The 121569-nt window shown below is 43.9% G+C and overlaps 2 protein-coding genes and 1 long non-coding RNA gene across 13 annotated transcripts; 1 reads left to right on the top strand and 2 right to left on the bottom strand.

Annotated features, from left to right (window-relative positions):
- Window positions 1-13576: 13576 nt before the first annotated feature.
- Window positions 13577-45177, bottom strand: BABAM1 (BRISC and BRCA1 A complex member 1). Of its 3 annotated transcripts, none has more exons than XM_068234157.1 (9): window positions 44998-45177; window positions 38855-39196; window positions 25988-26046; window positions 23425-23545; window positions 21419-21497; window positions 20365-20389; window positions 18549-18678; window positions 15118-15198; window positions 13577-13842 (listed from the first exon to the last, which is right to left on the bottom strand). In XM_068234157.1, the coding sequence occupies exons 2-9, from the start codon at window positions 39107-39109 to the stop codon at window positions 13639-13641; spliced, it is 954 nt and encodes a 317-aa protein (XP_068090258.1). In that variant the 5' UTR covers window positions 39110-39196; window positions 44998-45177; the 3' UTR covers window positions 13577-13638. The 3 variants fall into 3 exon arrangements, with proteins under 3 accessions (XP_068090258.1, XP_068090257.1, XP_068090259.1); XM_068234156.1 differs by lacking the exon at window positions 44998-45177 and adding an exon at window positions 44384-44574; XM_068234158.1 differs by lacking the exon at window positions 44998-45177 and adding an exon at window positions 44186-44263.
- USHBP1 (USH1 protein network component harmonin binding protein 1) lies at window positions 29068-93965 on the top strand. 9 transcript variants are annotated; one of them, XM_068234153.1, is made up of 16 exons: window positions 44522-44639; window positions 48398-48473; window positions 52651-52755; window positions 53434-53521; window positions 59942-60120; window positions 62612-62788; window positions 67251-67382; window positions 67777-67898; window positions 69303-69443; window positions 71105-71205; window positions 75145-75277; window positions 76059-76317; window positions 78947-79132; window positions 82476-82567; window positions 88096-88218; window positions 91121-93964. In XM_068234153.1, exons 4-16 carry the CDS (start codon window positions 53470-53472, stop codon window positions 91299-91301), a joined length of 1878 nt encoding a protein of 625 aa, XP_068090254.1. In that variant the 5' UTR covers window positions 44522-44639; window positions 48398-48473; window positions 52651-52755; window positions 53434-53469; the 3' UTR covers window positions 91302-93964. The 9 variants fall into 9 exon arrangements, with proteins under 9 accessions (XP_068090255.1, XP_068090254.1, XP_068090248.1 ...); XM_068234154.1 differs by lacking the exons at window positions 44522-44639; window positions 48398-48473 and adding an exon at window positions 29068-29207; XM_068234147.1 differs by lacking the exons at window positions 48398-48473; window positions 52651-52755 and adding an exon at window positions 45494-45634 and having other exon boundaries at window positions 91121-93965.
- On the bottom strand, window positions 69506-100971 carry LOC137513774 (uncharacterized). Its single transcript, XR_011020527.1, has 3 exons — window positions 100885-100971; window positions 70807-70954; window positions 69506-69607 (listed from the first exon to the last, which is right to left on the bottom strand). It is a non-coding gene; the product is annotated as an uncharacterized lncRNA (long non-coding RNA).
- Between the last annotated feature and the right edge of the window lie 20598 nt (window positions 100972-121569).

Raw genomic sequence — 121569 nt, 5'->3', positions numbered from 1 at the left:
TTTTTGTACCGACTCCACAGGCCTGCTTTTGGATCAACAGGGATATGTGAGGGAGCAGGGCACTGTTGTACTTGTTTTCTGGTTGAACTCGATGGACGTATGTCTTTTTTTTAGCCTAAATAACTATGTAACTATGTAGACAGGCTAAACTCTCTATATGTGTACAGGCTACATTTCTCTGTTTACGTTCTATCCTGTGCAAGATTGGGTCCAGATGAGGGATCAGACAGGCTAAACTTCCCCACCGGAATCCACAGGAAGAAGAGTGTAGAAGGGGATCCCGGTGGCCTGTAGGAGACCCCTGGAGTCCTGCTGGACAGTGCAGATCATGCGCGGGACCTAGGTAAGAAACTGGAGCAGTATTTTTAGCTAGCCCGAGCGTAGCTCTGACTTACCACCCCAGCTTCTAATTCTTAGCCTGAGCTACGCTCGGGAATACCGCCAGGGGGGGTTAAGCCCTCTTGAGGCTGGTCAGTCCCTTGCCGACTCAGCAGGTGGCTCCTGTCCCCTGCAGTAAGACCCGGTAGCCTGGCAGAGTCGCGTATTCACGGCCTGGGCGTGTGCGCTCCATTAGTTGTGCTTCCATCACCAGGAGTGTGCTACACAAGCACAGAATGCTCCCAGTCGGGGGAGCGTGCGCCTCCAGGCCGAGCATGCCAGGCTTTCGAGTCGTATTGTGGGGGACAGGAGCCAGGGACTGAGCAGCCTCAAGGGGGCTTTAGGAAGCCCCAGGTAAATATGGTAGCTTAGATGTCTTTCATCTTAGGTACAAAGGACTCATGAGGCCAAAAAATACTAGTTTTACTTATCTGGAGCTTCTTCCTGCCCCTAGAAGTCATCCCTTTCTCTTCGGGGTTCCGCTGGCAGATTATAAGGATAGTCGACCCCAATGGGTCGACACCTTCTGAGCAGGCGAGCACACGCACAGACGCCCACATCACCAGGAGCATACTGCACCTGTGCAGTACTACTGTGCAAGCACAGTACGCTCCCGGGGCGTGGGCATGCTCTTGCGCAGACCTGCGCATTAGCAGAAAGCACCGACCCATTGGGTTGGTGATCCTTACAGACTGCCAGTGGTTTGACCCTATGATCCTCTCCGCATTGTTGATGACTCTGATGTTTGAGTCTGTCGTTTGCAGATGTGCATGCATACCAGACGACAATGGAGGAGCAGAGGATAGACTTGATGGTAGCTGTATAGAGGCAGGCCAGTAGTTCCCATGACATTCTGAACTTCCTTAGTTGCCTCAAAAAGAGCAGTCTTTGCTGAGCCTTCTTCTGAATGATACTGGAATTCACCTCCCACCGCAGATCGTCTGTGATTGTGGTGCCCAAGAACCGAGCGCTGGACACCCTGGGGACAACAATGGAGCGATAGGGGGATAGCTTTGTTCTTGTGATGTCATGTTCCCCCCCAACACACATTGCAACAGAATGTATCCAGAGGTGCCCCCAAGTAATACAATTACAGAAATGCTTAATCTCGTCACAGTATGCTTGCTCCCCATCCTGGCCAAGGAGGCCAACAATGCTGGTGTAGTCTGCAAATTTGATGACCTTAACAGAGTTGGCAGATAAGATGCAATAGTCTTTGTACAGAGAGAACAGGGGACAGAATGCACCCTTGTGGGGCACCTGAGTTGGTAGTTCTTTCCTGAGAGTAGCAGTTGCTGAGCTGGACTAGTTGCACCCTGTTGGTAAGGAAGTCCAGGCACAGTGAGGTCAAGACCAAGTTGTGCAAGGTTGTCGTGCAGGATGTTCTAGCAGATTGTATCGAAAGCGGAAGTGAAGTCGAGGAACAGGATCCTAGAATAGGTGAATACTAATACTGGAGGCACATCTGGCTGCCTATAATGGGTGTTGGGCGGGTACTTAATATTGGGGGCAAATCTGTATACCTACACCAGGTGGGGGGCTACCTAATACTGGGGCACATCTAGCTACCTATACTTGGGGTCTTCAAAATACTAGGGGCATACCTGGATACCTACAGTGGGATAGGAAAGAGAACATCTGGTACCTACAGTATATGGGGGTGGGGGCATCTGCTACCCATACAGAAGGAGGGGGTGCAGCCTAATACTGTGGTAGCTCTGGTTACCAAATATTTGGGAGCAGCTCTGACTACCCAATACAAGGGATGAACATCTGACTAATACTGGAGGGCTACCTTATACTTGGGTGCATCACTAGCAAACTAATACTTGGGGCACCTTTGACTACTTGATACCAGGGGCACCTCTGGATACATTCTGTCGCAATGTGTGTGTGTGTGTGTGTGGGGGGGGGGAGTGACATCACAAGCACAAAGCCATCCCCCATCGCTCGGCCGGGTGGATGCACCGGCAAAGGCGGTCATTATTGGCCGCCTCAGCCTACTGTAATCTAGTGTGTGTACAGGCCCCTTAGATCTTCCAGCTTGCTTGAGAATACTTTAACTGATAAACTGGGAAACTGGAAATTCATTACTCTTCCTGGGGCACTGTCTTAGGGCTGGATCAAACTAATACTGGATTAAAATCTGATCTGTTTTGTGTCATCACCTGCTCTGTACCTGCCGCTGTCATGGTCTCATTCCTACGCGCCAAAGAAATGCCAGTATACAGATCCCAGAGCCCCATCAGAAGCATCAGGTTCCCATTGGTTTGCAAAAGACCAATAGTAATCCTCCCTGAGCACTGAAGATTTTCATAGCTCCACCACTCAGTGAACCAATGAGAATTCTCCCCGAATGGACAGTGGTAGGGAAGTAATATGGGTAATGTATGTGACAAGCAGCCTAGTGAGAATGGACACAGTTTTTCTCATAGGCTGACATTGATACTGTTGCATCAGCTTTGTCCAGTCAAACCAGAAAAGTTGCGCAGGACTCAAGTTGTGTTCCGCTTGTCAGAAGGACCTGTTCCATTCCGCTAAACATAACTTTTTAGGACAATGCAAATGGGGGCTTAATCTAGCTGTGACTGCGACCATCAGAGAGACGATGCTGCTGCTCTGTCTCTTCCCAGCTCATTCATTACTACCTTGCAGGGCATTGGGCTCCCAGTGTGTCCCTTCGACCCACCGATGGAATTTAACTTTAAAAGTAACTTGAAGCGAAAAAAGAGCTCCCAGGGGGTACTTTCCTCAGTGGGGGTGGGAGCTTCTGGATGCTAAAGAAGTTTCCCTTGTACTTCTCCGCAAGCCCGTTCCAGCGCAGGGACCCCTGAAAAAGAGCCACTGCTTGCACAGGCGTACTACCACTGTCCCCCGCTCGAGACAGATCAGTTCTGTGCAGCAGCACAGAACCGGTCAGGTTTGGCTATTTCCACCCGAGCAGGATGGTGCTAGTGTGCAGGAGGCCATTACTCTGGGGGTCCAAGCACTGGAACAGGCCGATGTATGAGGACGGGGAAAGCCTCATTATGATCCAGAAGCTTACTGCTCCCAGTGTAAGTATCTAACTGTGGCCTTCGCAAACTTCAAAGGTTTTCTTTACCATTAATTTGTAATATAGCAATGCTTCAGTTTGAACTGTTTGATATTGCTTGTGCTCAAACATTTTACTTATGCTCAGATATTTTTCCACTGCTCTGTAGTAATCAAACCCCAGTGAAGCGTTAGCATCTTTGCCACTCAGGGCCTATTTCCACTATCGCGAATTCGCATGCGTTTTTCACATATGAATTCGCATAGCAATACAAGTGAATGGGACTGTTTCCACTTGTCAGGATTCCTTTGCGTTTTTCTGTGCAGAAAAAATTCGCATGGCAGAGCCATCAGAATTCGCATACCGCATACTGCTATGCGAATCGCATACAATGTATTTAATAGGAAATTCGCATGCAGTTTGGGTATGTGAATTTGCATAGAAACAATGGAAAATCACACCAGCAGTGCCATAGTTAATTTCGCATATATCGTCATCCATTTGCATGAAAATTCGCATACACCCGCATGGAAAAATTCGCATCCACATGCAAATTTTTCCCGCAACGATTCCCACCGCACAAGTGGAAATGCAGCCTCACTGATTAGGGATGATCAATGAGATGCAAATTGTTCCAAAATCATGCACATTTTTATGCAAATGAATGCAGTTTGAAAATGGACCAATCAATTTAAATCCGGGTTTAAATTGATTGGTCCATTTCAAGCTGCATACATTTGCATAAAAATGTGCATAGTTTTGGAACAATTTGCATCTCAATGACAATCCCTATTAGGCCTCTTTTCCATGAACTGTTGAGCTGTGTGCTCAGAAAGCAGTTACCAGGCAGCAGTGAGCAGTTGTGAGAGCTCGAGGCATTTCACTGCCTATTAGCAGTTCGTGGAAAAGAGGCCTAGCTGATATTCATTATGTATATAGACTCACTGGCCACTTTATTAGGCATTCCTAGTAGGTGCTTGCAAGGGGTTGCCTTTTTGCTTTCAGAATTGCCTTAATTCTTTATGGCATAAATTCAACAAGATTTTGGAAATATTCCTCAGAAAAATTGGTACATACTCACATGACAAGATCACGCTGTTGCTACAAATATGTTGGCTGCACATCCATGATGCAAGTCTAACATTCCACCACATCTCAATGGTGCTCTATTGGATTTAAGATCTGGTGACTGTGGAGAGCACAGGAGTACAATAAACTCATTGGCATGTTCAATATACCAGTTTGAGATGATTTGACCTTTGTGACATGGTGCATTATCCTGCTGGAAGTAGCCATCAGAAGACTGGTTTACTGTGGTCATAAAGGGATGTACATTGTCAGCTACAATACTCATGCCCCCCCCAATGACCAGGCCAATTTTTACAAAAAAAGGTCACTGCAGCTTTAAGAGCTCGCTGCAGGGCTGTACAACTCAGCACACAAGTGATCCCTCCCCCCTTTCTTCCCATCAACAGAGCTTTCTGTTGGTGTGCTGTGATCACTCCCAAAGTGTTTATTTTTGTGCAAATACTTTATCTTTATTATTAAAAATACATTTTTACTATTTTTTTTTATCCCTCTCTCCCCCCTCCAGCACGATCGGCTGTCATAGGCATCAGTCTATGACAGCAGATCGCTGTAGTGCCTCCCAGGGGGAAAGCCGCGTTACACGGCTGTCTCCAGTACAGCGCTGCCGTATGTTTCGCCGTCTAACAGTCTCCAAACGGCGATCCGTCATTCAATCGGTGATGCGCGTGCGATCCCCTGCAATCTCCGCCCCTAGGACTTCACACCAATTGTAATGGAGTGGTCCTGGAGCTGCTGCCGCATTCACGCCAATCAGCGTGGAGCTGCCGTCAAAAGGTTAAACAATATTCAGTTGTTACTCAGGGGCCCAAAAAAATGTAGAGCGTTTCCCACACCATTACACTGCGACCATTAGCCCGAACCATTGAAAGCATGTTTGTGATAGCTAATCCTCAAGCCTAAGCAATCACATCCTGCCTTGTGAAAATGTTATTTACACCAAATTCTGGCCTTTCATCTGAATATTGCAGCTAAAATCAATACTCGTCAGACCAGGCAATGTTTATTCCAGTCTTCTATTGTCAAATTTTGGGGAGCCTGTGCAAATTGTAGCCTCATTTACCTGTTCTGAACAGGTGCGGCACCTGGGGTAGTCTTCTGCTGCAAAGTTTGACACGTGCTCAGAAATGGTTCTCTGTATACCTTGGTTGGAACAAGTGGTTATTTGGGCTACTGTTGCATTTCTATTTTCTCGAACTAGTTTGCTCATTCTCATTCTCCTCCCAAAACTTTTGTGGTAGTGTTCTGTGGACTGATAAAACAAAATTAGAACTGGTTGGGCCCATGGATCAACGCTATGTTTGCAGGAGGAGGAACAAGGCCTATGAAGAAAAGAACACCTTACCTACTGTGAAGCATGGCGGGGGGTCAATCATCCTTTGGGGCTGTTTTGCTTCTGCAGGTACAGGGAAGCTTCAGCGTGTGCAAGGTACCATGAATTCTCTTCAGTACCAAGAGATATTGGAAGAAAATGTGATGCAGTCCGTCACAAACCTGAGGCTTGGGAGATTTGGACCTTTCAACAGGACAATGATCCCAAGCATACCTACAAGTCCACTAGAGCATGGTTGCAGATTAAAGGCTGGAACATTTTGGAGTGGCCATCGCAGTCACCAGACTTAAACCGGAAAATTGTATACTTACCTTCCGTAATTTTCCTTTCCTGGAACAGACAATGGCGGCATACTCATTTGTTCAACTCCACCCCTTGAACCCGATAGGACAGATCTCTCTTATAAATTAAAAGAAAAAGTCCCCCCCCCCCCCCCCGCCATTCTCATGAATATCAGTCCTCGAATGGACAAGAGGGAGGGATTCGTATGCCGCCATTGTCTGTTCCAGGAAAGAAAAATTACGGAAGGTAAGTATACAATTTTCCGGTTGGTTTCCTGGACAGAAATGGCGGCATACTCATGGGACATAACAAATCAGCCATAGAGGGAGGGAACTGCAATAACACACAATTTATTTAGCAACAGCAGACAATACAGCTTTTCCAAATTCAACTGAGGATAAAGATGCTGGATCCACATGATAATGTGCCAGAAAAGTATGAGGTGAAGACCAGCTTGCAGCCTTACAGATTGTCTCCACCGACACCTTTGAGAATGAAGCCCAAGATGCTGCCATACCCCTGGTTGAATGGGCTCTAACTTCTTTGGGTATTTCTAGACCTTTGAGCTTATAACTTAGCTGAATCAATTTTACTAACCAATTTGAGATAGTCCTAGACGTAAGAGGCTGCTCTTTCCTGGCCCCATTGATATTTATAAACAGATGGTCTGAAGCTCTAAATGGAGCGGTCTTATCTAGGTACACTCTAATACAATTTCCTACATCCAATGGATGTTTCTCCTCCTGCAGAGTAAAGGTAGGCAATGTCAGCTCTTGATTGATATGGAATGATGATGCGACTTTCGGAATGAGATAGAACCGGCCTTATCACTACTCTGTCTGGGTAAAACTTTAACAAGTTGTCTGAACATCCCAGTGCTTGCAGGTCGGAAACTCGCTTTGCTGATGCCATGGCAGTTAAGAAAACCGTTTTCAAAGCAATATTCCATATTGTCGCCGATTCTACCGGATGAAAAGGGGAGTTTGACAATACATCCAGTATTAAGCAAAGATCCCATTGCGGAAAAAAGGGTTTCCTTGGCGGTCTGATTTTTTGTACTGCTTGTATAAATCTCATTATTAATGGATGCAAGGCCCATTTCTCATTCGTCAGTGCTGATAATGCTGATACTTGCACTTTAATTGCTGATAATCTCAGACCCTTGTCCACTCCTGTCTAAGAAATTTAGGACATCTTGTACTTGAGGTGAAATTGCATCGAAGTTATTGGCAACAGCATACACGATAAAACGTTCCCATATACGGTGATAAGTTGCATTTGTAGAAACTTTCCTTGACTTTAACAAGGTAGCGACCACTTCCTCTGTACAACCCAGAGCTATACATTTCCTCCTCTCAATTTCCAAGCCATCAAATTGAGATTCTCTCTGGGTATAGAAGGTTCCCCTGTTGCAGCAGATTTGGGATCTTGGGCAGCTTGAGTGGATGTTCCATACTCATTTCCTTGGCAAGAGTAAACCAAGGCCTCCTTGGCCAATGAGGCAAAATAGCAATGATCGTGCAACACTCTTGAGTTAATCTGTTCAGAAACCTCGTTATTAGTGGAAAAGGTGGGAACGCATATCCCATCTCGAACTTCCATGGTTGTGTTAGACAATCTGTTCCTGCTGCTTCTAGATGGGGATAACGGGAGAAAAACGTTTGCAATTTTGCATTCTGTGGGGAAGCGCACAAGTCTATCTGCGGAATCACCCACTTCTCTGTTATCATCTGGAAAACTCCGCAGTTCAGTGACCAATCGTGGGGGTCCAGGAACTTCCTGCTCAGCTGGTCTGCTAACACATTCTGTACCCCCGGTAGGTATATCGCAGACAGATCCGAGAGGTTCTGAGCCCAATTCATCATGAGGCTGGTTTCGTGCAGTAACTGGCGACTTCTGGTTCCCCCCTGTCTTTTCAGATATGACACTGCAGTCGTAATGTCTATCTGCATCAATACTGATTTTTGGAAAAGTATATGCTTGAATGCCCTCAGTGACAGAAAGGCTGCCCTCGAGAATATTTGATGGAGTTCCTGACTGCCAAATCCTCCACTTCTCCTGAACCCACTCTCCCTGACAGTGGGCTCCCCAACCTGTTATACTTGCATCTGAGGTCACTAGTATCAGTTTTACTGGTTGGATCTGATGGCAATTTTGTAGATGTGATCGGATCAACCACCATTGTAGAGACACTCTGACTTCCGCTGGTATGTAGAACTTTTGAGACATATCCCTTCTGTTCCAATTCCTGAGGAAGAATGCCTGAAACGTCCTTTAATTCCAATGGGCCCATTTTACTAATGGTATGGATGAAGATAACGTCCCTAGTAGGCTCATGCTCTCACTGACTGACACTTTGCTGTGGGAAAGAACTGCTCTCACTTTGTTTTGAATGGAGACCATCTTCTCTTCCAGTAAACAGACCTTGTTTTGGTGAGTGATGAAGCAGGCCTCTAAAAGATCATGTCTTGGGAGGGTTGTAACTGACTTTTTTGGTAATTGATTAACCATCCGAGAGTTTCCAGTCGCTTTATTAGTTTTTCCTGATGATCCAGCAGAGTCAAACGATCCCGATTTATCAATAGTATGTCATCTAAGTAATGATAAACCTTCAGACCTTCCTCTCTTAATTGAGCAATTACTGGCAATAGGATCTTGGAAAAGGTCCGCGGTGCCGTGGAAATCCCAAAGGGTAGACTTTGAAACTGGAAGAGCTGCCCATTTACTGCAAACTTCAGGCATTTTTGGAAAGAGGATCTTATTGGGACATGTAGGTACGCATCGGATAAATCCACTGTCATCATCCAATCGTTTACTCGAACCATCTTTATGATTGTTTGAAGGGACTCCATTTTGAAACGCTTGATTCTTATGTGTTTGTTGAGGAACTTCAGATCCAAGACCGGCCGCCACCCTCCTGAGACTTTTGGCACCAAGAATAGAGGAGAATAAACACCTATTGATGCTTCCTGCTCCGGCACTGGAATCACTGCCTTTATCTGTCTTAAAGAATTTACATAGTCTAATAGGACACTGCGTTTCTGAGGATTGTGAGGAATTTGTTTCCACAAATCTTAATGAGGGTGGCGACTTTCTGAATTTCCACGAGTGGCCTTTCTTCAATGTCCTCAACACCCAGGCATCTTCTATCGTTTCCACCCAGACTTTCCAGGAGCGGAGTCTTGCTCCCACTGGGATCATCTGAGTGGGCGTACCTTCAAAAAGGCTTAGTCTTCTGCTGCGATCCCAGTGTCGACTTCGACTTGTTTTTTTTTTTTTTTTAAATGACGATTGAGTGCTTCTCCACCCTCTATTAAATTGCCTGCCCGGTCTGTAGGACTTGGCTTGCTGAAATTTATTAGAGAAAACCCTCTTGGGATTCTGTTGCTTAAAGGGGCGTTTCTTATCTTGCGGTAGCAGACCCGACTTTCCACCTGTCACCTTTGCTATGGCTGTATCCATTTGACTTCCAAACAGGTGAGTACCATCAAAAGGAATGCGGCACCAATTATTCCGTGAAGCCTGGTCTGCTGACCAAGGTTTAAGCCACAACGCTCTTTTTGCTGTCACACTATTAAGCATGGATCTAGCAGAGGCTCTAATGATATCAATCGCTGCTTCACCCATGAAGTCACTTGCTAATTTAAGTTCATCCAAAGCTTTAATTATTTCAGATTTATCCACATCAGCATTAATGGCTGTCTCTATATTATTGACCCATACTTTTACTGTCTTGGCTAGGGAAGTAAGGGCGACCGCTGGCCTACAGGCCGCTCCTGAGGACAGAAAAGCCTTCTTGATGTCAGCATCTACTTTACTGTCTAATGGATCACTGAAGAACACCCCATCATCCATGGGTATGGTTACATGCTTAGCTAATCTAATAATTGACGCGTCCACCACTGGAGCTGATTCCATAACCTTTGCGTCCTCCGTACTCAATGGATATAATTTAGCGGATGTATTTGCTAATGACGTCTTCTGATCTACCTTGCTCCATTCTTTCGTAAATATATCTTTTATTATTGACATTAAGGTAAAATTATTTGGCTGCTTATTCAAATGTGGATAGTACTTGTCAGGCTGTTGTTTTGACTGCTCATCGTCTTCCCATCCTATCGCCGCCTTTATGGCTGCCACAAAGGTAGAGACCAATGCAAACTCGAAACCTAATGCAGGACCAGTTTCCTACAAAGATGCTTCTTCCATATTTGAGGCTGGTGCTGACGCCGTTTGCGATGTCGCCATTTTGGAAAATGTCTCCTGGGCTGCCTGCTGAATGAAAGTTAGGACTTGTTGATTGTCCATCTCTTTGTCTCTACCCAACTCAGCAGAACAAGATTCACATACCATCTTGTCTAGTAATGCTGGCTGGGCACATGACCAACATAAAGCTCTCCCTGGCTGCTCATATCTTTTATGTTCTTTAAGTGGGCGACTTGGCCCTGGAGAAGGTTGCCTCTCTGACCTGTACCTTCTATCTGGTGAATAATATCTGTCATAGGCTCTTTCCCTGGAATAATATCTCCTTCTAGGGGACCTGTTTCTATAGGATCTATAGTAATAGTCCCGTTTCTCAGGAGACCTCCTCCTCCTTTCAGGAGAATATCTTCTGGCCGAATCATGCCTAGGAGAATGTCTCTTTGATTTTCCCGACTTCTTATGTTTTGATGAATTCTTTTTTGATGATCTTGTGTCACGAGAAGAGGAACCAATTTTTGACTTGTGTCTTGACCTCGAGCGAGATCTCACAGTCTTGCATGAGGCTTTGAGTCCTTTAGACCCAGCCTTCTCAACTTCTATCTCTTGCGGACTGTGGAGACATAAGGAAGAAAAATAGCTATGTTCCACCCAAAAAAAAACGCTCTCATAAAAATAGGAGAGATATAAAGCACTCTTTTGCCTACTACCTCGTGAATAGATAGGAAATTTAAAATACCACGTGTGTCTCCATAAGCAATAAAAAGATTGATGTCTTTTAGACATCTTTACCTTTCCTCTACTACCTCTAAATCCTGAGCTGGTTCTGTCATCCTTGAAAAAATATCAAGAGATCCATAATTAATAACCTTTGGCAGCTATACAAAAATGTCATTGATGCATGCAGTATTGAATCCATGCAAAAAGAAAATAACTGCAATTCTTCATACCTTTCCGTTGCAGTAATGCTCGTCTCTCTAGGGGAAATGTCAGCTCCTTCCTGACTAGGTTACCAGGTGCCCCGGGATCCAAACGCCAGTATGCCAGAACGGTACCGACAGCGTAGTGCTGTTACCACGCTTCTGGCGTGTTGAAAAAGCCGCTTAGGCGGAAATGACGTCAGCGCTGGCTCCTCCGAGCTGTCCAATCAGCAGGATCTCGCTCCGTCTCGCGAGACTTTAGTAGTGGAGGAAGGCTTACGGTCGTAGAGGCTGGGGATACCGACAGACCAGGAAGGTAATTCCCCGCATTTATAGCTGCCATTTAGGTAGCGCAATGCTGCGTAGAGTGGAAGAGGCTGAACCCGCTAGGAAAATTGGGTAACAACCCCCTAAAAAAAAAGGGGGAGAAAAAAGGAGAAAAAAAAATAAAAAATGAATCCAACGTAAGAAGAGACCTTGTCCATCGAGGACAGAAAAGGAGAGAATTGGGGGGGGGGGATTATTTTAATTTATAAGAGAGATCTGTCCTATCGGGTTCAAGGGGTGGAGTTGAACCCATGAGTATGCCGCCATTTCTGTCTGTAAATACGATTGAGAACCTCTGGTGGGACTTAAAGAAAGCAGTTGCAGCACGCAAGCCTAAGAATGTGACTGAACTGGAGGCTTTTGCCCATGAAGAATGGGCTAAGATACCCGTAGATCGCTGCAAGACACTTGTGTCAAGCTATGCTTCACGTTTAAAAGCTGTTATAACTGGAAAAGGATGTTGTACTAAGGATGGATGTCACTTGGGGGTTGAATAAAAGTGATAATGATGTGAGCACAGAAAAGATATTTGTGGTCATTTCATTATAAATGTTTTGTTATATTTGGCTGACTTACAAGTGCCTCTTTGATTTAATTGTAAACAAGATGACTGAAATGATCAAAATCAATGTCAAACTGGCCAAAACACTCAATTTCAGTGGGGGTTGAATAATTTTGAACACAACTGTACATGCATGAGCTGCTCCGTGTTGCTGTGCAGTCAGTGTGCCTGCACAGTGCGGCCATGCTTGTACAAAGATGGGAGCGTGGCCATGAAGAAGAGGGTCCTGGCAAGAAGCAGTGGGCTGCAGGAGCATCAGAGAAGCCTCCGAGTCTTTCAAAGGCTTCCCTGTACCAAGGTAGAAAAAGTTTTGAACCTTGATGGCTACCCATAACCTCCAAGTCTCTGTGAAGGAGACCAGGAGCCCAATGCTGCCGTATAGTTAGACAATGGGATGTAAGCACACATGTATAAGTATTATGCTCACAAGGGTGGCTTGCAAAACTTGCAACCTCCATCTGAGCGTGTGGGAATATAACCATCTCCGATCGGTGTTCCAAGTCTGTTGGTGCAGATGCTAGTCAGTCACTCTTCTGGATTAGTTATGAGGACTAAAGGTCCTCATGACAAAAAAACAGACAAACAAAAACCCTTATGGGGTATGGACTATACTAAAATAAATACTGGTGGAAGTGCCCTTGATGATTTGATACTACTAGATTAGCATAATTTCTTACTTTCTCAGAAGGACAAACCATTATTTAATGTATTCTACTGTATCTATCTTTTTTCACTTTGTAAAGTCACAGGTACACTTCACGTGACCATGAGTCTTTTAACTGAGCACCATGCAAGGGATGATGGGCCTTCACCCCTAGTGGGTGACAGATTACTGCCAAGTGGCCACCAGGTCTGAACCCTCCCCCCCCCCCTCCAGGATTGCCCCACCGGTGATGGGAAAAACAGGATGCTGAACCCTGCAGTGTGGAGGGGAGGTGAGCTGGGAGGAACTAATGGCTAATGGAAGAAACTGGCAGGCGTGACTAAGGAGAGTCTGACAGGAAGGGTTGGAGTAACTGGCAGGATGGACAGGAAAGGAAATACTGACAGGAAAGGCTGGAACGACAAACAGGGTGAATTGGCAGGAAGGACTGGAAAGAACTGTCAGGGTGGACTGGACAGGACTGGACTGGCCGGAAGGACTGACAAGATTTGTATTTGCATTCAGCTTTTCACACATCGCTTGTGTGCTTCCTTTATTTTTTTATTGCATTGTTGACAATGGCACACATTTGCACAAAAAAAAAAAAAAAAAGTGTAGCGTAGCTGAAAATATATGCTCAATTCTGGAGCACCCCAGTGTGAACCTACCCTTTGTGACACAAAGTCTGTCCATCCAGCACACTGCCATATTTTGATTACAAGTACTTTCTGTTCCAGAGAGAACAAGCAATACTTTTACAGACTAACAAAACTGAAGCCAGCATTATTGTAAAATAAAGACCATTCTGAAGTTATGTAAAAGGAGCGTTTATTTTTACAAGACCTTCATTTCTAAGGCATAACTTAAGTTTCTTTATACAGTGACTTCCCCTTCTGTGTTCTCTTCCTCTTCCTCTAGAAGGCTGTAGGAAGCATGGCTTTGGAATGGACGCTGGAGGGGATGTGCAAGCAGTCGGGCCATACAGTTGTGAAGCTCCAGAGCTGGTCCTGTTATGGACACCTCATATTTGTAGCTGGTGCCTTTTGGATCTAAACTACTGAAGAATCCAAACACATCCTGTAAAAATATAAAAGAGGGTCAACAACATCTAGGCATCCAATTTCCTGGGACATAGTCATTTTGCTTGATACCCTGCTAATGTAAGTGGCTGAGTATTACAAAAAACGAAAACTAGATAAAACAGCAAATGCAAAAGTGAGCATTTTGGGGTTTTTTGGGGGGTGCGACTGATCTCTTCTTTATATTTACCATAACATAAATATCAATGTGTCTCCTTCAGATCCTTACTCGCTCTTTCCTCTTGGTGGCATTATTGCTCTCCTAAAAAAAGTCGTTCTATTTGATCAACTGGGAGAAAAAAATGTATGTATGTATGTATGTATGTATGTATGTATGTATGTATGTATGTATGGCTTTTCCTCAACCAGCTGTCTGTCGCCAGAGCCAGGTTTCTGAATTGTGTACATCACCAATGCCCTCGTCCACGGTCCCTGGCTGCTTCACAGTACATATTCCTGAGTTTTTTAAGTTGGCATCTTAGATGGTGTGTGGATGTAGTTCATTTTAAAAGAAAAACAACAAAACAAGCAGAGCTCTGAATAAAAATGTATAAATAGGGGGGGGGGGGGGGGGGGATTATATACTCCTCTCTCAAGGAAGGTTCCCTTTTGGACACCAGAGCTCCCCCCCCCCTTTTTGTGATCCAATTCAGCTCCATCTCTCACATTCTGATCATTCACTACAGGAGGGCAAGGGGGGGGGGGGGGGTGGCACTGAGTGATGGTCATAGCCCACTTACTATTCCCATAGTTTGACACTAGGAGCAGTGTGGTAGATGCTCCTGAATGCCTAATGGACACATGGCGAAAACATGCCTCAGGAGTTCAAGCACCACTATCTGCTATTGCTTCAATACACAGTGCCAAAACACATAGCACCAGGAAGGAAGAAAGATGTAGGAAAGCTAATTTATTCTCTTAGCAATAAACATGAAAACATATAGGAGGAAGAGTTGTGATTATATCACCACCTCAACATAATATATACATCAGTATGAATAATTTCCAGTCATACATATGGGAACCCCCTACAATAGAAAGGACAAACATGCCCAAATGTGTTTTAGTTAGGAAAACACAGAAGGAGGAGCCAGTGAAGGAAGAGGTGAAATAAGACAAAAGAAGGTAAGAGAGAGCCAGAGAACCAAGAGAAAAGAAGATGGAAAAAGACAAGCAAGAAAAAAAAAGTCACATTAAGAAGATTATCTATATACAATTATTACAATGTATCATGGTTCTCACAGGTCACTAATACATCTTGCAAAACACTTACCTTCCAGCTCATATCTTCCTCATCAGATAAATTGTGAATATAAACAACATCAAAGAAGAAATACGGGCTCTGCAGCATTTTCTGTAAAAAGACCAAACCATCTGTATGGTGATGTACTACAGGAAATTTGCATCAAAGTTACACTTTAATCATATCAAACAGACATTAATGAGAAACATTTAACATTTGCTTTAATTTCCCCTGGCCCTGATTGGATGCTCAGTAGTGGTGTTGCTGTTCAAATCTGGGTTGCCTTATTCGGAAACCCTGATAATGCCGTCCAAAGAAGATAAGCACCATTACGATATAAGCTAGAAGAAGGAAGAATCAGAATAATATGAATGCCACGTGGAACACAACACTATGACTCTCTATCCTACATTATCCGGGTTCCCAAGTAAGGCAACCTGAATTCAAAACAACAACACTTCTGTTTAGTAAACTAATCCAACAGTTTGAGAAGCGCACACAAATGAATTCTGTCCCCTTTTCTTGCCACCAACAGAGCTTTCTGTTTGTGGCATCTGATCGCTGCTGCTATGTTTGTTTTTGTTTTTTTTTCCTTTCGATTATTAATTTATTCAAAAATCCTATTTTTCTTTCAATTTGACTACCCATCATCACTCCTGCTATAGATCGCAGCGCTGTACACGGAACTAAACTGTTGTTATTTTTTTTACTGTTTACAGTCTACTAACGGCGATCGCTGCTGGCAGACTTGATGGAGTGGAGCTTCGTCATTCAAGCGGGGATGCGCACGATCCCCTGCAATCTCCGCCCCCAGGACTTTACGCTAATTGGCGTTGGGCGGTCCTGGGGGAGCCGCCGCATTCACGCCTATTGGCGTGGATCGGTCAGCAAGAAGTTGAGTTTCACTCTAAGTCACTAAAAACAAATCTAAAAAAAAAGGTTTGTAAATAACCCTGACTTTAACATAAGCCCTAGGTATCAAATTAACCTTCACAATTACAGAGACTAACTCGCAGGTAAACATGATGCTAAGCTTAAAGCATTACAACAGGAAAGACAGAGACTATAATTCAGAAATTTAGGTCTGAATCGTCAATAAATTGTTTTCTGTATTAATTTAGCAATCAGACCTAAGTTTCTCGACTTGTAATAAAGATTTTACAGTAAAAATACTATTGTTAGAAATGCTTAAAAGGTTACAGGGACTATATTTTCACATTTCTGACTGAGTACTTTAGGCCCAATTCACACTGGAGCCTTTTACTAGCGATTTCAGCAGCTTTTTCAATCACTGACGATCGCTAGCATTTTGAAAAACGCTACTGCAATGTAAGGTGTATGGCAGTGTTCACAATTAGCAATTGCCAGCGATTTGCAATTTGCTGAAATCACAAAAGCGCTGCATGCAGCATTTTTTTTTACGATTTTGGAGCAATTGCACTTGAATGGTACAGAATCAGAGAAAGCAATTGCTCCAACATCACTTTCTTATACAGTGAAAAATGGTTGGAAAATCCCTTTGCAAAGCGCTAGTGATTTTGCTAGAGTTTTGCAATTCCCATTGTGGAGGCCTTAGAACTGCAGGAAGTGAGACATGGCAGAGACAAAGGATGAGGTACACAGAGCTCAGAAGTTACAATATTTACATGCTTTGACGCTATAGCTATGCTTTCTGCCGTTCTGAAGACATTTCAGTCACAAGATTACAACCAGTAAGGACTGTGTCTGTATGCTGGATGTGCTGTGTACAGTCCTCCATAGTAACGTCCACAGATAAAACTGTTCTCTGTAAATGTCATTTTCTTCACATAAGAAATGAAAAGATGAAAAAAAAAGCTTTTGTATCGCTATTTGCTAGTAATTACCAGAAATATTTCTGTCATTTAGCATTTTAGGTAACTTTGATAGTTGTCCTTTAACCTCCTTAGCGGTAACCACGAGTCAGGCTCGGGTCGGAAATCCACAGCTCAGAGCCACAACCCTGAGCCTGACTTGTGCTAGCCACCAGGAGGTATATGCAGAGCCTGTGCACAGCGGGCATTTGTAACTCACCTCTCCCGGGATCCAGATGCTGACAGACATTCTTCTTCCGGTCCTCGTAGGCATCCAATCTCTCTTGTGAGATCTCAGTCTGTTGTCCTGACGAAAGATGGTGATCTCACTAAGGCTAATTTCACACCAGGACGTTGCGTTAGAGGGGGCGTTAAGGTTGCATAACGTCCCCCTAACTCAACGCCTGGTGGTGCTGGATCTGGACGTCAGAGTGAGCCGCGTTGTGCAGCTCACTCTGGCGTCAGTGATGCCGTGATGCGCACTCTTGTGCGCATGCGGCATCACGTGGTCCCGCCGACCAATCGCCGCACAGAGCGGCTGCTCCAGGAAGTAAACACTGCACGTCATAACGTGCAGTGCATATTAATTAGCCATGTGCCTGGCCGCTCTCCGCTCCTCCCCAACATTACTGAGCATGTGCAAGCAGTCTAACGCGGCTCAGCCGCGTCCAAAGTACTGCATGCAGTACGTTGTCTTGTGACGCAGCGTTACAATGTAACGCAACGTCCGCACTGTGAACAGCCCCATTGATTTTTCATTACTGTGCGGTGGGCTGCGTTACAGGCTGCTCTAACGTGCGCCTGTAACGTCCCACTGTGAAACCAGCCTAAAGGATAGAACTCCACCCCGTGGACGGAGGGAGAATTGCAGCTCTGGATCCAGTGAGTGATATGCAAGGCTACCACAGATCTATCTAAAGGTGGCCACTAACGGTCCAATTTCTAGCGAAAAATCGTTCGAGCGATCAGAAATTCTGATCGGACGAAAAATTGTTCACTACACCATCAGCTAACCAATCATTGCTTCCCATCTATCACAACAAGAAAATCCAAATTTTGGTTCGACAAAAATTCAATCGGATGATTGTTTTTAAAATCGTTCATTATTGATTGTGCCCATCAACTGAGATTATTTAAAACCAATCCGATCAGAATTTCTGATCGCTCTAACGATTTTTCGCTAGAAATTGGACCGTTAGTGGCCAGCTTAACTGTATGATTTTTCCCTGCTTGTAGGGTCTAAAAGCTTGTGAAGAAATTGCACTGCATTTACACCCTAAAATCCAGAAGTAATTATACCGCTAGGGACTTTTAAGCGGACTCTTTACACTTGCGGGACGCGGTGTGGGGGTTAACTCACCCTTGTCGCTGCCTCTGGCCATTGTGTTTCATGTTAAGCCTTGGAGTAATGGAATGTGATGTTGAATGCAACTGCCTGAGGTGGTGACAAGTGTGAGTTAATCCCTTATCGCAAGTGTAAAAAAGTGTGTTCCATATGAAACTCGGAACTAGCAAGCGGAAGCTCATCTCTGTTGAAGACATACAATAAATTTGCTTATTTCGACAACTAGCACCTTTCTAAAACAGGAGCATGCATTTTATGCTGAAATGATCCATTAGCAAATTTACCTTCATGATTTCTGTAAGTGTGAACTGAGGCTGGGTGGCTGGGCGGCTGTAGATCAGAATAATCCTAACTACATATGGAGGAGGGACCGTCTGCACATTCTCGGTGACTGGGAATTCCGTTCTCTGCTGTCTGCGGTGGACATGTTTAACAGGTTAATGCAAACTGCTAGATGCAAAGATAAAGGCAAAAGAAAGTTCATTTGTAATGCTTAGACTTGCCCCAAATATGAAATTAAGTAAAAATGGTTAGGATGCTAATAATTCTGAGATGATCCAAATGTTATGCTAATTTAATGCAGCCTGGAAATAATCAAATGCACATAAGTAAGATTTCGCAATTATATTTATATTATTTTTTTACAGATACATCAAAATGGCATAGTTGTCTACGCAAGGGGAAAAAAAAAAAAAAAAAAAAAAAAAAAAAATCTTATCCATGGAGTTAATCCTCTTATGTCTCAATGACACCCTCTTGTCTTTTGACCCGAGGTGGCAAAAATCTGCCTGCATCCTCCAGAGGCTTCCCACACCCTCCTCGACCCCGCCGGCCGAGACTTTCTTTTAGTTCACAGCCGCATTAACCTTCATGCACAAGTGCAGCACAGTACGGCCGCGCTCGTACACGGCAGGAAAAGTGGCTACGAGAACACATCCAACAAGCTCTTGTCAGATATGTTCAGAAAGTCTGTGTGCGGTGTGACACACTCCTGACATCACTGTGGGAGCAGTTTCACCACAATATCAGCCATACAGAGCCCCCGATGATCCATTTGAAAAAAGGTATAGATTTCTCATGGGAAAGGGGGTATCAGCTTCTGATTGTAATGAAGTTCAGTTCTTGGTTACGGTTTCTCTTTTCTCTCTTACTTATTACTGAAATATCTGCTCAGCAAGCATTTGCTTCCCCCTCCTTGTTCTCATAATTCTACAACAGCATTACCTATGATGTATTATTATGGTTGGGGGGGTCTACTGTATTGCCATCTGTTATTACACCACTAGCTGTATTAGAGCCAGATCACACAGGAAACTTTGTTGCAACGATTTATTATTGAAAGTAATCAGCACCAGAAGCTACAAGGAGCAACTGCTGCCAAACCTCAGTTTTCACATGTAGTCTTCCAGCATCTGAACGTAGTTTTTAAAGAACAACACTCACTGGTAAGACTCATTCCTGAAAAAAACACTATTCCTTGGAACCAGTCACAGCAACTTGTTGCATACTAGAAAGAATAGGCTTTCACCTGGCTTAAAGGGAACCTGAACTGAGAGGGATGTGGATGTTTCCTTTTAAACAATACCAGTTGTTTGTCAGTCCTGCTGATCTCTTTGGCTGCAGTAGTGGCTGAATCACACACCTGAAACAAACATGCAGCTAATCCAGTCTGACTTCAGTCAGAGCACCCGATCTGCATGCTTGTTGAGGGGCTGGGGCTAAAGGTATTAGAGGCACAACATCAGCAGGAGAGTCAGGCAACTGGTATTATTTTAAAAGGAAAAATCCATATCCTTCTCAGTTTAGGTACCCTTTAATGTTTACTCTATATGGTTGCCTATTATCGAGAGTGGAGACACTACAGGACTCAGCAGTCATGTAATTCTGATAGCACTACAAATGGTGCTATCAGATATGTAGTCTGTGCTAGAACTTTCTATTAAAAAAAAAATTGATTTTGAAATTGAATATCATGGCTGGACCATTTACCGGTATGTTTTTTTGTAAAAACAAAATATGTTTTCCTAGTCTAAACAATCTAAATATTTCTTTTTTCAGCAGCTTTGACAATTGGGAGCCATGGTCATCAAATTAACTTACATTAGGTTGAAAAGGCCTTCAAGATCTGGAGAACTTAATTGAGGAAATATAAGCATAATATCCTTGCCCAGCATGAAAGCAATACTTTCAAACAATATATAACAGTATAGATGAGCAGCATTTGCAGATGTGGCCATATGCAGTACAGCAGAATCCTAGTATCAGGCACCAGCGGGGAACGCCTGTTGCTGGATACATGTGCTTGCCAGCGACGTCTAGCAGCTTTCCGGCTTCCCCCGTGCACGCAAGCCGGCGTGGCGTTTCACCAGGGCTGTGGAGTTGGAGCTATTTTGTGTACCTGGAGTTGGAGGTTTCATAAATTGAGGAGTTGGATTTTTTTTGTACTGACTCCACAGCCCTGCATCAAGAAAAAAATGAATTCTCAAAAAGAGAAAATAAAAAACAACCGACCAACCAGTCACGAGCACACTACTCTGTCGGCTGGACTGTAGCACTGCCATTCAAGGAGTGCTTTTGAAAATAAAATAAATCCTAAGAATCACCCATGAGTTAATGGGACTAGTTCAAAACCTGTCAGTAAGAAGTTAGTAGATTATAATGCATACTAAGCATAACAGCTACAGGAAAAGTAAAAATGCATAGTGCATTTAGTCTGGGACAAATGTACATAGTGCCATATGTAGGTGTACCTATGAATTTTACGGGGGTTTTTTTCGCCATAGTGCCCTTCTAAGTATACACAACCATTTTTAAATCATTTTGAATTTGGGGATGCATATTTAGTGACATAAAGGTCACTACATGCACATGTCACTACATATTAGAATACAGTATAACATCAATCATTTTTTGGTTGCCCATCCCAATCACCACTCCCCCAAATCTGGTTAAAAATAATCATTTCTGGGGAGAGAACTGATAGGGAACAATATTTTGACTTGGCCCAAATATGAAATATTCTGATATTAGAATGTAGAGTGATACAGTAATATTGTAAAAAACTGTGGTTGAATAATTTAGTATAGTTATTTACATCTAAGCATGAAGTTGGGAAATGAGGCTTCATCTACAAGTATTTATTTGCAAAGGATACTGAAAGATTCACAAACGTTTGTTTCCAGATCATAAAGACAACTGCAAACTTCCCGTGGGTCTGATGTAAATCCCGATAACTGGAGAAGTAAAAAAGGAGAACTATGAGTGTTATGCAGAGTTGTGTTACACAGAACTTCACACACTGTTTGTTTTACTATTATAAAGACACCAACATGGACAGCACATTTACCGTCTTATGCTTAACCCTGTAACTGAAGGAGGAAGAAACTCTCTGCCATGCAGGAGCAATGAAGTTCAGGTTTTAAAGTGACTATGCAACCCCTGGCAGTCCAATCAAATAGCTGTGCATTATGATTAGAGTATAGTATTTAGTCAAAAAGGTGGGATGGAATGTGTATTTACAAAGCTTGGCCATGCTCCCTTTCACTATGGGGTCAGTGTAACTCTATCCATAAACCTACACTTTGTTAGATCCTAACTGAAGAAAAACAAATCCTCAATTCAACCCTATAATGCTAGCATAATTGTGCTTCTCACCTACATTCCAAATCAGCGTATTATAATTCCTCACATTCCAGTGTTCTCCCCAGAATTTTTTCTCCAGCCGGGTGGCAAGAAAAAGTAGCCGGGTGGGGCACGAGGGGGGAATGCAGGGTCAGGGCAACTCTGCTTTACAGCATAGGAGTAGGATGAGGAGGTGAGCTGATGACAACGGAGTGCTCACCGAAATTAGCCGGGTGGGGCACCCAGCTAAAAGAGCCTGGGGAGAACACCATTTTCGAAGAAGCTGTATGCTTCATTTAGTAAAAGTATTGCTCGGGACCAGCATCCTGCTGGGGCACTTTGGTCCTTTGTTCTGGTGCAGACAGTGGGCATGGAATGGAATCAAGGTCCTAATATCTATTCTATTTTAGGGTCACACCAAGACAAGTCCTCTGATCATTCCCTAACCATGATCCTAAGCTGAACCTCTCTCCTGCACTTTATAAAACCATTAATCCCCTTCATTACTGGAAACCCTCATCCTCCCTGTCCACAATTTTTAACCAGATACCCAACATTAAAGTTTTCCCTATCAGGTGTACGAGACTAATGATGATCTTTCACCTAAACCTAATCTCCACGCTTTACACAAATACTAACATTTCAATATCTGCTTAGTATTAGTGGCTGGATAGTGTACTGGTTAAAGGGAACCTAAACTGAGAAGGAAATTGATTTTTCCTTTTAAAACAATACCAGTTGCCTGACTCTTCTCTCCTGATGATCCTGTCTTTCTAATACTTTTAGCCACAGCCCCTTAACAAGCATGCAGAACAGGTGCTCTGACTGAAGTCAGACTAGATTAGCTGCATGCTTGTTTCAGGTCTGTGATTCAGCCACTACTTCAGTCAAAGAGATGGCAGGACTGACAAGCAACTGGTATTGTTTAAAAGGAAGCATCCATATCCCTCTCAGTTAAGGTTCACTTTAAGAGCTCTGCCTTTGACATGGGATACCAGGATTCAAATCCTGGGTAGGGTCAGTACCTATTCAGTAAGAAGTCCTTGGGTAAGAATTCCTAACACTGTAGGGTGGCCCCTTGAGCGCTCCCTTAACGGCTGCAGCTCTTGAGCGCTTTGAGTCCAACAGGAGAAAAGCGCTATACAAATGTTAGGATTATTTGTTATTAGCCGCACCCAAATCCAAAATGTTCATCTAATTCCACTAGCACTAGCCTGACCAGGTCCTAGGACTCCGACACTAAGCTTCTTAAACCCTAGTTTTCTTTGACCTTGCCTTGAAAATACTGATGCTTCCCTATTAGCATCCAGACTGCTCATGTTTCTATTATCAGGCACCCACATTCCTTGGCACAAAAATTAAATTTCCTGTGAGGCAACAGTCCTAATCCCTACTTCGGTTTTACTGTTTCTTGTGTCACATCACAAAATTATTCAGACAAGTAATGATAAAAGGAAAAAAGGGAACACATGCAGCAAATAGCTAACAAAGAAATACTGATGACCGGGTAGATGACAAACCGCATATTCTAACACTCACCCACATAGCCTCATTGTTTGCAACCACCAGAGCAAATTCATGCCTCTTGTCTATCTTATGCTTTGTCCGCACAAACATCTCAATCATTTTCTGTGAAGTATTAAGAGCGTTGGCTTTGGACCTATTAATATATGATGAAAAAGGCTTAAATAAATTATTTTTAGGAAAATGTGTGCGTGTGCGTGTGTGTGTAGCAGATAGTGTGATTGTACTTCAAAGCTGAACCTTGTTCACAAGGTGCCTTCACCTACCCAAACACATATACAGTAATGCTGAAGTAGGTGGATTAAAACCACAAAGCTTGCGAATGTAGAACTACCGAGGGAACGCTCCCTAACAATAATTAAAAACAGGTCTTAAGAACAATTGGACTTGGTCCTATGACTGTTTTAAATGAAAGAAAGGCATCTGGTTCAGTCTACATTATTTACTTAAAAAGTTTAAATACTTCAAAGCAGGCATGGACAAATTAGCATGAACTGCAGTAGTCAGGAGAACATTTTTAGGAGCCAGTTCCAATGGCAAGTATTAAATAGAAACGCAAGTTAGGTGCAAAATGTAATTTTAAAGAGCCCTGTAATTTTAAAGAGCTCCTGGGATTTGTCCAGCTTTGCTTTAAAGTTATTATTTTTATTTCTATTTTTAAAGAAAAGGGTATTCACAAGAACATTTCGCAACCAGGTATCCAATGAGTTGTTGTTCCTAATTCGAATATTACTGATAGAAAACAAAAATGTTACAAAGAAAGAAAAACAAAAAAAAATGATGCGCACCTCTTTCATCCTCTGTTTCTAATGCATTCTTATCACTGCCCTTGGCCCCTTAATTTCCCTCTCTCTTTTATTCATTAAGATTAGAAGCATGAAAACTTGTTGCTCAAACATGTTATTAAAGGACAACTGAAGTGAGAAGAATATGGAAGCTGCCATATTTATTTCTTTTTAAACAATCCCAGTTGCTTGTCAGCCCTGCTGGTATATTTGACTGCAGTAGCGTCAATCACACCAGAAACAAGCATGCAGCTAATCTAGTCAGATCTGACAAAGGCTTCAATTCATCAAGCATTACCGCATTCGGTAATGCTGAAAACAGCTGAGTTAACAGGGCACTTAAGAAAATGTTAATTCATCAAAGCTGTTACCGAATGAGAAGCTGAAATCACAGAGCAATGAGATAAATTACCGACTTGTGCTCAACACATGTCAGCAAATGTCAGTAAATGTTAATTCATCAAGGTTACCACATTCGCTAGCACATTCGGTGTTTATCTCAAGCTCTCCCCTGTCGTTACAGGCTTCGAAAGCCTTCTGTGTGAATGTTTTCATGATTAACAGGAGCAGGCAGCCAATAGAAACAGCCCCTGTTCTCCTGCAAGTGCCGCTGATAGGTCACACAGGCTTCTCCACACAAGCTTTCAGACCCCCCAAGCAGTGAGCAGAGATAACGGGACAAAAGATATCCCCAGATGTCCTTCGGTGGTTTAACCCTTTGAGTCCCTGTTTGAATATACAAAGATGCATGTGGTGAAATCACCAAGCATGACATTTGTAAAGTCTCCAGGAAGTTTATCTACGTTGTGGCAAAGAAGTAAAATGTTAAGAAACACTGATGGACAGATTCAGAGCAGCAGAGGCAGTATAAGTAACAGTAAATATAACACACGTTTACATGTAAAGGGATGTCTGGATGCCTTCTATTGTTATCAGCTTGTAACAACACAGGGACATTCCAAGCTGCTCTGCACCACTCTGCCGTTATCTAACAGCCTACTTCGGTAACTTAACGAACCTCTACCACACATGGGAAAATATTGATGAATTAGCACAGTGAAGTGTAAAATACCGAATGCGGTATTTTAAGGACTGGGATTTTGTTATCGAACACCCTTTGATGAATTGAAGCCAATGTCAGAAACACCTGATCTGCTGCATGCTTGTTCAGGGGCTATAGCTTAAAGTATTAGAGGCAGAGGATCAGCAGGATAGTCAGGCAACTGGTATTGCTGAAAAGGAAATAAATATGACAGCCTTTATATCCCACTAGCTTCAGTTTTCCTAATGTTAATGTTGTAATGTTTAATTTATTTATTTATTTGTTGTATTTATAAAGCGCCAACATATTACGCAGCGTTGGACATTAATTTAGGTTACAGACAATATTTAGGGGTGACAAACAGCAATATGACAATACAGGAATACAAGAAAACCAGATCACACAGCACAGTATGAGTACAAGGTAATGCTTAGTCAGTCACTGGATGGGAGCATGGAGTTAGGCAAGTTAGGTTCACTCAAATGCATAGCATGGGTGCACAGTAATAGAGGTGCATGATCAGGTAGGACACAAAAAGAGTGAGGACCCTGCCCAAAGGCTTACAATCTAAATGTTCACAAATCTGTGCCGCACAATGCAGTCATTATGTCATCCACTTGGATGATAAAATCCACGTCTGGATGATAAAATGCAGTAAGATGATACTGAATCGGTGTGCAGAAAGAGTACTCATATTTCACTGCAAGTTAAATGCCAGAGAATGACAAACATGGAGTGGAAAAAAACCTACCCATTTAATGATTCCAGTTTCTGGGAGGACATTTCTTCTGACAAATCTAAACAAATGATCTGGAAAAGACAAGATGATCAAATCACATGGCTTATCACATTCCTTCAACAAAATTCCTAAGGACGACATGAACATCTTGACTGATCTGACTTGCTGATCTAGAAACAAATTGCCTCAAGGCTACCAATGACCACCTAATTCAACTGAACCAGAAGTTATACTTCTTTACCAAAACTTTTTTTTAACTACTTACTGCATCTTGTGCAGTATATTGATGGCCCAGTAAAACTTCAATTGATGTACCAGGGCCGTGAAAATAAGTCTATAGCAGCGGGCGGTCGCTGCGCACTCTTGCGCGCGCTCCCGTTGTCGCCTGTTAGCGAAGAGATGAATGAATGGGAACACAGTTCCCATTCATTAATCTATGTCCCCAATTCAATGAACACCGGCATCTATGAGATGCCAGCATTCATTTTATCTTCCTGTTGATACAGTGCCACACATTACTTCCGATTCACTTCCTTGTGTAGTGAATCGGAAATAATGACTGAGGACATCTTGTGGCCAAATAGTAAATTACACAAAAAAAACTATTTTATTTAATAAAAATCCCAACACTGACTTTTATAATTAACTATTTCCCTCCCACACCCTCCCATAGTACCCAAACTTTTTGTGTGTGTGTATAGGGGGAAAAAAAATTCCATAAAAAAAAAAATACATAAGTAGTTACCTTAGGGACTGAACTTTTTTAATATTTATGTCAAGGGTATATTACTGTTAATTTTTAATTTACTGACTTGTAATTAGTGATGGACGCAAAACTGAAAAAATGCACCTTTATTTCCAAATAAAATATTGGCGTCATACATTGCACTAGGGAAATTTTTTAAACGTTGCAATAACCGGGACAAATGGGCAAATAAAATATGTGGCTTTTATCCACAGTAGAACGTTTTATTTTAACACTATAATGGCCAAAAACTGAGAAATAATGATTTTTTTCCTTATTGTTCCCATTAAAATGCATTTAGAATAAAATAATTCTTAGCATAATGTACCGCCCAAAGAAAGCTAATTGGTAGCAAAAAAACAAAGCAAGCTATAGATCATTTCGTTGTGATTAGTAGTGATTAAGTTATTGGCGAAAGAATGGGAGGATCGCTGACAGGTGAAAATTGCTCTGGTCTTAAAGGGGTAAAAACCCTTCAGTGGTCAAGTGGTTAAATTTACGGTAGTAAATCATAAAAAACAGGTGTCCCTGTTGGAAAGATTTCTTCTCATTTGAATTCCTATTTGTGACATCCATGACAGGGAAACACAAGTAACATTTTCCAAAAGGAGACACAGACAGCAATTAATGAGTACTTGAGGCAAAAAAAAAAAAAAAAAAAAAAAAGAAAAAAAAAAAAAAAAAAGAGAAGAAAAAGGCTGTCATGGAAGGCTCTGTCTAAATGATGATGGATCAGTGTTAAGCCCCGTTTACACTTAATCAGTTGGTACACGTTTTATTTCCCTTCTCCATAGCAGTGCATTGTGAAAAAGATTTCAGTAAAACGCGTTAAACGGAACCTAAACTGAGAAGGATATGGGTTTTTCCTTTTAAAATAATACCAGTTGTCTGACCCTCCTGCTGATCTTGTGTCTCTAATACTTTCAGCCACAGCCTCTGAAGAAGCATGCAGATCAGGTGCTCTGACTGAAGTCGGACTGGATTGGCTGCATGCTTGTTTCAGGTCTGTGATTCAGCCACTACTGCAGTCAAAGAGATCAGCAGGACTGCCAGTCAACTGGTATTGTTTAAAAGGAAACATCCATATCCCTCTCAGTTAAGGTTCCCTTTAAAGTGGTATTGTCACCATAAAAATCAAATTTCAACAGCAACTGGTCTGAGTGTATTAAGTGATAAAGATGCTAATCCTGCATTCAAAACGTTCAAAACTTTTTCTGCTGTTATGATCTGGAGTTATCACATACTTAAAGAGTAACTGTCAGGCTGCAGAAGCTAATTTAAACCTCTATTCTCCTGTGTTAAACAGTTTAGAAGGAAGCCCAAAAGCAATTAGTGAAGATAAAAATCTCAGTTACCTTTGATGTGTGCTTATCTTAAAGGCTGTTATAGACCCATAAGGACGCAAGCCGCATACTAAACTGCAAAGCATTCTGGGGCCCTCCCCTCGGCTGCTAATGAGACGTTACAGCAGCTTGTGTAATCAGTCCAGCGCGTAGCACTGATAAATCTCGGGCAGAGTACACTGCAGGAGTCAGCTATTGTTCCTAGCCACATGGCTCATTAATATTCACTGCACACTGTGTTATTTAGTACCAGCTTTTCTGTGATCAGGAAGCAGGCAGGACATGACGACACATTTGACAGAAAAACATGGAGCCTGCCATGAGCTGTCAGGAGCATCTATCTCTGCATATACTATATACAAATTCTGTGAAATCCAAATGTGGACAGTGAAATGCATATGTAATGTAAGTACAGCCAATCTTTAGCTACTGATATATGTGTTTATTTTCTCTGAGACCTTATACCTAACAGCTCCTCTTTAAAGAGCACTGGTCCTTTAGTAGTCGGTGCCAAAGAATTGCATGCTGGGGGTTCTTTTTATCTAGAATATATTCCTCCTCTTCCCTTTATTTCCCTGCCAGCTGCTTATCTGAAACCTAATCCCCTACTCACTTGTGTTTACAAGCAAGGCTAAGGTGACTCAGCGATTGGAGGAGACAAGAAAAAAAGTAAAGGGCAGAAATGACATCACAAGTTAGACTTAACTGTGGGGAAAAGACATGGCCACCACCAGGAACAGAATTCTCGTCATTTACTGTATAACATTCACTGAAATCAAAATGTGGACAGTACAATACATGTGTTATGTAAGTAGATCAAGTATTTACCTACTTATATATGTGTTTTTTTTCCCTGGCATAGTATGGCTTATCCTACTGCTTTAAGTGTGAAAGGTGCCATAGGAAAACATGGGACTTACTTTGAAAATCAGTTGACCTTTCAGTTATAACTGAGAGCAACTGATTAAGTGTAAACGGGGCCTTAGGGCCAATTACTCACCTGGTCCCACATCTTTGTTTCGCAGGTGATGCTCCACCCCCCTTCTCCACCAATTAGGCCATGGCTGCTGAGCTAAGGGCAGGCCACAGCCATGCAGGTGGTCGTGGCCAGAGCCTCCTGCCTGCAGGGATGACGCCAGGACAGGTAGGTATTTAGCTCTAACAACACCCCCAATGATCTATCATTTAGAAAGAGCCTGTCATAACAGGCTCTGTCAGTGTTACCTCAAGTACTCTCTAAAACCCAACAAGGTTTCTCAGCGTTCTCTGTTTAAATGGAAAGTTTTGCATAGAGTCAAGTTGTAACTCAACAAGAATACTGGTACCCCATTAAAAATAGGTACAGTTGTGATCAGAATGTGACACCAGCTTCTCTAAACTTTTGCATGGAAATACAGTGTGTCCTTGCTTTACAATGTCCAAAAATTACTAGAAAAGACAATTCATGAGAGGTTAATCAAATTTGTCCAATGTACACAGTTATTTTCAACGTTTATAATCACATTGCTTTTGTGAATTTCAGGTACCCTGCATCCATGAACAGATTTGTATGATATTGTACAAAGACTGCAGTTGCAAATAATTTGGACAATGCAGGATTATGCAAGTTCTGTATGCAAATATATGCGGCTTGAAAACAGACCAATTTGAACCTTGGTGGAGCTCGATTAGTCCATTTTCAAGCTGCATAAATTTGCATACAATATTTACATAATAATGCATCAACTCAGAATTATCTGAATCTCATTGATCATCCATAGAAGATAGCATATTGTATGCTCCCATTTCACATATAACATTTCTGTAAAAAAAAAATTAAAATATTTGAAACAGAAAGAAGAAAGGCCTGTAAATTATTATTGATTTGCATTGCTCTAAAACATTATGCAGCACATTTCACAAACCACTTAACTCTGCTGTAGATGAGATGAGATGACAGAACTGAAACTTACTGGGTGCCACATATTGATAAGGCACTATAAATACCCAAGTGGCATACACCATGTTCAGATGTACTTTGGTGGAAAGAATATCAAGTATCAATGGCGATTCCCACTATCATTCTACCATAGAAGCATCGAAGCTATTAAACAGAGTTTACATCAACAACTACATTTGTAAATATTATTCATGTCAGATATTTTTGCAAACATGGCTATCTAGTATTAAAGTAAAGCAAAACAGAAAAGAATATGCAGGCTGCCACTGTTCTGCTAAATGCTTGCACATCATATTGTGACTGGGATAACTTAGGGCCAGCTCACATGGCGGTAAACAGTGGCCGCGAAGCTCAATGTTTAAGCTCTGTACATTGAAGTGAATGCATAGACCAGCACTGGGTAAACTACAGCCCTCATGCTCTGTTATTCTGGCCCGCCAACTGGCGGACGAATTCCTCTCCTCCCTCCCTGACAAGTCGTGAGCGGGAACTTAAAACTCACCTGATCGCCGAATCCAGTGTTGAGTTTCCATGGCAACAGGGCACTACATACCAACAACAAACTATAACATGTCTATAGTGCTTTTCTCCCATAGGACTCAAAGCGCTTAGAATCAGTAGTTGGTAGTAGGGTGAAGTATTCACAGAACAAAAATTATATTTCTGCAAATGCTAAACTGAACAGGTGGGTTTTCAGTCTGGCTTTAAACACAGACAGAGATGGAGCGGTCCTGATCTGCTGAAGCAAGGAGTTCCATAGCTTAGGAGCAGCATGACAGAAGGCTTTGGTACCGAAAGTTGTCAGGTGGACTCTGGGTATGACTAGACTATTAGAACCTGTGGATCTGAGATTGCAGGGATTGCTACGCAGCTGTAACATTTTTTTCATGGGCTCGATTCACAAAAGGGTGCTAACTCAGTTAGCACGCCTAAAAGGTTTGGGCGTGTTAACTAGGGTGCTAAACAGTTAGCAGGCCCAAAGATTGTACTGATCGCGTACAATGTTTAGCTCTACGCGGTGCGCGCAAAACGTCGCATCGGGTGCGACTAAACCATCACACCGGGTGCCCCTAAAATGTTGCACCGGGTGCCCCTAAAACGTTGCACTGGGTGCACCTGAAGCATCGCACAATGAGCGTCCTAAAGGGCTTTAGGCGTGCTAAGGGGCTTTTAGGCGTGCTAACTGAGTTAGCACCCTTTTGTGAATCAAGCCCCATGTATCCAGGGCCCAAATTATGTAGTTATTTAAATGTCAGTAGGCCGATCTTGAATAGGACCCTCCATTTTATAGGTAGCCAGTGAAGGCAGTGCAGGACTGTTGTTAGGTGGCAGTGACGGGGTTGGTTGGTTAACCTCCCTGGCGCTACGCAGTTTAAGTGGCTGCGTCTGCGGGAGGGATTTTTTAAATTAAATAGTTTTTTTATGTTAGCTAGCACTAGGCTAGCTAACTATGCTGCCCAAGCCTCCCGGCACCTCTACTACCCCCCCCCTCGCCGCCGCCAACACTCACCTGTCTGCTATCCCGCGGGAGCCGCAGCTTCCCAATCAGCATCACTCATCGCTATGGTGACGACCGGATATGACGTCATGCGCAGTTCCGATCCTCCCCATTGCAAAGCTGGGTACTGATTGGGAGGCTGCGTCATCGCGGGATCCCTGGGGAGTATGTATACCGGAGGTGATCGGGGGCGATCGGAGGGGACTGGAGCGACTAGGGCAGCATAGTTAGCTAGCCAAGTGCTAGCTTAAAGGATACCACAACTGACATGTGGCATAATGAGATAGACATGGGTATGTACAGTGCCTAGCACACAAATAACTATGTTGTGTTCCTTTTTTTCCTTTCTCTGCCTGAAAGAGGTAAATATCAGGTATGTAAGTGGCTGACTCAGTCCTGACTCAGACAGGAAGTGACTACAGTGTGACCCTCACTGATAAGAATTTCCCCCTTTATTATCTCTTTCTTGCTCTCAGAAGCCATTTTCTTCTAGGAAAGTGTTTTGTAGTTGGAATTTCTTATCAGTGAAGGTCACACTGTAGTCACTTCCTGTCTGAGTCAGGACTGAGTCAGCCACTTACATACCTGATATTTACCTCTTTCAGGCAGAGAAAGAAAAAAAGGAACACAGCATAGTTATTTGTGTGCTAGGCACTGTACATACCCATGTCTATCTCATTATGCCACATGTCAGTTGTGGTATCCTTTAACCACTTGAGGACCTAGGGCTTTCTACCCCTTAAGGACCGGCCACTTTTTTTCCATTCAGACCACTGCAGCTTTCACGGTTTATTGCTCGCTCATACAACCTACCACCTAAATGAATTTTGGCTCCTTTTCTTGTCACTAATAAAGCTTTCTTTTGGTGCTATTTGATTGCTCCTGCGATTTTTACTTTTTATTATATTCATCAAAAAAGACATGAATTTTGGCAAAAAAATGATTTTTTTAACTTTCTGTGCTGACATTTTTTAAATAAAGTAAAATTTCTGTATACATGCAGCGCGAAAAATGTGGACAAACATGTTTTGGATAAAAAAAAACCCCATTCAGTGTATATTTATTGGTTTGGGTAAAAGTTATAGCGTTTACAAACTATGGTGCAAAAAGTGAATTTTCCCATTTTCAAGCATCTATGACTTTTCTGACCCCCTGTCATGTTTCATGAGGGGCTAGAATTCCAGGATAGTATAAATACCCCCCAAATGACCCCATTTTGGAAAGAAGACATCCCAAAGTATTCACTGAGAGGCATAATGAGTTCATAGAAGATATTATTTTTTGTCACAAGTAAGCGGAAAATGACACTTTGTGACAAAAAAAAAAAAAAAAAGTTTCCATTTCTTCTAACTTGCGACAAAAATAAAAATGAAATCTGCCACGGACTCACTATGCCCCTCTCTGAATACCTTGAAGGGTCTACTTTCCAAAATGGGTCATTTGTGGGGTGTGTTTACTGTCCTGACATTTTTGGGGGTGCTAAATTGTAAGCACCCCTGTAAAGCCTAAAGGTGCTCATTGGACTTTGGACCCCTTAGCGCAGTTAGGCTGCAAAAAAGTGCCACACATGTGGTATTGCCATACTCAGGAGAAGTAGTATAATGTGTTTTGGGGTGTATTTTTACACATACCCATGCTGGGTGGGAGAAATATCTCTGTAAATGACAATTTTTTTATTTTTTTTACACACAATTGTCCATTTACAGAGATCTTTCCCCCACTCAGCATGGGTATGTGTAAAAATACACCCCAAAACACATTGTACTACTTCTCCTGAGTACGGCGATACCACATGTGTGGCACTTTTTTGCACCCTAACTGCACTAAAGGGCCCAAAGTCCAATGAGTACCTTTAGGATTTCACAGGTCATTTTGAGAAATTTCGTTTCAAGACTACTCCTCACGGTTTAGGGCCCCTAAAATGCCAGGGCAGTATAGGAACCCCACAAATGACCCCATTCTAGAAAGAAGACACCCAAAGGTATTCCGTACGGAGTATGGTGAGTTCATAGAAGATTTTATTTTTTGTCACAAGTTAGCGGAAAATGACACTTTGTGAAAAAACACAATTAAAATCAATTTCCGCTAACTTGTGACAAAAAATAAAATCTTCTATGAACTCGCTATACTACTAACGGAATACCTTGGGGTGTCTTCTTTCTAAAAATGGGGTCATTTGTGGAGTTCCTATACTGCCCCGGCATTTTAGGGGCCCTAAACCGTGAGGTGTAGTCTTGAAACGAAATTTCTCAAAATGACCTGTGAAATCCTAAAGGTACTCATTGGACTTTGGACCCTTTAGCGCAGTTAGGGTGCAAAAAAGTGCCACACATGTGGTATCGCCGTACTCGGGAGAAGTAGTACAATGTGTTTTGGGGTGTATTTTTACACATACCCATGCTGAGTGGGAGAAATACCTCTGTAAATGGACAATTGTGTGTAAAAAAATCAAAAGATTGTCATTTACAGAGGTATTTCTCCCACCTAGCATGGGTATGTGTAAAAATACACCCCAAAACACATTATACTACTTCTCCCGAGTACGGCGATACCACATGTGTGGCACTTTTTTGCACCCTAACTGCACTAAGGGGCCCAAAGTCCAATGAGTACCTTTAGGATTTCACAGGTCATTTTTGTTTCAAGACTACTCCTCACGGTTTAGGGCCCCTAAAATGCCAGGGCAGTATAGGAACCCCACTAATGACCCCATTTTAGAAAGAAGACACCCAAGGTATTCCGTTAGGAGTATGGTGAGTTCATAGAAGTTTTTATTTTTTTGTCACAAGTTAGCGAAAATTGATTTTAATTGTTTTTTTTCACAAAGTGTCATTTTCCGCTAACTTGTGACAAAAAATAAAATCTTCTATGAACTCACCATACTCCGTACGGAATACCTTTGGGTGTCTTCTTTCTAGAATGGGGTCATTTGTGGGGTTCCTATACTGCCCTGGCATTTTAAGGGCCCTAAACCGTGAGGAGTAGTCTTGAAACCAAATGTCGCAAAATGACCTGTGAAATCCTAAAGGTCCTCATTGGACTTTGGGCCCCTTAGCGTACTTAGGGTGTAAAAAAGTGCCACACATGTGGTACCGCCGTACTCAGGAGAAGTAGTATAATGTGTTTTGGGGTGTATTTTTACACATACCCATGCTAAGTGGGAGAAATATCTCTGTAAATGACAATTGTTTGATTTTTTTTTACACACAATTGTCCATTTACATAGAAATTTCTCCCACCCAGCATGGGTATGTGTAAAAATACACCCCAAAACACATTATACTACTTTTCCTGAGTACGGCGGTACCACATGACACTTTTTTGCAGCCTAGGTGCGCTAAGGGGCCCAACGTCCTATTCACAGGTCATTTTGAGGCATTTGTTTTCTAGACTACTCCTCGCGGTTTAGGGCCCCTAAAATGCCAGGGCAGTATAGGAACCCCACAAGTGACCCCATTTTAGAAAGAAGACACCCCAAGGTATTCCGTTAGGTGTATGGCGAGTTCATAGAAGATTATATTTTTTGTCACAAGTTAGTGAAAAATGACACTTTGTGATAAAAAACCAATAAAAATCAATTTCCGCTAACTTTTGACAAAAAATAAAAATCTTCTATGAACTCGTCATACACCTAACAGAATAGCTTGGGGTGTTTTTTTTTCTAAAATGGGGTCACTTGTGGGGTTCCCATACCGCCCTGGCATTTTACGGGCCCAAAACCGTGAGTAGTCTGGAAACCAAATGTCTCAAAATGACTGTTCAGGGGTATAAGCATCTGCAAATTTTGATGACAGATGGTCTATGAGGGGGCGAATTTTGTGGAACCGGTCATAAGCAGGGTGGCCTTTTAGATGACAGGTTGTATTGGGCCTGATCTGATGGATAGGAGTGCTGGGGGGGTGACAGGAGGTGATTGATGGGTGTCTCAGGGGGTGGTTAGAGGGGAAAATAGATGCAATCAATGCACTGGGGAGGTGATCGGAAGGGGGATCTGAGGGTTTGGTCGAGTGATCAGGAGCCCACACGGGGCAAATTAGGGCCTGATCTGATGGGTAGGTGTGCTAGGGGGTGACAGGAGGTGATTGATGGGTGTCTCAAGGTGTGATTAGAGGGGGGAATAGATGCAAGCAATGCACTGGCGAGGTGATCAGGGCTGGGGTCTGAGGGCATTCTGAGGGTGTGGGCGGGTGATTGAGTGCCCTAGGGGCAGATAGGGGTCTAATCTGATAGGTAGCAGTGACAGGGGGTGATTGATGGGTAATTAGTGGGTGTTTAGGGTAGAGAACAGATATAAACACTGCACTTGGGAGGTGATCGGACGTCGGATCTGCGGGCGATCTATTGGTGTGGGTGGGTGATCAGATTGCCCGCAAGGGGCAGGTTAGGGGCTGATTGATGGGTGGCAGTGACAGCGGGTGATTGATGGGTGGCAGTGACAGGGGGTGATTGATGGGTGGCAGTGACAGGGGGTGATTGATGGGTGATTGATAGGTGATTGACAGGTGATTGACAGGTAATCAGTGGGTTATTACAGGGGAGAACAGATGTAAATATTGCACTGGCGAATTGATAAGGGGGGGGGGGTCTGAGGGCAATCTGAGCGTGTGGGCGGGTGATTGGGTGCCCGCAAGGGGCAGATTAGGGTCTGATCTGATAGGTAACAGTGACAGGTGGTGATAGGGGGTGATTGATGGGTAATTAGTGGGTGTTTAGAGGAGAGAATAGATGTAAACAATGGATTTGGGAGGTGATCTGATGTCGGATCTGCGGGCGATCTATTGGTGTGGGGGGGTGATCAGATTGCCCGCAAGGGGCAGGTTAGGGGCTGATTGATGGGTGGCAGTGACAGGGGGTGATTGACAGGTGATTGACAGGTGATCAGGGGGGATAGATGCATACAGTACCGGGGGGGGGGGGGTGATCAGGAGGGAGCAGGGGGCAGGATAAAAAAAAAAATAGCATTGACAGATAGTGACAGGGAGTGATTGATGGGTGATTAGGGGGGTGATTGGGTGCAAACAGGGGTCTGGGGGTGGGCAGGGGGGGGGTCTGATGGGTGCTGTGGGCGATCTGGGGCAGGGGTGGAGGGGAAATCAGTGTGCTTGGTGCAGACTAGGGTGGCTGCAGCCTGCCCTGGTGGTCCCTCGGACACTGGGACCACCAGGGCAGGAGGCAGCCTGTATAATACACTTTGTAAACATTACAAAGTGTATTATACACTTTGTATGCGGCGATCTTCGGGTTAACATCCCGCCGGCGCTTCCGTATGGCCGGCGGGATGTTGCGGCGGGTGAGCGGCGCCAGGCGGAGGCGGAGGATCGCGTCACTGATGACGCGATCGCTCCGCCCATGCCCCTACAAGGACCGCCGCCATTTGTCTATACGGCGGTCCTTGCGGGGTGCACTTCCCGGCCGCCAATTGTATATACGGCGGTCGGGAAGTGGTTAACACAATGTAACAAATTTTATTTTAAAAAATCCCCCCGGGGCGATGTGATCCCTGTGGCGGCTAGCCCAACGCTGTGTCGGGCATACCGCCAGGGAGGTTAATAGTCTGGCAGCAGTATTCTGCATCAGCTTTAGGCGGTGTAGAGAGCATTACAGTATTCCAGTCGGGATGTAATAAAGGCATGAACTAAGGTTGGCAGATCTTCTGGGGGGATAAGGTGCTTGATTTTTGCGATGTTCTTCAGGAGAAAATAGGATGATTTCACCACAGCAGAGATGTGAGTTGAAGTTTAAATCCCCATCAATAAGAACTACCAGACTATGCACATGCTCAGAGCTGTGTAAATTGGTGCCTCTTATTCCCAGTGGTGCAGACTGCAAGTTAAGTTGCTTTGTTGTCATGCGCTGCCCTCCGATCAGGACTTCAGTTTTATTTGCATTTTATCTGCTGGCACGTCCCAACGCCGTGTCATGTGACATCCTGTTGCCATGGAGACCGCTGGATTCGGCAATCAGATGAGTTTTAAGTTCCACTGTTTCCACCTGCTCACAACTCTGCAGGGGATGGAGGGAGGAATTTAAGAAATGCGGCCTGTGGAGCGCAGCATGCGGGGTGGGCTGTGCAAAGTTTGCCCAGCCCTGGAATAGCTGCTGGCACGTTGTTTACCATTGTTTGTGCAAACGCCATGCTCGATTGCACTGTATCCTGTCATCTTGTTTTTCCCTGGACAATATATGTAGTATCCAGGGTCGGGGTAACCGCAGGGCTTCCGAGTCCCCCTGTGGGGATAAAATGTGTGGCAAAAATCAAGCAGAGGAAAGTGCCACTGGAAGTTGCCAAATGGTTTTGTGCTTGCTTGCAGAAAGGCATTTGAATATTGACGCCGGATGGCTGGTTCAGACGTCCGTCTGATCCAGTCCTTAGGACCCTTTCACATGAAGAGTTGATAGGCAGTGAAAAGACTGTTGAACTCTCACAACTGCTTGCTGCTGCCTGGTAAATTCTCACTGCTGCTTGGTAACTGCTCTCTACTGCTTGGCAACTGCTCACTAAGCATGCAGTTCAACTGCCCATGTGAAAGGGTCCTTATCTACCCAACGACCGCGTCACGCCAATGGGCGTGAATGCGGCAGCCCCAGGACCAATTGGCGTCAGGTCCTGGAGCCAGCTACTGCAAGAGATCTCGTGCAGGCTGCACGCGCATCCCCTGCTTGGGGGGCGGAGCTCCACCCCGCCTTCAGCCTCCGAGCAGCGAGGGAGACTGTTAGACAGCGTAATCGCTGTCTATTTACATGTACAGCGCTGCAATCTGGAGCAGCGCTGTACTCGGGACAGCCGTGTGACACAGCTGTCCCCTCCATAGGCTGGGGAGTGATCAGATGTCATAGGCTAAAGCCTATGACAGACGATCACGCTGATTGGCTGGCGGGGAAGAGTGCAGGGGAAAGTAAATTTTAAAAAAAGGCAAATTTATTAAAAAATAAACATTTATAAAAAAATAAAAATAAACAACTGTGAAGCGATCAGACCCCACCAACTGTTGGTGGGGGGAAGATCACTTGTGTGCTGTGTTGTGTGGCCCTGCAGCTTGGCCTTAAAGCTGCAGTGGCCAATTAAGTAAAAAAAAGCCTGGTCTTTAGGGGGGTTTAACACTGCTGCCTTCAAGTTGTTAAGCAGGTATATAGATTGGATGTTCTCACTTCACTGGCTGTATGAAATTGCCTGTGCAATATTATAATTCTAAAGGCTCCATGCTTTCAGAAAACATATAGCTTAGAGATTTTTTTAAACAACTGCCAGTCTATACTGTGTGTTTCTTTGCTAGATTGGCCACCAGAGGTGCAAAAGGCCTGGCAGTAAAATGGTTAAAGGCATACAAGATACATTTCAGAAATGGTCACCTACCACTTTTTCTGGACAGTTTACCCTTGGGGTTTTTACTTGATATTCCAGCGGTGGAGGAAGAGCACAGCTAGGAGGAGCTGTGACTGGAGGTGATGGGTCCTCTACCTGGGCAGCTTCCCCTTCTCCCTCACTCCGATTGCCTACCACGGGCTGCGGAGGTGCAGCCTTGTCTTCTGCACCTTCTGGATTGGAACGCGTGCGAGGTCTCTGCTCTTCTGTTCGCTCCCCATCATCTGCAGGCTCAGAGGTGTCCATGCTACACGTTTCTTCTGTTGGGCTATCCAGCTTGGTGGTGGATTATGCAAAAAAAAAATGTTGAATGCTTTGAATCTTTGAATATACCTTCAAGAGAAAAAAAAATACATATTAACTTATGGCTGAATACATTTATAATTTCTGAAATTACTTCTAATATTGCAAACGTAAATGTAAAAAAAATAGTATTAATAAGAATTTATATAGTGCCAATATGTTCTATGGTGCTGTACAATGGACAATACATTGAACATGCAGATGTAGAAACAATAAAGACAATACAGATAACTGAACAGCTCACATTGGGCTCTATTCTCAATGATTTACCGCATGCGGAAATGCATTTGCGGTAAATTCCTGACTGAAAAAAAACCATCTTGATATTCACAAATGTTTACGCATGAAATTTACTGCATGCGTAAAATTTTACGCATAAATTACCCGCATGCGTAAAAAATGCGGTAAAAGTCCGCAAAAGTCGGTAGTTTTCGCAAAAAAAATAAAAATTCACAAAAAAAAAAAAAAAAGAGGCGCCTTATTTCTGACTTAACGACCAAATTTTTATCACCTACTAGTACTTGGTGATATATTTCGCTTCCCATTGACTTAAATGGAGTCTGGAGCCTTGAGTGCTGTGTTTGCTGGACTTTTTTTTTAATGCAACTTTTTTTCCGCATTGTTTCCGCATGTTTACTATGTAATTAAGCATGTTTCCCAAATTTTTTTACGCATTGTTCCCACATGCGGGAAACATGCAGAACATTTTTAGTGAATGTGGAAAAAATGCGGAATTTATCACATGCGGTAATATAGCAGTAAAAAATCTCTTACCGCATGTGTGATTGAGAATAGAGGAGGATGTGCTACAACACCTTCGCAGACTCAATCCCAGGAAAGCCTCAGGCCCGGACGGGGTGTCCTCACTCTGCCTGAGAACTTGCGCAAACCTACTAGCTCCCATCCTCACCTCTCTCTACAACAGATCCCTATCAGAAGGGAAGGTCCCCCCTGCTTCAAAAGGTCCACAATCATACCAGTCCCCAAAAAAACAGGGAACATGGAGCTCAACAACTTTAGACCTGTAGCCCTGACCCCCATCATCATGAAGGTATTCGAGAAGATACTGCTGGCCCACCTGAAGCACTCCACCAATACCCTCCTCGAACCACACCAGTTTGCCTACAGGGAAAACCGATCAGTAGAAGATGCCATCAATGTCAGCCTGGCATACATCTCGGAGCATCTTGACAAGCCAGGAGCCTACGCCAGGGTCCTTTTCCTAGACTTCAGCTCGGCTTTTAACACCATCTGTCCGGACATTCTGATCGACAATCTTGCGCACCTCGGGGCAGATTCCCTCCTCTGCAGGTGGATTAAAGACTTTCTAACAGGACACAACGGGTCAAGCTTGGTTGTCGCATCTCCAGCGAGAGAACCACGAACGTTGGCGCACCGCAAGGGTGCGTACTGTCTCCACTCCTGTTCTCGCTGTATACTAATAACTGCACCTCAGCTACTGACTCTGTCAAAGTTATTAAATTTGCAGATGATACCACGCTTATTGGCCTCATTGATAGAAACGGGGAGGATGCTTATTGAAATGAAATTGAGAAGATCTGTGATTGGTGCAAGGCCAACAATCTTGTTCTCAACACGGCAAAGACCGTGGAACTGATTGTGGACTTCAGGAAACTCCCTCCTGCCCCTCTCCCTGTGCTCATCGACGGGTCCGAGGTCTCCAGAGTTCAAAGCGTCCGGTTCCTGGGCACAACCATAACAAGCAACCTCCAATGGGAGCAGCACATTACCAGTACTCAGAAGAAAGCACAGCAGAGGTTATTCTTCCTACGACAATTGAAGAAATTCGGGATGGCACGGGAGCTGCTTACCAGCTTTTACATCGCGACCATTGAATCCATCCTCTGCTGCTCCATCATCGTCTGGTATGCAGGAGCAACCGCTAGGGACAAATACAGACTCCACAGAGTGATAAACGCAGCAGAAAAGATCATTGGCACCCACCTGCCATCCCTAGATCTCCTCTACTCCATGAGAATGAAGACAAGGGCCTCCATTGGGACTTCGAGCCCCTACCACTGGGACGCCGTTTCAGATCCATCCCCTCCAAAACCACCAGGTGCATGAACACCTTCTTCCCTGTAATGCTATGTTTTTGGCGTTGCTAAGGCCTCACACTCGACTCACACCAGCCTACAGGCCGGGTAAATACATAGCTTACAACTTCACACTGTATTAGGATATTTATTCAATTATTTACAGGTATAGCAGTGAATCATGGATAAGTAATAGAGTAAAGAATCAATACATTACCGGATATTGCATCATCACTCCGTATCGGGGGACCAGCGATCGTCAGGAGGCAGCGCATACACAACATCACACAACTCGTCAGTAGTGGAGAGTCCCATCAGAGCAAGGGAAATCTCTCTGTCTTATACTCATAGCTCCACCCATTTTCCCTATTGCATCCTGGGGATGCTCAGGCATGAGCTTCACTACGGTTGGATGACTTATAGTCAATATTTTCATGAACAGGACTAGTTCTAGTTAAGTCGTGCAATCCCTGAAACAGTTAATTCAGGGTTACGCGCTTATTGCAACACAATGTTATATAACCATATCACGTGCCACGCATGCTCAGTATTTGCTGTGATAGGGTGTAGTCGGCCTTCAGCCTATCCACAACGTGGAAGTATGATTCATCCCTCGTGATCACTGCGTGATCGCAGCGCAAACAACATGTTTTCATAACCTAAAATAGCCTTTATTCTGTCAATGGTTTTCTATGGAGAATGGTCTCATCACTACTAAAAAATACAAAATATATCCTCTCTGCCTACAGACTAGCTTGCTAATGTGTTTCTCACCTAACAGCCAGTCATTCACACAGGCTCTTCAGACTTGTATCACATTCCCCCAAGCAGTTCTCCTGTTGAACTCACTGAACTTGAGACCCCCCCCCCCCTCCCCCAGTCTACACCACTGAGACTCTCTAGCCCTCAGGGCAAACCTTCCTCGCAGCCGCAAACTCTGACTGTCCCAAGACCCAAGCTTGAGCAGCCCTGCTCACACGTTGACCTTGTATGTTTTGCTTTGCTTGCTTATGTCTGTCCTGTGTTGTTATATGTTTCCGAACTGCCATTTGCCATGTGAACCACAAGCAATTCCAGGTACACGATCCAGTGTACTTGGCAAGAATAAATATGATTCTGATTCAGATATACTCTGTGTATGTGTACTGTGTAGCAGTTCGAGAGGGTGCGGTCCACCCAATCATGGTAGTGCAATTTCACTATGAGGTCTCCTGCTGAGTCCAATAAATTAATAAAAATTAAAATAGCGGTCCAACTAGTGCACACATTTTGATCCAAGTAAATCAAATCAGGATCACGATTGGCTGCTGCTTAAGTAGATATATTTTCTTCCCGCTCGTGTGTAACACACATTAGAGTGTAAGCTCGCAAGGGCAGGGTCATCCTCCTAATTTTTACTGTTTTTGTAACAATATTTGTGCTGCTTGGAACTCTGCTGTACATTTGTTAGTTGTATCTATGTTCCCATTGTCGTCTTATTGTGCTTTGTAAAGCGCTGCGGAATATGTTGGCGCTATATAAATAAAAAATAATAATAACACTAACCCCCTCCTCTGGGTTGCAGATTCTAAGGCCACGTACACACTTCCAACAGATGTCCCCCCCGTCGGCCGACATCACAGGGCTGTGCTGCACAAACGTGTCATCTGTGTAGCTGACCACGCACTGTGTTGCTATGTGTGACTGTACAAACAATGGGATTGGCATTGCTAGGGGTAAGCTCATCGACCCAGTGGATCGCTTGTGGGTTGGGGGTCACCAGCTGCCATACACAAACCTGATTATCAGCGGAGACAGTCGTTATCAGGCATGTGTATGGACCTTAAAGGACAACTGCAGTGAGAGGGATACGGAGGCTGCCATATTTATTTCCTTTTAAGCAATACCAGTCGCCTGGCTGTCCTGCTGATCTTCTGCCTCTAATACTTTTAGCCATAGCCCCTGAACAAGCATGTAACAGAACAGGTGTTTCTGACATTCAGTTCTGACAAAATTAGTTGCATGCTTGTTTCTGGTGTGATTCAAACACTACTGCAGGCAAATAGATCAGCAGGGCTGGCAGGCAACTGGTATAGTTAAAAGGGGTTCTGTGTTTTTTGTTTTTTAAACAAAAACTGACACTTACCTGGGGCTTCTACTGGCTCCCTGCAGCTGTCATGTGCCCGCGCCGTCCTCTACAATCCTCCGTTCCCCGCCGCCAGTCACCGTCTTTTTTCGTCTAACTAGACAAATACAACTGCAGCTGCACACTTCCTCGCTCCAGTTTCCAGGAGCTTCCTGCATAGGCACAGTACGAGAACTTCATAGAGCGCCTGCACAGGAAGCTCCTGGAGACGTGAGCGAGGACGCACGCAGCCGTATTCATCTAGTTAGACTAATAATTAGACGGTGAAGGGTGGTGGGGAACGGAAGATCATAGAGGACGGCGCAGGCACATGACAGCTGCAGGGGGCCAGTAAAAGCCACAGATTAGTGTCACTTTTTGTTTTAAAAAAGCCCCACAGAACCACTTAAATGAAAATAAATATGACTGCTTCCATATTCTTATTACTTCATTTGTCCTTTAACAAGTTAAAAAAATAAAAGTGCTATGACATCGGCTTCACAGGAAGTGAAAAACAAGTAAAATAACATGCAACACATCCTTATGCACATCTCGTGGATTATCTCTATTGCTAGATAACTGTCCCAGAATCCCACACGGTCATCATTTGGCAAGCAGAGCCTACTTTGCTTTTACCAGATAATGATGAAGAGTTTAGTTGGGCTTCAAACTCCTGATTGTTTGCACATTAGGTTGCTTGTTTGACAGAAGGTGACAGCTGTTTTGAAGGAGAACCCATGAAGTTTGACCATAAGTAAATGAGTCCTGTATATGTGAAATGGTTATCGCCAGCAGACTTCTCAAGGACTGTTAGGGGATGCCTCAATCATACAGGTGAGATACGTTATATGAACTTACACCCTCCGGCTAATGAACTGTAGATATGCTGCCACCCTGAAAGCAATAACAAGTACTGAGTGCCAGCAGAATAGTCACAGCTACATACAACATACTGCAGGAGTCCCTACGGGTAGTCCCTGGTTCATTGCTTACGCCTCGGGAAACCCTAATCATGTCACAGAAAGGCATTAGATAACAAGTAGTATCTTTACAAACCTCTAAAACGGCCGACCAGTATCTTCCTGCTTTGTATTCTATTCTACCCTACAACCCGGAAGCGGCCATCTTTAGTCAGGAAGTAGCAAGGATTCTGGGACCTGTAGTTTTCACGTGACTGGTCCATGTGTTGCTTGGCAACTCCGAAGTGAACTTCAGGAGAGATTCCTGCGCTGTTATTGTGTAACTGGGCTTCCAGCCCAGAAAAATAAATCATTTGTCTAGTCTAGTGGGAGAGATGAAAACACAGTAAAGGGTGATGACGTTTACTGCAGGCGCTCACCTAGTCTATTACGTTTATGTTACATGTAAATCCAATCACATTAGAAAAGCAAGGTTTGATGAATCATCAATTTATGTAATTTGACAAGCAGTTTTAATCCCAGATTTCCAAGCAGATCATTTTCGATCCATTACTTGAATAATTTACATTGTTTTCATGTGGTTTCCACTGATCAGAAAATTCCTGTACATATTTGGCCACTAGAGTGAGTAGTTTCCCTTTGGGAACCTCATTTGGCAAAGTCTGAGCTGGAATTTTGCAATAAGTTATCTGATGGCTTAATTAATTAAAGAGAATCTGAAATAGCGTAAATGGAAGTAAATATACATACATGGGCTTCATCCAGCCCCCTCCAAGCTTATCGGTCCCCTGCTGTCCTTCTGTGCCGCCAGGATCATCAGCAATTTGTCCTGGAAATCCTCTGGGGAGTACTGTGTGGCCCGCCGCGAATGCACCCCCATCAAGCTCTCGACACAGGCAGTGTTCTGCTCCTGTGCAGTATTACTGCCTCTGGAGCGCGCATGGCCGGACTGCGCCTGCGCCGTCTGGTCCCGACTGAAGGATTTTCCAGGGCAAATTGCAGAGGATCCAGGCTACGCAGAAACAGTGGTGTAGCAATAGGGGTTGCAGAGGTACTGGTAGCCACTGCATCGGGGCCCTTGGGCTAGAGGGGCCCCATAAGGCCCTCCCTCAACTGCAGTATTAGCTCTTTACTGGTCCTGAGCTTGTAATAATCACTTCTATAGATGCTTTGAATGATAAAAATCATTAACAAGCTGCTCCCCATGCCCTTCTTGCACCTCTGACACTGTGGTTGTCCTTGGCAGGTTTTAGTGCGCCGTATCAAATGTTATGTATAAAGTGCTGAGGGGGCCCCATGTGTAACTCGCACTGGGGTCCCTAGCTCCTAAGCTACGCCACTGCGCAGAAGTATGGAGAGGGAACTGTCAGGCTGGAGAAGGCCCCAGGTATGTATAATTTTTTCCTTTTATGCCATCTTAGGGCGTATCTATTATACAGCCGCTGGGAGATTTGGGTGCAAGGTAAAGCTAATAAATGGCTTACCCTGCTCCTGCACAACTCCCGGTGGTGTTAATTACCCCCTCCAAGTCGGCATGGATAATGGGGGAAAGTTGCAATTCGGTTTCCAGCTATTGCTGGCAGCTGAATTACAGTGTTTTGGTAGGAATACGTGCTCCGACTTTTGAAGGCGCCGTGCCCAAAGTACTCACTGGGCTCGATCCTGAAACGTGCACGTGATCGCGAGCAAACCTTCGCTTATCACGCAAAATTACGCTGTGTGCATGAAAACCTTTGTGCGCGGCAGATCGCCTGATAACTGCTGTGATAGCAGTTATTACGCTTTAGTGAATCGAGCCCACTGGGCGCTGCTATAGCCGAAATTCCTATTACGGCCTATGGTGGCGCTGGCTGCACCCAAATCTCTTGCGCTCCATCTCAGGTACCCTTTAAAGCTGATCTATGGAGGGCAATCTTGCGCTGGTGTGTTGGGAGATGCTGGATTCTGCTGGACGAGCCCACTAGAGCTGCTTCTCCTCAGTGCCCGGCTGTATGGCACGCTTGGTGAAAGGAAACAAAAAAAGGGGGGTGGGAGAGGCACTCTATAGTGTGTTATCCTTTTATTAGTAAGATCGCAGATAAAGTTGCACTTACATGAAGTAAGACGTTTTCAAGCATATAGAGGGACAAGCCCTGTGTGGTCCGCGGGAGGCAGCCTAACCACGCTGTGACCTGCAGCGGTGTGCTCCGTGTGGTGGCAGACAGACGCCGGCTCTCGCTCTTCTCCCACGGCACTTCCATGTGCCAGTGACATCACAACGCGTTTCGGCAGGTGATCGTGCACATGTCGGATTAAATGTAAAGTGGTAGTCATGGCAACGCGCACTAAGGTGCGCCTGTGCAATGGCTAGACCCGATAAGCCCCGACGGCCGCGTCATATGATGCGTGATGCGTACGTTGGTATGGGGCGTGTGGGAGCGGCGGTCAGGTGGCTGTGGCCACCAAACAGAGACGTAGTGGGAAGGGCCTGGCTCTCAGAGTGCCTCTATTCGTCATGACAACGCTGGAGCCAGGCGGGGGTAAGAATGACAGGTTGTCTCTCGGGATACAAAGCACAACTCGTATTTAAAAACATGAAAAAAAATTATTATTATTATTATTTTTTATTTATAAAGCGCCAACATCTTCCGTAGCGCTGTACATAGTACAAAAAAATAATGGGGAACAATATACATAAGAAATACAAGACACTGTACAGTCATGACATTTAAAAGAATAAATACAAATACATACATAGTTGATGAGTAGTTGGTACATGTACATATGTTAAAATGACAGCAGTATGAGAAACACTAGGAGGAGGTCCCTGCCCTTGCGAGCTTAGTGGGGAGGAAACAAAAGGGAAGGAAACACAACAACACCATAAACAACATCATAAACACACAAACCTTAAAAAATGATGAAGATAAAAAATAAATAATAATAATAAAAACATTATTGAAAGTGGATGAAAAAATAAAAAGCAATAGATACATAATGAGTGGTAGTGGTGTATAGTGGTGCTGGGGGTATTGAAACATCAAACGTTGAGCCCTCATGTGTGCACAGCGGAACGCTACGCGCACAGTGTAGAAATGGGGGTTTGTGGTAATACGTATCGGATGGTAATTCATGGAGTAAAATGGAATAAAAGTGACGGGCGTGAAGGACATAATGGTGGAGCCCTGCAAGTGTATGCGGTAAATGGCACTGAAAGAAAAGGTATATATATATATATATATATATATATATATATATATATATATATATATATATATATATATATATATATATATATATATATATATATATATATACACACACACACACATATGCACATGTGGCAAAGATTCTGATTACAGAACACAGGGCACCCATCTAACAAAGAAATTCTTGGACAAAGGCTATGACAGAACCATGATAGAAGGAGCCCTGAAAGAATATGGGGGGAAAAGGGTCGAAAAGAAAACTACCGACTCTAATTCTATCAATAACGATCCCACCAGAAAGGGTCCTAACTTCATCACCACCTACAACGGTAAAGCAAATGAGATCAATAGAATTATCCAAGGAAATTGGCCGCTACTTTTGAGAGATCCTGTTCTCTACCCCATGTTTGAAACGCTTGATGTTTCAATACCCCCAGCACCACTATACACCACTACCACACATTATGTATCTATTGCTTTTTATTTTTTCATCCACTTTCAATAGTGTTTTTATTATTATTAATTTATTTAATTTAATCTGACGTGTGCACGCCAGTGACAATCACCTGATGAAGGCGTGGACATGCCAAAACGAGTTGTGACATCACGGGCACACGGAAGTGCCGCGGGAAAAGAGCGAGAGCTGGCGTCCGTCTGCCACCACACGGAGCACACCGCTGTGAGACATGAGAATAAGCCCTAGCAGGAATTCCTAGCATGCTTGAAATGTAAGACATCCTCGAATGTAAGCCCTAGCAGCAGCCCACATGACACCAGCAAGTCAGGCTCAATACAAAGCCTGGATACAGGAGAGCAGCAGTATAATGTGAGTTCTACAGTCCTGTATATGTCAGGCAATTTGTGTTGTTTTTGTAGCCATCCCTCCTGATCTGTCCTGATAAGCATCAGCAGCACTTCACCTCTTCACCTTTTCCCAGGACACACAGCTTATCCTATCATAGCTCTGGGGAGCCTGACAGAGGTCTCTGCCTGCAAGAAATAGACTCTTACCCACATGATCAGCAGAATCAATTTCTTGTAAGTGAGAGCCAATATCTGCAAACCACAACATCTGTGCATGCTGCTTGTGTTTCAGCATGGCATGCAGTATATACATTTTGTATAGGAAAACTACCAGTGTTTCCCCCAAAAATAAAATATCCTATGAAAATAAGCCCTAGCACATCTCTTGGAGCAAAAATTAATATAAGACAATGTCTTATTTTTGGGGGAAACACGGTACCCCTAATGCCATATTTTATTAATAGCTGAGCTTGTGACAGACTGTTTCCCCAGCCTGCACGTCTGTAGCAATCAGATGCATTCACTAGGGCGACAGTTTGGGGGGCCATAGTGCTGTACAGAGATGCATCGCTCGCAATGACAGTGTGATGATCCGCTCAGCTGGCTGCACAGGCAGACAGCTGTTTTTCCATTCCTCTAGTCTGTGGGCTGCAGGTCTCTGGAACAGAGACCTGTCTTTCCATTGCAAGTTTCTGGTCTGTTCTCTTGCTGGGGAATTTGCATACATTCGTTATGCAAATCCCCTACCTGCCTTCTTTGATGACTGGCACTATTAGAGCTTTATGTTTCCCAGAAGGCTTTGCTGGTCATTTCCCTTCCATGGTTTGTTCCTGATGGACACTGCTGGAGTGTCAGCCATTGCTATCTAGTATAGTTAATTCCTGGGGGTTGCTTTAGGCTCCCCTTCTAGCCCAGTCAGGTTGTATTATCTGTATTATCTCTTCAGCCTATCTGGACGAGTATACTAATCCAGATAGGCGCCACTTAAGTCTAACTGGACATGTATCCGCGTCCAGTGTTTAAAGTGGATCCGAGATAAACTTTTACTCATTACATAATTGTGTTCCTTTCATATAGTTTATAGGGCATTCCTCAAGCCAAATACTTTTTTTGTTTTGTTTTAACACTCTAATTCCCTATAAACTAAACAAGTCTCGCCCACAGTTTTCAGAGTGCCAAGGCGTTTCTCAGACTCATGTAGCAAGGGCTTATGGGAGCTCAGTCTGGGTAGGAGGAGGAGGTTACGAACCAGACATTTCAGAGGCAGAGGGGAGGAGGGCGGAGGAGAGGGGATTGAGCTGAGGGCTGCAGGTGCTATCAGCTTCCCTTTCTGTAATGTGACAAACAGAACATGGCTGCCCTCATTGTAACACAGGAATAAATAAGCATAAACTGTTGAAGCTGTTCGATTTGCTGTATAAACTTCTAAACTTTAGATAATATATATAGACAACTTACTTGTCATAGTTAGTTTTTCATCTCGGATCCACTTTAAGCACCAGGTGCGCGACCGCTGGTCTGCAGTATTTTCGTGTCGGCGGTTGGGGAAGGGAAGCAAGGCTTCCCCGAACCAACCACAGTGCGTGTAATGAATGGACATTTTAGGTTCTCTGGGGGGGGGGGGGGGGGGGGGGATGGCGAGGACCGCCATTTTGTCTGCGGCTTCCGGGGGATCCCCTGATAAGAGCTGATGTGGTTGAGAGCCACTGCCTTAGGGCCTTCTGGCTTTTTTTTTTAAACCATTTCAGCCCGTGGGTTGTTTTTACCTTATGGAGGAGAGGAATTTTCACATTTCAGCGCTTCTCCCATTAATTCCCTAATAACTTTATCACACCTTATCACAACAAAATGATCTATACCTTGTTTTTTTCGCAACCATTAAGGATTTCTTTGGGTGGTACCTTTTGCTAAGAATTATTTTATTCTAAATGCATTTTAATGGGAATAATAAGAAAAAACTACATTATTTCTCAGTTTTCGGCCAATATAGTTTTAAAATAATACATTCTGGTGTAATTAAAATCCACACATTTTATTTACCCATTTGTCCCAGTTATTGCAACATTTAAATTATATTCCTAGTACAATGTATGTTGACAATATTTTATTTGAAAGTAAAGGTGCATTTACAAGCCCATGATTTAAAAAATAACAGTAATATCCCCTCTTGACATACATATTAAAAAAGTATGGGAGGGAAAGATTTAATTTTACATGTAAATGTGGGACTTTAAAAAAAAAAAAAAATTGTATGTATGTGTAATTTTTTGCTATTTGGCCACAAGATGTACTTGTGCGTTCCTTTCTGTTGCTTACTATTAGTACATGATACAGGAAGCAATGCTTGGCCTTGTTGCTTTGTGTTTTTGTGAATGATGCGGCATCTCATTGATCGCTGGCACTCATTCACACGGGTACTTAGATGAATGAATGGGAACTGCATTCCCATTCATTCATCCCCCATCTACCGATCTGTGGCTAAAACGAGTGCGGGAACGAGCGGGAGTGCACGGCGGCAAGGGAGGAGTATCTACGTCCCTGCAAGATAAAACAGGGACATAGATACCTCTGCCGGGGGAGGGGAAGTGGATAAACAGAAGATGAAAATTATTTCCTAGGAGAAAACATACTGTAGTTGAAAAAGTGAATTGAATCGGGCCCATAATGTTGGTCTGTTCTACCTGAAATTCGAGCCTTCCTGGCAAATACCGGAACGAGACTGTGAGAAAATGCGGAAAAGCCGCCGCGTGCGCTCAGAGCAAGGCGGCGGATTCCGCGTCCAACGCGGCGGTTTGCACGCGTAGGCCTACATCTGCCAGTATGGCTGAACGCGGAGAAACCGCCGCATGCCTTGATAGCGGTGCGGCTGGTTCCACGGCCAGCGCGGCAGGTGGCACGCAAGACATGTCTGGTGTGGCTGGGACTGATAGTCCACACAGGTTCAGAAGGACGCGCGCGCGCGCGCTGAGAGGCGGAACTTTTATGACAGCCAGAAGGGAGTCAGCTGACCAAGCCGGTCAGCTGACGATTGTACCAGTTCCCATTGGTCCAGCACTTAGGGGAGGCGCTGGAGAGCGCTGGGCTATATATACTGGGTGCTGGTCATTCGTTAGTGGTCTGCCATTGCGATCACTACGTGGTAGCACTCAGACCTTATTTTCAGAATCTGTGTTATCATTCTGTTATACTTCAGACTAGTTCCAGTGTGTTGATGATCAAGGATCTCACACCCAAGATTAGGAATCTGTGTTATCATTCTGTTATACTTCAGACTAGTTCCAGGGTGTTGATGATCGAGGACCTCACACCCAAGATAGGAATCTGTGTTATCATTCTGTTATACCTCAGACTAGTTCCAGGGTGTTGATGATCAAGGACCTCACACCCCAGATTAGGAATCTGTGTTACCATTCTGTTATTCTTCAGACTAGTTCCAGGGTGTTGATGATCACGGAGCTCACACCCAAGACTAGGCATTGTTTATTATCTGTTATGACTTTCTGCTTTCCTGACCACTCTTCTGTTCACTGATTTGGTACTTCGCTATATCTGATACTCTGTTGCCAAACCCTGCTTGCCTTAGGATTACCAAATCAGCCTCCTGTCTTTGTACCTTGTATGTCAGTGTGTTGCCGACCTGGCTTGTCCGACCTTGAGAGCTATCTTCCCAATTAAGAGATAGTTCAGAGATCAGTCAGTGACATCCTCCTATTAGTGTCACTCACGCTCTGGTCCTTCCCTCTCCCAGTCTGACTCCTCCCTGCGGGAGAGTCTCAGGCTGCGGAAAGGTACTTACTCTAGCAGTATTCCTTACTGCCTTTGTACCTGTCCTCCTGATATTGTTCTCAAAGTATTACTGTTTCACCAAACACTCATATCTCTCAGGTGTCCAGAGGTTATCAATATATCTGATTATCGGTGATACTGGAGATCATCAATAATCGGGTATATATCTGTATTTTTGGTGATACTGCAGATCACCAATAATCAGATCCTCTCTGTGTTACACCGATCGTTAAAGAGACATGTAACTCATCAATTCAACCCCCTCTCCCCCCCCCCCCCCTGTTTCCAGTTACAAGACAGGTTGTTATAGTACATTTGTAACTATGCCTTTACTACTATGCAAGGCAGCATGTTAGACTGCAGAGCAGGTTACCAAACCAGCGCTGCGTAATATGTTGGTGCTTTATAAATACAATAAATAAATAATAATAAATAAAGTAATACTTTTTGTTGCATGAATAGATTAACAGCAAGCTTTCAAAACTGCTTACACCACTAGCGTAGTAACCTGACAAAAAGACATTATCCCAATAAAGCCTGCAGTTTTAGTTGACTTTTTAAATAGGGAAAGATAGTTAATTTCAAGGTTGCCTGTACTAAGACCAACACTGTCTTGTGTCCTCAGGAAGCTCCTTCCTATTAGAGGAATGTCCGCGTCTCCAGATCACGTCCTGTTTCCTTTCCTTGTTTTTAGTCACTTGCGGAACGATGAATACGATGGACGAAAAGGGTATGTTAGAGCCTGCATATTGATGAATATACGCATCCATAATTTAATCAAGGTTATTGCTGTTCACAGTGGTGTAGCTGGGAAGCTATGGGTCCTATTGCGAGTTCTCAACCTTGTCGATATTCAAATTTGATTATGCCTTGTTATTGTACATAGTAATAGAGTGCATGCAAGTTTCATATCATGCTTGCTTTGTTTTGCTTTGTGTATTCGGATTAAAATGTAACTTAAAATTCTGTTTGATTTTCCTATACTACATTCACTGATCAATCAAAATAAAACCACCTAACAAACTATATATTGTGCCAACGAAAAACAGCTCAGCAAATGACCTATGGGGACATGCACTATACAAGACCTCTGACTGTGTCCTGCAGTGTCTGACAAAATAGTAGCAGATCTTGCAAGTCCACTGCTATTCTGGGATGTTTACAACTGCCATGCGCATAGTGTTTTAGTCAACGCCTAAATGCTGTAAAGTTAGAGTGCTATCTCTTATGCCGCTCTGTTGCCTGTGGATGGGTGCCATAATGACAGAATAAACAATGTTATTCACTGCACTTGTCAGTTCTTTTTAATGTTGTGGTTGTTCGATGTATACTATGGCTCCGGGCTCCCTGTTTGGAAACTCAGTCCCTCTGTCTCTCTTACTGTTCTGTTAACTGTTCATTGCTTTAGGTAGCCAGAAGGCATTTTGAGCAGAAATTTAAAAAGATGGAGGAACGTTCCAAATCAGACCATGAAAACAAGCCATCTCAAGAGGAAGGTATGAGTAAATACTGTACTTCAATACAGTGGTTTGCAAAAGTATTCGTCCCCCTTGAAGTTTTCCACATTTACTGCCACAAACATGAATCAATTTTATTGGAATTCCACATGAAAGACCAAGACAAAGTGGTGTACGTGTGAGAAGTGGAACAAAAGATTATCTTAGACAACCTCTGAGGCCGTCACAGAACAGTTGTATTTGTACTGACATTAGATTACACACAGGTGCACTCTATTTAGTCATTAGCACTCATCAGGAAATGTCTATGGGCAACTGACTGTACTCCGACCAAAGGGGGCTGAATAATTACGCACATCCCACTTTGCAGTTATTTTTTTGTAAAAAATGTTTGGAATTATGTATGATTTTCGTTCCACTTCTCACGTGTACACCACTTTGTGTTGGTCTTTCACATGGAATTCCAATAAAATGGATTCATGTTTCTGGCAGTAATGTGACAAAATGTGGAAAACTTCACAAACTGTATTTATATATAAATCTAATGAAGTATTTATTTTATATTTGGTGACAAAGGTACAGAATTTCTCCCAACATTTATGTTGTGTTATTGAATAAAATAGGACTTTAGAGCTAAATTTTGGGTTTCTGGAATTCAGCTTATATACAGCAGCCTCCTGATACTAGTGGTAGAATAAAAAAACTGCAATATATCTAAAAGCAGCTGGCTGATGGTGTAATGGTTAAGGGCTCTGCCTCTGACACAGGAGACCAGGGTTCGAATCTCGGCTCTGCCTGTTCAGTAAGCCAGCACTAATTCAGTAGGAGACCTTTGGCAAGTCTCCCTTACACTGCTACTGCCAATAGAACGCGCCCTAGTGGCTGCTGCTCTGCTCTGGCGCTTTGAGTCCGCAAGGAGAAAAGCGCAATATAAATGTTATTTGTCTTGTCTTGTCTAATGCTGGGCATACACGGATGGATTGCTTCTTATCAATCGAGCCGCTAATGGGACAAAAACGAGCGGAAGATAAGAAGCGCCCGCGGGGACGAGCGGGAATCGATCCGGACGCACGCGGGGACGAGCGGGGACGCACCGGGATCGAGCCAGCGGCTCGATCCGGCGCATAATTGCATCCGTGTATGCACAGCATTATACAAGGTTATAGATAAAGGCATTATACTAAGTTGAAGCAAATATTGTGGACATTTATGCCAAAGCTGCATTTCATGGTCCATTTTCAAGTTGCATACATGTGTATAAAATTAGCATAACTTTTGCATCAACTCTGAATGATTAGTGTCTCAACCATCTTTGACAGGCAGACTCCCATAAATAAATGTTCATTTGTGCCTGGGAGTCTATCTCCAAGGACAGTAATGCAAGCCACACACGCATCAATTTTCCCAGGCAGATTCGATCACTCTGATTGAATCTTCCAGAAATCTATAGCACAGCATCGTAATGTTCATTTGATTTTCAGCAAAAATGAACTGAATTTACAACTGGAATGGGGGGGGGGGGGGTGTCAGGGTTAGATCGAAGGCCCATAGCGTTGTCCTGTATCGAACAGTGAGGTTCAGTATGGTGGGATTCAATCCCTCTGTCTGTGATTAGAGTCACATCACAGATGGATTGATTAGTTTGCCACCATGGGAGGCAATCTGCGCATGTATGGCCACCTTAAAGTGCTGATATAGTGGAGATAAGAGATTGTAGTGTTGGTTATTATTATTTATATAGCGCTGATATCTTCCGCAGCACCTTTACACAGTATATATTGTCATGTCACTTAACTGTCCCACAGAGGGGCTCACAATCTAATCCCTACCATAGTCATATATCTATGTATCATATAGTGCAAGGCTTTTCAACCTGTGGTACGCGTACCACCGGTGGTACTTTGCTGTTGGCCAGGTGGTACACACCAGATTTGCCTGACACTTTATTGCCCGCATGCCACTTGTCCTGGTCCTGTCCTGCCTCCACAAAGTTTGGCTCCTCCTCCCTCGCTCCTTGCTGTGCTGCTCTGCAGCATACTTCAGACCTCAGGTCAGTGGGGAAGAGACAGCCAGGCGCACAGTGCACAGTGATGGCGCAGATACAGAAAGGGACATCACTGCTCACTTCCTGTACTTGAAGTATACGCGCTGTCACTGTGCACCGCTTGCCTGACTGTCACTTCTCTGCGGCTTGCTTACAGATGATCTGAGGTGTGAACTATTCCACAGGGCCGCACTGCAAGGAGTGAGCAAGAGGGGAGCCTTTTTTTTTGGTCAGTCACTGCCCAGCTCTCAGCTCTCTGATGGTGGGACTAGGCTACCTATAATTATGCGGGGGGGCGAGCACTGTAATGACAGTGCAGGAGATTTGGGCGCAGCCGGCGCCATCATAGGCAGAAATAGGAATTACGGCTATAGCGGTGCACAGTCAGTAACTTCGGCACCATCAGAAGACAGTGCTAAAGTTGCATTTAAAACACTGCAATTCGGCTTCCAGCAATAGCTGTATACCAGCTGTATCCTGCGCCCAAGTCTCGCGGCGGGCAGTTCATATGTATGCGGGGGGGGGGAGAGAGGAACTTGTAAGGCTACCTATATTGGCAATCTACCTACAGATTGCCAATACTGACAATATGTAGGCTTGCAATCTAATTGTAGTCGTTTTCCCCACCAATGCCTCCTACTTACCCCCCCCCCCCCCCATATGCCTTCTTCTTTTCTTAAAGTGAACCTGTAAGAAAAAAGTGCCCCGAGGGGTACTTACCTCAGGGAAGGGGAGGCCTTTGTATCCTAAAGAGGTTTCCCCCTTCCTCCACAGTAGAAGGGATCCAGCTCTGGGAGCCCCAAAGTTCTCCTTGCCGGTGTGTGCGCATGCGCAGTGGTATTTGTTTTCCTTGACTGCAGTGCTTGAGTTTAGGTCTTCTTTAAAAGGGTTCTGTGGGATTCTAAAAATCAATCAAACAAGCTAACACTTATCTGGGGATTCTATCGGCCCCCTGCAGCTGTAATGTCCCGTCCCGTCCTCCTACGATGCTCCGTTTCCCGCCGCCGGTCCCGGTTTAATATTCGTCTAAACAGACGAATAATGTTAGCACCTGCTCACGTCATCAGGAGCTTACTGAACAGCCGCAGTGTAATAACTCGTGTGATTACACCAGAAATGGCGGCGGGGAACGGAGCATCGGAAGTGGACGGCGTGGGACATTACCGCTTCAGGGGGCCGATAGAAGCCCCAGGTAAGTGTCAGCTTGTTTGATTCTTAGGCTGCAAAAGAACTCCTTTTAAGTGAGAAGAATACGGTGGCTGCTATAGTAATTTCCTTTTATACTATATGAGTTGACTGGCAGCCCTGCTGATCTATGTCTCTGCAGAAGTGTCTGAATCACACCAGAAACAAGCATGCAGCTAACCTTGTCAGATCTGACAACAGAACCTGATCTGCATGTGCTTGTTCAGGAGCTGTGGCTAAAAGTATTAGAGGCAGAGGATCAGCATGATAGCCAGGTAACTGGCATTGCTTAAAAGGAAATAAATATGGCAGCCATAGTTAAATAAATAAATATGGCAGCCTCTCACTTAATTTCTCCTTCAACTACTAACTTTTTTCACCGTAGTGGTCCTTGAAACAGGACAGCCCCATCCCTGGACGTGTTTAAATCCAGACTGAAAACCCACCTGTTCAGTCTGGCATTTGCAGAAATATAACTTTTGTTGTGTGAATACTTCATCCTACTAATTACTGAATCTGAGAGAGCCTAAGCGCTTTGAGTCCTATGGGAGAAAAGTGCTATAGAAATGTTATTGTATTGTATATTGTATTGAAACAGTTGAAATTTGACAGTTGGAAAATGACAGTTTAAATAAGACGGTTAGAAAAGGGCAGTTGAAATTTAGCAGTTGAAAAATTGCAGTTAGAAAATTACAGTCAGAAACAGACAGTTGGAAAATGACAGTTGGAAAATGGCAGTTGAAAAATGACAGTTGGTAAATGTCAGTTGGAAAATGACAGTTGGAAAATGGCAGTTGAAAAATGACAGTTGGAAAATGGCAGTTAAAATTTGACATTTAAAAAAATGACAGTTAGAAAATGGCAGTTAAAAAATGACAGTTAGAAAATGGCAGTTGGAAAATGACAGTTGGAAAATGGCAGTTGAAAAATGACAGTTGGAAAATGGCAGTTAAAAGTTGAACTGTCATTTTTCAACTGCCATTTTCCAACTGTCATTTTTCAACTGCCATTTTCCAACTGTCATTTTCCAACTGCCATTTTCCAACTGCCATTTTCTAACTATCATTTTCCAACTGTTGTTTTTTAACTGCCATTTTCCAACTGTCAAATTTTAACTGCCATTTTCCAACTGTCATTTTCCAACTGTCATTTTCCAACTGTCAAATTTAACTGCCATTTTCCAACTGTCAAATTTTAACTGCCATTTTCCAACTGTCAATTTTCAACTGCCATTTTCCAACTGTCATTTTTCAACTGCTTTTCTCCAACTCTTATTTTCCAACTGCCATTTTTCAACTGTTGTTTTTTAACTGCCATTTTCCAACTGTCAAATTTTAACTGACATTTTCCACCTGTCATTTTCCAACTGCCATTTTCTAACTGTCATTTTACAACTGCCAAATTTTAACTGTTGTTTTTCAACTGTCATTTTTAAACTGCCATTTCTCAAATTTTCCAACAGCCAAATTTTGTCAGCTTTTGAAGCGGACCTAAACTGAGAGTTTCCTCTCTGCTCTCATCATAACTTTAAAGAAAAACATTTCTTTGTTACAACTTACAGGAATCTTACAAAAACCCTGCAGTGTTTACTTTCTGGTGTCCTAGGAACACAAAAGGGTTAACCTCCTGTATTTACATACAGTATTAGCCCAAACTATGGCATAGAGTGGCACACCTGACAACCCTAATTTCCACTTGCTGTTTACTTGTTGATAAGGCCTAATTAGACAGGCTAATCTATCTAGACCAGGGCTTTGCACCTGTGGTACGCTTGCCACCGGTGGTACTTTGCTGTTGGCCAGGTGGTACACACCAGATTTGCCTGCCACTTTTTTGTCTACCTGCCACTTGTCCTGGTCCTGTCCTGCCTCCACAAAGTTTGGCTCCCCCTCCCTCGCTCCTTGCAGCGCTTCTCTGCCGCATACTTCAGACCTCAGATCAGTGTGGAGGAGACAGCCAGGCCAACGGTGCACAGTGATGGTGCACAGTGGCGTAGCTAAGGAGCTGTGGGCCCCGATGCAAGTTTTACAATGGGGCCCGCCATGCACTCTATACATAGCAATTGAAACAGCGCACTAAAAGCTGCCAATGGCAACTACAATGTCAGAGGTGCAAGAAGGGGATGGGGAATAGTTTGTTAATGATTACCACTATTCAAAGTATATATATAAATGATTATTATGAGCACAGGACCAATATAGAGCTAATACTGTAGTTGAGGGAGAGCCATTCGGGGCCCCTCTGGCCCAAGGGCCCCGATGCGGTCGCTACCGCTGCACCCCCTATTGCTACGCCCCTGATGGTGCAGATACAGAAAGTGACATCACTGCTCATTTGAAGTATACACGCCGTCACTGTGCACCGCTTGCCTGGCTGTCTCTTCACTGCGGCTGGCTTACCAATGATCTGAGGTGTGAACTATTCCGCAGGGCAGCACAGCAAGGAGTGAGCAAGGGGGGAGCCGAAATTTGTGGTGAGTCACTGCCTAGCTCTCAGGTGGTGGGGCCAGGCTACCTATAATTAAGCGGGGGAGGGGGGGTGGAACTTGTATGGCTACCTATATTGGCAATCTACCTCTAGATTGCCAATACTGACAATATGTAGGCTTGCAATCTAATTGTAGTTAATTTTTTCCCCACCTCCTACTTTTCCCCTCACAAATGCCTTTTTCTCCTAAAGTGTACCTTGTAATAAAAAAATTGCCTCGGGGGGTACTTACCTCAGGGAAGGGGAGGCCTTTGTATCCTAAAGAGGTTTCCCCCTTCTCCACAGGAGATGGGATCCAGTGCTGGGAGCCCCATAGTTCTCCTCCTCGGTGTGCAGTTTGTTCAGGCTCCAGCAGAAACAGCCAAGTCCGATTGCATCCAATCTACTGTGCAGGCACACTGGTGGTACTTGAAAGTTTTCAGGCAATAAAAGTGGTACAATTTGTGGAAAGGTTGAAAAGCCCTGGTATAGTGTATGTATCATAGTCATAGAGGAAACCCACACAGACAAGGGGAGGACATACAAACTCCTTGCAGATGTTGAACTGGCTGGAATTTGAACCAGGGACCCAGCGTTGCAAGGCGAGAGAGCTAACCACTATGCCACCGTGCTGCAAAACACGTTACATATGCCTGTGATCACTGCAGCCTCAGTCTTTGAATGCCTTATCCAGGAGGCCAGTTTGTACATTGCTTGCTCTGTCCGCATGTTTCTTATGTTGTGCTTTCTTTCTTCTCGTTCAGGATACCAGAATGATATTTTCCTGCAGTTACAAGATGTCATTTCTTCATTGGAAACGTGTGTATTTTCCTGGAGGAATCCATCCATAGAAAAGTCCAAAAATGGAAGTGTAGCAACCCAGCTAGGTCCACTTGTCTCTTCTGATGCCATGTCCCCTTTTGTCTTGCATGGACTTAGTCAGGTATAATAAACGTGTATATTTTTTTATATATAAAGTCAGGTCAGGTATAATATACTGAAATATAATAAACTTGTGTATATACAGTATATATGTATATATGAGTGTTAACTGATAGCACGGCCGTGCTATGCAGTTAGCACGTGATCTGACATGCGTGGATGTTTGCACGCGTAAAAGCTTACGCCCATGTGCTAAACACGCACTCGCGCAAATGCGTGAGTTATCGCACGCAAACCTTTACGATCACGCAGAAAACTTTGTTTAGCATGCGGACGTAAGCCTTTACGGGCGCAAACCTGATCGCATATCAGATCGCGTGCTAACTGCATAACACGGCCGTGCTATCAGTTAACACTCTTTTGTGAATCAAGCCCATTATGTCTAACAATACAATGAGGTTCACAGATAGGAATCTATCAGGGCCTTGTCCCTGACATCACACTGTAGGAGGGGTTTCACCACAATATCGGTCACACAGACCGCCCCCCCGGTGACCTATTCGATAAAAAGTAAAGATTACTTGTGGGAAGGGGGCATCAGCTACTGATTGGAATAAAGTTCAATCCTGGGTTAAAGTTCCTATTTAACGTGACCCTTAAAGTAACCCAGAGCAGTATAAATGGAGCATGTGCTTAGGAAGTACATAGTCTGAGATCACCTTCAGTGAGAACTGCATTTTGTTTCAGGAATACGCATACAAAATAATATAAAATAATAGTATTGTTGCTGTAAATACCAGGAGAAAGTCTCTTGGTGTCAGGAGACAGTCCCTTCCCTTTGATCTCTTAAGGTGGCCATACACTGGCCCGATTCGCGGCCGTTTTGACAGCAGATTCTAACCTGGGATCGAATCTGCTGCCAAACGTTCGCGCTAAACGCACCCGCCGATCCGATTTCCTCCCGAAATCGGATCGGTCCGTCGATCGCGCCGTGCGGGAAATTACCCTTGATCGCCCGCGGGTAGGGTGGGCGTCGCTAGCGGCGGCCGATCCGATCAGGTATACATTACCTGACGTTGGCTCCCGGGCGTCTTCTCCGCGCTGCACCGCTCTGTTCCGGCTCCATCCCGGCGCTTCCTGTGTCACTGCAGTGACCAGGAAGTTCAAATAGAGGGCGCTCTATTTGAACTTCCTGGTCACGGAGTGACACAGGAAGCGCCGGGATGGAGCCGGAACAGAGCGGTGCGGTGCAGCGTGGAGAAGACGCCCGGGAGCCAGCTTCAGGTAATGTATAGGGGAGGGGGCACAGGCGGCAGGAGCAGCTCAACAGATTGTGATCGGTTTCAGGCTGAAATCGATTCACAATCTGTTTGCAGTAAAGGCAGCCATACGATCCCTCTCTGATCAGATTCAATCAGATAGGGATCTGTCAGCTGGTCGATCTAATGGCAAATCGACCAGTGTATGGCTACCTTAATGCTAGGTACACACCATACAATTTTCTGTTAGATTTTCTGTTAGATTTACCTGCCAGTTAGATAATTTCCAACATGTTGGAAATTATCTATCTAACCATCTATCTGCCGAGCAATTAGGCATTGTTCTACTCAGCAGGAGATAGCCAGAGGACAATGCAACAGAGATAATGACCAGTCTCTACAGAAAATAATCTAATGCAGAAAATCTAACAGAAAAATCTAAAGAAAATTGTATGGTATCTACTAGGCATAAAGCATCCCTCTTGATTCCTTTTTTGGCTCAATTCCTTTATTTTCAGAGTCAGCAGGGTTGTCCATTATTTTGTAAATTTATGAGGACAGTGTCTGTTTACATTTGTCAATTTGTACCATGGTTGCATCCTAATTCACATGATGCATCTAATAAAGTTGAGTTACTGCCTTTGGAAAATTGGTCTACTTTATCACCAGGACAACATATCATTTAAAGTGTACCTGAAGTGGCATGACTGCTGTGTAAAAAGAACCCGAGGTGTGAGACCTATGGAAGCTGCCATGTTTATTTCCTATTAAACAATACCAATTGCCTAGCAGTCCTGTTGCTCTTTTTGGTCAGTAGGGTCTAAATCACACACCTGAAACAAGCTTGCAGCTAATCTTGCCACATTTTTCATAGACCTCTGATCTGCAAGCTTGTTTAGGGTCTATAGCTAAAAGTAGAGGATCAGCAGGACAGCTGGGCAATGCTAATTATTTAAAAGGATATAAACATGTCAGCCTTTATATCCCTCTCACCTTGGGTTCCCTTTAAAATGCAGTCTTAAAAAATCAGCCATTAAACTGAAAATAAAATGTTGAGACTTGGTTCTGTGTTATTAATCACATAATAGTGTACTCTTGCATAAACACCTCACTACAGTACTATGTTCTTATAAAATGCTACCAACGTGTGGTTAATTTGCCTTCAATTCTGATTTGCATAAACACTAATACCATGCCTAATACCATGAGTACAAACTTCTGGAGTAATCGTGCCTGCACTAACAATCATGCCATGCTACAGCACAACTAGTAACATTGTCTTTTTCAATACAGGAATTTCCTGGTATGTTTCCAAATGAAGATCCCAAAGAACTAGAATCAGAAATCAAACGCTACCAAGAGAATAATGCTTCCTTGAGAGTCAAACTAAGAGTCACAGACAAGGAATTGGATAGGTCACGATCTACACTTAGACTTTTCATGGATGAAAAAGAGAAGCTACAGATAAAGGTAGTTCATTTACTTTATCGTGGTAGTATAATGGTCAGTTGAGATGGTCGATGGCTAGATTAGTGTCTGCTTATTGTCCTTAAATAAGGAACACACTCCATGTTATTTGGGGGTATGTAATGAAAATGATCACCTGTAAGTACCCTTTGCTCTAAGCAGACTATGCTGCAGTTTTGGTACCTATTTTTTGTTTATTATATCCAGTTTCATCAGTAAATGTCACCTGCGTGTGTTCAACACGTGGGCTGTTAGTACAGCAGCTGCCATGGAAGGGTATGCATTGCTGTCCATGGTGGCAGCTACAGTAGCCTAAAGATGGTGCATCTGACTCAAATTACAGGTGCTATTAATGCAGCCTCATTCTTATTTCATATTTATATGCTCAGGTTTATTTTGAACTTGCCCCTGTTAACACTGGTCACAAATTTCTACCTGTTAATTCTGAGGTAGATTTTTCATAGTCCTGGTCAGAAAATGAACAGGATTTTATTGTAGTATATGTAAGCACCTTTCAAGATACAAACTCACAGACCATCTTCAAATAAATGTGCCTGTCATCAAAGATTACCACAATTATAAAATGATCATAAAATGATCATTGGGAAAAAGAGATAATTGTTGAAAAACACCTGAAGGCATTTCACATACTAAGACCGGGTTCGCATCGACCTAAAAAAACGTAAAGTTTAGCGGATCGTAACAGAACGGATGAGAACGGATCAGCTGACAGAGGGGCGCTGCAGGTGACTGGAGGATCGCAGAATCATGGCGCAAACACGGAAGGACTGCAGCAGGCTGGAAGGAGAACCGGGTAAGTTAAACTGCCGTTTTTTATTCAGTTTAGGTACCCTTTCATGTGTATTTGCAAATGTCCAAAACTAAACCTGTACAGGGGCGGACTGACAACTCATGGGGCCCCCGGGCAATAGGAGATTATGGGGCCCCCCATACCAGTGTTTCCCACCTTTCATATTCTTTTTTTACAGGCTATGATATAATAATTTACTGACAACAGATATTTTATAATAATAAAAAAAATGCGTGTGGTCACGCAACAGAACATGGGCGTGGTCATGGGTAGTGCAAACCCCCCCTAAAAAGGGTCAGTGTCGCACTGTCGTACAGCGACTGACAGCGGGCGGAGACTTACCGCTGTCCAGCCACCGGAGGGAGCTGTGATCTGTGCGCCGCAAGTCTGGTCTACTCAAGACCAGACTTGCGGCGTACAGATCACAGCTCCCTTAGCCAGCTGTAACCACGGTAAGTCTCCGCCCGCTGTCAGCCGCTGTACGGCAGTGCGACACTTCAGTATTCCGGAGGGGAGAGCCAGGAAGGGGTGCCCCAAGGTGAGGGAAAGGGGGGGGGGGAACTTCCCCCCCTTCCCCGCTGTTCCCATAGCTCCCTTTCACTGGCTGCTTCCCCTCCTGCCCAGGGTTGTCTGGCGGGGCCCCCCCTGACCACGGGTCCTCGGTCCGTGCCCGAGTGCCCGAATGGTCAGTCCGCCCCTGAACCTGTTTCTTAATGACAATTAGATTCAATACATACAGTGAATCAGTATGGAAAGTTGCTTTGCTTAATATATTGACAGGATACTAGTCTCAACCTTTTGGGAATATATTACTGTACATATTGGAAATACATTATCTCATAATCTCTGTTCCTGTTTTGAGGTGCTATGCCAAATACGTATGTTCTATGTGCTATATGTTGTACACTGCACTGTGAATGCATTTTTTGGTATGCATTTTTGTACCAATGAAAAACTATTTATTTTTTTTAAATAAAGAAACCAAAGTGAGCAAATAATGTTTGTGATGGTGGAGCTGCACTGAAGGCAATGCTTCTTTCTCTACAAAAATGGAATTTCACTTTAGATTGTAGATGGTACATGACGCTGAATATACAAATGTTTTCCAGTTGACAACAGTTTTGTATATAGACAACAAAAGTTTGCTTTTTTAAAACAGAAAGTATTTGTGATAATCCAGGTTAGAGTGAGCTTGAGATGTCTCCCAGTGCATCACTGCTGAACATATGCAAATTAACCATTGTTACCCTTAGAACAGTAGCGTAGCTAAAGAGCTGTGGGCCCCGGTGCAAGTTTTACATGGGGCCCCCCCAAGCACTCTATACATAACAATTGATACGGCGCACCAAAACCTGCCAATGGCAACTACAGTGTCAGAGGTGCAAGAAGGGGATTGGGAAACAGTGTGTTAATGATTACTACTATTCAAAGCATCTATAGAAGTGATTATTACCAGCACAGGACCAATAGAGAGCTAATACTGTGATAGATGGTGGACCCTTCGGGGCCCCTCTGGCCCAAGGGCCCCGATGCGGTCGCTACCTCTGCACCCCCTATTGCTACGCCCCTGCCTTAGAAGCTAAACACACCTCCAGAACCGCTGGAATGCAATGATGTGTCAGCTTGTAATTAGTACAGAGCCATAATTATTCAACATGCATACAGACTGTTTCGGATTGGTTGATCCTCATCAGTGCATGGCATGGATGAATTTGGCTCTATATAGACAAGACACAGAACATTTATATTGAGCTTTTCTCCTGGCGGACTCAAAGCGCATCAGGGCTGTCGCCACTTAGTGCGCGCCTGGTTGCCCATTAAGGAGGCTTACCTAAACACTAATTACTGTTATGTACTGGTTTGAGCCGGGATTCAAACCCTGGGCAAAACCTACATCAAGGGCATCAGCCTTACCAGTATGCTAACCAACTGACCATGTGCTGGAGATGTAAAAAACGTGGACATAATTTTGCCATAAAACTCCCCTTTTCCAGCAGAATTATTGAAGGTGAGAACCTAAAAATTTGTCACTAAGCTGGAATTCTGTAAGTGCGGTCCACACATACTCCATTGTGCTGAAATAAGAGGCAAACAAGCACAATGGATGTTTTTTCATGGACCAGGTCAGATACTGTGTAGCTATTGTGGTTTTGTCCACTATGTAACAGCATAGCACTACTGTTCTTCTGGATAGTGAATGTCCTGCCAACAATGTCCTGCCAAGAGGTAAATGCACCTACACATCCAGTCAGCAATGGTGTGAAGTGCCGGTGATCTGTTAACGATTCCAGTAATATTATTTTCTGTTTTCAAATCAATCAGATAGAACAACTGCGTACACATCTATCTGTATGTGGCCACCTTCACTTTGTCTGCGTTTACAATTCCTATAGATTGTCTTTAATGTGTCTTTGGTCTGGTTTATTAATGTTTATGTATCATTTATATTATTCCAGACTATGGCTATCATTCATGAACAGGCTGTCGGTAAACAGAATTAGGGCTGGTGCACACCGAGCGGCTTTTTGGGCGTTTTCAGATCCGCTTGCGGCTGCGGATCTGCTTGGTCAATGTATCTCAATGGGGTGGTGCACACCAGAGCGGGGGGCGTTTTGCAGAAACGAAAAATGCCTGGGTGAGGCATTTTTTGGATTGCGGGTGCGTTTCTGCCTCAATGTTAAGTATAGGAAAAACGCAAACCGCTCTGAAAAACGGCACTTCAGAGCGGTTTTGCAGGCGTTTTTGTTACAGAAGCTGTTCAGTAACAGCTTTACTGTAACAATATATGAAATCTACTATACTGAAAACCGCAGCAGCAATCCGCAAAACGCTAGCAAAACGCCTCATAAAAATAAAAAAAAGCGTTTAAAAATCTGCTAGCATTTTGCGGATCTGCTAGCGGGTTTTGGTGTGCACCAGCCCTCAGTGCGGGAAAACACCGCTGGCGGATTTTTAGACTTCTGGGTGGGCATTCATGAAGATGTATCCATGTGCGGAAGCAGTGCGGAGATTCCCCGAACTAAGCTGGCGGTAGGCAGGCAGCAGGCTTGCGGAGATACATTTCTCCGTGTTCCGCTCTGCTGCAGCTGCCTGGGAGGTCTGTGTGTCTCCATTCACTTACATTGGTATCGCCACATCAGAGGGAGCGGTACTTCCCGACCTCACACCGCTTGCGGTGATCTTCATGAATGAACATTTTGCTACATTTGTACCGATAATCACCGCACAAGGCGGTGATTTATCACTCTGCTCGGTAGTGTCATTTTTCCATACGGAAAGAGGCTTTATGAATGCTGACTTTGCCGAGTGGTCGGTAAAGTCAGCTGTTTTAAGCATTTCCGCATGCGTAAATGCTTTATGAATGATAGCCTATATTTGTCAAGAAGGATCTTGTCAAATTTTCTATGAAGCATGCTACAAAAATATTTCACTTACAAACAAGATTTTAAATCACTACAGGGCAAAATTCAATACAATTTTGAGTTTGGAAGGCATGATTTTTTTTTCTAAAATCCCACTGCTTGACTTCAAGTGTAGTAAACCAAATCCTCTAATTCCTAGGCATTTATGTACCTGTAAATGTTGGACTGTGCTTGTTTTTTCAGGTAACTTGGTTTGTATATTTGACTTCTCTCTGTTCAACTTCTCTCTCAGCTAAACAGATTACAAGACATGTTACAAGATCATGGCCATTCCCCTCCTACCTCTCCCATCAGCCCCTTTTCAGAAGAGCTGTGTGATGGGGCCTCTGAAAGCCAGTCACCCACTGAAATTCACATTTCTCAAGTAAGCAAACTGATAAATGTTATCAAGTTATGAATTAAACATCTCGGATACATACACACATTTTTTTGTAAATATAGGTACATGTGGGCTACTTGGCTGGCTTTATTCAATGTTAAATTGAAATTTGAGTTTGAGAATGAGAATGGCCTAGTTCAGTGGGTTCACATGTGCATGCTGTCATTTGTGTCACATTGTAAGCCTCTGCAGCCACAGCGTTCATGTTCTGTCATTCACCTTTCAGCCTCTACATGAAATAATATGTTCAATATGTAGCCAGTGCCAAGAAGCAGCACTGCTGCACTTAATTTCTGAAAATTGTTTTCCACAGTCTTTTAAGTTTTATTTTGTAATATTTTGTAGATATGTTTACTGTGTGTGTGGATTTTTCTGACAGAAACCTGTGACAGCATTGCAAAGTGTTATTCAGTACGTTCACAGTCTTCCTGGAACACAGTTGGCACAGACATCTGCTATCCACCCAAACACCATGGAGTGTGAAATGAAATGGTTAAAGGGGTGAGTAGAGGCCAAAGTGTCTGTTGCACACTGTTAGTTCATTTTACTCTGTCTATAGCTTTCAGTCTTCATCTTCTCTTCCACATTGTTCAACCATATCTTCGTTGGTTTTATGCGTATTCTTCAACCGTTCACACCTGTTGGTCACTCCTCAAAATATCTAATATTCCATCTCTGATCCTTACCAATACATATAAGATGCAGGCGTGGGAAGCAAACTGCCGTTAATTCCTCCTAACCACTTTATCTTTCCTCACTATAGCCCTAGCCTTAACCTGAAGCCTTACCTTGCCATCGTTCCCTATACAAGGGATTAATCAACCTTCTGATCCAATAATTTCGTTTGGAAAGCATTGATGAGCCCATAAATCCCATAAAAATTGTAACCAATCTGACCTATTCAGATAGGATCGATCTGAAAAACAGAACGATAATCAAATTGATGATTCAATCATTTATTGTCAACTAGCTGATGGCCCAGCATTGCCCTGGTATGTATTTGGCTGATGTTGGCTCTGCCCACTTTTTCTAACTCAATGACTCACTCTATAGATAACAGATCGTTTCCAGCCTACTGCTCAAATATGATCACAGTGATCACATGATCATGTGACCCCCTAGAGCAGCTGATTGGCTGCTCTGCTCCTAGCTATGGGACCCGGCTACAGTACAGAGCCGGGTCTGGTAGAATACCGTCGGGAGGAGAGGCACACGGACGGATGTCCGTGCGCCTCTCCTCCATTGCTATGACTGCAGTGATCACATGATCACTGCGGTCATGTGACAGGAAAAGCGATGTGCAGAGCGGCAATTGGCCATTCTGCTACTACCCAAGGGACCCGGCTACAGTGTACTGCCAGGTCCCGTGGGATACGATTGGGGGTGTGGAGGGCGTTTGCAGCTTTCAATCCCCTTATATAAACGGTGCTGTGGCTGAAAACTGACAGCTGTACGCCGTATATATAAGGCGCTCAGTAGTAAGGTGGTTAATGAGCGCTAGGCAGAAAAGGAATAAGATGAAATGGGGCCCTAGGCAAGGGGCCCTAGCCAAGATGGCAGTTTTTTCCCAGTGCTGATGATCACCTGGCTTTTTAAGTAAGATTTAGTCGGGGCTAGCATCTACCAGGTCTCTAGCTTCTCTCCAGGTCCTAAGCAGCTGCCCATGTTTGCCTTGTGGATTATCTGGCTCTGGCACTAGGCATGTACTGCGCATGTGCCACATCTATGGCCAAATGCACGTACATGCACGCCCGTGGCCCCAGGCCTGCACATGCTCACTATGGCACCACGTGGCACACACGGATACAGGTGGACACAGACACCTGCAGTTTTATTGCATAGGATAAAACCTGTTTCTCTCTGTGCAGCACCAGTGTTTACCTATTAGCGATTCCTATGTTACAGACATCTTGAACGTGTCAAAGAATTGAATGACCAGCTCAGTAAGACCCTTGAAGAGTGTAAAACTGATTCAGAAAAGCTCAGTATGCACCTTGGAAAACTGGAGTCCACGTGTACTGCTCTACGTCTCGCACTGCAAGCCAGGTAACAGCATTTTAAACAGTACAGGGCTCATGTACATGAGTGTAAGGTTTAATGCTCCTTTATTAAGTTTTATTAAATCCCTATTGGCTAGGTCAGGTCAGAGATTTGGCATTACAGGATGGAAGTTCGTAACAGGCAAACCCATGCTGCAGTAAATTCCGTCCCTGTTGATAAAGTGGTGAAAACATCTCCTGTGAGAAACTTTGGAGAAAATATAATTGACTTAAAGGACCTCTATCGCAAAATTTCTACAAAATAAAATTAAAAAAGATTTATTCTGGAATGAATACTAGTAGAAGGGATAGTAAAAGGTAGGGAATCAGTTAAAACATAAATCACAGTGCTGTTTACACATTCATGGCAGCATGAATGTGAGAGCTCTTCCGACAGACAGCTCCTATCTGCTGGCTAAAGGTGGCCATACACTGGTCGATTTGCCATCAGATTCGACCAACAGATAGATCCCTCTCTGATCGAATCTGATCAGAGAGGGATCGTATGGCCACCTTTACTGCAAACAGATTGTGAATCGATTTCAGCCTGAAACCGATCACAATCTGTGGAGCTGCCGCTGCTGCCGCCCCCCCCTCATACATTACCTGTTCCGGCCGGCGCGAGTCCCCTGGTCCGCTGTCTTCTTCTCCGCTCAGGGCTCCAGACCGTTCCTGCAGCTACTAAACTTCCTGTCCAGGGGAAGTTTAAACAGTAGAGGGTGCTCTACTGTTTAAACTTCCTGCCGGTACAGGAAGCTCTGTGTAGCTGCAGCCGGTTCAGAACCCAGCGCGGAAAGAAGACAGCGGACCAGGGGACTCGCGCCGGCCGGAACAGGTAATGTATACCCGCTGTATTGCGTCGGTCGTCGGGCATTCGAACGCCGCTATCGATGCACTCCCGACCCGCCGGGGGAATTGAGAAAAATCTTACGCACGGACGGATAAACGGGAATCGACGGGAACGATCAATTTCGGACGGAAATCGATCGTTCTGTCAGCGGTGTGCGCGGCGATTTCACAGCCGATTCGATCACTGTGATCAAATTGGCCGTATATCAGCGGGAAAATCGTTAGGTGTATGGGCCCCTTAAGATTATTAGTACTGTGAGCTGTTAACGGCTTTTCAAGCAATAAAACTGTCTCCTCCTGTGATTTTAGCAAGGCAGATAGGAGCTGTCCGTTGGAAGAGCTGCCACATTCACGCCCCATGAATGTGTAAACAGCAGGGTGATTTATTTTTTAACTAATTCCCTACCCTTCACTATCCCTTGTACTAGCATTCTTTCCAGAATAAATCTTTTTTAGTTTTATTTTTTAGAAATTTTGCAATATTGGTCCTTTATAGGAAACCAGAGATTAAGAATACTTACCGTTTTACACATACCTGGGCTCTTCCTCCAGCCCCATGCACATGGATCGCTCCCACACCACCATCCTCCGCTCCCTGCAGCTCCAGTCCGGGTCCCGTAACTTCCTCCAGTCGCGGCCAGTCTGCGCAAGAGGATGATTTTATTGAACCTTTGAAATTCAAGAAAAAAGAAGAATGTTTGTTATGCTTCATTATTCATGTTCACATTGGGGGTTGATGTCATATGGATGGGTATAGTTCCTCATTAATGGTATCATCATATTGTTGACAAACCTATTATTGACTCCATTATTTCACAGTGAGAAATGTCTGAAGACGTACAGCATTTTGCTGGCTCTTGCAGAAGCAAAAGAGGAAATCCTAATGAGTCAGGTGCCTTCAGGAGATCTTTTGAACTTAGGTAAATATGTTGTGACATGTTCATGAACTAGGGCAACCTAATGGAGAAAAATCACCCCAAAACACTTATTTTCTGAAAAAAAAAGTCTACTTAATTTTCTGATATCTGTAGAGGACAAGAGGGAAAAAGGAAGGGGAGGGGGAGATCGCACTCAATAGACAATTTGAGAAAACTGGTTAGCCAACCGTAGAATAATCTCACCTGAGATTCTTGCCGATTAGCCCAGTTTTCTCAAATTGTCTATTGAGCGCTCTCTTCCCCACCCCTTCCTTTTCCTCCCCTTGTCCTCTACAGATATCTTCACCACCCAGAGTGGCTTTTAAAGGAGCAGCATCAACTAACATACTTTGCCTATACTTTACATCGGTATCGCCAAGATCGCTCCCTCTGTCGAGTACAGAGATCAAACAACCCTTTCTTCTTCTACTTAATTTTGTGAGTTGTTAAAAAAATAAAACAAAAGTGATTAGTATCACAAACAACAAATTAATCAGTGTGTTTTGTGAAGCAAACAACATTAATTTTCCTCAAGAGGGTAGTTGTTCAAAATCTTGACACAAGATTAAGATGATTGTGCTGTGCAGATGTCCATATTACTAGACCTTATGGAACAATATGTGCATGATATGTGTGCATTAAAGCTATCCATGTATATTTGGAGAGGAACGCCTGTGCTAGGATTGTAAATCCATGGTAAAATGGGATGCAGCATGAGAGCACAGCGCTCCTGAGTTCTGTCATCAACAACAATTGGCTGCAGCCACCATTACCCACAGAAACTTGTGTTGGAGGAGGTAGTAACTGTAGGAATGTAAAGACCTATACAGAGTGGGAGGAAAGAGATTTTTATTTTAGCTTTTGGGTTATAAGGGCTAAAGGTGGTCCCACTAAGTATTTCATCAGCTTTTGTTCTTAAAGGACAACTAAAGTGAGAGGGCTATGGAGGCTTCCACATTTATTTCCTTTTAAGCAATACCAGTTATCCTACTGATTCTCTGCCTCTAATACTTTCAGCCATAGACCCTGAACAAACATGCAGCAGATCAGCGGTTTCTGACATTATTTTCAGACCTGACTGGATTAGCTGCATGCTTGTTTCTGGTGTGATTCAGACACTACTGCAGCCAAATAGATCAGCAAGACTGCCAGATAACTGGTATTGCTTAAGAGGAAATAAATATGACAGCCTCCATATTCTTCTCACTTCAGTTGTCCTTTAATTCATTGATTATCTACATTCTAGGAGGGTTCTTGATTAACCTCCTGAGCGATAATCCCGAGCTGAGCTCGGGGTATATCGCGCAGGAGGATTTCTCAGGCCCTGGTGGGCCGATTTGCATAATTTTTTTTTGTTACACGCAGCTAGTACTTTGCTAGCTGCGTGTAACTTCCGATCGCCGCCGCTCGCCGCCGATCCGCCGCCGCTCGCCGTGCCGCGCAGCCCCCCCCTACCCGACCCCTTGCGCAGCCTGGCCAAGCAGTGCCAGGCAGCGCTGAGGGGTGGATCGGGACTCCCTCTGACGTCACGACGTCCATGACGTCGGTGACGTCATCCCGCCCCGTCGCCATGGCGACCGGGGAAGCCCAGCAGGAAATCCCGTTCTGAACGGGATTTCCTGCTTACTCTGATCGCCGAAGGCGATCGGAGTGGGTGGGGGGATGCCGCTGCGCTGCGGCTATCATGTAGCGAGCCCTGGGCTCGCTACATGATTTAAAAAATAAAAAATTTAAAAAAATAGTGCTGCGCCACCTCCTGGGCGATATAATTGTATCGCCCAGAGGGTTAAGACCCCTCTAAAAATAAATCTGTTGGCACCAGACTAGTGTTGACTATCCTACAACACTTATCCCTCCCCCCCCCCCTTTTCTGTATGCAGGGTGTGCTGCTTCCATTTTTCCATTAAATAACCATTCCATAAGTAGTAGGGTCATGTCACTGTTATCTATTTCAGTCAGTCAGCCAGTGTTGGGTAACTCACAGTATAACCTCTTAATGCTGGGAATACACGGCTCGATTTTGAACCATTAAGATGGCTCGATTTATAATTTACGACATGTCCGATCGCCCGCACGATCATTTCATTGCTGGATTCCAGATTGAAGTGAATGGAAAAAGATAAGAAAAATGAGCGGAAGATACAGTGGGATGTGAAAGTTTGGGCAACCTTTTTAATCGTCATGATTTTCCTGTATAAATCGTTGGTTGCTACAATAAAAAATATCAGTTAAATATATCATATAGGAGACACACAGTGATATTTGAGAAGTGAAATTAAGTTTCTTGGTTTTACAGAAAGTGTGCAATAATTGTTTTAACAAAATTAGGCAGGTGCATAAATTTGGGCACCACATAAATGAAATCAATATTTAGTAGATCGTCCTTTTGCAGAAATTACAGCCTCTAAACGCTTTCTGTAGGTTCCAATGAGAGTCTTGATTCTGCTTGAAGGTATTTTGGACCATTCCTCTTTACAAAACATCTCTAGTTCATTCAGGTTTGATGGCTTCTGAGCATGGACAGCTCTCTTTAACTCACACCACAGATTTTCAATTATATTCGGGTCTAAAGACTGAGATGGCCATTCCAGAATGTGGTACTTGTTCCTCTGCATGAATGCCTTAGTGGATTTTGAGCAGTGTTTATGGTTTTTGTCTTGTTGAAAGATCCAGCCCCGGCGCAACTTCAGCTTTGTCACTGATTCTGGACATTGGTCTCCAGAATTTTCTAATACTGAGTGGAATTCATGCGTCCCTCAACTTTGACAAGATTCCCAGTCCCTGCACTGCCCACACAGCCCCACAGCATGATGGAACCACCACCATATTTTACTGTAGGTAGCAGATGTTTTTCTAGGAATGCTGTGTTGTTTTTCCTCCATGCATAATGCCCCTTGTTATGCCCAAATAACTCAATTTTAGTTTCATCAGTCCACAGCACCTTATTCCAAATTGAAGCTGGCTTGTCCAAATGTGCTTTAGCATACCTCAAGCGGCTCTGTTTGTGCCTTGGGCGGAGAAAAGGCTTCCTCTGCATCATTCTCGCATACAGCATCTCCTTGTGTAAAGTGCGCCGAATGGTTGGATGATGCACAGTGACCCCATCTGCAGCAAGATGATGTTGTAGGTCTTTGGTGGTGGTCTGTGGGTTGACTCTGACTGTTCTCACCATTCGTCGCTTCTGTTTATCTGAGATTTTTCTTGGTCTGCCACTTCAAGCCTTAACTTGAACTGAGCCTGTGGTCTTCTCATTTTCTCAATATGTTCCTAACCGTGGAAACAGACAGCTGAAATCTCCGAGACAGCTTTCTGTATCCTTCCCCTAAACCATGATGATGAACAATCTTTGTCTTCAGGTCATTTGAGATTTGTTTTGAGTTGTTTTGAGACCCACGTGTTGCTACTCTTCAGAGAAAATTAAAAGAGGGGGGGGGGACTTACAATTGACCACCTTAAATACTCTTTCTCATAATTGAATTCACCTGTGTATGTAGGTCAGGGGTCACTGAGCTTACCAAGCCAATTTGAGTTTCAATAATTCTAAATAATTCTAAAGGTTTTTGGAATCAATAAAATGACAACAGTGCCCAAATTTATGCCTAATTTTATTTAAACAATTATTGAGCACTTTCTGTAAATCCAATAAACTTCATTTCACTTCTCAAATATCACTGTGTGTGTCTCCTATATGATATATTTAACTGACATTTTTTATCATAACAACCAACAATGTATACAGGAAAATCATGACAATTAACAAGGTTGCCCAAACTTTCGCATCCCACTGTAAGAAAATTGACTGCGGAATCGAGAGGCGAAGCAATCGAGCGGGAGACTCGAGCGGCAAAATTGAGAGGTGTATGCCCATAAGGGGATACTTCTTACATGAGAAAATAATGGATCACATGTAATATCTTTTCTTTTTGCATTGTTCATATAAAGGTTGGGGCTTGCTGCCAAAAGACTTGGAAATAAAAACTAAGCTATTCATGATGGAGGTGAGGAAGACTTTTCGGAGAGAAGGTCATAATACGGAATCTGAACTAAGAAAGAAGGCGGATAATGCAATTAGCAGGTAATGAGCAACAAAGTCATGCCTATATAATTACTAAGCTACATTCTGTATAATTTTCTGAGCTTTTGTACCAATGAAGGGAAAAGTGACCACTAGTAGCTTCCTTTAGTAACATCAATTTGTACTTGTCCTAGTACAAGAAAATACCTATACATGTAAAATAACAGCCAATGTGGCTGGACTAGATGGAGATTTAGCCTACGATAGGCTCAGGCTATGACTATGGTCGGGATTAGATTGTGAACTCCTCTGAGGGACAAATAATGATATGACTATGTACCGTAATCTATAAAGCACTGCTGAAGATGTCAGCAATATATAAATAAATAATAACAATAATGAAACATGATCTATGGCTGCTTTAGGACGTGGGCTGACTCCTCATAGGTAGGGTTCATAAGTAATAAAATTTGTGTGTGTGTAAGCCTGGTACACACATCCAATTTTGAGTGGCCAATGAATGGCCAATTTTACGACCACGTAGTATGAGAGCTTACCTAAACAATCTGTTCTAAGAACAATATGAGAACAAAATTCCATATAGTGTATGTATGCACCTTCAGTGTTTAACACACCTAAGTAAAATGAAAAAAAAAAAAAAGGTTGGCTCCACCATAGACACAGGTTCCTGCTTGTGAAGGAAAGTAGCAGACTTGTGATTCCTGGTGAATATGTCCCACCTCAAAAAATTCTGCATTTCCATGCATCTATGTAGCAGACAGGAAACTTTATTCTGATAGAGAGAATCAAATGATAATGATATATTTGTTTTCCCTTCTAGGCCTTATGCTCCATGGCTTAGTGAAGAAGATGAACAGATGTTGAAAGACTACATTCAATCTCTGAAGTGGGACCTGTCGTCTATTACTGTATTAGAACACTCAGCCCTTGACATTTCATATGAAAAGGAAGTTACTCATTGTGCAGAGATGATCAAGGCTAAGGTGGCTGATGCCATCAAGGTCTCACTGGAAGCTTCAGCACGCCTATTAGAAAAACCGGCCAGAGTACAGATTGTGCAAGAAATGACAGATATTAAAGTATGGAATGCTGTATTCTCAAGTACATCAACATATCTGAATGTCACAATATGAATGCTATTGTTGTTTATCATATGTTTTGAGGACCAAACTATATAGCTACAATACAATGCTACACAGGCATATTATGTCTAATTAAAGCTGAAATAGAGAATTTAATTTTTTTTCGCCCATATCTCTCCCCACATTACTGCACTGCAAGTGCATAGACCTATTACCCCCTAAATATCTAAGCCAGTATCTCACACTCAGCACTCATGTGGCAATTCATAGGTTAACCTTTGCATTGCCCCAGGAGTTTGGTTGTATAGATTCTGCCATTTCCCCATACTGCTGTGTGGGCCACTGCTGCCACCACTCGCAGAGCTTTGTCTATGGGAGCTTGATTGGTAGTACTAGCCAAATTCCATCCTACCTTTCAGCACCCCTACAGACAAAAGGAGATCTTACAAATTTAAAATTACAGTCCCATTCCCAAAGCAGTTGTTGCTGATGTCAATAAAAACAATGCAATTGTATTCAAATCATGTAAAGACAATATTTAAGTCATGCTGTTGTAATACATGCAGAATGCAGTTTCATTGTTTTGTTGAAATAATTAAGGCCTTGTCTGTCGCTTCAGTATATTGTTCAGAAATAATGATGCCTACCCAGACGTGCAAGCTACCCATGCCATGTGCACTAATGCACCCCCATACAATCATGAATGTTGGATTTTGTCATGTATAACTAGACAGAAAGTCTAACTCCTATTTAGCCTGGGGGACAGGGTGTGCATGATTTCCAAAAAGAATTTCCCATTTTAGATTGTCAAACCACACAACAGTTTCCACTACTCCTCAGTCCATCTTAAAGAGACACTAAAGCGAGAATAAATCTCGCTTCAGTGCTTATATTCAGCAGGGGCATGTGTGCCCCTGCTAAAACGCCGCCATCCCTCGGCTGAACGGGGGTCCCTTCACCCCCAACCCCCCTCTCCCCCTGCAAAATCAATGACCAACTTGGTCGTAGATTTTGCTGCTCTTCAGGCAGGGCTAACGGCTGCAGCCCTGCCTCTCAGCGCCGTCTATCAGCCGCACATCGCTGCCTCTCCCCCGCCCCTCTCAGTGAAGGAAGACTGAGAGGGGCGGGGGAGAGGCGGAGATACGCGCTGACAGACGTGCGTGAGGCAGGGCTGCGGCCATTAGCCCTGCCTGAATGCGGAAGTGATCCCCCGCTGCACGGAGGGGATTTGAGAGGTAAGGGACCCCCGTTTAGCCACGGGATAGCGGCGTTTTAGCAGGGGTACACGTGCCCCTGCTGAATATAAGCACTGAAGCGAGATTTATTCTCGCTTCAGTGTCTCTTTAAAGTGAACCAGAGATGAAGCACCCTCGTGTATTTTACCATATATATCAGTGGGAACATTAGAGGAAACACCTACCCTGCTCTCTGTTTCATTCTTCTCCGCTCCGCCTGCTTGTTATCAGCCCTAATAAAATCCCTGACTGAGCATTCAGTCTGGCTTTGCTCAGGAATCATTATAGCTGAGTCATTATAGCAGAGCCAAAAGGGGGAAGGCTTGGGCTTGAAAAGACATCAGAGAAGACAGACTCAGCTATAATGATTCCTAAGCAAAGCCAGACTGAATGCTCAGTATGATATTTTATCAGGGCTGTTAGAAGCAGGCTGAGCAGTGAAGAATAAAACAGAGAGCAGGGTATGTGTTTTCTCTAATGTTCCCACTGATATATATGGTAAAATACATGAGGGTGCTTCATCTCTGGTTCACTTTTAATGATTTAGGACCTAGGCGGCAGTGTTTTTATATTCTTTGAATGGTAGGGTTTTGACTTGTATTTGTGGTTGCTGGAACCATTTATGTTCATGGACACTGATGTTAGGAAGTGCTTCTGACATGCTCCCTTCCCTCCAAGCCTTATTATTATCCCTTTATCCATCATGCAGGCTGGTATTGGTCAGGAAGGTGGCTCTGTCACATGAGCAATGTCAGTCCACATGGCTCTTACCACTGAAGGGTAGACTACAAGGGTGGGGTGAAAATCCGACTCCCTTTCAAAGCAATATTGTCCATTGGTAATAAAGATGAGGCTGTTTGCTTAGGAAGGAGATGAGGGTAATAGTATGGAATACCTACTATGGAATCTGGAAGCCCATTTAATACTAAGGGGATAAGCAGATGTCTGTTCCCTTCTAAGGAATGAGTACAGGGGTACATTCGTACCCTTTTCCTATTCTTACTACAGTCAAAATTAAAAAGAAAAAAAAAAAAAAGTACACCAACAGCTGGAAAAAAATATTTATCTAAAAAAATTACACTCATCAGAATTACATTTTTTAAAATTAATTTTTATCTACTGTAATCCAAGTCATTACATGTCATCCCAAGCAATATTATGTGGTCTTCACAACAATAGCTGACATTTCTTGCAGGGTCTTACCATTACTACATTGATCTAGATCAAGTTGAAATATGGAACAATACATTTGCTTTCCATTTTCATCTGCCTTTAACTCTGCTAATAGTTCAGTTCAGTGCATCAATGTCTATAAAAATCCAGAGTCACTTTATTTGAGAAATGCTATTTTATATTTTACTGTATGTGGTTATAATACATGTCTCCCACAGAAAGGACTATCTGAACTCAAGGCTTGCCTGCAGTTGCTTCAGACAGAGAAGCGAGCATTGGAGCTACAGTGTTTAACTCAGCCAGAACATGAGAAAGCCTACATGCTCATCAGAGACAACCTGCAGGTGGAGCACAATGACTGGATAAAGAAAGAAAAGGATTCTGGGAGTAACAGGGATGAACAGGTGCACTTGATAGTTTCTTACAACTTGTCAACATAGTAGATTTAAGAAACATAAAATGTTATAATAGTAAACATTAATAAATCACAGAGAGGATAAAAGTAGATCTTCAAAGTTGAGACCCGGTTCACATTAGCGTTTTTTTCCAGAACGTAACCGGAGCGTATACTGTACAAACGGAACGGATGTGAAAGGATCCAATGTTAACCTATGGATCCATTCACATGCGTCCGTTGGTAGTTGGTACGGATACATTCCGGTCCCCCAGCAGCCGGGCGGGTGGGTGAGAGAGGGTTTATACATACCAAATCTTCTGTAGCAGCCGGCGGTAGAGGCTTCCGTCTTCTTCCACATGAGTAGTCACAGCGGAAGAAGAGGAAGCCTCTACCGCCGGCTGCTACGGAAAATTAGGTATGTATTGCTGAGTGAAAACGGATCCGATCAATCATTGATCAGATCCGTTTTTACTATGAGAACAGGGGCACAGACTGAGCCATCCGGATCCGGTGAAGCGGAGACCGGATCTGCTCACTGGATCCTTTTGGCTCACAACGCAGATGTGAACCGGGACTGATTCATTCCTGAAGTGAAAAACAAAGAGTCAAATTGACTATGTCCCCATGAAGCAGGGTGCTCATACACACAACTGGACAGATCCTCTACTTGCTTCTCGTTAGTCATAAAAAAGGGGGAGTGATGCCATAATGTAGCCGGGGGAAGTGTGTGGAGGAGGATGGAAACTGGCTCTGCATCCAGGTTTAAGCTCCAGGCAACTGCTCAAAACAAAAGGGGTAACTGCACTAGAGCAATGAAGAACAGGGAAAAGATCTAAAGATCTTTCCAGTTGTGAGTATGGTCACCACACTACATGGGGACCAGTTCAGTTTAACTGTTTGTTTCCCACTTCAGGTAAGCTATAAAGTGGACCTATAACTTACTGGGTATAATTAAAAACTATACTTATCAAAAAGATTTCACTAAAAGAAGCTTAAACGTCCCAAAAATAAAACCCACTGATGATGTCTGCAAATCCAGGATCGCTCCATTTGCACACAGTGTTTTCATATTGTATGCACATGTGAGATGATCTTAAAAGACACTTGAAGTGAGAGGGATATGGAGGCTGCTTTATTTATATCCCAATACCAGTGTCCTGGCTGTCTTGCTGATCTTTCATGCAGCAGTAGTGTCTGAACCACACACCTGAAACAATCAAGTGGCAAATCCAGTCAAACTTAAGTCAAACATCTGATCTGCTTGCTTATTCAGGGTCTATGGCTAAAAGTATTAGCAGCAGAAGATTAGCAGGGCAGCCATTCACTGTGCATTGTTTAAAAGCAAATTAATATGGCAACCTCCATAGCTCTCTAACTTTAGTTGTCCTTTAAAGAAAACATCCAAGCTGTAAAAAAAAAACTCCACTTACCTCAAACTTCCTCCAGCCCCTGGCAGTCGTTCTGTGCCCTCGCCGCAGCTCCTCTCACTCCCGGTGTCCTGCGCTTCATGTGTGCTCCATGGCGCAGGTCACGTGGTGTACACGACATCATTGGGTCTCTACTGCGTAGGCGCAGTAGAGACCCGATGACATTTACAGCTTGGACCTTCCCTTTAAACATACAGTTTGTTTGCAAACACACACACTCACACACACACACACACACACACACACACACACACACACACACACACACACACACACACACATTTCTATATATTCTGATTTAAAATCTGTAACTCCACAACACAGGAAAAATTGTGGGTAGTAAGATTGCAATTTGGTCATCCCAGTCTTAGTAGATAATGGCTAGCTGAAACTCATGCACACTATTTATATTCCAAGTGATCTTTTGTAAGTCCCTCCTCTGTTGTCAACTAACAAACTATATGAGGTGGGAAGAGACCAAAGGTTAAGAAATTGAGGTTTATTTGGACACCAATAAAAGACAACACGTTATTAGGCACTCCGAGTCCGTGAGTGCTACTACATAAAGACACTTTAGCCTCAATTCACTAAGCTTTATCAAACACTTTATGGAACGTTATAGATTTATTGAAAGTTTTATCGATAAAACATTCAAAAAATATATAACTCCTTAGTGGATTCAAAATTAGATTTTACCCACGAGGTAAATTATCAAAGGTTCAATAAAGTGTTTGATAAAGCTTAGTGAATAGAGGCCATAGTCATTGACCTGAGTAAGTGGGCAAGTCCCGCAAAACCCGTTTTCTTTATTGGTTTCCAAATAAGCCATATTTTCCTAACCTACGCTCTGAGGTAAGGTTTTATTATACATCACTAGTTTTTTGCATATTTTTGGGGGCGCCTCCTCCCACCTCACATAGTATTCCCCTCCATCCAATTAGGAGTATTCCCTGTCATTTATATGCAGTGGCTTTTCACCCCTCCTCAGTTTGCAGATTAGTGCAGCAGAGCAGAGTGTTATACCTGTTCCAGCTTCATATTGGTCTGCTTTCCCTTTCTCTGCATTTGTAGCAGTCACAAGCCGCTGTAGTATTAATACCTTTGTGTGTCGCCTGTGTGTGTCACTGTATGTGAGAAAACTCAGGAGCTATATTAAAATAACAATACAGCGTGTGCCCCCTGACTGCTAGGAAGAAGAGAGAAGAGTGTTTCAATACTCGGCACTGGAGCAGATAGAACACACAGCACTGCTGCTCTATGAATCAAATTAAAAACTCAGGAACATGAGAATTGTGGGTGTTTATGCCAAGCACTCTCACCATAGTTGCAAATAATTGTTTAAAACTGAGTGGAAATGTCAGACTATAATAGCTGGCAACAAGTTAAAACGGACAGGTACATTGTCACTGCAAAACCTCAGATTAAAAATGGCTTGCATAGCAGTAATATACTGTATGTTATCCATATTCCATTTAAACAAACTGGAATTAAATTATTAAAGTTGCAGAAATTTTATGAAGGTTTTGTGTTGCCAGCCTCAGGGCCGAACTTCTGGAAAGACAGAAAAGGCCCAGGCCTTGGGCAGCTGCAGCCCAAGGGGCACCTGGACATGGAATAGGGGTTGCTACATATAAAAAAGAAGGCTGCTAATGGGGAGCAACACATGAAAAGGGAAGCTGATGTACAAGATAGTTGTAAATGAAAGATAGGGGCTGCAGTATATGGATGTTAGGCATGAAAGAGGGGGTGGCAAATGGAATGGGAGGGGCTCTGCTCCAGTTGGAAGGACAGCCGCAACATACCTGGCCTAGGGCCGGAACAAGTATAAATCCAGCCTTGGCCTGCCTCTGAAATGAGTGATGGTTTGTTTAAATTGACATTTGCTTGTATGTGCAAAATGATTTGTTTTCTTTTACATGAAAGAAGACCACAGGCTGTGAAAGGGCATCATTTAGTCAAGGCAAGAAATTGTTGCTTTCACCTGGTAAAAAGCAACTGCTACACACTTTAAAACAGTATGTATGCTCAAATTATATGTGTATTGAGTTCATCACCTGCTTTTCTTTTCAGTAAATAAAATATAAGTATTTTTAACTCCAAACTGGAAACATATCCGTTTTCTTTAAAGGGAACCTAAAGGGAGAAGTATATGGATGCTGCCATATTTATTTCCATTTAAACAATACCAGTTGCCTGGCAGCCCTGATGGTCTATTTGGCTGCAGTAGTGTCTGAATCAGAGCAGAAACAAGCATGTGGCTAATCTAGTCAGATCTGACAATAATGCCAGAAACACCTACTCTGCTGCATGCTTGTTCAGGGTCTATAGGTGCGTACACACGCACTACGGCCACCAACGACGGGTCCTTCAGACCCTCCCGCTGGGCGGACTTTCAGGCGACAGTAGCGCGTGTGTACGCACTGTCGGCAGACTGACAAGGCTGTTTCTGAACTATCTTATCAGTCCGCCGACAGCGCGTACACACGCGCTGCTATTGCCTGAAAGTTTGCCCAGCGGGAGGGTCTGATGGACCCGCCGTTGGCGGCCGTAGTACGTGTCTACGCACCTTAAGGGCCCGTTTCCACTATAGCGTTGCGGAATCGCCGGCGAATCAACGCAGGCAAATCGCATGCGGGTGCGATTCCGCATGCGTTTTTTGCCGCGATTTCGCATGCGATTTCGCATAGGTTAGGGTGATGCGATTTTAACCATGTCACTGCCTGTGTGAATTAACATGGGTACCTATGCGAAATCGCATGCAAATTCGCGGCAAAAAATGCATGGGGAAAACGCATGCGATTTCCCTAATAAATACATTGCGTGCGATTCGCCTGCATTCCACACGCAGGCGAAATCTGAGGGCTGTACCATGCAGAAAAATCCTGCACAGAAAAACGCACAGCAAAACTGACAAGTGGAAACAGGCCCATCCACTTGTATTGGCTGTGCGAATCTGCATGCGGGCAACGCATGCGGATTCGCGATAGTGGAAACGGGCCCTAAGGCTAAAAGTATTAGAGGCATAGGATCAGCAGGATAGCCAGGCAACTGGTAATGCTTATTTTTTTTAAAATAAATGTTAATTGAGTCAACAATATGCATAATGACAAACATTGCAGAATATGACAATAAGCAAATCGAACAAGCTTAACAAATGTATACTTTGTAACCATATCACTTTAACAAGGTATGATCAGCAATTACCAGACTCATTTTTGGGCTAAAGCCAATATTTAGGAGGTAGGATAAAAGGGAAGAGAGGAAGAAAAGAGGAAAGAAGAGGGAGAGAAGGCATCGAAAGAAGGAAGGAAATAGTAAAGAAACCTGGGCTTTGGGCTCTTCTGCTCTACTTAAACATCTATATGGTATGGGTTGGGGCAACCTCAATGCGTTATGTAAAATATAGACATGGGCTCAGATTTATGTTTATGATGTCAACAACAATAAGTCTTTTCCCAGAAGAACTAAAGAAAGCAATCATAAAACCCCTCCTGAAGAAACCATCACTAGATCCTGATTCTGTAACCAACTACAGACCTGTGGCGAACTTACCATTCCTATCAAAAGTTATCGAGAAAGCAGTCGCCAACCAGCTAGAAGCCAGGCTTACAGATAACAACATCTTTGATACTTTTCAGTCAGGATTCAGGAAAAGGCACAGCACTGAAACAGCATTAGTCCGAGTAATGAATGATCTACTTACTGCAAGGGACAAGGGTGATTGCTCAGTTCTGATTCTTCTTGACTTGTCAGCAGCATTTGATACTGTGGATCATGAAATTCTTATCCAGCGACTGAAGAATTACTGTGGCCTAAGGGGTACTGTTCTTAGATGGTTTCAGACCTTCCTATCTGGCAGGACACAGCAAGTATGTCTGGGCACACACTACTCTAATCCAGTGCCACTTCCCTATGGAGTTCCACAGGGTTCTGTACTATCACCATTACTCTTTGCAGCCTACATGCTCCCACTGGGCAAAATAATCCAGAACTATGGCCTAGGATACCATTGTTATGCAGATGACACACAACTGTATCTGTCCTTCAAGCCTGGCACCCAAGACCCATCAGCATCCATAAATGCGTGTCTAGTGGATTTACAAAATTGGATGAACACCAGCTGGCTGAGGCTGAACTCTGACAAAACAGAGGTGTTGGTGGTAGGTGGTCCACACATGATGGATAAAGTTCAAAACGCTCACCACCTCAAACTAGCAATTGGGGGAGATACTGTACAGTATAAAGACTCTGTGCGTAACCTTGGGGTGATCCTGGATGGAAATCTAAAACTCAGACAGCAGGTATCAGCTGTCGTCAAGTCTTCAAGTAGCCTAGACTACTGCAACGCCCTGTTCATCGGATCTACAGATAAGGCTCTGCGCCCCTTACAGCTAGTACAGAATGCTGCAGCCAGACTCCTAGCCAATGCCCCCCGCAGCTCACACATCACCCCAGTACTGCAAACTCTTCACTGGTTGCCAGTAAAATGGAGAATCAATTTTAAGATCTGCCTGCTGACATTCAAGGCTCTACACCACATGGGACCCAAATACATAGCGGATCTATTGGAACTTTATGCCCCTTCACGCACCCTCCGCTCTGCCAACAAGATGAAGCTGGTTATTCCCAGGATACACTTAACATTTGGTGCTCGGGCCTTTTCCTACGCAGCCCCTACTCTATGGAACTCACTTCCACAATCAGTACGAGAGGCTCCTTCTCTGGACAGCTTTAAAAAAAGGCTAAAAACTCACCTCTTTTCCCGAGCCTTTGAGACTGCATAATGCAGGGTCGCAGCGCTTTGAGTCCCCAGGGAGAAAAGCACTATATAAATATTATTGTTATTGTTGTTGTTATCTAAGGTAGCCTGATCAGTGAGTGAATCTCGTATGTCTATTCAGCATACCCAGATCGAGGTGTATTTATCATATCTGTTCTGCGAGGAGTGTACTAATTCTTGTATTATGTAATTACGGTAACTGCTTTTATTAATTCAGCAGTTGTGGAGTAGTGATCGATTTTCAGTGTCTCGCAATAATTTGTCTGGCCGCCACCGAGACATGTCTGAGAAAGGATCTTTTTGCATTAGCTATTGGACCTGGTAAGCAAGGTAGCAGGGCAAATTTTGGGGTCGGAGATTTCAAAATCCCAACTACTTTGCAGTATAATTTAAATGTTAAGTACCAGAATGTTTTTATAGGTTTGCAGTCCCACCACATATGGAGCTATGTACCTTTGCTTTCTTTGCAAAGCCAGCAGAGTTCGGAGATTGCTGGGTCATACTTGTGAAGTAATGCTAAGAAGGCCAAGGAAGTTTTGTGTGAGAGTGCATATTTTGTCCTAGTCTTAAGAAGTAAGTGTTGTTTGGAGATCAGTCTCCCATTTTGAGTTAAGGAACAGAGCTGCTCCCTTGGTGAAGGAGAGAAGCAATAATTTGTATACTTGTGATAATGTATGTTCTTGTGGTTCTGATCAGGTACAGAGCAATTCATATGGTAGGAGCTGTCTGCATATATTCTCTTTAAGATATAAGGAGTTATAAAAACTTGATAGTTGGCGTGGAAAAATCCATGTGAACCTAGGGGAATTAGGCTGTGTGTTAGCTACAGAAGGATTGGGAAGGTTCCTTAATGAATTTAGGTGTCAAACTTGCGGCCAAAATTCCCTGGAAAGATGGAGGATTTGTGGACTGTGAACACCAACTGGAAACGCAAGGTTGTCTACAAGGGCCATTAGGGGGCTTGGAGTAGTAGAAAGTATTGCTTATTTTTAAAGATTTGAATGGGTGATTCTGTGTTTTTTTTCTACTACGGTTAACAAAATGTTGATTAGGGTCTCAATATTGCTTTTTTTTTTATCAATGGCATTTATTTATCTGCAGCATTGTGTACATTATCACTATTATAACACCTATGTAAAATGTTGCAACACCTATGTAAATATGGAGAGAAGGGGGAGGTTTCTCGTTCCAACAAAAGATACAGAGTAACTTTATAATAAGGTCTCAAAGATATGCTCAGATTCAACCTCCTAATGCTTGGAGATACTAATGTCCACTCCACCAGTAGATCAGCGCTATCACATGCAAGTCAATTCCCTTGTTTATTCTTATAAAAAATAAAATAATTCCATGTTTTGGTCCACACTATGATGGGTTTGTACTGTGCACAGTAACAGCGCATGCACTGTCACTGTCCATGCACAAACCCCTTGTCCAGAGTATCTCTGTTGTGTTCATTGCTATTATTCAGTCACTGCAATGGACACCAAACTGAATGGACGTTGGCGCAGTTTTAAATGGATTCTATTTTTAACATTAGATCTGTTGACATGTCCATATCCATTGTGGTCTGTTCCTTGAAATGGACACACACTTGAACCTAAAGTGACAATTTCCTTTACTCGTGCCAAATGCATCCCCAAAATGTTTATTTTGTATAAACAAAACTAAAAACAATTATGCACTCTGTTTAAAGTGGACCTGAACTCTTGCACAGGGCAGAAGGAAAGCATAGAGAAATGCACCCTGAATGTATTTAGAGAGTTTAGCCTGTTATATCCCCTCATTTGTGTCTAATCACAAGTTGTAATTTGATCCTACCCTGTATCACATGACTGCCTACGGCAGATAAGCAGATAAGCCCATTGGAAAGCACAGGCTGTAAACAATATATCTGCTTCCATGAATCAGGAGGTAGAAACAGTGCAGATTTATTTTAGAATTTGTATCAGCTGTAACAAATACATGTTTTTTGTTTAAAGGTTATTATGCTGTTGTGTATCTTTTAGAGCAAAGAGGAGTTCTGAGTTCAGGTCCACTTTAAAGGAAGCATGAAGTGAGATGTGCATGGTGGCTGCCTTCTCTATTTTATAAAAAAAAAAAAAAAAAATGCTAAATGCCTGCCTGTCATGTTGGTCCTCTGCTCCTAAAAAGTCAGTGACTCACAATAAGTATATTCTGACTCAAGTCTGACTCCATTACTTGTTCGCTTATTGCTGATGTACTACTCAAAAATGAGAACAAGAAAACAGCATGACAGCATTAAGACAAATGACATCTTTTGAAAAAGAGAACAAAGATGGCAGACTTCAGAGTTCTCTCACTACATGGCTTTCCTTTGTAAGTGACAAGTATCTAAGAGCATGCATGTCTGTCAATAGAGGGCTACAGAAAGTACCCCAGTACCAGGCCCATGGTGGAGTTGCGTTTACCATGCTGGAGAGTCTAAGCAGGTCTTTATAGTTCAACTTAAAGTCTGAAATTATTCTGATGGTGACTCTGGAAGATGTGGTAAAATTATATGTTGTATATTTTCAGAATCCTGTTTTATGGTGGCCATACATGGTACAATTTTTTCATACAATCTTACCATTTCTATGTAATATAAGGGAACTGCCTAAATTATCATTTCAGTATATTCACTTAATTTACCCTTATATTACATAGAAATGGTAAGATTGGATGAAAAAATTGTACCATGTATGGTCACCATAAGATGCATTTGGAAATTGGCATGTGACTGTGCCTATTGTTTAATTCTAGGAGCAGTGAAATAAAAGTACGTGTTGAAAGTCTAACATCAGAGCTGGAGAAGCTGGCTGGTAAAGCTCGTGCTCAGAATGCCCAGTCAGCACAGATGATCAAAGATTTCTTTAAAGCACACAGGTATATACTAAAGATCAGACACTAAAATATTCCTGTCAAATTACACTTTTGTCATGATATTTCTTATTTTTTTTTTTTTTTTTTTTTTTACAAAAAACAAAACCAAACAAAACATTTCCAGCATATAGCAGACATTTAAAGTACTCTAAAGGTGCGTAACCACACACCATTTCTGTTACCTGGAGGGATCAGGACTTGACCCTCAAGCGGGCTGAGTTTTGTACAGATACGTTGATGTCCTCTACAGGTTCTGTTGCTACGGAGGGGTGAACAGAAGATAATGAGGCACAGGATGAGAGTAGCATGGAGTGGGCAGGGTAAATAGGAGAACAATAAGGTTGGTCTGGGCCTGATTAAGATGATCATGGTTAAGTTGATCCACCATTCCCAATCTATTGTTGACACAATGGGGAGGATCGGGGGCTGCCGTACACACTCTATATTTCAGCAAAAGCACCAGAGGCCAAGAACCCTCTACTTTGTGTACAAGGCTTACATTGAACCTGATGAATGAAAGTTCCAGGTTAAGTTTCAGAGGTTTAGTTTGCTTGTACAACTGATTCACAACTAACTGCTACTGTTAGCAACTACTAGTCATCACTGGCAAATCCATTAAACTGTATTGAAGCATAGTCATAGCAAATAGTCACAATGACTTAGGGCCTGTTTCCACTACACGCAGATTGGGTGCAGAATGGATGCAGAAAAATTGACTCCAATGAATGCCTATGGGGCTGTTTCCACTAAACGCGATTTTTCTAATGTAGATTTTCCCATAGGCATTCATTGTTGTCAGTTTTTCTGCATCCATTCTGCATCCAATCTGCGTGTAGTGGAAACAGGCCCTTAGTCATTGCAACTAAGTTGTCCATGTGACATGGCCCTAACTGCTGCAGAAGGCTTATCTGACACGTATGTGTTAAATGGCCACCGATGGGTTGGGCACAGGTTGAGCCAAATGATGGCTCTCCCTGCTGCCACTAAAGTCCACGGCGGCGTTAAATACTATTCCTCCTCCGAGTTGTAGCAACTCGGGGAGATACGTAATTTGGGGTCTGGCAATCGCCGGATCCCCGAATTACTCTTGCACGGGGAGCGCATCATAGCATTGCTGCTATAACAGTGCCCAGCAACCTGTTACCTGTTTCATATATAACAGTCTGCACTCTACTCTGAACAGGACACCTGAAATGAGAGGGATATGGTGGATGCCATATTAATTTCCTTATGTACAATACCAGGTGCCTGGTGTCCTACTGACCTTTCATGCATCAGTACTATCTGAATTATCCACCTGAAACAAGCTTGCAGCAAATCTAGTCAACCACAGTCAGAGCACCTGATCTGCATGCTTTTTCAGGGTCTATGGCTACAAATATTAAAGGCAGAGGATCAGCAGGACAGCCAGGCAATCTGCATGTTAAGGAAATTATATGGCAGCCTCCCACTTCACTTAAAACTCATGCAAAGCCAGTTTATCATCTCAATGTGCAGAACGCTTGTCAGATTTATCGCTATCTAGAACTCTCAAAATAAATTCTCCTCTCCATCCTCTTTTGGTAACAACAAGAGCATTGCTATTAACTGCAGCTATGTTGTCCTCCTTTTGGAGGTCATTCTCAATCCATTCCTTTGGAAGATGGACAAGGGGCTTTTGGCAGTGTCTCTGAATATATGGGGAATGTAGTCCAGCAACAAGACATACAAGTAACAGTATTGTCTTGCTATCCCTGAGGAACCATAATGAGGTAAAATCTCCTTACTTGGGATCTAACAGGGGCACAGTGGCTTAGTAGATAGCACTCTCACCTTGCCAGTTCAAATCTCTGGTTTCCTCCCACGTCCCCAAAACATATAGATAATTGGCTTCCTCTTAAAATTGGCCCTAGACTATGATGGACATATGACTACTGCATTGATGAGACTGTGAGCTCCTTAAAGGGACAGTTAGTGACAAGACTAAAGCGCTGCAGAAGATGTCAGCACTATATAGATACTAAATAATAATAGTGCAGACAGCAATGAAAACCCCACTGAGTATCAGACCCTTTACCAGTTTGCTAGAAAGCTTGTTTTATTGCTGTCAGTGTTTAGAAAGATTTCCTCTGACTAAGGCTCAACACACACCATACAATCTTGGTTGTTCAATCTTACCACTTTCATGTAGTATAAGAGATTATCCAATCAATCATTCAAGGTATGTTCAATCTGTTGGCCCTTATACTACATAGATTTGGTAAATCTGTACAACCAAAATTGTATGGTGTGTGTTGATCTTTAAGGTGACCACACACGATACAATAAAATGATCCGATTTTACAGCAATTTGATAAAAACTATCGTATCTCCCGAAAAAATCGGAAACTTTTTTTTCAAACGACTGAAAAATCCGATCAGATTTCTCGTTATTTTCTATTTATATCAATCCGGAATGCCAGATATTTCTCTTCAATTTTTTTAAAGATTGTATGGTGTGTGTTAGATTGCCAATTTATTAATATACACACCCTAGCAATTTTCTCAGAGTTTCCAATCAGTTTTATCATAATTGGGGGAAAATTGTACATAGGTGTGTGGTACATTGGTCAGATTTTTGAAATGTTACAATCAGTCAAAAAAATTTATTGCAATTCTTAAATTGAACAGATATTTAAAAAACTGTATGGTGTGTGGTCACCTTTACTCTTAGAGACAGATGACACTTACCAGTGAGGCACAGATGATAGTAAAACCTGAAAGACTACCTAACTCTTCCTAACAGTACTCAAAACGAAATACACCTTGAGCTGTACCACTGTGTGCAAATATGCCTGTCTGTCCTTTGGGCGGTGTAGCTTTATGACTGTAGCAGCTATGAAATGTGTGGTTGGTTTGTACATACCCATGTGTTGTATGATTTCAGGAATCTTTTCCTCACATACAAGAACGCATGCAGGAAGTATCAGGACCAGCAGCACAGGCTGGAGTCTCAAGCTGCACTGATATCACAGCGTCAGCAACAGCAAATACAGAAACTCATGGAGGATATCCAGTGTCTACAGAGGAAGAAAATCGAGAGGGAAGCAGGAGAGACTTCCTTATAACAGACTTCACGAGTAAAACACAAAGGGCCTGGCCTACTCTGGCATCTCTAGGCATCCCGAGTGGGGAAACAGCAGTGATCCAGTAACTCTGTTCCACTTCCAAATGTTTTTTTTCCCCAAATTGCCTGCTATTATGTGATAGAAGATTACTGTTATTTAGCATTATGTGCTCTATGCAAAGAAGGGTTTTGTGGCAAATTGCATGGCTTCCCGGGATTCAGTTCCGTACTCACAGGAGGACGCACCGCCGCACGTCTAGTAGGACGCGTGGCGGCTAGTGGAAACAGGGCCTTACTAAATCCACAATTAAGAAAAAAAAATCCTGATTGAAGATTTACTAAGCAAAACAGGCCAGGCACACATCTTCTCCCCATGATAGCAGGAATCAGGAATTTACTATGCCATTCCTAGCCATTCCTTTCCTGCTGCCAATGGCTGCAATCACTAGCTGTTTTTATCTGGCAATGCTCCTACTTGTACATATAAAAAAACCAACAACAACAAAAAACATGCAGGAATGTATTATAAACATTTTCAGAGAAAGCTCAAATATTCAGTAAATTAGTTATTTATATATATGTTTTAAATGGTATAACCCCACTTTTTAAAAGCCTCAGGTTGGCTAGTCAGAAAGACAGAACCGCAAAGATGGGCCTGTGACTAGTACCACCAATCATGTCTTAAAATTAAAATTGGGTTGTATGCCCCACTGTTAAGGATAAGGGGCTCTTCTCCACCTCAGTGTGTCTTAAAAAAGGCACCCAGGGTAATAGTTTAGGGGGTTTATGATGTCATTTGGTCACCATCACCATTAGTTCTTAGGTCATTATGTAACTTTTTCTTCCCTGGGTGGTTACAGGTACCCTTTAAGGAAATGTGTACATGGATACTAGTATTGTCCGGATCATGAACGATTCGGATCTTTGATCCGGATCTTATTTGTGAGTCGAATCATCCGGATCATCAAAATGAACGATTCGGGTTCACAAAGGGGGTGGAGCCAGGAGCGGCACGCCCCCCCTCTCAGCGGGCAGGGGGGTCCTGGAAGCAGAGCAGAGACGGATCGCTCAGTTCGAGGGGAGCCAGCCTTGCAGGGACAGGTAGATGAGAGAGGGGACATGGGTGCCACTGCCAGATATGTGTAGAGCACACATACTGGCTGCAATGTGCTGCTCATTTTAGGCTAGTTGTGCATAGTGAACAAATGGGAAAGTTTTGGCTCAGAAGCACAGTTCAGTAACTTTGCAGACAGCGTGCTGGGCTAGAATGACAGTGCAGGCACTGTGATTGCAGTGCAATATGATCCTCCTGCACTCTGCTCTAAACAGCTGCACTTAACTTCTCCCTAAATGTATGATGAGTGTTCGAGGTGAGAACAGGACACATTGGGGAATGCTGTCTTTCACTGTGAGACGTTTGCATTCAAAGTATACAGATGAACATATAAGTGAAATATATTTAAAGCATATGATTGCAACATGTGGACAAAAAACATTTATGCTCTCTGCTCAACCCTCTTCGTCCACCTCCTCCCTTCTCTGTCCACTCCCTGCCCTTCTCTGTCCATCTTCTCCCCTTTTCTGTCTGTCCACCCCCCTCCCCTTCGCTGTCCACTGCAGGGAAAGTCATGTCCTGCTAGTCATTTCACCCCCAGAATGCTTCCCTAGTCAAATGATGCGAAGATTCGATTCAAAGATCCGGATCTTTTCAATGATCCGATTCGAATCATCCGAATCATTGAAAAGATCCGGACTTCCCATCTCTAATGGATACTGTTTTTCCTTGCTGATTTGAGTGGAGCCAGGCATGAGCTGGACATAGGTCTTGATGTGAATGAAGATGTGATAATGCATTTGCTAGCTTGCATGATACCATCACTTTCAGCAGCTGTACTAAACTGATGGGTCACAAACTGCAATCCCTTGCCTTTATAAATCAGGCCCAAGGTTTATCTCAGGTGCTTGGCAGTCATATTTATTTCTATTTAAACCTCCCATCCCAGGCACAGTACAGGGTGAGCTTTGCACATAAATAGATAACGTGTGACCTTCAGTACATTCTAATATTAATGTTCACTGTCAGAAACACAGTGCATGCACTGACCACAGGATTACAGACTCCATAAAAGATCACCTCAATTCAAATATAGTCATGGAGGAGCAGTAATTCAGCACATATGCACATACTGTCAGTGTCTTGTTATATTTACCTTGTATTGCATGCAATATGGCAATCAGAGGAGATTAGAAAACATGTATTAATATATGTGATATTTTTATATCTGTGATTCTTTTAGCCAGTTTTGTCATTTATACATTTTGCCAATAAACAAAGCCAGCTACCTGGACAGTAAATCACTAATGATGATCATGAGTCATCATTCTATGAGCTGACAGGCAAACAGTTATCTGAAGACTGAAATAATGGCATTTTCTGCTTTGCCGTGAATTGTATCAGGGTATGCGGATCACAAAAATCAACACATCAAATCAATTAACTGTATATAGCAATTTAAATGGAGATAGATCTTGGTAAAAGGTCTCTAACCTAAGTACATGAGTACACTGAGACGTGCAGACTTATTCCATTAAAAAGTAACAAGATTAAAAAAACAGAGAACCTGTAATGTAAGTCTCTCTGTTAATGCTCATATCAATTACGAATGAAAGTACTCTGGGAAATATAGTATGAATATGTATCCCTAATGGTGAAGGCCCCTTGGCACACGGAGGGATAAAAATGTACTTTTATTCCGTTCAATTAAAATATAAATAGCAGCGCAATACACATATGACATGACAGTGCTGTACATTCATGTGTTCACGTATAATGACACACAATGTATGTGAGCGAGGGGCACGCAGGCGTTGTGTAAGCAAACCTGCTACCCTGTTGCAGGTGTCCACACAGGCCCAATCTATATTGCACTGGGAGGAAACACCACTATACTCTCCCTATCAAAAGGTATAAATACACCTGGCCTTTCATCTCTGTTAATACTGCCAGGATCGGCAGGTGTCAACAGCAAAAACTCACCCACACACCTGTTATCATTAGGGCACGAGCCCACTGCTGCGTTTATGAAAACGCATGCGTTTTTAATGTGTTTTTATAAACGCGGCAGTGCGCTCAGGCCATTAGAGGTCTGAAACTCCACCTCCTTCACTAGCAAAACTGCCATGTAGTTTTGTTTTCTGAAGTCTTCCAAAGCTCTGGCCACTCCCCCCTTTGTGGCCTCGGCCCACCCTGAGTCGGCCTAATAAGCTGGGGGCAGGCTGTGGCAATACAGGCGGGGTGGCCAGAGCTTCTGAAGACTTTGGTTGAAAATGGCTGCGGCTGTCATGCTGATGGAGGGGGCAAGCCTTTCAGACTTCTAATGATCACGGATATGGGTGAGGCATTGGTACTGACACAGATCCTGGCAGTTCTAACACAGAGCTTTACATTTAGAGCTCTTTCACCCTTATGTATGTACAGTCTTGTTCCCCTTTAAAGCGGGATTGTCACCATAAAAATCAAATTTCAGCAGCAACTGGTCTGAGTGTATTAAGTGATAAAGATGCTAATCCTGCATTCAAAACTTGCAAAACTTTTTCTGCTGTTATGGTTTGGAGTTATCACATACTTTAGGAGAACTGGCCCTAGTGCCACACAGTGCCAAAGAGTTGAATGCTGGGAGTTCTTTTTATCTATAATATATTCCTCCTCTTCACCCCCTTGCCCGGCGTCTGACAGCTGGCTTGGCGGAACTGTCAGCTTGCCAGCTGGCTTGGCGGAACTGTCAGCTTGCCAGCTGTTACCATACCAGCTGGTGGACTCTAAGGCCTTCCGTAAATTTGTGGGCATTGGGACACCACAGTGGAAGATACCAGGCCGCAATTATTTCTCTAAAAAGGCGATACCCAAACTGTTCCATGAAGTTGAGAGGCAAGTGGTGTCATCTCTGGCACACAGTGTTGGGTCAAGGGTCCATCTGACCACGGATGCCTGGTTTGCCAAGCACAGTCAGGGCAGGTACATTACTTACACAGCCCATTGGGTCAACCTGGTGACCGCTGACAAGCAGGGAGTACGTGGCTGTGCAGCGGACCTACTTGTGACACCTCCACGGCCTGCAGGCAGGCCTGCTGCCACCTCCTCTCCCCCTGCTACATCCTCTTGGCTGTCGTCCTCCTCCTTGGCTGAGTGGCAGCGCAACTCTACTGGTGCTGCGATCTCCTCTCCAGCTACACAGCCCCAGCTCCCCAGGGCCTATGCTGCATCTTAGACATGTCTTGTCTCAAAGCGGAGAGTCACACTGGAGCAGCTCTCCTGGCTGCTCTGAACAAACAGGTGGATCAGTGGCTGATTACACATCAACTGGAGATCGGCAATGTGGTGTGTGACAACGCAGCAATCTCATTTCGGCTTTGAATTTGGGAAATTTGACACATGTACCCTGCATGGCACATGTGCTCAATCTCGTAATCCAGAGATTTGTGTCTAAGTACCCAGGCTTACAGGACATCCTAAAGCAGTCCAGGAAGGTGTGTGGGCATTTCAGGCGGTCTTACACGGCCATGGCATGCTTTGCCGATATTCAGCGGAGAAACAACTTGCCGGTGAGACACTTGATTTGTGATAGCCCTCCTGATGTTTGACCGCCTGCTACAACAGAAGAAAGCCGTCAAACAGTATTTCTACAACTACAGTCAAAGGACACAGTCTGGGGAGATGGGGATGTTCTGGCCGAAGTACTGGGCACTGATGCGAAATGCCTGCAGGCTCATGCGGCCGTTTGAGGAGGTGACAAACCTGGTGAGTCGCAGTGAAGTCGGCATCAGCGACTTGATCCCATACAGCTTCTTCCTGGAGCATGCCATGCGTAGAGTGGTGGATCAAGCTGTGGAGGAGCGTGAACAGGAACAGGAACGGGAGGAAGAGTTGTGGGATCAATTCTCAGCAGAAGCAGGTGATTCCTCAACACCTGCGGCAGCACAGGGGGGGGGGGGAGGAGGAGGAGGAAGAGTCGTTTGGGGAAGAGGAGTCAGATAATGAAGAAGGTGTTGTTGTTTTGGAGGAGGAGGATGAGGCGGAAGAACAACCGCAGCAGGTGTTGCAGGGGGCTTGTACTGCTCAACTTTCCCATGGTATTGTTCGTGGCTGGGGGGAGGAGGAGAACTTAGCTGACATCACTGAGGAAGAGCAAGAGGAGATGGATAGTACGTCTGCATCCAACTTTATGCAGATGGCGTCTTTCATGCTGTCCAGCCTGTTGAGGGACCCCCGTATAAAAAAACTCAAGGGGAATGAGCTGTACTGGGTGGCCACGCTACTAGACCCTCGGTATAGGCACAAAGTGGTGGAGATGTTTCCAAATCACCAGAAGGCAGAAAGGATGCAGCACTTGCAGAGCAAGCTGGCAACTATGCTTTACAATGCGTTTAAGGGTGATGTCACAGCACAACGCAATAAAGGTACCACTGCCAGTAATCCTTCTCCCATGTCCACGCAGGCAAGGACAGGACGCTCCAGCGATCTCATGGTGATGTCGGACATTCTTTAGTCCGGGGGTCCCCAACCACCGCTCCATGGCCCACTGCTGGTCCATGGGGCATTTGCAGTTGGGCCGCGGGTCTGTCCTCTTGCCCCCCCCCCCCCGGCTCCCCCGCAGCCGCCGCTGCTGTTACATTAGCTGGTGGCCGCTTCCTCTCTTATATTCTCCTCTCATGAGTGTGCTATTTGGATTCACAGCAGCGTGCCTCGCGGCTGCTGTGGTGAGGCAGAACAGGAGAGCGGTTCCCCTGGTAACGGCAATACACATCGCCGCTACAGGAAGCCGCTGCCCTGCTTCCTGCCTCATCACAGCAGCCGCGAGGCACGCTGCTGTGAATCCAAATAGCACACGCATGAGAGGAGAATATAAGGGGGGGGGGGTTGGGGCTTCTGGGTGCATGTGGGTCAGCTATACTGGGGCACTACCTACACATACTGGGGCACTACCTACTCATACTGGGGCACTACCTACCCATACTGGGGCACTATACTAGCTATACTGGGGCACTACCTACCCATATTAGGCACTATACTAGCTATACTGGGCACTATACTAGCTATACTGGGCACCATACTAGCCATACTGGGCACTATACTAGCTATACTGGGCACTATACTAGCTATACTGGGCACTATACTAGCCATACTGGGCACTATATTGGCTATACTGGGCATTATACTAGCTATACTGGGGCACTATACTACCCATACTGGGGCACTATACTAGCTATACTGGGCACAATACTAGCTATACTGAGGCACTATACTACCCATACTGGGGCACTATACTAGCTATACTGCGGTAACTACACTAGCCATACTGGGAGTATTAAACCGCCTATACTAGGGCAACTAAGCTAGCTATGTGGCTGCACCCCAGTCTCCACCCCTCCCCCCGTAACCTGCTGCACATGACACTGTCCACTATAACCCTTCGCCCCTGCAGGCCCCGGAGTAAATTTGGTCAGAAAGCAGTCCCCGTGCCAGAAAAGGTTGGGGACCCCTGCTTTTGTCCAACGCCTCACCTTAGAGCTTCTGGATCCACCCTCCACCAATGCCTCGACCGGCAGGTAGCCGACTACCTGGCCTTAAGTGTGGATGTAGACACTGTGAGCAGCGATGAACCCTTCGGACTACTGGGTGCGCAGGCTTGACCTGTGGCCAGAGCTGTCCCAATTTGCCATCCAACTTCTGTCTTTCCCTGCCTCAAGCGTCCTGTCAGAAAGGACCTTCAGCGCAGCTGGTGGCATTGCCACTGAGAAGAGAAGTCAAAAAAGTGTTCAGTACCTCACCTTTATCAAAATGAATGAGGCATGGATCCCAGAGGGCTACTGCCTTCCCGAAGACTAAGTCAGTCCCCGCACACAGCATCTCTGCCTGCACGCCTTGTGACTGCCTGTCCCATGACTAAGTCGGTCCCCGAACAGCATCTCTGCCTGCACGCCGTGTGACTGCCTGCCCCATGACTAAGTCTGTCCCCACACAGCATCTCTGCCTGCAGGCCGCTTGACTGCCTTCTCCGCCACCGCCAACAGGGTCCAGGACTCCAGGCAGATTCCTGAATTTTTAAGGTCGCTGCTAGCAGCGGCCGCTATAATAATTTTTCTGGTGCGTGTACATGCCTGCCTAATTTTTCTGGCTGCACTGCGGCTGCAACAACAAAACAAAAGGCATGTACATGTGCCAATTCCCCTTCGTGATCGTTACCTTGCCGTGGTGAAGGGGCTTGCGTATCACAATGAAGTAATGACCGCCGGCTATACGAGTGTCTCGGGGGGTGGCACACCAAAGATAATAAGGTTGTTGCTTCATTGTGGACAGACAAAATTCAATCAGCTGGACAATCACTGCTGTTCTGTTATTGAGCTACCTCAGCCTGGCGACCATATGGGCTTGAAAACCGCGATCGCCTGCACTCTCACCATGGTGCGCACCAGTCTAGCACAGCCGTCACAACACAAACAGCTGTTTGCGGTGCGTTACACAGTGAGTTTGGTGTGTCAGTGTGAAGCAGTACTCTAATTACACTCTCTGATTGATGTATACACATGCAAGATGTTTTAAAGCACTTTAGGCCTCCAATTTAGCATGCAATGTGATTTCTGCCCTTAAAATGCTGCTTTGGGTCAAATCCAGATTTCCCCCCGGGACCTTTGGCGTCTATGCCCCCTCCAGGTGTTAGACCCCTTGAAACATCTTTTCCATCACTTTTGTGGCCTGCATAAATGTTTCTAGTTTTCAAAGTTCGCCTCCCATTGAAGTCTATTGTGGTTCGCAAAAGTTTGCAAGTTCGCGAACGTTTGCGGAGGTTCGCGAACCTAAAATCAGAAGTTCGGGCCATCTCTACTCTCACCTTGGGTTAACTTGAAGCTTTGTAGCTTTTATACAGTATTTTATACTTATTACATGAACATTTATCAAATTATATGCATGTGATGGAAATATACATTCTAATTAAAAAATATTTCAGATTTATTGCATCATTATTTTTTTATATTGGTAGTGTTTTAGTGTTATTTTTTCATTCTCTGCTGCATCCACTCTAAAATATAACTAAAAATTTGCCCCCCACACAATTTGACAAAATTGTTCAGTTCTGAGATTTATTGAATGAAATGATCAATTGTGTTAAGTAGAAGGTGAATGAAACATCTCTATCAGTGGAACTCAGTCAACTTTTCTAGAAATATTTGATAAATGTCTGGCGTCAGGTGTGGCAGAGAATTTCATTCGATCAATCTGTGTAATCAATTGTGGCTACCATTATACAGACCTGTGAAAAGCTTATGTTATTTTAAAGTGTAGAAGAGCTTGCATGCAAAAAAGTCTTATCAAGCTTTCAAAATGATCCCTGAATCTGATCTATAATATAGATATTTTACGTGTTTATTATAGTCCTGTGAAACAATAACATAGAGAAGCAGAAAAACACTGTTTGCATATAGTCACTGCTGTCAAGCTCTGTACTTAGCAAACTTGCTGTGCTATCTGTGCTGTACAATGTGTGATCTCTGCTTCCATGAATATTAAAGAGATTACCAGATTTTACATTAGTAAAGGTGAATATGTCATTATTCACTCAATTTTCATATCTGATGCAGCTGCTCCAGAGATATTCCTTTTGGAAAATAGATTTTTGCACAAATTATAGAGCTGCCAACAGAGTTTCTTCCTTAACAAGGAATTATTTTTGGCACAGCAGACCTTCATGGACAAAAATACATACATGGCTACACATTACACAGGGGGATGGTATATACACATGTTACAATTTAGCATTACACAGTGTGAATTGACAGTTACATCGTACATTACACAATTGGAATTGCTATTTTTTTTGGGGGGGGGGGGGTGAGAACTGGGGGGAATTCAGAGAGATTATCCCTAAAGTCAATGGTAGTTTGATGGTTTTTGCTGAGTTGAGGACAAGCTTATTGTCCTTGCAGGGATTGTGAGAGCAGGGTGGAGAGGACGGGCCAGTTGGCAAGCACAGGGAAGCCCCACTCAATATATAATGAAGTCATTACTGCTGTACTATGTAAACAGCACACATGCACAAACATTGGGAAATCCATTAGCACAGTAACAAAAGCTAGACAACAGCTAATAGTGGAGCACACTGATTTGTACATCTACACACACCACATACACTGTTACCAGACTGTATACATGCACATGCAGTGTACGCAAACACATTTATGCAGTTTTGAAGGTTCTTAGCAAAAAAAAGTCCAAACTTCTATATGATGCAGTATATACGTGTTGTGGGCACAAACACATTCTGACATGTGCATATCCAATCACACTCCAAGGTTACAGAACATGGTAAAGAGAACATGCACATGCTGATTTTCTTTGCCATCATATCTAGTGGCTACTGTTCCTTTACTGACAGACTGGCCACTTGTTTACTGTTCACTAGCTGGAAACACTGTCTAGAAGGCTTTCTGGGTCACATATCTGACATTTCTAAATTTAATTTTTCTGGAACAGCTGCAAAGCAAGGAAAAACCTGAGGGGTTGAGCTAGAGCTGTAAGTACATCTCACCTGCTGGAAAACCTCCATAGTTAGAATTGCAGAGCGCTACAGGAAAGTGGAAGCATATTTTTGGCATTTTACAGCCACTGTTAAAGTTGTTTTGGTCCAATGTTCTGTTTAGTATCATTAGGTTACACGTGCATCATTTTATCCACAACTGAACTCTGGACTCTTCTATCAGGAAAAAAAACTACCTAACCATTGCCAGTAACCGTCACAAAGCCAGTGATTTACTGCCAGAGTTTATGGACTTTAAAGGGAACCTGTGGTGAGAGGGATACAGATGACATATTTGTTTACTTTTAGGCCTTGTTCACATTATCATATGCAGATGGCCGTGTGATTGGAACGCAACGCCATCAGCGTTTGTATGCGTTGCGTGGCTGACCCATTCACTCTAGTGAATGGGTCAGCCACGCGTTTTGCTAAAAAAAATGCGTGCAGCTTGCGTTCACACACAGTACTGGTATGGAACACATGCAGTGTTAACATCAGACAGTGCAGTCTATGCACTTCTGATGTTCGTGCGTGTCTGCCGTCCACACATGTTGCTAAAATATGGACGGCAACGCGTGTAATGTGAAGGAGGCCCGGCTAATCCTCTGCCTCTAATACGTTTAGCCATAGACCCTGAACAAACAAGCAGATCAGGTGCTCTAACCGAAATCTGACTGGTTTAGCTGCATGTTTGTTTCATTGTGGCAAGTTTGTGCAATTTGCAAACGTGCCATATTTTTGTATTGTGCATGAAACAACAATGTGTACTTAGTCCATTAGGGGGAGTCCTAGAATTATATGTACTGTATGTATATCAGGCTCACTGTAAGCTCCTTATGCTCTCTGTAAATACATTTCTTCACTCACTTGATATAATAAATAGCTAAACTTTAAAATGTGTTATGCAGAAATGTTAATGCAAAGAAAAAAGTTACAGCGCAACTATAAGACATATAATACACTATTACTACAAATAAGAGTGTAGTTGCTTGGACAAAGTTGGTGCACCCAGTCCTTGTATTTTACATCTAAGGCCTGGTTCACATTAGCATTTGCCAACAGAACCGGGCGTACAATTCCGTGGTCCGTTCCGCTGAGTGGACAAAAAAATGCTGCAGGACTCAATTTTCCGGACCGTTTCGCTCAGCTGAACGGAAACAGAAGGTTTTGCAGCATATAGGAACCAATAAAAATGGATGTTTTACAGCACACTGGCTGTAAAACGGACCGATTTCACCGGATCCAGCTGGCCTGATCCGTATGTCCGGTTCCGTAAAAAAACGCTAATGTGAACCGGGCCTAAGTGGATTCTGGTATTTTGAATTCCTGGATTCAGTTTATTGTTATGCCTGGTACACCCCATGCAATTTCCTGTCAGATGACTCGAATTGATAATTTCTGACAGGTCTGATCTGATTTCCGATCATTTTTCTGATGGATTTTGTATAGAAGTGATCGAAAAAATTATCAATTTTTCAATTTACTTTTTTTTTCGATTTTTGATTTTTCGTTCCAACATGGAACATGAAAGAAAAGAATAACAGCAAGATACATCACATAATGTGAAAAAAAAAATACAGGAAAAGGTACATGTATCTCATAAACAGGATTATCACAAAGTGTCAGCATCGTACATAAACAGAAGTAACCATAAAATAAAAATGCAACTACCATAACTGGAAGTTACAAATGTAGGTCATCAAGAGACATGCAGTGTTGCCCATTCAGACCATGCATTCCACACCTTATTAAATGAGGGTGAGGTTTCTCTAATAACAGAAGTGGGGCCTGATTCACAAAGCGGTGCTAACAGTTAGCACGCTAGTGAAAAGCCCTTTATCACGCCTAAACTCTGTTTAGGCATGATAAGTTTAGGTGTGATAAGTTTAGGTGTGATAAGTTTAGGCATGATAAGTTTAGGTGTGATAAGTTTTTAGGCGTGATAAGTTTAAGCACCAACCGGGTTAGCACCGCAGTGCACAGCTGATCAAAAGTTTTGCGCTAGCAAAGTCTGGTGCACTTTGCATAGAGTTTAATGGCGCCGCTTTGCGTGCGGGACTTTGCGCGCGATCTAAACTTATCTAAACTTATCATGCCTAAACTTATCACACCTAAACTTATCATGCCTAAACTTATCATGCCTAAACTTATCATGCCTAAACTGAGTTTAGGCATGATAAAAATGGTTATCACGCCTAAAGTCTTTAACTGGGTTATCACCGCTTTGTGAATCGAGCCCATGATCTTCTCAAGGGAGTAAGTAAAGTGGATCCGAAGAATCAATTCAGACCTTGAGGTGGGGAGGTATCTCCATGTCTTGGCTAAGGAGGCATTACAGATCTGGCCCAAGAGCTTATTCTGATATTTAGTCAAAGGAGAGAGGGGTCTATGAAATAGTGCAGCCCAAGGGTCCGGTTGAACCTGTGTATCCAACAGTTCCAACAGCCAGAATCAAGGGCCCAGAAATTAGAAACCTCAGGGCAGCTCCACCAACAATGCAGCTGGTCAGCTGGAGTGCCACATCCACAAAAGAAAAGGTCAGAGGATACAAGGCCCCCAACTGAAAAACTGCACAGGTGTCCTAAACCAGTCATAAAGAATACTGTAACTTCTCTTCTCGGTAGCAGAGTTAATGGAGGAGCTAGCCAGTGCCGTGAATATGGTTTCCCATTCACCCTTGTCCCAAAAGGCATTCAATCTATCCTGCCACTTACACATAACCCTAGAACAGGGAATCAAAGGTTTATACCAAAGGTTATAGTATGTGGTTAAAAGCAAGCCAACAGGACGAGTAGAGGAGAAGCTCATCCTTGTTTCCCTATTCTTCTTGTTTTCTTGTTTAAACTTGCTATTAGACTGTAACAACCTATACTTCCTCTTCACATACTACCACAATTTTAGCCCCCAAATCTTCCATAGTGCTGTACAGTATAAAACAGACTATGGTGGAGAGTGTAGATAAATGTGCAGTTCAACACCATGTACAATCAGGACATCCAGTGACACAAATATAAATACATACTGTACAATTGATGTATAGTTTGAAAACATCACCAATATTGGTACATGTCCATTGAATACAGTAGAACAGAAACAGGAAACACTAGGGGGTGGTCCCTTCCTTAGCGAGCTTACAACCTAAAGGAGATAAGACTAAGAGGTGAGACTGCAGTATGATCTCCACAACTGTATGGGCTCCTTCTGGCTGATCCTAAGAACTTACTGGTAGGTTTAACAATTTCCCTCAAATTAGCACAACAATATGGGGAACGTCACTGATGTAGTTTTTATGATATTTATTTAGAGGTCATTGCTTTTAGTGAAGCCTATTATGTTTCTCTAAAGCTCAACACACACCATACAATCTTGGTTGTACAGATTTACCAAATCTATGTAGTATAAGGGCCAACAGAATGAAAATACCTTGAATGAATGCCTGGATAAGCTCTTAAGGTAGCCATACACTGGTCGATTTGCCATCAGATTCGACCAACAGACAGATCCCTATCTGATCGAATCTGATCAGAGAGGGATCGTATGGCTACCTTTACTGCGAACAGATTGTGAACCGATTTCAGCCTGAAACCGATCACAATGTGTTGTGGTGGTGCTGCCGCCGCTCCCCCCGCCCGCATACATTACCTGCTCCGCTGGTGCGACTGCCCCCGGTCACCGCTCTTCTTCTCTGTATCGGCTCTGGTCTGGTCTCCTCCGGCATGCTTCCCTTCTTCCTGTCTGGGGGAAGTTTAAACAGTAGAGCGCCCTCTACTGTTTAAACTTCCTGCCGGGACAGGAAGAAGGGAAGCATGCCGGAGGAGACCAGACCAGAGCCGATACGGAAAAGAGCAGAGACCCGGGAGTCGCGCCGGCGGAGCAGGTAATGTATGCGGCTCTATTGCGTCGGTCGTCGGGCACTCGAACGCCGCTAGCGATGCGCTCTTTACCCGCGGGCGATCGACGGTTATTTTCCGCACGGCACGATCGACGGGATCGGACGGAATGGATCGAAATTCGGCGTGTAGCGTGAACGATTAGCAGCAGATTCGATCCCAGTGATCGAATGTGCTGTCGAAACGGGTGCAAATCGGGCCAGTGTATGGCCACCTTTATACTACATGAAAGTGGTAAGATTGAACAACCAAGACTGTATGGTGTGTGTTGAGCCTTAGGCTACATTCACATTTACTACTGTAATCCTTATGTGTTTACATTTGTGGTTTCTAACACTTAACCTGTGTGTTTGTATGGGCTAAAACATGGATGTACATGGTGGCAGCACAATGCAACATAATAGACACTTCTTTTTTTTTCATTAGATGTGAATAAGCCCACTAATTAAAATGAACTGTCAGCTCTAATGCCAGTGGGGGAAAGCCTTAAAAAAACATTTCTCAGAGCAAAATATCAACTTGTTTTATTGTTTACCAGATTTCTAACTCTATATTCACAAATCCGAAGGCTAATTTTGTCACTTGATTTTTCTCTCACAGTGAGAATATTTGTTCTCAATAACCTATTTCCAATTGAAAGAGATATCAGAGTTTCCTGTAATGAATTGTGTGACAAACTGTTGGATGAGACTTGCATTATCAAATTAACCTTTGATCTCAGGAATTACTGAACTTTACCATTTCTAAAGCTAAATATACGTGTCCTCAGTGACCCTGTCTAAAATTTCTGTTTTCACTAGACTTTTCTCTTCCAGTTAGTTAAAAATCTTTACTTGAGATATTGACTTCAAGGCCTCTGTCCAAAGTTGATTACTTGTAAGGCCATACTATACCTGAGAGATCATGTGAATACTTTCATATTAGCAAGGACAAATGTAGCAGTTTGTCTCACTATTGCCAGCAGAAATTGCGAGGACATTTTACATCCAAAGAATTATTAAGGTGGCCCGGTAAAAAGGGCGCTGGAGAAGCCGCTAGTGAAATATCAGAAAAATTACCGGTATGCTAATACTTCATTAAGATAGTAAAATATTGGTAGTCTTAACCAATATTTTAATATGACATAACATAACCCTCCCTCTAATGATGCCTAACCCTAAGACCTCACTGGTGGTGCCTAACCGTAAAGTGCACCAGAAATGAAGCACCCTCATGTATTTTACCATATATATCAGTGGGGACATTAGAGAAAACACCTACCCTGCTCTCTGTTTCATTCTTCACCGCTCAGCCTGCTTGTTATCAGCCCTGATAAAATACCCGACTGAGCATTCAGTCTGGCTTTGCTCCGGAATCATTATAGCTGAGTCATTATAGCAGAGCCAGAAGGGGGCAGGCTTGGGCTTGAAAAGACATCAGAGAAGACAGAGTCAGCTATAATGATTCCTGAGCAAAGCTAGACTGAATGCTCAGTCGGGGATTTTATCAGGGCTGATAAGAAGCAGGCTGAGCAGTGAAGAATGAAACAGAGAGCAGGCTAGGTGTTTTCTCCAATGTCCACACTGATATATATATAGTAAAATACATGAGGGTGCTTCGTCTCTGGTTCACTTTAACTCCCCTGTTGCCTAACCCTAACCCCTTTGTGGTGCCTAACCTTAACCTGCCCTTGTGGTGCCTTACCCTATCCCCCCTCCCTGGTGCCTAAATGTAACCCCCCCCCCCCCATTAAAGTGTACCTGAGCCAGGGAGGGAGAGGAAAAAATATACATACCTGGGGCCTTATCCTGCCCCCTCCAGGCTGATCGCTCCTTCGTCGTCCTCCTGACTGAGAGAGATTACAGCTCTTAAAAAAGGGAACCTGAGCATGGAGGCTGTTATCTTTATTCCCTTATAAACAATGCCAGTTCCCTGGATGTTACGGTAAGATTTAGGTTTTAGTTGTTTTTTGAATCACACTCCTGCAACAAGCATACAACATGTAGCATCATACTGATAGTTTGAACAGAGGCATCAATACAGGAAAACATTTGTTAAAAGCTGTTTAAAAGAGGAGGTAGTGGTGGATTTACTTCCTCCAAGTCAGGGCCGGGCCGAGGCATAGGCTGGAGAGGCTCCAGCCTCAGGGCGCAGTGTAGGAGGGGGCGCAGAATTCATTCAGCTGTCATTCCTAATTGTGTTTGAAGCAAAAAGAAATAAGAAAAGGAGATACATGGCAGTGACTGCAAGCCAGATAACTAGATATTAAGGTGTTGGGGAGGTTGTGGGCCCTGTGGCCCTTTTAGTCTAATAGCAATCAGTGTGTGACGGCTGGGGTGCCAGGGATGGAGGGGCACACTTTGGTGTCTCAGCCTTGGGTGCTGGAGGACCTTGTCCCAGCTCTGCTCCAAGTAGACACAGATTCTATTCATTAATAGTCAATAATAAATGTATTCAATTTCTCCCCAGTGTAATGCGTTTTGCAGGTTCAGTCCTGCTTCATCAGACAGTAACTGGAGCAATTTTTTTTGTTTACATCAGGAAGCCAAGCACCTCTATGCCATGTAGCATATTTCTACAGCAGTGCACGGAGGCAGGTTCAGTACTGTAAATAATCAGGTCACTGAGATGGCATAAATTATTTTATATCATTTTTAAAGAAAAGGAAAATAGTGTATTGACGATCATATAAAAAGTCAAACAAAAACCATTAACAAACAATAAAGCCTACAGTAAAATAAAAATTAGAAATGAACAAAAGATTACTTAAAGTATACCTAAGATGGGTGATTATAAAGAAAATATACATACCTGGGGCTTCCTCCAGCCCCCTCTGGCCTGATCGCTCCCACGCTGTCTTCTTCTGCCTGTCCGCTCGCCCGCAACTGGCCCCCAAAAAAGGACAGCCAGACGCGCTCCCCGTCTGGTTCCCATCAGTCTAAACGAATGGACCAACCAAAATATATACTAAACCTGGTGCGTCCATGGTGCAGGGGCATCTTGTGGATCTTCTCTCTCAATTATTATGTCCTCCTTGTACCTCTTGTGTCTCCCCTGTGTCCTCCTCTGTCTCTCCTCCTATGTTCCCTTGTGTCCTTTTCTGTCCCCCTCCTGTGTCATCTTCCATTCCAGTTTCCTCCTCTGTCCCCCTGTGTTCTTCTCTGTCCCCCTGTGTCTTCTTCTGTACCTCTGTGTCCTCTTATGTCCCTCTATATCCTCTTCTGTCCCTTTGTGTCCTCCTCCTGTGTCCTCTTCTGTCCCTTTGTGTACTTCTCTGTCCATTTGTGTCCTCCTCCTGTGTTCTCCTCTGCCATATGTGTCTCTCTGTCTCCCCGACATGTAGGTGTCCCCAAGCAGCGATCTCCTTAATACAGAGAGCCGCAGGAGAGAGGCTCCTGACATGGCTGCTGCTAAGCAGTATTCAGATCTGCCAATCATGGCTGCCCACTTAGTTATTATTTTTTATTTATATAGTGCCAACATATTCTGCAGCGCTTTACAAAGCACAATAAGATGACAAGGGGAACATAGGTACAACCAAAAAATGTACAGCAGAGTCTCAAGCAGCACAAATATTGCAACAAAAACAGTAAACATTAGGAGGATGACCCTGCCCTTGTGAGCTTACAATCTTGGCCACGGACAACATGGGCTTGATTGACAGTGGCGCTTCACGCAGGCGTAGTAAGGACGACCTCGAGGTCAGCCTCTGCACCATGCGGGGAGCCCGGGACGGCGGCGGAGAGCGGAGCTGTCAGCATCGGACAGTCGGGTGCAAGTGGCTGGAGAAAGCCCCAGGTGAGTAAAGTTTTTTTTTTTTCAATTTGGTTTATGATTCCTTTAAGGGTAGTGGGGGACACACTAGGATAAGGAAGGGGGGGGGAGGATATATGAGGCAGTGAGCCTTTGCCTCTAATTACATTGTGAACAGATAGGTACATAGGGGCTATAAATTGTTACAAGCTTGTCTGGAAAGGTGTGTTTTAAGAGTGCGTTTGAAGATGTCCAGGTTTGGAGCATGACATACAGGCTGTGGAAGAGAGTTCCAGATGAGGGGTGATGCTCATGTAAAGTCCTGGATGGGAGCATGAGAGGAGGTGATCATCTTAGAGGCCAGGAGAATTTCTTGGGAGGCGCGAGAGTTGCGGGAGGGACAATATCTAGAGATTAGTGAGGAGATGTATGGAGGGGACAACTCGTGAAGGGCTTGTATGTTAGAGTCAGGAGTTTGAACTGGATCCTCTGGGTAATGGTTAGCCAGTGGAGAGAGGGGCACAGTGGGGCTGCATCAGAGGAGCGTGTGGAAAGGTGAATGAGGCGGGCAGCTGAATTTAGAAGGGATTGGAGATGGTGCTAGCCTGTTTTTTTGGTAGACCACAAAGCAGGGTGTTGCAGTAGTCTAGACGGGAGATGATTAAGGCGTATACAAGCATTTTGGTGGCCTCTTATGTGAGGAAGGGACGGATATGGAATATATTTTTGAGTTGGAAATAGCAGGCGGAGGTTAATGAGGCAATGTAAGGTTCAAAGGAGAGCTCTGAGTCAAGTATAACCCCAAAGCAGCGGGCCTTAGAGGTCGAGGTTATTGGGGTGTTGTCTACAGTTATGGTTGCAATTGGTGGGGGTGTAGATAGCGATGGTGGAAAAATTACAATTTCTGTTTTACTCATGTTGAGTTTGAGGAAGCAGGAGGACATGAATGCAGAAACGGCACGTAGACAGTCGAAGACTCTGGATAGTAGTGAGGACAGGTCAGGAGCTGAGAGATAGATTTGGATATCATCCGCAGAGAGGTGATACTGGAAACCAAAAGAGTTAATTAGTTGTCCCAGGCCACAAGTGTAAATTGAGAAAAGAAGTGGCCCAAGAACCGAGCCTTGAGGTACACCAACAGACAGTGGGCATGGGAAAGAATTAGTATAATGGCCCATACTCACGGGCTACAATTGTCGCCCGTGAGTATGCGCCGTTGCACGGGCGTGCACCCCGAACTGTCGCCCGTCGCTGATGTCGCCAGGCGATTGAACTGCTCAATCGCCTGGCGACAGTCGCCGCCGCAACTCCGCCGCAACTGTCGCTAGTCCGCGTGAGTACGCGGATTAGCGACAGAAACCTCCATTGAGGTATACAGAGCTTCCGGTGGGGGAAGGAGGAACGTCGGCGACAGCTTCCGTCGCGCCGCTGGTCCCTCTTCCGCGTGTGTATGCGGAGGGACCTGGCGAGGAGCTGTCGCCTGCCTGTCGCCCACACGCTCACGTGTGCTGGCGACAGGCAAAAAAAGTTGCCCGTGAGTATGGGCCATTAGAGAAGGAGATGGTGTAAGAGCGTCCTGAGAGATAAGAGGAGATCCAGGAATGTGCTAGGCCCTTGATTCCTAAACATGACAGTGTCTGGAGAAGCAGAGCATGATCAACCGTGTCAAAGGCAGAGGAAAGGCCAAGGAGTATTAGAATGGAGAACTGGCCTTTGGATCTAGCTACCAGTAGGTCATTAACAACTTTAGTGAGGACAGTTTCAGTGGAATGGTGTGTGCGGAATCCAGATTGAAAGGGGTCAAGTAAGGAGCGAGACAGGACGGTAATTGGATAGAGAAGTTGGATCAAGAGAGGGTTTTTTGATAAGTGGTGTGATGATAGCTTGTTTGAATAAGGAAGGGAAAGTGCCAGTGGAGATAGAAAGGTTTAATAGAGTTGTTAGAGTGGGATTAAAGGAGGAGGAAAGCTGGGGGATTAGATGAGAGAGAATGGGGGTCCAGGCAACAGGTAGTGAGATGTGCTTTGGAGATTAGCGAGAAAAGGTGCTGTTCAGTGAGTGTGGTGAAAGATGTTAGAGTGGGAGAGTAGTCTTGTGGAGCGAGGGTGCAGGCAGACAGAAGGAATTTACAGGTGATGGTTGAGCTGGTAAAAATGGTTGCGTGTTGAAGCTATTACGTATTGCAGCAATCTTGCTTGTGAAATATGATGCAAAGTTATCGGCTGACAGACATGTGGTAGGGCGAGGAGGTGGGGCACGAAGTAGGGAGTTAAAGGTGTTGAACAATTGTTTTGGGCTATGGAACTGTAAGGAAATGAGCGAGGAGAAATAAGACTGCTTGGCAGAGGAGAGGGCGTCCCTGAGCTCCTGCATAGTTTGTTTATAGTGATGAAAGTTACAAGGCATCGATGGTCTCGTGGGCAGGACCACGGCACAGTATTGAACCAATCACTGAGCTTGCTTAGTAACTATGGATATGCCATTGGATCCACAGCCTCAGCTTCCAAGTCAAAATAGCAGTGATTGGTGGCAGCAGACCTATGATTTGCTTGGTTTGCGATCGTGGTATGTTCATGATCCAGATGTGGGGGGACAGTGGCGTTGGTCTGAACTGTATTATTCTGACCTTAAGATGTGCTGACTTCTGCCCTTACACTTTTGGGGGAGAAAAAGTGTGTCTTATGGTTCAGAAAAATATGTTAATCCGTTATATTTAATCAATTTAGGGAAGTGGTGCAGCCAACATGTGTGGGGGAGATGTCAGAGCAGACTGTGCTGGAGCTTTAATATTCCCTCAGTCTATATAGCACCTCAACATTTAAAGGACAAATGGAGTGAGAGGTATATGATGGCTGCCATATGTATTTCCTTTTACGCAATCTATTTGGCTGCAGTAGTGTCTGAATAATACCAGAAACAATCATGCAACTAATCTTGCCAGATTTGACAATAATGTCAGAAATACCTGATCTGCTGCATGCATGAGTCAGTGGATCAGCAGGACAGCAAAGCAACTGGTATTGTTTTAAAGGCGATATACTGTACTGTATATAGCAGCCACCATATACCTCTCACTTTAGTTGTCCTTTAAAGTGGACCTGAACTCTTGCACAGGACAGAAGGAAAATGTAGAGAAATGCACCCTGTATGTCTGTAGAGAGTTTAGCCTGTTTAATTCCCCATCATTTGTGTCTAATCACAAGTTGTAATTTGATCTCCCCCCTGTGTCACATGACTGCCATGGAAGCACAGGACAAGACAATATGTCTGCTTCAATGAAACAGGAAGCAGAAACAGTGCAGATTTATTTAGGATTTGTATCAGCTGTAACAAAGAAATGTTTTGTTTTTTTAAAGGTTGTTATGCTGTTGAGTATCTTTTAGAGCAGAGAGGACGTTCTGAGTTCATGTCCGCTTTAAAGAGAACCCGAGGTGGCTTTGTATAACGTTAGTGGGGCACAGAGGCTGGTTGGGCACACTAACACCAGCCTCTGTTGCCCCATGGTGTGTGTCAAAGACCCCCCTGCTCGCCGCTATCCTTCCCGCAGTGCTGGCGACACGCAGCGCGTCGCCAGCACAATGTTTACCCTAGCGCTGTCTGTCAGCGCCGCTCCCCCGCCTCCTCCGCATCGCCGCTACCCGCCCTCGTCCCTTCCCTCCAATCAGCGTGAGGGAAGGGACGAGGGCGGGTAGCGGCGATGCGGAGGAGGCGGCGGAGCGGCGCTGACAGACAGCGCTAGGGTAAACATTGTGCTGGCGACACGCTGCGTGTCGCCAGCATTGCGGGGGTATAGCGGCGAGCAGGGGGGTCTTTGACACACACCATGGGGCAACAGAGGCTGGTGTTAGTGTGCCCAACCAGCCTCTGTGCCCCACTAACGTTATACAAAGCCACCTCGGGTTCTCTTTAAATGTGTTTGAGCAATAAGCTATTGAATCAATTGTGAGGCCACATCTGGAATATGGAATGAAGGCGACTTAACTAACATGTATAAATATGTTTGAGGATCAATAGAGCTTGGGCCTAGAAAAGCAGCCTTATTTGGATCATGTTTATATGTGGTTTCTGTCATTAAAGAGAACCCGAGGTGGGTTTGAAGATTATTATCTGTATACAGAGGCTGGATCTGCCTATACAGCCCAGCCTCTGTTGCTATCCCAAACCCCCCTAAGGTCCCCCTGCACTCTGCAATTCCTCATAAATCACAGCCACGCTGCTGACAAACAGCTTGTCAGAGCTGGCTGTGTTTATCTCTATAGTGTCAGTCTGCTGCTCTCCCCGCCTCCTGCAGAACTCCAGTCCCCGCCTGCATCCCTTCCCTCCCTGCTGATTGGAGGGAAGGGACAGGGGCAGGGACCAGAGCTATGCAGAAGGAGGGGAAGCAGCTGAGATTGACACTACATATGTAAACACAGCCTCACAGCACGGCTGTGATTTATGAGGGATTGCAGAGTGCAGGGGGACCTTAGTGGGGTGTGGGATAGCAACAGAGGCTGGGCTGTATTGGCAGATCCAGCCTCTGTATGCAGATAACATTCCTTAAACACACCTCGGGTTCTCTTTAAATATATGCAGCAATAAACTGTGTTCTCAGACAATGCTTTAGAGAAGTGTTTTTGAGACCATAACGTAATCTCCACTTCAAAATGTTGTCTGTTTTAAATGCATTGCCTTTGTAAAGCTAAAGATAACAACCATCCAGTATTGGCTTTCGGCTTTATTTCCTTGATTTGTTTGGATTCCATTCATATTTTAGGACTATCATGTAGTGTAGATTAAAAGATGAAATAAGTACATTCTTTGTGATTTTTTGTTCATAAATATTACGGTAAGTAGTTGTACTAGTTATATGCCCAGTGCTTTACATATTGGTATACCTTTCCCCTCTTCTAAGAGCCTCTCTGAGCTACTATTTGTATTCTCAATTATATTTCTGCCCTGTTGCCAGTGGGTTTTATGAGAATTAGTTGTAAGATGTTCCACCAGGTGGTTTTTAACATTATACAACTTTTGCAGTCTTTTGTTACCCTATTTCCAATTTTTTTGATGCCATAAAATTCAACATGAGCATATATTAACCATAAAAGATAAACATTTCTAATTTTTAAGATTTGATATGGTACATTTCTAATATTTTCAGTTAAAATGGGTTTGAAGTAATTTGCAAAACGTTGCATTTCATTTTATTCACATTTTTACTGTCTTGGTTGCTATCTTCTGTGCCATGCTTAAGCACACCTGAACTAAAAACCAACAAAACCAGCAAAATTAACACAAATCCATAATACTTACCCCCCTGCATATTCTATCCAGCATCTCCTGACATCACTCTTGTATCCCGTTTAGCCACCACTCCTCTCCAAAAACCAGCAACACCATTTTAAAAATGGCGCCTACCCCAGAAGAATTTCTGTGTCAAGGCCTGAATGCGCGCTCTGGAGACTTGGGAGTTAAGTTTAGTGGGCTGTGAATGAGGCGGGGAAGAGGGCAGAAGGGGAGTGACCAACGCTGTAAGCCTGCCTCTTCCTGAAAATTGATTTCTTGGAAAGTCACCTTTTTTAGTGGTTGATTACGGAGTTCAGGGTGAGAGCGAGGAGAACAGACAACGCACAGATGTATGGACAAGCCGGATGAAGCATACCTCTGCTTAGTTTATATTTCTTAAGCTTGGGTCAGGTATTCTTTAAGAATGTACATACTTGTCAGAATGAGAAACAGTTGGGGGTGATCTGCTAATAAAGATGTTTATTATTCACTGTAGGGAAAAGTAGTGAATATGTTCACTTGCAACATCCTGGAGAATATAGAAAAAAGTGCTTTCTCTAATTGGATGTCTGTGGTGTTTAAGGGACGAATCACACTTGTGTCTGCGGGAACCGTAGAGTATTCCCCACAAGCATTTTTCCCGCACTATGGGCTTGTGATAACTGATATCACGGTTGCGGTAGCGTTTTGCGCGCGTTATAACGCGCGTAACGGTTTTCGCAATCACGAATTTTTGTGAGAACATTACACTCGTTATAGCGTGCAAAATGTTAGTGCGACTGTGATATGTTATCACGGTTTAGTGAATCAAGCCCTATGTGTGCGTTGGTCTGTGGTTTAACGCATGCATTTTTTGTTTACAATAGCCAGTGTTTTCAATGAGCAAATGCATGCGTTGTGAGGAAAAGTATTGCAGGTTGTATCTTTTCTTGATCGCTATGCAGAATTGCAGTTCCCTCCTGAAAACACAGCAGCCCAATAGAAAATCATTACTTGCCTTTCACATGCATTTTTGCATAGCAGCAAAATGCTGCAAAACTAAGTGCGATCCCTTCCAAAGCTTCACTACGCTGCAACATGCTGCATTAACTGAATAATCCCAGAATGAATTTGGTGTGATAATAGCAATTCACATGGTAAATATTAAATTAATATGTACTGTATAGTGGTAAAAAAAAATAACATGTATTTAGCAAGGTTACTTCAAGCAGTGTCATGAGTGGAAATGATAAGTTTCTGTTAAGACAATACTAATGTCAAGGGAGTGATGCTGCTGCCAGCCATGACACAAGGAGTAATGCTCTTTAGAGTTCCCCAAGCTTACATTTTGTATTTAATGAATTGCATCTTTTTACAGACACAGTTTAATTTGCCTATTTCCAAACATTATCTGGAGGAAAGGCTACTCTTAGGTCAAGTGTTAAACCTCTGGGGTGAATGAGCAGCTGACCAAGGTCACAGACCTGTCACTGGGGCAATGTGAGTCTCAGCTGTTTAGAAGGAAAAGTGTGTGACAGCTAGCATAGAGCCTTTGTGCTGCCTATTGAACAGATCAGATTTATCTGGAGAGAGTTGCCACAGCTCATCTGAATCCACAGCAGCTGCGACTTTTCAAAACGCTGCTGTGCTGCCAAGTGCATTGCCAGAGGGGGGAGTGTATGCCACTGCACACATATTTCCATTAATATGTGCTTCATGAGGATGGTAGTGGCAACAGACCTAAAGCACTGTAGGGTAAACAAATTAACATTTGCTCAGTTTGGTCGAAGGATGGATTTTCAAGGACATTTACCAAATGGCAAATTATAGATATAAATTCAAAAAGTTATATATTCTATTAGGAACTGTTGATCCAAGGTTCAGCAGTTCTTCATGGCTGATGCAGCTGAGGATCCTGATTGCTGGCATCTGGCAGTGCTGGCCAAGGTGTTCAAGTTCAGCAGGTACAGTAGTGTTTATTTCTGTAGTGGGTCTCGACTCCTGGGTAGCATTCAGCAAGGCTGGTCAAGATAATCTGGCTGTCACAGAAGCATCCAGCTGTGGAGGCCCCTTTTTCCGGTTTAGTGGCTGGAATCATGGAGGGGCTGAACCAGAGGTGCCCCTGCTGCAGTGGAGCAACATCAGCTGATGGATGGATGGATGGAGCCAGCATCCAGCAATGCCAAAGGTCTTCCGAGCGGCGCGGTGTCTTCCTACCTACGTGGAGCCCTGATCTCCTGGGTAGCAGCGGTGGACTCGACAAGGCCTGTACCTGCACAGACAACGGAGCCAGGCTGCGGCAAGGTGGAAAAAAACTCCAGGTCCTGGACCCCCACGACCCATACCAGTGTCCCAGGCTACAGCGGACCACACTGCTTACCTTCAGAGGAGAAGACACGGTGAACTGGTAGGGAAAAGGGAAAAAAAACAAGAAAAAGCCAGAATCCTGTGGCCATGGCTGCCAATTAAGGTGCCATGTTCCTGAACTGCAGTTTAATGAGGGTGAGTGTGGCACTCGGCAAAATGTTGGGTGCCGAGACAGCAGCAAATGACATAATGCAAAGGTATCAGTATTTGGCATTTAGCCTGGTTTGTCCCTCTTGTGAAACAGTTTTCTCTATCCAAAAGGTGCCCCTCAACATTCTTAAAAAAATGACCCTTCTTGTTGACATTTACTTAGACTGCAGAGTCTTGCCTGCAGAGTTGGCCCTGTAATGTTGGGCCATGTGGTTACTCAGGGGTTGTCTGTTCACCACACTGTACAAATCTCTGCACTTGTCAGTGCGCTGAACTGCATACAACAAAATTACTTTGCTTGTGTTAACCACTTGCCGACCAAGTGATTTCCCATTGATTTTTGCTGGGTGGGCTCTTCAGCCCCCAGCACAGATCATATTGCAGGCAGGGCGATCAGACTTCCCCCCTTTTTTCCCCACTAGGGGGATGTCCTGCCGGGGGGGTCTGATCGCCGCCACTCTGCTGTGCCTTGCGGGTGGCTCCCCCCTCCCTCTCCTTCCCTCCCTCTCCCTGGCTCTGTGGGTGGTACAGGACGGCGATACGTCCTGTACCGCCTCTGATAGGCTTTAGCCTATCACACGGCGGCGATCCCCGGCCTATCAGAGGCCGGGGATCGCCGATCTCCTTTACGGCGCTGCTGCAGCGCCGTACAGTGTAAACACCGGGGATTTCTTCCCCGCGTTTTTACATTTCGCCTGCGAGCCGCGATCGGAGGCTCGCAGGCAGTTCACGGAGACACCCTCCGTGAAGTGACATGGAACGCGAAACCCACAGACAACCAGTTTACGACGATTGGCGTTAGCTGGTCGTCATGTACAAGTTTACGTGTTGCATTGTAATGGCTCTTGATGAGTCTTGGGAGGGGGTGAGTGTCATTGTACAGTATGTGTACCGCTAAAGTGCCAGGCACCCCGACACTGATGTCCACTACACTTTTTCAGACCTGCCACTTACCACCACTACAGTGCCAGTGCCAGGCACCCTGACACTCCCCCTACCTCTGCCAGACCTATGCCAGGCTCCCTTGGCACTGTCCCTCCCTGTAGCAACTGCTGCATCTCTCTTCACACTGTGAAAACAGTGGCTTAGGGATTAGCGCTGTTGCCTCGCATCGCTGGGTCCTCGGTTTGAATCCCAGCCAGGTCAACATCTGCAAGGAGTTTGTATGTTCTCCCCGTGTCTGTGTGGGTTTCCTCTGGGGACTCCGGTTTCCTCCCACATCCCAAAAACATACACATAAGTTAATTGGTTTCCCCCTAAAATTGGCCCTATACTAAAATATACATGCACTACACAATACATACATAGACATATGACTATGATAGGGACTAGATTGTGAGCCCCTTTGAGGGACAGTTAGTGACAAGACTATATATACTCTGTACAGTGCTGCAGAAGATGTTGGCGTTATATATATATATATACTAAATAATAATAAAAACTTCCCCCTGAGGCTGCCCATTGGTCAACTAAACTGCCTATCGTGAATCCTCCTAAGGCCCCCTGCGCAGTGCAAATCCGATTTTGATTTGCAATTCCAATTTTCACTGGATGCAGCAAAACAAAAAGAAAAACACAGAAAAAACACAGCATGCAGGACTTTTTTAAAGAGAATCCGAGGTGGGGTTGAAGAATATTATCTGCATACAGAGGCTGGATCTGCCTATACAGCCCAGCCTCTGTTGCTATCCCAAACCCCCCTAAGGTCCCCCTGCACTCTGCAATCCCTCATAAATCACAGCCACGCTGCTGACAAACAGCTTGTCAGAGCGGGTTGTGTTTATCTCTATAGTGTCAGTCTGCTGCTCTCCCCGCCTCCTGCAGAACTCCAGTCCCCGCCTGCATCCCTTTCCTCCCTGCTGATTGGAGGGAAGGGACGGAGGCAGGGGCCGGAGCTATGCAGGAGGCGGGGGAGCAGCTGAGACTGACACTACAGATGTAAACACAGCCTCACAGCACGGCTGTGATTTATGAGGGATTGCAGAGTGCAGGGGGACCTTAGTGGGGTTTGGGATAGCAACAGAGGCTGGGCTGTATAGGCAGATCCAGCCTCTGTATGCAGATAACATTCTTTAAACACACCTCGGGTTCTCTTTAAATTGTATCAAAAATTGGAATTGCATGTAGTGTAAAAGAGCCCTGGGGGAGATTCCCATTAGTCTATGGGTGTAGAAATCACCCCTGCCATCGTAGGGGGCCCAGAGCCTTTGGGGGCCTCTCCTCCTCCAGCTCCCCAAACACTGGCTACCTAAATGAGGGTCTCACTGGTTACTTAAAGGGAAGGTCCAAGCAAAATAAAAAAATGAGTTTCACTTACCTGGGGCTTCTGCCAGCCCCATGCAGCCATCCTGTGCCCTCGTAGTCACTCACTGCTGCTCCAGTCCCCCGCTGGCAGCTTGCTGACCTTGGAGGTCGGCGGGCCGCATTGCGTACATTTTTACGCATTCCCGCTAGTGCAGGAACAATAACACATACATTTTTACGCATTACTGGTTCAATGTGTAAATTTTTACGCATTTAACCAGTAATGCGTAAAAATGTATGTGTTAATCTTCCTGTACAAGCGGGAATGCGTAAAAATGTACGCAATGCGGCCCGCCGACCTCCGAGGTCAGCAAGCTGCCAGCGGGGGACTGGAGCAGCAGTGAGTGACTATGAGGGCACAGGATGGCTGCATGGGGCTGGCAGAAGCCCCAGGTAAGTGAAACTAATTTTTTTTATTTTGCTTGGACCTTCCCTTTAAAGTGGGGCTCTCTGGCTACCGAAAGGCAGTCCCCCCAGCTACCTAAACGGGGGTCTCACTTACAGGAGGATCTGGGCTTTCTGGCTACCTAATGAGGGGTTCTCTGGCTTCTACGCGTGTGTGTATGTGTGTGTGTGTGTGGGGGGGGGGGGGGTTTGTACTGGGTCTGGAATGTCACAGTTACAAAGCTGCTTAAAGTAAACCTATGGGGAAAAAAATTGTTAGATACTGACATTTGTACAGGGAAGCCTTTGGATCACCCTGAGACTTCTCCAATCTTCATCTATGCCACCGCCGGTTGACAGGACTTTTCTTCATGGTCGCACTCCTGTTTGTGTACGAGTGAGGCTGCATTGCGTAGGTGCAATGACAGTCTGTGCCATAGCACAGAGCTAGCCATCCATATGCCAGCTCAGTGTGAATACGGACAGAAGTATGGATGCGTGAACATATTTCACACAAAAATGTCAAAAAGGTTCAGAGGGTCTCGGTGCTGGATCGGTGAGATGAAAGAGTATGGGACTATCCAAAGGCTTCCCTCTACAGGGGTTTCTATCTTTTGCCTTTTTTTCTCACAGGCACACTTTAAGGGTGCCCATACATTCCTTGATTTTGCTGGCCAATTGACTTTTCAATCTAATCATTTTACCAAATCGGAGAAGAATTGATGCCACAACATGACTACCTGTTCGATCTTTAGATGGACTTCTATGCCCGGTCAAACGGATTGATTTAATTTCTCTGGTTGAAATCGATCAGGCATGCTGGAAAATCTCAGTTGCAAGGGCTTAACCAAGTGCACGGCAGTAACAATACTAAATTTCCTGACAACCCACAGACCCCTGGCCAATGTCACCCCAAGAACGTATGTGTCGCACAACCCTAGCCAGGGAGTGTTAAATGCTCTACTGCCCACTGGCTAGACACAGGAGGAGGCTAGGAGTCATGCCAGCAGACAGGTGAGGCTTCAACACTCACCAGGGGAATTGGAGATAGATACTGTATATACACTTGAGGAGGTGAAGCAGCGGTGCTACAACAATTTCCAATAGATTTGATACTGACATTTTCTGAAAAAGGGATCAAAGAGGGATCTATCTAGTGATCGAACTGGTGGCAGATCAAGTGATGTATGGCCAGTTTAAGACTGGCACACAAAGGACAGACAAACGATAAGCATAGTGGGGTAGTAACTAGCATTCTTACCTTGCAGCACATATACGATATCAAATTGATTGATTTTTTTTTCAATAAAAAGGATCAATTGTATAAGAAATCTTGTTGAAAGACTTGTTTTTCTAAAAAAAAATCTGATTGGATGTGTTATAAAAACTGTATATTTTATTTGATCTATTTTTCTGAAAAATCAATCAAACTTGAATGGTTTATCGGTTTGATTTTTCAAATTATTCAATGAAGCAACAAAAATGGATTGGATTTCTGTGGTCAAAAAGAACAAAGCATTGAATCGTGTATGGCCACCTTTACAGGTTTAGTTTTCTGAGATGGGAGATCTCTTTGCATTGCACGTTTTCTTCTATACTGGTGAATTAATAACGTCCTCAAGAAACTGTCCCAAGACTATGGCAGGGGTAGTTAGGATGGTCAGTGAGATGCTTAGGGCTCTTTCACACTAGGGGCTGATCCGTGCGTTTTAAAGGATCGCTCCTAGGCTGTGTTTAGAAATGTAACATGAAAGTCATGTTTCATGTTAATGTTCACATTAGACGAAGCGTTCCAGAGCGTTATGTTGTAGCATCTGGGAGCTTTGTAACGTCCAGCTGCAGCGGTTTCCTGTCGGGTGAATTAGAACTACCGCTGGTAATCAGCGTCGCACCGCAACTTCCCGACGTTCACGTTGCAGGTCATAACCCGTGAATGAAATCGGTTCCTGCACGCGTTCTGTGATGTGAAAGAGCATTAGGGCTCATTCACACTATGTGAGTTGCAGTGAATTTCGACGCACATAGTGTGTGTTAAACATGATAACATGAAAGTCGATAGACTTTCCTTTTTATCATTCACACTACAACAGAGAGTGGCTGTGCAGTGCTATTCAACTCGTCTAGAGGGATTGTGGCCTGGAACCCACTACAAATCTCTAATCACTAGTGCAATCGCTAGCGTTTTTAATTAGCGTTTTGTAAACGATTTCATGAGCATTTTCCAGTGATTTTGGTAGCGATTTAAAAAAGTGTACATTTTTTGCCAGCGATTGTGACAGCGATTTGCGATTTTAATTCTGATTAGTCCTTTCAATTTATTATAATTTTTTTTACACTTTTCAGTAATTTAAAATCGCACACAAATCACTATTTGTAGCAATTCATGAATGATTTGCCAGCGCTTCAATACTTTACATTAAAGCGCAAACGCGCCAAAAATGCTGCATGTACTGTGATTTTGCTAATCGCAATCGCTACTGTGGAATTTGTTACATTTATTTACATTAGCAGAGCATTTAGGGAAATCGCTAGCAATTTAAAGAGAGTCTGAAGCCTCTTAAAATTCCTCTTTTTATTTAACAATCCCCTTCTACACTGATATCCCGCGGCAGAACGATGCGTTAAT

The sequence above is a fragment of the Hyperolius riggenbachi genome, chromosome 1, assembly GCF_040937935.1.
Source record: "Hyperolius riggenbachi isolate aHypRig1 chromosome 1, aHypRig1.pri, whole genome shotgun sequence".
Lineage (NCBI taxonomy): Eukaryota > Metazoa > Chordata > Amphibia > Anura > Hyperoliidae > Hyperolius > Hyperolius riggenbachi.
Note: the sequence above shows the minus strand (reverse complement) of the source record. Positions and strands in the feature narration are given on the sequence as shown.

Excerpts from the sequence above, each read along its gene's own strand:
- BABAM1 (XM_068234157.1), bottom strand. The coding sequence starts at position 39,109 with ATGGACACCTCTGAGCCTGCAGATGATGGGGAGCGAACAGAAGAGCAG. Across the intron at positions 23,546-25,987 it reads AAACTGGAATCATTAAATGG|GTCCAAAGCCAACGCTCTTA; the intron begins GTAGGTTTTTTT and ends ATATATTAATAG. Across the intron at positions 18,679-20,364 it reads GAAGGCCTTTTCAACCTAAT|ACAGCAGAGAACGGAATTCC; the intron begins GTAAGTTAATTT and ends TGTCCACCGCAG.
- USHBP1 (XM_068234147.1), top strand. The coding sequence starts at position 45,599 with ATGGAGAGGGAACTGTCAGGCTGGAGAAGGCCCCAG. Across the intron at positions 69,444-71,104 it reads CGTCTCGCACTGCAAGCCAG|TGAGAAATGTCTGAAGACGT; the intron begins GTAACAGCATTT and ends ATTATTTCACAG. Across the intron at positions 79,133-82,475 it reads GGAGTAACAGGGATGAACAG|AAGACCACAGGCTGTGAAAG; the intron begins GTGCACTTGATA and ends TTTACATGAAAG.